Source organism: Bubalus bubalis, chromosome 19 (genome assembly GCF_019923935.1).
Source record: "Bubalus bubalis isolate 160015118507 breed Murrah chromosome 19, NDDB_SH_1, whole genome shotgun sequence".
NCBI lineage: Eukaryota > Metazoa > Chordata > Mammalia > Artiodactyla > Bovidae > Bubalus > Bubalus bubalis.
The window spans coordinates 6,835,835-6,980,013 of record NC_059175.1 but is presented as its reverse complement, the minus strand read 5'-3'; the positions used below and the strand labels follow the sequence as shown (position 1 = coordinate 6,980,013).

At 43.8% G+C, this 144,179-nt stretch overlaps 1 long non-coding RNA gene across 2 annotated transcripts; it reads right to left on the bottom strand.

Moving 5' to 3' along the window:
• Window positions 1–63,262: 63,262 nt before the first annotated feature.
• LOC123330581 lies at window positions 63,263–132,754 on the bottom strand. 2 transcript variants are annotated; one of them, XR_006546600.2, is made up of 3 exons: window positions 132,483–132,754; window positions 125,115–125,237; window positions 63,263–63,561 (listed from the first exon to the last, which is right to left on the bottom strand). It is a non-coding gene; the product is annotated as an uncharacterized LOC123330581 (long non-coding RNA). The 2 variants fall into 2 exon arrangements; XR_006546599.2 differs by lacking the exon at window positions 132,483–132,754 and adding an exon at window positions 126,199–126,358.
• Window positions 132,755–144,179: the final 11,425 nt, after the last annotated feature.

The window sequence follows — 144,179 nt, the reverse complement described above, 5'->3', positions numbered from 1 at the left end:
TTTAAGAAAAAATTACCAGCTTCTCATCTCCATTGTTTTTGGGGATTTTCATACCCCTGTGGCAGCTTCTAGCCTCCCAGCTGCTGCCAAGGTGGTCCAAGTGACCTCCCCAGGTAGTAATGATTGTTTGGGCTCATCAAAGTTGCACAGAATTTGAATGGTCTATCTTGGTGCTATATTTTCCACAAGTCCTATTACTTTTTTATGCAGTTTTGCCCACAGCAAAATTTTCTGGGAAGTATAATTTTATGTTTCAAGCAGAAATGCTTGTGTATGTAAAGTCCCTGGTACATAGTACAGACTTAATCATTTTTATTATTAGTCTATGTCTACTGTAACTTTGTCCTTGAAATGCTGACCAAAAAAAAAAAGACAAGCCAAGAAAACCCCGTAGTGATAGCTGCAATGCAGAGCCAAGGAGCACCATGATAATTCTGATAATGAAAGAATGAGATTTTTACCCTCTTTGGCCAATATTTTGAATGACATTCATTTGGAGAAATTCCTCCTGCTTTTTTTTTTTTTTTTTTTTTTTTCACTTTTCTTTTTCCAGTTGGAGCAGCTCTTTCTAAGGCATGGGGATATTTTATCCACTTCTGTGCATTTAAATCCTTAATTCCACTGTCTCTTTCTATGTGACTAGATCAGGCACTTATTCTTAGAGAGAAACAGCCAGGTGGAGAGTAATCATCCTGGCATCATTCCTGATGTTTACAGAGTATGGCACTCAGACTTGAAATCTCTAGTCACCTTTGCCGGCAGGGACAGGTTCAGTCCCCTCGCCTGACAGGAATGGGAACTGAGGTCTGGCTCAAGGTCTAAAAGCAGAACAGTCTGGCCAGGAGAGGCAGCCAGGTGTCCTGGCTCCCAAGTCAGTGTTCTGTCTCCGAATGTTTACTCTCTAACCAGACCCTGCTTTATGAGGTCATTGCTAAATTGTTACCTTAAACATGAGGTCGATGGTCAAAACTGCTGATCCACAGGTCAAATTCAGCCCCCAGACATGTTTTGTTTGCCCTTGCATGTTCAGAAAGCTGGATGTTTCACATTCAGAATGTCTGGCAACCCCGAGCTAATAGCCCCACATGGCAACAATCAGCTGGAGCTGACAAGCGTCTTTCCCTTTTGGCCAGGACAGGCTCGCTCAGCCTTGCCACAGTCCCTCAGTCAGTCATGTCCGACTCAGTCGTGTCCGACTCTTTGTGACCCCATGGGCTGTAGCCTACCAGGCTCCTCCCTCCATGGGATTCTCCAGGCAAGAGTACTGGAGTGGGTTGCCATTTCCTTCTCCAGGGGATCTTCCCGACCCAGGGATCAAACCCGGGTCTTCCGCATTCCAGGCAGATGCTCTAACCTCTGAGCCACCAGGGAAGCCCACAGTCCCTAGCACTATATTGTTGTACACTTACACAAACCTATCCTCATACACGCACACACGTTCTGTATTAGCCTGCTAGAGCTGCCATAACAACGTGCCACGGGCTGGGGGGCTTGCTAAGATGCTAAGTCACTTCAGTCGTGTCCGACTCTGTGCAACCCCATAGACGGCAGCCCACCAGGCTCCCCCGTCCCTGGGATTCTCCAGGCAAGAACACTGGAGTGGGTTGCCATGTCCTTCTCCAATGCATGAAAGTGAAAAGTAAAAGTGAAGTCACTCAGTCATATCCGACTCTTAGCGACCCATGGACTGCAGCCTACCAGGCTCCTCTGTCCATGGGATTTTCCAGACAAGAGTACTGGAGTGGGTTGCCATTGCCTTCTCCGGCTGGGGGACTTAAATGACACCAATTTTTTTTTTCCACAATCCCAGAGGCTAGAAGTCCAAGATTAAGGTGTTGGTAGGGTTGGTGTCTTTGGCTTAGAGGTGGCTGGCTGTCTTCTCCCTGTGTCTTCACACGGCCTTCCCTCTATATATGTCTGTGTCCAAACTCCCTCTTCTTATAAGGACACAAGTCTTATGTAGGATTAGATCCCACACTAATGCCCTCATGTTAACTCAATTTCTTCTTTGAAGACTATTTCCAAAAACAGTCACATTTTGAGGCACTGGGGTTTAGCAATTCAACATAGAAATTGGGGTAGGGGGCCACAGGACCTAATCCAACCCATAACATATTCCTTCCTCCTTCCATATTACCTGCTTAACCCCAAAGGCATATGAATCTTCAGTCGTGACAAGCAGGGGCATACTTTTGTTTATTTAACTTTCACAGCTTTGTGTCTATTTCATAGACAGCCCCTATATGAAGTGCCTTAATGATGAAGTGCATAAAGCACACTTCAAAGAGATGTCAAGTTTTAAAGACAGGAAGACTCTCAAGAGACCATCTCCTGCAGGGGTTTTCAAACTAAGTGAAGTCGCTCAGTCGTGTCCGACTCTTTGTGACCCCATGGACTGTAGCCTACCAGGCTCTTCTGTCTACGGGATTTTCCAGGCAAGAGTACTGGAGTGGGTTACCATTGCCTTCTCCAGAGGATCTTCCTGACCCAGGGATCGAACCTGGGTCTCCCGCATTGTCAGCAGACACTTTATCATCTGAGCCACCAGGGAAATCCATTCCCCTTTTTCAAACTAAGTCACAAAACAAAAGTGAAAAAGAAATGGATACATAAAATAGCTAAGCTTCATTCCTATTCTCCAAAACGGTTCCTAAGAAAGCTCCAGAAGATACTGGGCCTCCAAACATGAAACATGATTTGAAAACCACTGATGTAATCTAAATCATTCAGTTTAGGTATGAGAAACCTAAGCTCATCCACATGCCCAAGGCCACCAAGAGCAGGGCAGTATCAGATCCCATATCTCCTTCCCATGTAGGTTCCAAAGAAGTCATGGTGTCAGTGGACGCAAACAGGACAGTTTGAATGACATCATTAGAACAGGGAAGTCCTGATACTGTATTGGTGGGAAGGGCAGATCTAGGAGTCGGGAGACCCAGATGCTAACTGTGCTTTGCCAGTACTGGCTGTGCAACCCTGAGGACAGAGGGCTTGACCCCTCTGTTCCTCTCCACGCACGGCCCAGTAAGATTAGACTTCTCGGGCTCCTTGTTGTTGTTGTTCAGTCGCTAAGTCGTGTCTGACTCTCATGCTCATGAATTGCAGCATGCCAGCCTTCCCTGTCCTTCACTATTTCCCTGAATTTGCTCAAACTCATGTCCACTGCATCAGAGATGCCCGTGGGATCTAAGGTCCCTTCTAGTGTCAAAATACTAAGGATTCCAAACTGTTAAACTTAAGAGTAATTCTGCTCATTTTTACTTTTACTCTGTTGGTACAAAACTTCATAACTTCTTGCCCCACAAGCTTGTGTTCCAGTAAAGGGAAGGCTCACACTTTTCACACCCAGAGCATCCTCCACCCTGGAAAAGCGATCCTCAGTCCTCATCTGCTGATCACTAGGGTGACTTGCAACTATGGGGTAAATCCATATCACCGGCCTTCACTAATCAAGGCCTTTTAAGATTTGCATGTCCTCCAAGACAAATGGGGACTAGACATGATGTTTGCTGGGGTTGTTTTCTAGGAACTTAGAGTTGGCTGTGTCTAGTTCAAGCTGAAGCCTGTTAAGACAGGATAGGACCACCCACCCTCCAACTGGGCATGTGCAAATGTCCTCTCCATGACCTTTTGAACGTGCATAGGCCTGTGGCCTAGTTACGCCTGCACAGAAGGACGATTATTGCACTTTTCCCATCACTTTCCCCATGGCCCCACCTTCTTCCAATCACCACTCCCCAGCCCCCTCATGCCTCTGACCATCTTGCTGCTTTATTGATCATTCCATAAATACCTCCAGCTTCTGGCGCTGGAGGGGAGGTGCATTTCAGGTTTGTTCTCCCCTCTCCTCACTCAGTTGTGATGGGAATAAGCACTCTTTTTGCTGCAAATCTTAGCGTATTTGATGCACACCAGGCAAAACAAAGCTGGTTTGGTAACAAAGTCAACATCTAGAGTTCAGCTTGCTCTTAAGGAAAATCAAAAATGAAAAAGATATTCCGCAGATGAAGCTGTGCTATCTGACCCTCTCTTTTCTCAGTAAGGTGAACTAGGAACTTTGCCCCACAAGAAAAGTGGGAGAAAGGAGGGTGGAATTTCTTCTCCAACTAACATTCCAGTAATACTCTTATTTCATGAGGTTACCCACTGTGAACCATGCTAATTCCCCCAAGTAATTAATATCTTATTTCAAGCCAAAACCTACAGCTCCGAACATCCAAACTTCAGTTACCACCAACACTCAAGTTCTCTCTTTCCTCTTTTCCAACATTTCCAGCCTCCATGCAAGTACCTGTAGCTGGAGAACTAAATTCTGGCCAGTGGAATATGAACCAGGTAACCTCTGTCTCTTCCAGGGCCTGGCCCATAAGAGCTTCTCACATGTGGTCCTTGCTCTCTCTTCTGCCAGTGGAATGGAAAACCGGGAGGGCAAGGCCTAGGGCCCTGAATGACTTCATGAAGAAGAGACGTACCCCCACTCGTATCCCCACTGAGGCTGGTTTAGAGGCAAGAAGTAACTTTTCATTCTGCTTGGTCACCAGGATTTGGGAGTTACCTGTTTCAGTAGCTAGCACTATTTAATATATGCATCCTGTGAAGTACAAGGCAAATCTACTCCTTTCCACTTGCCAGACCTTGAAATATTTGAGGTTAGTGCTCATCTAAAGGTGAGTGAAAAAGTTGGCTTAAAGCTCAACATTCAGAAAACTAAGATCATAGCATCTGGTCCCATCATTTCATGGCAAATAGATGGGGAAACAGTGTCAGATTTTTTTGGGGGGGCTCCAAAATCACTGCAGATGGTGACTGCAGCCATGAAATTAAAAGATGCTTACTCCTTGGAAGGAAAGTTATGACCAACCTAGATAGCATATTGAAAAGCAGAGACATTACTTTGCCAACAAAAGTCCGTCTAGTCAAGGCTATGTTTTTTCCAGTGGTCATGTATGGATGTGTTGGACTGTGAAGAAAGCTAAGCACCAAAGAATTGATGCTTTTGAACTGTGGTGTTGGAGAAGACTCTTGAGAGTCCCTTGGACTGCAAGGAGATCCAAGCAGTCCATTCTGAAGGAGATCAGCCCTGGGATTTCTTTGGAAGGAATGATGCTAAAGCTGAAACTCCAGTACGTTGGCCACCTCATGCGAAGAGTTGACTCATTGGAAAAGACTCTGATGCTGGGAGGGATTGGGGGCAGGAGGAGAAGGGGACGACAGAGGATGAGATGGCTGGATGGCATCACTGACTCGATGGATGTGAGTCTGAGTGAACTCCGGGAGTTGGTGATGGACAGGGAGGCCTGGCGTGCTGCAATTCATGGGGTCGCAAAGAGTCGAAGACGACTGAGCAACTGAACTGAACTGAAATATGACAGAGTGACAACCTCTCTTCTCCTTTAGTATCTTCTTCCCTTTGATTTTTTCTGATTCATATGATTCCCCAATATGCTATCCTGAACACATTGCCTCAGGACTGCATGTGCATGGAAGAACTCACCAGTCGTCTTTTTCTGGCTGAAGTTTCCCCAAACCTAAGCTTTTGGTAGGTCAGAGAGGAGTCCTAACATAATTAGAATATTTGGGAGAAATATCATCAGTGACAGAAAGATGATGGAACCAGAGTTTCTCCACCCTTAAGATGGGAAAACATTCCACAAGCCCACAACCAGAAGTCTCAACCAGAGTTCCACAGATTTCAGCGTTAATGTCCTAAGAGATCCACTGCATCTAAAGCAGTAACATTTCTCCTACACATCTGGAGTGATACTAGTTATTTTTTCATCCTTGGGGGAATTTTAAAAACTGTTTCTGAGGACTATGGTTTAGATGAGGAGCTCATACTTAAGAAAAGCTGCTTGGAGGGAATGAGAGGAAGGGAGAGAGTGCAGGGATTGAAGGATCATACAGAGCAGAGGGAAAAGTGCCAGGGAGCCGGCAGAGTGCCAGATCCACGTGGCAGAAGAGCCTGCCTTTCCCGAGTGGTAAAAACAGCAAGGTCGTTGGGAGGAGTAGCCGTGTGGCAGGTTGCAGGCAGCATCCTGGCCCTCGGGGGCTCCGAGGCAGTGAGAGTGAGCTGATTTGAAGTAGGGAGGCTGGATGAAGGAGAGACGTCCCAGCTTATAACCTGAAAGACCAGTTATTAAGGATTCTATGGGGCAAAGAATATCTCCATGAATACCTTTGAAGACAATTCAAGAACTTACTAAAATTCCTACATCTTCTCATTCATTAGATCAGATATTCAGAAGACCTAAAATGATGAAGCCACGTACTATTCAGTGAAGGCTTCCTACTGCAAAGTCTTGAGATAAACAGCCTCTTCCCCATGCTGTTTTTTTGTTGTTATTGCTGTTTTGGGGGGCTTTTCCCCCTCTGTTGACAAAGAGCTTCTCCAAGACATTAGCAAAGTGAAAGTGAAAATGAAGTCCCTCAGTCTGTCCGACTCTTTGCGACCCCATGGACGGTAGCCTACCAGGCTCTGCCGTCCATGGGATTTTCCAGGCAAAAATACTGGAGTGGGCTGCCATTTCCTTCTCCAGGGGATCTTCCCAACCCAGGGATCAAACCCAGGTCTCTTGGATTGCAGACAGATGCTTTACCGTCTGAGCCACCAGGGAAGATAACATTAACAAAGCCCATCTTCAAATGCAAAAGCAGTCTTCAGCCCTCCTGGAAGACCTCGCCAGACCACCAATGCACTCTTGACAGGATGTGTTTGTTCCCTCATTTTATGTTTTCCAGAGGAACCTCCTTCCTTAATGTAATCAGAATCCAGAACTATACCCAAACAGCAATTCTGCAATAAAAGTCAAGGCTTCCTCTAGAAACTCCTGAGGAGGAACAGATAACTGTACACAGGGCTGGCAAATACATTGCCGAGAGTTAATATTTAGTGGAAAGATTTTTTTAATGAAGTTAAAAAAAAAAAGTTTTTCAGCCAAAGTAGGTATTAACTAAAGTGCTAAATGTGGGAATCACAGTTATCTTTAATGAAGTGTGCACAGCACACATGAAATATATAATTATCTCCCTGAGTTTGCTCAAACTCACGTACATGTATAACTTGAGAAAGATTCCTGTGTTGTCTGTAGCCTGGGGCTCTGCATTTTAATTGGGATGTGGGAAAATGGGAGAGTACAGCTCAACCCAAGTTATTTAAAGCCTCAAGAGAGGATTAAAGGAGTTGCGATGGTTTTGTTCTACTGCTGAGAAAGCTAAGGGAGGACTACATAGCTGTTTTCAAATACCATAAAGTTTAGTCCCAGGACACACTTCTTCTGAACTCAGCCCTGGGTCCTTCCCACCTCGGAGCGCTTGAACCCATTCCAGCTGAGAAGTGCTATCCTAAGTGGAAAGTTGAGCCATATGTGTTCCCATTTCCCTGGAAGCTTCCTCCTGAGAGCCCATGTTGCTCCCACATCACCATCTCCCCACCCCGTCCATTCCATTAGCATCACACTGATTCCCTAAACTCCTACCCACCCAGTCCTGGGCCCCTGCCCATCTAATGCCCCACTAACCTGCTCTTCATCACCCCGGCCCCACACCCGCTTTGGGATCCTCTTTGGCCACCTGATGCAAAGAACTGACTCATTGGAAAATGCCCTGATGCTGGGAAAGATTGAAGGTGGGAGGAGAAGGGGACAACAGAGGATGAGATGGCTGGATGGCATCACCAACTTGACGGACATGAGTTTGAGTAAACTCCGGGAGTTGGTGATGGACAGGGAGGCCTGGCGTGCTGCGGTCCATGGGGTCGCAGAGGGTCGGACACGACTGAGCGACTGAGCTGAACTGGCTTCTTACTGGTGGCTTTGCCACAGCAGCCTCCCTGGCCTCCCTGCCTTCTGGCACTCCCTCATCCCCACCATGTGGTCATTTTCATGCTCCCCCAGAGTTCCCACCCCAAAACAGAAATGTAACGATATCACTCCCCCACATAAACATCCGCAGTGGACTTTCTGCAGGTTGAGAGTTTTTCAGAATAATATTTTTTAAATATCTATCTTGTCTCCTTTTAGCATCCAAATCTCCTTCACATTGTTCTCAAGCCCCTTTACATCCTGACTTAGGGCCACCTCCCCCCTCACTAGCCCCACTGGATACTCTGCTCCAGGCTCATTGCATTTACTTGTTCAGTCCTGTTCAACCCTTTGTGACCCCATGGACTGTAGCCTGCCAGGCACCTCTGTCCATGGAATTCTCCAGACAAAAATACCACAGTGGATGATCATCCCTTTCTCCAGGGGCTCTTCCCAATCCAGGGGCCAAACCTGAATCTCCCGCTTTGCAGGTAGTTTCTTGACCACCTGATCCATCAGGAAAGCCCGCTCCAGGCTTATCGGTCCTTCACAATTTCTTGAACATCCTCCCGCATCCTTGCCTTTCTATTGCTAGTCCCTATGCTGGAATATCATTCTTGTCTCCTCCGAGTGATAGAATCTGAGTCATTTTTCACAGCGAGGGTCAAAAATCATCTTCCCTCTTACGCCTTCCTGAACCTGATAGCGCTGGGTCCTGAAACAGCACTTGTCGCATCAAGATTGTGTGCTCAGTCGTTCAGTCGTGTCTGACTCCTTGCGACCCCGTGGACTGTAGCCCAGTAGGCTACTCTGTCCATGAGGATTCTCCAGGCAAGAATACTGGAGTGAATTGCCATGCCCTTCTCCATGGGATCTTCCCACCCAGGGATCAAACCCACATCTCCTGCTGCTCCTGCAATGCAAGAGCATTCTTTACCACTGAGGCACCAGGACGACTGACATGATGATTACTTGGGTACATTTTTGTCTTACTAGACTGTCAACTTTTAAAAATAGGAACCATATCTTATTTACTTAGGTTTTCCCAATATACTGTGCACAATATCTGATATATAGTAAAAGTTCAATAACTGTTGAGGGAAAGACTAAGCTCCCAATTCAAAGAGTCTACAGTTTACCTCACATATCCAGTCTGGCTGGGACCTGGGAGTGTTCAGCTTGGAGTAAGAAGCAGGATTCCAGGAATGGGTTAACAGGAAGTAAGCTACAATTGCCCGTAACAGCTCCAGCTGGGCAGAGTTTACATCGCAGTGTCTGGATCAAAGCAGGCAGTTCCTGCCCTGCCTCTTCCTAAGTGTCATAACTGGAGCAAAAGTCCTTCATCAGCCAGTCTGGCCACACCACCGACACGTGGGTTGGAAAGCAGGGGCTGCCTACTTCTTTCCAGGTTTCCATGGATACCGTGCCACCATGGATCCCCTGGGATTCATCTGCAAGGGCAGCTGCCTCTGCTGGGCTGCAAATACACAGCAAACAGGCAGGAGGGGAGGAAGGGAAAGGGAGAGGGCAAAAGTGGGGAGGGCAGAAAGAATTAAGAGAGAGCATATGGGCTGAGGTGCAGAACGAGGAGGGTTGGTATTTGTTCCTACAGAAGAGAAAAAATACTTGAAAATCAAACATATTTTCTCAAGTTCCTTTTGCTAAATATTAAAAGTGAAAATCGCCAGTGGAAGACTGCCTTCCTTTCTGCAGCCAGGACAGAGCTCCTGGATATATTTTGATCAGAAACTTCTAGGTACATACTTCACAAACATAAGTAGGCAGGCAAGCATTCTGACAGGTGCTTATTTAACTAAAAACAAATTAGGCAGCCAATCTGTAAAAGTGTAATACAGTGACTTTTTCTCCCTTTTGATCATTTCGTTGACGGAACGCGTACATTTATGCAGGCAATAACAGTAATTAATATAGTTGTCTCTTTATAAAGGAATGTTGCCCAGAGCTTCACAAAAACCCAGTGAGATAGGCAAGCTGGATATATGTAGCTATAATATCTTGTTTCCTGATGAAGTATCAGAGAGTCCACTAAGACCCAGCTGCTCCGTGGAGGGAGAGTCAGGACTCCCACTCAGAACTCCAGCTTCTAAGACTGGTGTGCCCATTCCTACATCCGCCTCCTCCTGCGTGGCCAGGCTGCCAGCTGAGCCCCAGGCCACTTCTCAACTAGATCACAAAAGATAACAAAAAAGGGAATGCATGGTTTGGGTTGGGATGGGCACGTTGACATAATTTTTATAGTTTTCTGGGCTTCTAAAACTCCACATTAAATATATGCATGTCCAATCATCCAACCACTGGCTTAGAAATTTTTAACATATTTTCTCTGAATTTACAAAGTTGGCTGTCTTGCCAAATTGCACACGGCATTGACTGGTTTGTTGAGTGGATCAGTCTCCAAAATCAAGTTCATGGCTTCTGTCCCCATGGAGGTCTGTAAGTTTAGTTCTATGTGACAGCCCATTGTCATGAGCCACAGGAAACCCCTGGATGCAAACGCTGTCTCCCTTTTAACTAAGTTTTATTTGTTTCTCAAATATCTGTTTGTGGGTATAGAGATGATCATGCATTACATTTGTACATCATGACAGTTTCAGAAGAACTTTACTGTTTCACATGCCCCGTCCATACTCCCTGTCACCACACCATCGCCCCCCTGGCCATGAGGCTGACAGGGCAGATAACACTAACTTTACAGACTAAGATGTGGAACTTGAAGAGATTAAGTAATATGTCCATTTAACACAATAGGAATGTGGTGAATCAGGGACTGCTAAATCCTAAACTTCTAATCCCAAATCCAGAACTCTTGCCAGGAGGTTTGTTGATCTCTTTGCCCTCTCCCACACCCACCATGAAAACCCTGATAAGATGGGGAAATCTCTCACCATTGATGAACATAACTCAGAACACAGGCTGGACTGTTGGTGAGGCAGTGGAAAGTGGGGCCCTTGTCTGCAGTTGCATAGGACCCTGGACTCCAAGACTGAACCTACCACTCTGCTGTGATTGTACATCCACTAATCTGTGCCTCTGATGAGGAAATAAAAGTTTTTAAACCTACATCCATGGATAATTAATGAATCCCCTGCCATTGAATTTTTTTGCTGGGATAGAAGGTCCATACTTTTCATCAGATTTTCAAAGAGTGTGTGTGCATGTGTGCTAAGTTACTTCAGTCATGTCTGACTCTTTGTGACCCCATGGACGGTAGCCTGCCAGGCTCCTCTGTCCATGGGATTCTCCAGGCAAGAATACTGGAATGGATTTCCATGCCCTCCTCCAGGGGATCTTCCCGATCCAGGAATTGAACCCCTGTCTCTATTGTCTCCTGCATTGGCAGGTGGGTTCTTTACCACTAGCGCCACCTGCTGCTGCTGCTGCTGCTAAGTCGCTTCAGTCGTGTCCGACTCTGTGTGACCCCATAGACAGCAGCCCACCAGGCTCCTCCATCCATGGGATTTTCCAGGCAAGAGTACTGGAGTGGAGCGCCACCTGGGAAGCCCCCAAAAGAGTATGTGAAAGTCATTCAGTCGTGTCCGACTCTTTGCGACCCCATAGACGGCAGCCCACCAGGCTCCCCGGTCTCTGGGATTCTCCAAGCAAGAACACTGGAATGGGTTGCCATTTCCTTCTCCAATGCATGAAAGTGAAAAGTGAAAGTGAAGTCGCTCAGTCGTGTCTGACTCTTAGTGACCCCATGGACTGCAGCCTACCAGGCTCCTCCATCCATGGGATTTTCCAGGCAAGAGTACTGGAGTGGAGCGCCACCTGGGAAGCCCCCAAAAGAGTATGTGAAAGTCACTCAGTTGTGTCTGACTCTTTGCGACCCCATGGACTGTCCATGGAATTCTCCAGGCCAAAATCCTGGGTAGCCTTTCCGTTCTCCAGGAGATCTTTCCAACCCAGGGATCAAACCCACGTGTCCCACATTGCAGGCGGAGTCTTTACCAGCCGAGCCACAAGGGAAGCCAAGGAGTATAAGAGAGGTTAAAAACCTCTGCTCTGCTCTGTCGGTGCACCAAGCTTGGTAGGTTTCTCCAATGCCTACCACAGTGCCTTGTATGCAAACAGTGCTGGCTGGATGCGTGCATGCATGCCTGCCTCTGTTTCTCTGTCAAGTCCTAACCCCACAATTGACTGAACTACTGTGAAAACCGAATGATGCACTAGACAGGATCCAAGTGCTGAAACAGAATCTTAGGCAGAAATATTTGAAACTGAAAAATACTGTCTCTCAAGGCGATAGATGCGAGAATGCACACAACACTGCTCTTCCCATCTTCCTGTCCGTTTACTGCCCCCAGAAAGAAGAGGACCCAGGACCACCAAATTCAGCAAAGCATGTAGAAAAAATGATGTGGCACATGATCTTAGTCCTGACTTGCTATTACACGTTACATTTTATACCTATTTCCCCATCAGAATTGTAAATCTACACACACACAAAATCATTAATTTTAAATGGAGCATATCAGAAAATCACAGCGCAGTGAACAAAGGGCTTTTTTCTTGACAAACATTGAAGAAGTTATACATGCACTTTGTGGTTCGAGAGACTGTGCAAACGGTGGGGTGATTTGAGACCTCAGTCCCTCCCGAGGGCTGGACTGATCTCAAGCAGGTAATTCAAAGTCAATGGTACCTGGCAAGTGAAATCAAACACCCATCTTCTACTCTCTGGGTTTGGTAGATAAAAGATAATAAACCTGTCATAAACCGAGACAAAGGGCCACCAGGGAGTGACAAAGCCTTCTCAGGTTGAAATGTTGGCAGAAAGAGCAGTGCAGATAGAGACTGGTAAACATGCCAATCCTCCCACTAATCCCTACTGAACAGCCTAGAAGGAACACTGGCCAGCCCCTTCAGCATGTTGGCAAGAGCCAAGCCCCGACAGCCTGAAAAAGAGCAGAGAATGGGAGAAATGTGCCTGAGAACAGAGCTCTTCTGTCCGGCCAGCCTCCCCACGTCTTCGTGGCCACCACTTCACTGGATATTTTCATGCTGCTCTCGATAAGCTGTACACAAGAACTACCTTCAGGCGGACTCTGACTCTGGCGTAAGTGCCAGCGGGTATAAAGTGTCCCGCCAAGGACACGCTTTTACAACCCTGCATTCCTCCAGCAGCGATCTGTGTTCTCTTCCTGGTGAGATCAGAAAGAGGCGGCAGGGTACAATGGGTGGATTGAAGAGCAAATCAAAAGTCCTAAGGTCTGGTATCTGTTTTGCAACTGCTGGACAAAAGACATCCTGGGATTCAGGAGGTCAGTTCAGCTTATTTCTTACACCATTTTGATAAGAAAAAGGAGGAGAACTCTTTGTAGTTTTATTACCTCATTTCTACATTATCTTATTTATCTTCACAGCACTGCAAAGTAAGCAGGCCTGGTAGCATGGTTCTGAGTGTGCAGATAAGAAATGGAAGATCAGAGACTCTGAGGAGCTTGCCTGGCTTCACACAGCAGTTTCAAGAGCTAGATCCCAAGTTTTCGGACTCCAAGTTCAGGATTCTCTCAAACATAGTCTTTTCCTAGCAGACTGGAAAAGCTCTGCTCCCCCTTTCGACAGCTGCTCAAATAAGCCTTATACTTCCAAGTCATCTTATAGTGAAACTCTTTTATAAAGGGGACTTTTTTAGCAATTTGATAGGTGAACCCTTTGAGTGAACCCAAAAGGTACTCATTTGACACTCTATGATAATGGTCTAAAGTAAGCTTTATTTTTAGCCATTTAATTATAAAATATAGCCACATTTATCAATGTGGCTTTATGCCTTTAGTATAATTATCCGATCTAGCCTTTGAAAATTTTTTTAAACATTTGAAAGGTATTACTTAAGGAAAACTTGCATTATTTATTCAGCTCAAGAAATATTTCTTGAACATCTATTAAGCACTATCCATGGTGTTAAGATAAAAGTAGTCAAGACAAGGTCCTTTCTGTAGAGCTTAAAACAGAGAGGAAGTCAAATGAGAATAGGTACAAGCATATATTCCTTGAAGAAATACACTGGAAAAAAAAAAAGAAATACACTGGGCCAAGGACAGAGGAGACTGACAGCACAGACAAAAGGCACCTTAATTCCGTGTCAGCGGCGAGAGAAGGCTTTCCAGCAGGAACACCACCAATGCCGATTTCTTAGGGGTAGGATATTACAGAATTTTTCTAGCCTCGACTGTACCTCCAGGGCCACTGTGAGACACTGACCAGCACTGAAATGAAGCATCCCACGCCTTCTCTCACCCTTTACTTTATCCACACTGTCCCCTTAGCCAGAATATCTTCTCTTGAATTTGATTCCCATATCATCTTTTTCATCCTTCAATGTTCAGCTTTAACACTGCATTTGTCAGGAAGTTTTCTTTGATCTTTCAGAAACAAAAAGATTCTAAACCCAAGATTCAAGTTCTGTTACATTTCCCTTGATCTTTTGGCCCCTCAGTTATATTCAGTCATTAATAGATCTCAGTGTCCATACTTTAACATTTCACGCTGTACACTACTTGAGTGTTACTGGAAAAGCCTAAAGGGGGAAGATTATGGCCAGTCCTAAATTCTTTCAAGGCTTGTGATATTATAGTATCGTGGTCTTTAGTCAAAGCCAGAGGAATAAGAGAGTCAAAGCTTCTTCTCTCAGTTCCGTTGGATCCCAGTCAGGATATCTAAGGTAGCCTCAAGGGTAACCACCATCTGAATTCTTGGCCAACTGGTGGCAAATTGGGGTGAAAACATGTCAATGTTGCATTGCAGAAGACTTCAATTTTTTCACTCTAAAATTATATACTGGTTCTATTGGCCATCATCAAATCTTTACAAATGGGACCAAAAGAATTTTCTTCAGAGATACTGTGGGGACTAAAGAGAGAAACAGTGTTCATATTCTACAAACTCTCTGGATATCCTCACGATAAGTTACAGATGTTTAATCCTAAATTAAGAAGCTAAACATAATGCGGACTTTACAAGTGGCAATTTTCTGTAATTTGAGGAAAATATTTGATAGTTCAGTCACCACTAGAAATGGCTGGCAACGGTTCTGCTCTGTTGAACATCTTTTCAGCTTTTCATAAGGACCAGTACATCCAGGGAAGAACAATAGTTTGGGCTGTTTTTTTTTTTTTTAAGATAAAATTAATCAAGAAACTGTAATTTGAATTTTCCTCTGGACATGCAGGTATTATCACAAGAAAAGTAATAGGAAATCAAGGGACCTGTATTCATATTTGTATTCATTCCATAGAACCATTTCCTGGCTTTTCATATTTTGTGTTATTGCCTTGCTCCCCTTTGTTTTGAAAAGAAACTTCATCAGTTTTCCTGTGGCATGCCATTTTATCTCCTTATTCTGCTTGTAATAAGATATCAGCCTCATGTTAGCACAGCAACTTACAACAATGATTCTTTGTTCCAAAAAAGTTGCATGAATAGTACATTATTCAAATAGAGAAGGAAGTGTGTTTCATTTGCTATTTGCTCAGTGAATACTGTCGTGAGAGCAGGTGCTTTACAAAAGACTAAGTGAAGCAATAACACAGTGCACTTGGAACTGGCATTTGACGTGAGGATCTCTGAGTATTTACCAAACGGTGATTCATAAATCATCTCATTTCAGGTAGGATGAAAATGTGGCTTTAAATTGATAGTCAACTTTATGGAACCTTCATGTCACCAAGCACTGTAGAGGTGACTTTGTTGGATCTTCGAGGGCTTCTGAGGAAAGGTGAACCTAAAATGGGGGTAGGTTTAGGAAAGATAGGTGAGTTTTGAAGAAAAACAGCCAAAAAAGGTAATAGAAGAGAAACTGGGAAACGGAAAGCTAAAGAAACGAATTTCATAGACAATTGACAGTTGACTCCAGATTGTAAATCAAATGCATACTTTAGAGCTGTCAGAGTAAATGTGTTACTTGTCTCAAATGGGCTCTTATCTATGTCTAACACAATCGTGACGTCTGAAGCTGTTTTTCCCTCATAGGAGAAAATTCCTCTAAATTTGTTAAAGACCTTAATAGCCTAGATAGTATTTTTATATTCACAAAGTCGAAGTCTGCTTCATCCTAAATACAATCACACATAATTTGCCACACACCATCTTGATGTGAAAGTTGAAATCATGAAAAGCTCATTAACTCAGATACCACTAAATTCTGAATCTGTGGGAACATAAGCAGAAATCAGTAGAAGACGATGCTTGTGCCGTCTGTCATGGCCCGAAGGGACGGTCACGCATGTGAGGGGCAGAGACCCAAGGCCACGGGCAGCAGCCCTTCAGGGGTCCCTGGCACTGGGTCGCATAGGTGCCTCTGCAGGCCTTCATGGACAGGGTTCTCACACCTTTTCTCTCGAGGAGATTTTGCTGAGCCCTATGCTCAGAAATGAAATGGGAGGCAGAGAATCTATAGGCAAAGGTTCCAACCAATATTTCAGAACCAGGTGTCAGAGACCAAGCCTGCACAGAGGGAATTCAGCTTCAGCCTGAGATCCACCTCCATCCATTGCTCAGTTCCAAGCTCTCTGGATCTAAGCTGGTGGCTGGCTGCCCAGGGTATCCAACCTGGTGAAATACTAGGCACCATTCCACTCCCAGGGAGCACAGTGAAGCTCGCCCGGGGTGGGGTGGGGGAGTGGAGGCGGGTGGAGGTGGGTAGTTGTTATTCTAAGAGAGGAAGGAACATGAAATAGAGCTGGGTAAAGTAACAGAGCCCCTGCATTCACAGAGGGTGGTGGGAGGCAATGTGGGCTTGCAACATTCTGGTTGTTACACCAGCCCTGGCCCAATCCTTAGGCCACATGATAAGGGCCCAGGTGAGAGAGAGAGAGAAGACCATGACCAGATTCTAAGACAGCTGTTTCAACAAATGCTTTAGCTCGGAGTCCTTGCCTCACACGGAGTGAGGCGGAGCACTAAGGGAAGGGGGCCTTCTCCCCATTCCACAGACAACACTCCCCCTCTGAGCCACAGCTGAGCCATGGGGGTCATCAAGGAGGAGGCCAGGGCCAGGAGAAAACAGGCAGAAGGGAGAGGGTCAGCCTCTCCCTGTGGACCCTCAGAATTACTTCAGGGAGGAAAGAGGACATTAAAGCTCTTTGAGAAAATCGGGCATTTGGGGTTATGTTTCAAATAATTTTATGTTTCTGAACATTTACAATTTCCTTCCATCTGCAATTTCCATTATCTCTTTCAAAACAAATAAATGACAAGGGATTGTATATTTGTCTTCAGAGAACAAAAGGAGCAGGTAAGACCGTCTATTGCCAACCTTTTCTGAGCCATTAGTTGAGTTACTATGAGGCTTTGAAGTACAAGAGTCACATTTCTTCTGGTATTCAGATCCTTATGGGGATTCAGACAGCTCTTTCCAATCCTCAAGACCAATTAGGGAGGTGATACTATGTTCTGAATTCAGATTGCAAGAGATTTCTCTGTCAAGTCAGGAAACCAATACTGTCCAGACACAATGGAAGCCCTAAAAGGAAAGGGGGACATGCATTTGTGTCTGGACCAGCAGAGCACTCAGAAACCTTGCAGTTGCCTCCCGCACTGCATGGTTTTCCTGCAAGGACAAGACTGTTCATGATGAGAGTACAGTTTATGCACGAGGACAAGGTACTCTGCTCTTCCTTCTTGCCTCCGTCTCTAATCTCCAATTCTCACTCTCCTGCTTGAGTCCTTTGTGGCGCCTCTGCAGTGACCTATGTTGGCTGCGGTTCTCTCCATGAGAGTGGGGACCCTACAAAGAAGGAACCACGGTAGGACGACCTCAATTAAATGCACCAACTTCAGTGTTAGAGAAATATATCAACTCTTTTACAAATGATCTACCAAACAAGACTTCCCCTTTTCTACTCTATGCTCCCTCTACTTCCTCCTTCACTCGCATATGTTTGGGCCTCTCTTATCTTTTCACATCGTCCCTCCTTTCAGCTGAGCTCCCCAGGCCCCACAGCAGGCTGCCTCCACACTGACACTCAAGAACCCTCAACTCGCCTCTTTATTCCTTTGCCTGTAGCTCTCATCTCCCCTGTTTTATGTTTCTTGACTTGTTCCCAGGGAAATTTTATGCTTTCAAAATGCTTCCACATTCCTTATCTGTATTCAGTGAGTTAGCTTTCAGAGCCATGAGTTCAGGGTTAAAAATCAGTGTGTTCACTGTAGCAAAGTTTCCATGCTTATTATGCCACCTGTTCCTAATCAGGTCATAAAATGGATTTGTAAATACACAAGGATACTATGGGTAGCACAGCATCTCCTTCAATTTTTTTTTCAAATCCAGTTCTTCCCCAGTTGTGGGAAAGAACCTCTCTTGGCTTCTGTCTCTCCAAATGATTTTTCTGGCTCTCATATAGGATTCGAGCAAGAAGCAGAACATGAAAGATTGCCTCTGTCCAAAAAGGAACTGGTCAGAATCCAACAGTCCTCTAAGGATGGGGTCTATGAAAAGTTGAGTGATTGATTCCAACTAGCCATGATCCAGCTCTCTATCAGGGTAGCTCTCTATCTTTTTACACACATAAGGAGCATCATGCTGCTAAGAATTAAATTTTTCTGCCCAGTAGAAAGAGTTTAATCTTCTTGCCCTCCCCCTGGGCTGTGTTGGAGTCCTCTTCTCTACCCTACTGTGGTAACCTCTGTGGATCAGAATGACCCCTATCACTTTGTACTGGAATTGTTAGTAGTCATCTGTAGACCTTGAAATCTTAGAGGCAGACTATTGCTGTCTCCCTCGCATCACTACCGCCTTTGTAACCAGGAAGGTCACAACAAAGAGCTGCCAAGGGATCCCCCATTGCTGATGGGGAGAGACAGAGGAGGCAGGCAAGTGTGAGGATGTAAAAAGGGAGCTGGAGAAGAATAAGGATTTCAGGAGGGCAGGCTCAATCCAGTACACTGGTTTTATAATTAACAAAAAGATGACTTCCAGAAAAATCTTACCATCTACTTTAGCCATCTAGTTTTGTTTAAAATTAACATATAATCAAAATTGCCGGGAGAAATATTAATAACCTCAGATATGCAGATGACACCACCCTTATGGCAGAAAATGAAGAGGAACTCAAAAGTCTCTTGATGAAAGTGAAAGAGGAGAGTGAAAAAGTTGGCTTAAAGCTCAACATTCAGAAAACGAAGATCATGGCATCTGGTCCCATCACTTCATGGGAAATAGATGGGGAAACAGTGGAAATAGTGTCAGACTTTATTTTTGGGGGCTCAAAAATCACTGCAGATGGTGATTGCAGCCATGAAATTAAAAGACGCTTACTCCTTGGAAGGAAAGTTATGACCAACCTAGACAGCATATTCAAAAGCAGAGACATTACTTTGCCAACAAAGGTTCGTCTAGTCAAGGCTATGGTTTTTCCTGTGGTCATGTATGGATGTGAGAGTTGGACTGTGAAGAAAGCTGAGCACAGAAGAATTGATGCTTTTGAACTGTGGTGTTGGAGGAGGCTCTTGAGAGTCCCTTGGACTGCAAGGAGATCCAACCAGTCCATTCTGAAGGAGATCAGCCCTGGGATTTCTTTGGAAGGAATGATGCTAAAGCTGAAACTCCAGTACTTTGGCCACCTCATGTGAAGAGTTGACTCATTGGAAAAGACTCTGATGCTGGGAGGGATTGGCGGCAGGAGGAGAAGGGGACGACAGAGGATGAGATGGCTGGATGGCATCACCGACTCGATGGACTGAGTCTGAGTGAGCTCCGGGAGTTGGTGATGGACAGGGAGGCCTGGCGTGCTGCTATTCATGGGGTCACAAAGAGTCCGACACGACTGAGCGACTGAACTGAACTGAACTGAAGATATAATACTGTAAATAATCAGTGAAAAAGAATTCTGGTTTAAAAAAGCAGGATGCTTGACAATTTTGTGCCCATTTCTGCATGCCTCTTCTCCAGTTTACTTCTCTTCTGTTAATGTCAAGGATTAACCTATAGAGGAACACTAGGCTGGGTGACTCATAACACAGACTTGAAGTCTCAAGCACATCTTAATCTCTCTTATATGAAATACAATCTCCTAGAAACAAAGGCAACTAGATTATACCAGCCATCTCAGAGACCTGCTCATCAGATTCATTCCTGTTTAATATGTGCTTCTAAATTATTCATCAGCAAGACATAAAATAGTTCATTATGAGGTCTCATTTGGATGTTAATTTGCAAATAAAAGTCAGGAAGACATTTATATAAATAATTTTTGTAAGTTTAGGTTCATAAAATATCTAAAATTCCAGAGAAAGGGTGAATAAAATATTCTTGGGAAGAAAAATCCAAAGGCAATCACCCTGACTTGAAATAATTTTTATCACAGTCCATCTTCTGTGAGCTTCTTTAGTCATCCAAAGGGTGAGATTAGACCTCATTATGAACTACTTACATACATCATTTGAGATGATGGGAAAGTAATTTGAAGAATTTGGAGCCTGGTAATGAGTTTCCTTTGAAGTTGGGGAGGGGTGGCAGTGGGAACCGAATTTTAGATAATTGCTGGTTGTATCCAAGGAGTCCAAATGTTGATGAAGCTTCTATGTTGAATAATTAAAGATGCCAACCTCAGAGAAAGATGGAGGGATATCGTCAGGAACCCCTGGACAATTACATAGCCTACGTCAAGGTCAAACAATCCACTATTTAACTCCATTCCCCACTCCCCCTCTTTGCTCCTGCCTCTGTACTGGCTGTGTCTCTCATGGCAGGCTGAGAAGGACAACAGAAAGCCTGGAGAATGTAAGAAAACCTGCTTAGGGAACTTGACTCTGGCAGCATCCCACATGGAGATTGTAAAACCTCTGCCTTCCTGCCCGAGGCACCCTTCTGCAGAGCGAGGGAGAGGGAGAAGATCCCTCTCCCAAGCTTGTTCAGGAAATCGACAAATGTTCGCCCAGCTCTTTGAAGTTTACAAGCTCTGCATCTGGGTAAAGTCCAATTAAAGCCTCCCTAGGAAGCCCTTTCCTAGGAGGAAAATGCAACACTGGGCCTGGCTTTTTCTTCCCATTCATTCCAATTTCTGCTGTTCAGTTCATGAGAACTTTACTCCAGTTAATCATGCCTGGTCTAGACTATACTCCCAGGATCTACTACCAAGAGACATCCAAGTCCGTTTCCAGTGCTCCACATTTGCCTAAGGTAATGCTTGCTGCTACTGCTGCTGCTGCTAAGTCACTTCAGTCGTGTCCGACTCTGTGCGACCCCATAGACGGCAGCCCACCGGGCTCCCCTGTTCCTGGGATTCTCCAGGAAGAACACTGAAGTGGGTTGCCATTTCCTTCTCCAATGCATGAAAGTGAAAAGTGAAAGTGAAGTTGCTCAGTCGTATCTGACTCTTAGTGACCCCATAGACTGCTGCCTACCAGGCTCCTCCATCCATGGGATTTTCCAGGCAAGACTACTGGAGTGGGGTGCCATTGCCTTCTCCAAGGTAATGCTTACGCCAACCTAAAGTGCCTCTTGGCACAGCTGTGTGGGTCAGGGGACTTCTACTGGAAAGGAGAGGGACGTGTGCTCATTTCTCATGCCATCCCCCAGAGTACCCCGCTGTCCTCACGGCATTCTGTAGCCAGGCCAGCAGAGCACCTAGAGTAATAGAGAATGAAAAGCGTGGCCCCTGTGGCCCAGGAAGCAAGGTCAAGGGCATGACCTCATCTTAACTAATTGCATCTGCAATGACCCTGTTTCCAAATAAGGTCACATTTTGAGGTACTGGGGGTTAGGACTTTCACATATGAAATTGGAAGGGGACACATTCAACCCGTGTGTGTGTGTGTGTGTGTGCACGCTAAGTCACTTCAGTCGTGTCCAACTCTTTCTGAGCCTATGGACTGTTGCCCACCAGGCTCCTCCATCCAGTGGGATTCTCCAGGGAAGAATACTGGGGTAGGTTGCTACTTCCTCCTCCAGGAGATCTTCCGGACCCAGGGATGGAACCCGAGTCTCCTGCAGCTCCTGCACTGCAGGTGAATTTTTTTTTTTTTTTTTAACCACTGAGCTATCAGGGATGCCCCAGTGTAACAGATAAGAACATCTAAGTCCGATTCCCAATCCTGGTCCAGAGCTGAGGCAGATGACAGCTGCAACTCCATGGCAGGTAAATCTCCCCAGTAAAGTCTTGTCTGCTGGGTTACAGGCTTCAGAAGGTGACTCTCTTTTATAAAGAGAGCTTCCCGCATCCCTTCCTGCATCCCTTCCATCCTTTCCACAGGCCAGACACTGTCTGCCACTATCTGCTCTTCCCCAGTCAAGAGAGGGAGCAGAAGCAGCTGAGAGTGGGGAATGGGGGTGCATGGCTCTAGTTTTTTGACCTCTCTTGGCCCACTCAGAATCTGGACCCTTTTAAGGAATGGGCCAGCAGGACATCTTTCCTGGATGCCAACCTATTACATCACACGGGCTCTTCAAATTACCAAAAATGAAATAATATAAAGACAACTGTATTTACCAGCATGAGTGGGATTGTGCAATCCTCAGAGAGGATGTTCAAATAACAACAGATGTCTCCCTGATTGTCTTTGGAGAGAACAGATCCACTAACTAAAGGATTTTGGTATTGCCAAATAGGGGTTTTGAGGCTGCGGCATCATTTAATAGCTCAGATCATTGAAGTCAGACTGAGTTCTCCCACCAATTTTCCTCCTCTGACCTTCTCTACTCAATAATGACCACCCCTCCTCCCACAACAAAGGGCTTCCCTGGTAGTTCAGATGGTAAAGAATCTGCCTACTATCCAGGAGAAGCAAGTTCGATCCCTGGGTTGGGAGGATCCCCTGGAAAAGGGAAGGACAACCCACTCCAGTATTCTTGCCTGGAGAATTCCATGGACAGAGTAGCATGGTAGGCTACAGTTCATGGGATCACAGAGTTGGACACAACTGAGCAATAACACTTTCTCCTCCAACAAAGCCTGAATGGACACTATTACCAGTGTGAATGTAGTTACAACTTATAGCCTCAAGCACCCCAAGTACCACCCCACTCAGGATATTCCAAGTTCAATAAAGTAACACCAGGTACAGTGTTTCTATTTATATGGAAATCATGATGAGAGACTGGATGTTTCACACTGAATCTGATTTTTAAGATCCCAGAAGCTGGGCATTTGGGCTCTACTTCATATTACAGAACAGAAATCTTCAAATCAAACTTGCAGCAAGAAAACAAGTATCTAAAAGGTGACATTAACTAAAACTGTACTTAATCATTCTAACATTCAACAATTTAAAATCTATCTTTATAAACACACTTGGGTTTACAGTTGCTGACCATGTGTCTTAGGAAGGATGATCCTGCTTCCTAGAGTTATATTGTCGTTTTGTAAGTGAAATGATGATGAGGAAAAATAATCATTTATTTTTAATGTCCTTACTTGGCAAAAACAAACATTGGCAATCCTAATGATTTATCCCCTCTGTCTACACACACACACACACACACACACACACACGCGTATATCTACTTTTTTTTTTTTCTTTACTGGGCTATGACATTCAGAAATCTGTAAGCACTGGCCAAAATAAACAAAAAACAAAAACCCAGAGATGATTCAGAAGATACAGTCTGCTGTAAAAAGAAAAAAAGAAGTTTAGTAAATATCTGAGGACGTAAGTAAAATAATAGACCTGATCAAGACATTCCTGCTGATTGCACAGCCCTGCCCAACTACAGAGAGCACAGTTTTGTAACCCTATCTAAAACAGAATCCATCTTAGTTCTTCCCCTTCGCTACTTGCTGCAACCATGAGCTCTATGTGCACTACAATACTCATTCCTCTCTGCGACTGCTGGATGGTGAGTAGACTGTCTCGGACTGTCTAGAGAGCAGGAAGCAGATGGAAAATAAATACAGTTGAGGAGCTCTGGGGACAAAGCTACAGACGGGACAAGAAAGCCAAGAAATAAACAAACAGGAAGGAGACTGGTCTTTCTGCCTTTCACCCCCAGCTCTGATAGATAAGACTTATAAACAGCGAGACGTTGACCGGGCTCAGTTTCAAATTCTACCCTGCTTTTATTCCAGTGTAGCTTTTCTCTTTGAAAAATCTATCTCTGCATTTTTTTAAAAGGGTGATCAAAATAAGTTCTTAATAAGCGATTACAATCCATTTCAGATGCTACAGTCAGTATTACCTCAGAGATGAAGAGCATGCTTGCAAGCATCTGAAATCAACTTCAGCATAAACATTCCACGTTAAAGGTAGGAACACTGACTCAGTCGGATCTTAAATGTATTGAAGCAGAGCCTCAGGCCCAGGTCTTGGAATGATTCTGAAGTGATTGGAAACCCTAACAATATGGCCTTCATCATTCTTCATGTGTCTACTGTTCCTCATTCTTTCCTTTCCCCTTGTCAAACCCAACTCTAATGACAGAATCTAAAACCAGTCATCGGGACTGGTGGTGCAGTGGTTAAGACTCCATGCTTCCGCTGCACTGGGGACGGCTTCAGTCCCTGCTTGGGGAACTAAGAGCCCACATGCTGTGTGGGGGCAGTCATAAATAAAGAAACTGCATTGAGCGGCTTTAAAAGTTAAAAGAATAAAACCAATCATGCATACCTCATAATAAACTGACGCCAAAGCAATTATCTCTGACTGTACAGCATTGTTCTTATTATAAATACTTCAGACTCAAAGCCAATTCCATTTGATTTTCCTCACTACAAATTTCTACCTTAAAACCTCCTATTACAATCTGATGTGTCTTCAATAACTCCCCACCTTACCCCTAGACTAAATGCCGCCTCCTCCTAAGGATTTGCTAGGTGATTGGTATGAACAATGCTGGAGCGGAGTTACCCAGATTCACATCCTGACTTCTCACATCCTAGCTGTTTGACCTTGCCCATGCTCTTTAGTCTGAGCCTCTGTTTCCTCATCTGCAAAATGAGAATAATACCAACACTACCTTCTTCAGAGGATTATTGTGAAGCTTGACTCTGGTAAAGGAAAAACTAGCGAAACAATGGCCAACACCAGCTAATATTAGTACTTTCCGTTTATGGTCAGAAATTGTTAATGTGGGTATATGTTCCTTGATACTAAATAAATGAAATCCTAAAAGCAACTGGTTCAGCAGAAAATAATAAATAAGAAGCCTCTCATTTCTTAAGGTCAGCATCTTTTTACAGAGCTCTTTCTCCATGATCATTTTATACCATATAAGACTATCTTGGTGACATATTTTTAAATACAGTGTTTCAAACAATCTTTAGGTAGAAATATATGTAGGACAAGAAAGTCTCAAATTTTAACCCTTTTTCCAATACAGGCAATTATCATCTGTTGTTTCTAATCTAAAACCTTAATACATTTAGTATATTCCGATCCGATGCATGCCTTACTTTCTACAAATCTGTTTCCGTCTCCAGGCCGTTTTCTGTGAACGTGCCCCGTATGTCAGTGCTGTGCTGCATACTGTATTTTCTAAGTACTGTAAGATTTTTAATGTTTTTTTAAAAACACATCTATTTTAAAATATCGAATAGGAAGATTTTTGAAGGGAAGAAATGGCATTCAATGAGTTAGCAAAGGATGAAAATAGTTGACTTCATCTTAAAATAATGTTTACAACACTTCACAGCTCAGATATGGCACAGTGGTCAACAAGAAGAAACTTATGCCTAGAAGACAGTGCCCTCTGGCTTTGCAAGTTGTGTGTCTTACTGTTACTCTAGACAACTCAGCAAGATGCACTTTGATGTTACCTCAACCCAGTGCATTTAAATGTCAAAAGAATCATAAGAAAAAAAAAAAAAAAAAGAATCATAAGAATGGTAGGGCCAAAGGGGAAAGGTGAGAAACTCTTGTACTCCTACTGTAGCCCAGTAAAAGCAACATCTTGCTTGGTCTTCACAAACAAGGCTAGCAGAAGGCAAGGATTAATTCTAACTTTAACTGCATTTTTATTTTGCATTAAATATAAACTGGTAAAAATAAATTTTCTTATGTTTTAATTTGTAACTGTGAAAGAGCAAAGTCTGAGCAACAGAGCAATGAGTATTCCCTGCCTGAGGGAATGGGCTTTTACCGAATGTCTAGGTCAGCCATGGTTTCCCATCTTGTCCTCCAGGTCAAATCATAAAGTCTGCTGGTACAGCTCTTCTGCAAAGTTCAGTTCAGAATATTTAACAACACAGGATGGTCTATGGATTAACTGTTAAGGATTCTGAGATGGTTGACTGTTTGATAAATACCAATGAGACAGGTTGAGGAAGCTGCTATTGTTGAATCACCAAACATAGATTATTCCATCCGCTCTGTGTAACCAGTTTTTCCCTTGTATTGCCACTCTCCATTGTCCTCCAAATAACCATCATGTTTTAATTATAAAGTCTTGACTTTTCAAATGGATTAAAGACCTAAATGTAAGGCCAGAAACTATAAAACTCTTAGAGGAAAACATAGGCAGAACACTCTTTGATGTAAGTCACAATAAGACCTTCTATGACACAGCTCCTGCTGTAATGGAAATAAAAACAAAAATAAACAAACAGGACTTAATTAAACTTAACAGCTTTTGCACAACGAAGGAAACTATAAGTAAGGTGAAAAGACAACCCTTAGAATGTGAGAAATAATAGCAAATGAAACAACTAACAAAGGATTAATCTCCAAATTATACAAGCAGCTCACACAGCTCAATACCAAAAAAACAATCAAACCAATAAAAAAGTGGGCAGAAGAGCTAAAGACATTTCTCCGAAGAAGACAGATGGCTAATAAACACGTGAAAAGATGCTCCCCATCATTCATATCATTCAATATTAGAGAAATGCAAATCAAAATTACAATGAGGTATCATCTCACACCAGTCAGAATAGCCATCGTCTAAAAGTCTACAAACAATGAATGCTGGAAAGGATGTGGAGAAAACAGAACTGTCTTGCACTATTGGTGGGAATGCAAATTGATACAGCTACTATAGAGAACAGTTCGGAGATTCCTTAAAAAAAAAAAAACTAGGAATAAAACTATCACATGACCCAGCAATCCCACTACTGGAAACCCCCAGGAAACCATAATTTTAAAAAGACACATATATCTCATTGTTCACTGCAACACTATTTACAATAGCTAGAACACAGGGGCATTGATTGATGAATGGATAAAGAAGAGTGGATAAAGAAGTGGTACATATACACAATGGAATATTACTCAACTATAAAAAGGAACACATTTGAGTCAGTTCTAATGAAGTGGATGAAATTAGAGTCTATTAAACAGTGAAGTAAGTCAGAATGAGAAAGATGAATAACATATATTAATGCATAAATTATATATGGATTCTAGAAAGATGGTACTGATGATCCTATTTGCAGGGCAGTAAAGGAGGCGCAGGTCAGGAAGCAACAGTTAGAACTGGACATGGAACAACAGACTGGTTCCAAATAGAAAAAGGAGTACATCAAGGCTGTATATTGTCACCCTGCTTATTTAACTTATATGCAGAGTACATCATCGGAGAAGGCAATGGCACCCCACTCCAGTACTCTTGCTTGGAAAATCCCACGGACAGAGGAGCCTGGTGGGCTGCAGTCCGTGGGGTTGCTAAGAGTCGGACACGACTGAGCGACTTCACTTTCACTTTCCACTTTCATGCATTGGAGAAGGAAATGGCAACCCACTCCAGTGTTCTTGCCTGGAGAATCCCAGGGACGGGGGAGCCTGGTGGGCTGCCGTCTATGGGGTCGCACAGAGTCGGACCCGACTGAAGTGACTTAGCAGTAGCAGCAGCAGAGTACATCATGAGAAACGCTGGGCTGGAAGAAGCACAAGCTGGAATCAAGATTGCCAGGAGAAATATCAGTAACCTCAGATATGCAGATGACACCACCCTTATGGCTGAAAGTGAAGGGGAACTAAAAAGCCTTTTGATGAAAGTGAAAGAGGAGAGTGAAAAAGTTGGCTTAAAGCTCAACATTCAGAAAATGAAGATCATAGCATCTGGTCACATCACTTCGTGGCAAATAGATGGGGAAACAGTGGAAACAGTGTCAGACTTTATTTTTTTAAGCTGCAGAATCACTGCAGATGGTGATTGTAGCCATGAAATTAAAAGATGCTTACTCCTTGGAAGGAAAGTTATGACCAACCTAGATAGCATATTCAAAAGCAGAGACATTACTTTGCCAACAAAGGTCCGTCTAGTCAAGGCTATGGTTTTTCCAGTAGTCATGTATGGATGTGAGATTTGGACTGTGAAGAAAGCTGAGCGCTGAAGAATTGATGCTTTTGAACTGTGGTATTGGAGAAGACTCTTGAGAGTCCCTTGGACTGCAGGGAGATCCAACCAGTCCATCCTAAAGGAGATCAGTCCTGGGTGTTCATTGGAAGGACTGATGCTGAGGCTGAAACTCCAGTACTCTGGCCACCTCATGCGAAGAGTTGACTCATTGGAAAAGACTCTGATGCTGGGAGGGATTGGGGGCAGGAGGAGAAGGGGATGACAGAGGATGAGATGGTTGGATGGCACCACCGACTCGATGGACATGAGTTTGGGTGAACTCCGGGAGTTGGTGATGGACAGGGAGGCCTGGCGTGCTGCAATTCATGGGGTAGCAAAGAGTCAGACTGAACTGAGCAACTGAACTGAACTGAACTGAAAGGAGGCACAGACATAAAGAACAGACTTGTGACCACAGTGGGGGAGGGAGAGGGTGGGATGACTTGAGAGAGTAGTATTAAAACATATACTTTACCATATGTGAAATAGATAGCTAATGGGAATTTGCTATATAATGCAGGGAACCCCTAATTTCCCCAAACATACTAGGAAAAAAAGCATTGCAAACATCCTTATCTTAAGGCAATGTTTAAAAAGCATGCTGCATTTACCCAACTTTTCACTTGGAGAAAGAAAATAAAGACAACTTTAATATGGGGCTACAGAATGTCCAACTCCATTCCCACCTTGGTCTTGACTCATTGGGAGTTTCTGAAAAGGTCCTTGAACCTATATCTCCAACACATTCCCCCTCTACCTGAAAAGAATTGTCTGTGACAACCTAAGGGGATGGAGTGGAGAGGGAGGTGGGAGGGGGGTTCAAGAGGGAGGGAACATGTGTATCCCTATGGCTGTTTCATGTTGAACTATGGCAGAAACCATCACAATATTGTAAAGTAATTATCCTCCAATAAAAAATTAAAAAAAAAAAAAAAGTCTGGAGCTTTCAGCCATCCCTTCTGAGTCAATCTTTAGGGTCTGTGTTATGATCAGAGGGAAGGTAATCTGCCGAAAGCCTTGGATTTGGCTGGGAATCACCAGTCATCACAAGCCTGTGAGTTGTAACAGAGACATTTTAATAGTTACTTTAAGGAAAGATCAATTGGGAAGCTGGGAAGAAAAACCAGGCTAAGGGGGAAGAGTAGAGATGATGACTATCTTCTAAGCCTCAAATTAAATCCAGCAGTTGGACCAAAGATCTTATAAGTACATTAGAAGAGATTTTAGAAAATATAGACTTTACAATTTCTTTGATTGCCATCTCTCTGACTCTAAACACATTTGAAACATACTAGGAAAAAAAGCATTGCAAACATCCTTATCTTAAGGCAATGTTTAAAAAGCATGCTGCATTTACCCAACTTTTCACTTGGAGAAAGAAAATAAAGACAACTTTAATATGGGGCTACAGAATGTCCAACTCCATTCCCACCTTGGTCTTGACTCATTGGGAGTTTCTGAAAAGGTCCTTGAACCTATATCTCCAACACATTCCCCCTCTACCTGAAAAGAAGGTAATTAAAACAGCTCTCTCATACCTCACAAGTAAGTCGTAAAGATTAGAACATTGAATTTCAAAGATGAAAGGCTCAATATAAATTCCAGCTTTATTGTCAAGACGTCAGTGTGAACTCCCAGAAATGTGCTGCTTGAGCAATTCCTACCTGTCAGCAGATCTAAACTGGGATGACCTTGATCTGCAGAGGGAAGGACAGCAGTGCCGTGGACTAGGAAACACAAGATCTCAGGGGCATTCCTTGTTATAACACCACTTCACTGTCCATCCCAGGTAGCTCACCATAAAGATGAAATGCCACAATTTAACGCATACCTGCTACTCTCCGTACCACCACCACCCGCTACCCCCACAAAGGAAAAAAGTATTTATCCTGCCCCTAAAATGTGCCAGGCTGTGCCTAGGGCTTGAAATATAGAAATTAAATAATATACTATTCTTATCTCTTCAGAGTTTGTGTTAAAATAAGAGACCTATGTATTCTCTACATAGTCTACCAAGAGGTGAGTCTGCCAGAGCTTAAAGTATCGCCCAAAAAGATCCTCCACAAATAAAAACAACCCAATCATTTTGTAGTTTTGCAGCTGACATCCATTAGCAATGACTGAACTTGCCATGTACTATGATAAACTCAAACTTTGCCATTTTTTCCTGTTCTCAAATCAAAAAGATATCAGTGAAATTTGAATCTACAACTGCTCCAAATTATCACTGAAGATATTTTTTTCAGGGACTAAGATGAAACCTCTGCCACTCTGATCTCAGAATCAGCAAGCTCAAGGAGCTCCTACAACCCAGATGACAAATGCTGGCATTAACATCTGATAGCTCACTAGCCTCAAGATAATTTTCAGCATGGCCAAGGGTACAGAGAACAGAATATTGTGTGTGTGAGCACACACCAGGGCAGACAGCATGCCGTATTGCCCTACCCTGCCTTGGGTCCCTGCCTTCCTGCTGACCAGTTGGTGGTGAGTGAGTGAAGAACAAGTTTGGGTACTGCCTCAGAAAGCATGTCAACCTCCCCCCAAGCCGCTTGAAGCAGCTGTCCCAACCCTGTTTAAAAGGTCAGCAGGCCCCGAACTCCTTTAGAAACCCAATTCCAGCATCTGACCAATTTACATTTGGGAAAAGCTTTCTTATGTGGAAATAGAGAATTACAGTTCAGCTCATTTTCTCATAATCCACAGCTAATTGCTGTCATACTTTTAATTTTCCAACCTCTATCGTGAAAGTTTGACTTTCCTCAAAGGACATTTAAAAACTGTTGATTTTGTTCTCCAAATTCCCTCTAGTTTTTCTCCTATGTGTCTTTTTTAAAATACAGATTTAAGCTAGCCAGGAGAATGTGGGTATTCATTTCCTCAACTATAAAATGAGACAGGATGATTCCTAAGATTCCTTCTGCTAAGGATCTTAATTCTTGAGAAACTCTGCACAATAGTCTAAAGCAGCAATCAGCAGACTTTTTTTTGTAAATGATCAGAGAGTAAACATTTTAGGCTTTGTGGCCATAAGGTCTCTGTTGTTACAACTCAGGAGGGCCCACTCTAGGCGGAAGAAACAACCATAGACAATACATAAGCAAGTGAGTGGAGCTGTGTTTCAATAAAGCTTTATTGATAAACACAGGTGGCAACTGGATTTGGCCTATAGGCCCTAGTTTGCCTAAATTAAAAAACAAATTCTTTTTCTATACATTTATGCCACCGTTCCATGCCACCATTCCTTCTATCCAGGCTCAGATTTTTTGAAATGACCCACAACCATTTAGCTAGCAATCAGCGGACTTAGGAAATCTTCAATTGCTCCTGTATATCACACAGACACACACACACACTTTCTCCTTTTTGCTCCAACATTGACGCCCCACCGCCAACGCAGCCCTTCCAATTAGCACTGTAACAAATCCCCTGCATTAAATCCTTCTGTTCTTAAAACATCAAGGGCTTTTTGTTTTCCTGATTGGACGTTACTGATAACACCTACTACAGTCCCTGGGGCTGAGGGGACATGAAGGAGAATGAACCCAGTTTGCCCCCGGAATCATTAAGGGGAGGCGGCCTGCTAGAGTTGTCTCCAAAGAGGAAATAGCAACTTCTAGAGACACATCACCACAGCAGGAAGAGAATAAAGAATATCCCAGCCTCTCTTTCCTCCTGCCGCCTCACCTTGCTGGTACCTCCCATGGGCCATACCCAAGCAGAAGACAGAATGCAAAGAAGCTCAGGAGGGGCAATCTTCAGGGACCAGGCTCCAGGGCACAGAGCAGGGAATGAGAGCGGTGGCAGAGAAGAGCCAGAACAGCCAGAGAGCGCTTCCGGTTGGGGTTCACTTCCCCACAGGGTGCTAAGCTGTGGTCCCTCCAGTTGGAGGCTCCCACCTGCCACTGTCTCCCTCAAGGGTAGTTCCATATCACTGGCTGATGCTGTAATGTTGGCTTTTCTTTTTATTCAGAATTCAAGATTGTTCAACTTCTCTTACTGCTCAAACTGAAACATTAAAAAAAACTTCATCTCTATGCCACCTCAAAAAAACCACACCTCAAAGCTGTTTCTTTTTTTTTACTGTCATTCCCATATTCCAATAAAACTGAAACACTCCTGTTTTATGCCATCAGAGCACCCAGACTGTGGGAAGGACTGCCTGGCTTCACTGGCAAGGAGTTTGGCTCAGAGAAGCCAGTTTCCCTCCCTCTTCTACTTCCAGTAAATCCCTGGCAATGATTTCCAAACAAGACTTCCTTTCCTTTCCTGATACTCACAGTGGATCAAATTATTTCTTAGCAAAATATAAGAATCAACAGTGTTGAAAAGAGTAAAAGACGGTGGAAATAAATAGACATATAATGAAGAGTTTCTTCTTAGTCTCTCTGTCCTCAGGCAAACATATATATATGTTGCAGATAATAATACTGCTATACTCAGTTCAGTTCAGTCACTCAGTCATGTCCGACTCTTTGCGACCCCTGGAACCGCAGCATGCCAGGCCTCCCTGTCCATCACCAAATCCCGGAGTTTACTCGAACCCATGTCCATTGAGTCAGTGATGCCATCCAGCCATCTCATCCTCTGTTGTCCCCTTCTCCTCCTGCTCTCAATCTTTCCCAGCATCAGGGTCTTTTCAAATGAGTCAGCTCTTGGCATGAGGTGGCCAAAGGATTGGAGTTTCAGCTTCAGCATCAGTCCCTCCAATGAACACCCAGGACTGATCTCCTTTAGGATGGACTGGTTGGATCTCCTTGCAGTCCAAGGGACTCTCAAGAGTCTTCTCCAACACAACAGTTCAAAAGCATCAATTCTTCAGTGCTTAGCTTTATTCACAGTCCAAATCTCACATCCATACATGACTACTGGAAAAACCATAGCCTTGACTAGATGGAACTTTGTTGACAAAGTAATGTCTCTGCTTTTGAATATGCTATCTAGGTTGGTCATAACTTTCCTTCCAAGGAGTAAGCGTCTTTTAATTTCACGGCTGCAATCACCATCTGCAGTAATTTTGGAGCCCCCAAAATAGTCAGCCACTGTTTTCACTGTTTCCCCATCTATTTGCCATGAAGCGATGGGACTGGATGCCATGATCTTCGTTTACTGAATGTTGAACTTTAAGTCAACTTTTTCACTCTCCTCTTTCACTTTCATCAAGAGGCTCTTTAGTTCCTTTCTGCCTAAAGGGTGGTGTCATCTGCATATCTTAGGTAATTGATATTTCTCCCGGCAATCTTGATTCCAGCTTGTGCTTCTTCCAGCCCAGCGTTTCTCATGATGTACTCTGCATATAAGTTAAATAAGCAGGGTGACAGTATACAGCCTTGACGTACTCCTTTTCCTATTTGGAACCAGTCTGTTGTTCCATGTCCAGTTCTAACTGTTGCTTCCTGATTTGCATACAGGTTTCTCAAGAGGCAGGTCAGGTGGTCTGGTATTCCCATCTCTTTCAGAATTTTCCGCAGTTTATTGTAAAGAAGAAAAGAGCAATGCAATGTAAGGTTGAAATGCGATGATGCAAAAAAAGCACTTAGCCAACCTATTAACTGCAGTTACTATTACTACTGCTACAATTGAGCAGCATTTCAAATGCTACTAGAAGCGTCTTTGCATCACCCAGACACAACCTCCACTTCTGGATTATAGGGAAAGGGCCCATCAAATATATAATCTTTACTCGGGGACTAGTGTGTCTGCCCCTTTTTCTGTCATGCCAACCTGAGTCATGTGGACAACCTAAAAGAAACCAGAGGACCCTCCTCCTCCCCCTCCTCCTGAGTCTGCCAACAACAGCCCCAGGGAGAGAGCTCCCTTCATCCTAGCTTCCAGCCTCATCCAATGGGCTGGCTCTAGAGGCCCGTAGAACCAAAACTTCTTAGTCCCCACCAGGTCACCCAGACATCTAAAGGAACATCATTTCCTGTTCTCTTTTGGGATCCCATTCATTTTCTGATGGGAGAAGCTTCCATATGTGGTAGTTGAGGAAGGCTGTTGACAGAGAAGAAAATGCTAGGATTAGATATTACCTCCACACCCTCCCTGTCTTTTCTGTTTTCAGATTACTCTTACCAATCATTGTCAACCCTTATATCTCCCTCAACAACTCCTGCTAATCTTGTTCAGTTCAGTTCAGTCACTCAGTCCTGTCCAACGCTTTGCAACCCCAGGAATCACAGCACACCAGGCCTCCCTGTCTATCACCAACTCCCAGAGTTTACCCAAACTCATGTCCATCGAGTTGGTGGTGCCATCCAGCCATCTCATCCTCTGTCGTCCCCTTCTTCTCCTGCCCTCAATCCCTCCCAGCATCAGGGTCTTTTCAAATGAGTCAACTCTTTGCATCAGGTGGCCAAAGGATTGGAGTTTCAGCCTCAGCATCAGTCCTTCCAATGAACACCCAGGGCTGATCTCCTTTAGGATGGACTGGTTGGATCTCCTTGCAGTCCAAGGGACTCTCAAGAGTCTTCCTTAACACCACAGTTCAAAAGCATCAGTTCTTCGGCACTCAGCTTTCTTCACAGTCCAACTCTCACATCCATTCATGACCACTGGAAAAACCATAGCCTTGACTAGACGGACCTTTGTTGGCAAAGTAATGTCTCTGCTTTTCAATATGCTATCTAGGTTGGCCATAACTTTTCTTCCAAGGAGTAAGCATCTTAATTTCATGGCTGCAATCACCATCTGCAGTGATTTTGGAGCCCAAAAATATAAAGTCTGACACTGTTTCCCCATCTATTTGCCATGAAGTGATGGGACCAGAGGCCATAATCTTAGTTTTCTGAATGTTGAGCTTTAAGCCAACTTTTTCACTCTCCTCTTTCACTTTTGTCAAGAGGCTCTTTAGTTCCCACTTTCTGCCATAAGGATGGTGTCATCTGCATATCTGAGGTTATTGATATTTCTCCCGGCAATCTTGATTCCAGCTTGTGCTTCTTCTAGCCCGGCGTTTCTCATGATGTACTCTGCATATAAGTTAAATAAGCAGGGTTACGATATACAGCCTTGATGTACTCCTTTTCCTATTTCCTTTTAATATAATCTTGTAGTCATCTATATTCCTTTCCTAAAGACATGGTAGCAAAGTAGGACAAAAAAGTTTTATCTGACATTTTGTTTTGAAAGCACAGGATTTTACAGAAAGTGGACAAAGCAGTACTTGGGATGCATGCATAGCAAAACCAAGCAAATGAAAAAAATGAAGACAAAAGGGAAGAAAGTGAGGGGGGAGGGAAAAAGAAGGAAGGAGGAAAAGATGGAGAGAAGATGAATACTATGAAATAGTTGCACTTTGATATTTCAAAACAGTTTTGAATTAATAATCAGGGCAAAACAAAAAATCTTGTTGGAATTCCTTACACATATTTTGTGGTTTAATATTGTATTTGTTTTAAATTACATTAGAGGAGGTACTTCCTTTCTCACAACACCTGCACCCAAAATTATTTTTACAAAATACAATCTGGGTTGTCCTGGAAGTCTAGAGCAGGTGTGATGTAGACAACCAGAAGCCCCAACTGCCCCAGTGCACGCAGGCAGAGAATGGCAAGATGACTGGCTAGAAATCACCCAAGAAGCCTGCCAAGTACTCAGGGCACCTGGCCATCACATCTATGTTTATTCCACCTAAACAACAAATCTCCATTCACAGGGTAAGCGGGTGGTATTTCTTTTTCAAAAGTTCAACACAGCTTTCAGCCACAAAAATCACTTGAACCAAGAGGAATCAGACTGCTTGTTTTGTTTTAATCCAAGCCTCCGCTTCAGCATGCCCACTACTTGGAGGTCACATACTTCCCAGGACAAAAGTGTTATTTGGTATGTATACATAAATTGCAAAATCCAAAGACCCAGCACAGCTCCAAGGAGCTGCCACCGTCACCAAGTTTATTTGGTCACTTTTGCAAATACACATTTGACTCATTATATGTGTTTTCTTTTCTAGATTAGCATGCCAGAGTCACAGAAAAAATTACTTAGTAGGCAGGTGTACTTTAGTCCTGTTTAAAGAAGATTTTCTCACCATTACTTGGAAAGAGAAAGGTACACAGATTGGGAACCACACTGATAAGTAATCTTCAACAATTTTTGTGTGTCTTTTGACTTTTTTATAAGTGTACCCTTAAACAAAAAAAGAATGTAACTTGTGGGAAAACCAGCATACCTTGATTCCATGTTATTTTTTAAAATATTTTTGATTGTGATAAAATATACATGGGCTTCCCCGATGGCTCAGATGGTACAGAATCTGTCTGTAATATGGGAAACCTGTGTTTGAATCCTGGATTGGGAAGATCCCCTGGAAGAGGACATGACAACCCACTTATTCTTGCTGGAGAATCCCCAAGGACAGAGGAGCCTGGTGGGCTACAGTCCACGGGGTCAAAAAGAGGTAGACACTACTAAGTGACTAAGCACAGCATACAAAGATAATTTTTTTTTTAATGTGGGTCATTTTTCAAGTCTTTATTGAATTTGTTCCATTACTTGTTTTATGTTTCAGTGTTTTGGCCATGAGGCATGTGAAATCTCAACTCCTTGACCAGGGGTTGAACACGCACCTCCTATATTTGAAGGCAAAATCTTAACCACTGGACCACCAGGGAAGTCCCACATAGTAACCATTTTGAAGAGTATGATTCAATGGCATTAAGTTCAGTCACCCTGTCATGCGGCCATCACCACCTTCCATTCCCAGAAATTGCTCATCTCCCCAACCTGAAACTCTGAACCCATGAAACAACAACTCTTCGTTTCCTTCTCTCCCAACCCCTGGTAACCACCATTGTACCATCTGTTTATGAACTTGACGATTCTAAATGGAATCACACAATACTTACCCTTTTGTTTCTGGCTTACTTCACTTAGCATAATGTCTTCAAGGCTGAACTACATTGTAGTATGTACCCAAATTTCATTTCCTTTTAAGGCTGAATAATATTCCATATATGCGCAACTGAACTGAACTGAATATTCCATAGTGTGTGTAGACTACATTTTGTTTATTCATCTGTCTAAAGACATTCAGTTTGTTTTCACATTTTGGCTGTTGGGGATAATGCTGCCATGGACGTGGGTGTACAAACATCTGTTCGCGTTTCCCTGCTTTCAATTCTTTGGGGTATATGCCCTCCATGTAACTTTAATTAGCTTCACGAAAACGCCTTCCTCTATCAGAGAAGACTGTTCTCTGAACCTAGCGTGTACCCTTGAGAGAGCTGTCGTCAGCCTGGTGAGAGAGGAAGCAGAAGCTCCTCATCTGCACCAGTTCATTCAACGCTGGCAACCAGCAGAGGGACAGGAGCGGCGGCCAAAACACCCCGTGTTCTTTAGTACTTTTTAATGGTATGAGTTGTTAAATCCCTAGGGACTTCTTTAAGAAATGTATGATGTGACCTTCCAAAGCAATTTGGCAGCTGGTGAAAAGATGGCCAGGTTGGGTAGAGGAGGACATCTCAGGTGGACCCCTGGGTGTCCTTCCTTTCAGAGAAAGCTGAATGGATTTTCTCTGATAAAGTCATCCAGGATGGAGAGGAAAAGATGCAAGAGAAGGACTTCCCTGGTGGCCGGGTGGTTAAGAATCTGCCTGCCAGTACAGGAGACACGAGTTTGATCCTGATTCGGGGGAAGGATCGCGCATGTCACAGAGCAACTGAGCCTGTGTGCCACAACTACTCAGCCTGCGCTCTAGAGCCCACGCACCGCTACGATGGAGCCCGAATTCCACAGCTACTGCAGCCCATGCGCCTAGAGCCTGTGCTCTGCAGCAGGAGAAGCCGCTGCAAAGAGAAGCCTGCACACTGCAACCAGAGAAAGACCAGGCACAGCAACAAAGACCCAGCGCAGCCAAAAATAAATTAATAAAGTGTTTGGTTGCTTTTTTTTAATGAAAGAGGAGAAAAGACAGTGACTTCTAGAAGAAGGAGAAACAGGAGAGAGGGATGGGACTTCTGTGGCATCCTGGGGCAAAGGAATCCAGGAGATGCAGGTACAGAATAATCTGAAGTATGGAATTCACAGCTCAGCCTCTAGAAAAGCCCTGTCCAGGTTCACAGAAAGGACAGGAAGCAGCAAGAGAAATAACAGTTTTCACAGGAGCTCAGTCGAAGGCTCAAGGGAGGTGCAACCGCTGTCAGAACAGAAAAGAGTCCTTTTCTTGTTCCACTGGTCAAGCAGAGCCCGAGGGCCGCATCAAGGTCCAGACCTCGAGAGCAGAAGTTACATGGGGGTCTCCAGAAAGCCTGTGGCCCCAGGAGACCCAGCACTGAGGATGGGAGAGGAATAAGCACATGGAGGATCCTACACTGCTTCCCACCAATCATCAGGCCATGTGAGCTGAACAGGGCTTGGCAGAGCTCTCTCTCAGATGAATCACCGGCCCACTCAGATTCAGTCACCCACAAGCCAGCTGTTCATACCAGACTTCAGGAGACCATGGTGTAAGGGAAGGAACAGGGGAGGAAAGTGCCTAGAACCAAGGAGTTCACAGATAAAAAGGCACTTCCCACATTCCCTCCCCACCCATCTTCACCTTCAGCTGCTGCTGCTGCTGCTGCTGCTAAGTCACTTCAGTCATGTCCGACTCTGTGCGACCCCATAGACGGCAGCCCACCAGGCTCCCCCGTCCCTGGGATTCTCCAGGCAAGAACACTGGAGTGGGTTGCCATTTCCTTCTCTGGTGCATGAAAGTGAAAAGTGAAAGTGAATTTGCTCAGTCGTGTCCGACTCTTAGCAACCCCACGGACTGCAGCCCACCAGGCTCCTCCACCCATGGGATTTTCCAGGCAAGAGTACTGGAGTGGGCTGCCATTGCCTTCACCTTCAGCTGGTATCACCAAAGGGTGACACTCAGATCTCACCAAGTCAGAAATGGCAGGCACGATTCTTTATGATCTATTCTTTGGACCCATTTGAAAATTCCTCATTTGGCACTGAGTACACTCAAACAGTGGCTGAGATCTCCCTCCCCATCAGGCCCTGCACCCACAGCTGAGACATGGAAGTGAATAAGACAATTCCCTGCACTCAGGAAGCATACGTCCTATGAAAAGACAATCACAAGGACAGTTAGAAAAGAAAGTGACCAGAACTAGAAGAGAAAGAGATGTGGGGTAGACTAAGGGCAGAAGGAAGTAGACTGTAACCAGGAGGAGTATACAACCCAGAGGATCAGGACCATTCAGCAAGTCTGTATTAGCTTCTTATTGCTGCTGTAACAAGTTGCCATAAATTCACTGGCTTAGAACAACACAACTTGATTATCTTGAACTACCTGAGATCAGAAGTCAGGGCTGCAACCCCTCTAGAGGCCCTTTTGGACCATCCATCCCCTGCTTTCTTCAGTTTCTGGATGCTGTGTGCTTCCCTGGTCCATGGTCCCCTTCAACAATGGCATCACTCCAGCCTCTCCCTGTGTTGTCACATCTCCTTCTCTCTTAGCCTCAACCTCATGCTTTCCTGCTTGTAACTACACTAGACCCACCTGGAAAATCCAGGGTAATTTCTGAATGCAAGATCCTTGAACTTAACCATGTCTGCAGAATCCCTTTTCTCATTAGAAAAGACCTGATGCTGGGAAAGACTGAAGGCAGAAGGAGAAGGGGACGACAGAGGAGGAGATGGTTGGATGGCATCACTGACTCAATGGTCATGAGTTTGAGCAAGCTCTGGGAGATGGTGAAGGACAGAGAAGCCTGGTGTTCTGCAGTCTATGGGGTTGCAGAGTTGGACACAACTGAGTAACTCGACAACAACAAAGGAGATAGTATCATTATTATCCTCCTGAAAAGACTATCCTCTTTTTTTCTTGATCTTTTTTTTATGGAATTCACCCACAAATCATCTAAATTATATGTAAACGTCATCATGGATAACATCAGCAGACATCTTCTGCATAGCCTATGCTGCTTTGCATGCGTGCATGCTAAGTTGCTTCAGTCATGTCCAACTCTTTGCAACCCTATGGACTGTAGTCTGCCAGCCTCCTCTGTCCATGGATTTCTCCAGGCAAGAATGCTGGAATGCCATGCCCTCATCCAAGGGATCTTCCCAACACGGGAATCAAACCTGAGTCTCTTACTCTCCTGCATTGGCAGGTGGGTTCTTTACCATGAGCACCTAGGAACCCCTATGCTGCTTTAACTGTTAATGTTTCCATGGTAAGTAAATCTGATTTTCTCTGATTCTCCAATGCTGAATTGTTTTCATATTCTGGTCTTATCATTCCTTTTCCCTTAAGGTAGAAACTAGTGAATCCCCTGAGCAGACTTGACTTTTCATGAGCTGATAAAACATACATTAGTCAGTTTCATTTTCTAAATTAGGTATAGGAATAGAATTCAGAACTAGTTTCTGAAACTGTTTGTATCTCTAAAATCGTGATTGAAAGTCTTAAGTCTTCTAATATTTTATTATTGTTCTCCTACAATTGTTGTGGGTGGGGTGGAGAAAAACTATAATTCAAGCCAGAACCAAGAATAAACTTTGTTCAAAGTCACATAGATTATTAATGGTATAACCTGGACGAAAACTTTAGCCTCCCAACTCCAGAGCCAGTGTTCTTCACATGAAGAACATGTGGTCTTCACATGTGGTCTCTTTTATGTCATTCTTCTCTTCAAGATCAAAAATTTGGGAGGAATACAGTTGAGCTTAAATACTCATCCAGATTTTCCTCTTCATTGAAAACCTCCCACCAATAGCAATAATTGGTATTCCAAGAACAATCCTTCCTGTTGCTGGATGTTTGACTCTGTGAAATATAAACAAGCTTCAACAAGACAGAGAATATGTAATCAATATACTTTGGCTCCTGTTCAGAACAGCCATGCCTCTGGCACTTGATATCTTCACAGAAAATGGATATCAGAAAGGAAGAGCACACTTCATGAAAAGCAGAACCACAGATGTAGGGGCGATGGTGTCAGTGAGAATCAGTTACATGTCTGATGACAGTCTTTGTGAATCTTAAATAATGGCAATATGGCCATCCTTTGATTCCTCTCTAGAATTCCCCAGAGTGGCTCCTCCAGCCACCCTCCACCTCCCTGTCTCCCCTTCGTGGTCTCCGCATCCCAGCCAGATGGTCACAGCAACTCAGACAGGGAGGAAAGCAAGGCCAGGTGCCACCAGCTCCTGCGTGTTCCTCCTCCCTACCCCCCGATCACTCTTACCTTCATTCAGCTTCTCTTCCTTCACCCTCGCTTATCATAGCTTCATCTTTGTTCAATGGGCTGTCTCCCCTCAGTCTACTGACACATAAAGTCCTCAGCCTAGTGGGGAACTCAGAAGCCTCCTTTTCCTCACTGTGCTCTGCATTCTGGCTGTACCACTGACTAAGAGTTCTCCATTCCTTGGCACCCACTATTTTCTCTGCCTATGAGGCCATTCCTCCATTCTTTGCCCAGAGAACCCCTAATCATCCTTCAAAGCCCCACTCCCAGTGACCCCTATAATGCTGTTCCCGACCAACAGTCCTCCTCAGTAAAGATGCATAGTCTTGCTCTGTGCTAGAGGCCCACACTTTCCGCCTGGAGAGCTCTTAGCCTGAAACCTTAGCATTATCTGTCCACCTCTCTCACTGTCTCCCTCCAAAAGTTCCCAGACTTGAGAACTCTTTAAGAGCAGAGCCTCCTTTTCTCTTGAAATCTCCAGCACTGACCACAATCCTAGGTACTTAGTAGACACCCAGTAAATCTTTGAGTGATTAAAAGTATGTTCAAGTCTTTCCATTAAAAAAAGAAAGGAAACAAAATCTACCCTTCTGCTACCTTCTGGAACTGCTCTCGACCCCTACATCTCTGTTTCCCTTTCTCACTAGATTCTCAGGACCCAGGTCTCACCTTCTGCAAGCTGATCACTTCACCAAGTGACCCCAGGATCTGCCTAACTGATGCTAGACTATTTTCTAGTCACCTCAGCAATCCATTCTCCCTGGCCTTCTGGGTGGGTGATGGCTCTTACCTTCCCACCTTTTGTGTCCCTGCCTTCTATTTTAAGTCAAGAGTTTATTCCTCCACCCTTCCAGCTTCTCTGTCTCAGAAGCCTTCCTCCTCCCCAACTCCCCCCGCCACCACCACCACCATCTTCATAAAGATGCTAGCTCTGGCCAGAACCACAGTGTAGGTGGCCTGAATACACAGGGATTGAAACAAACCTCTGGCAACAAGACAGCAATTCAATGAAGTAACGTGTGTATGCACAGAGCCCCCAGCCTTAGTCCTCCATGAGCACTGTCGTAGTCCATCCTGGACCAGCTCCATCCAAACCAGCCACCTTGCTCCCATTTCCCTGCCCTTTAATTCATGCTGGTACCTCTGCTATCATAACATTTCTAATGCAGAGTGAACTCTCCGTTTAAAGGCTCTCCGTGTGCTGCTTCACACACAGTTAGAAAAAGGAGGGGTTCCCACACGCCCCTCACAGCAAAATGAGGAAGATAAAGGCAGCAAGGGCAGCTGGTCGTCCATCACATGACATTTCTTTAACTTTAAAGCGCTGCTCTTCTTCTGAGGCGATGTGCTTCCTGCCTCCTGTATTAAAATGCCCTTTTTGTAATGAATCCATTGTCATTTTGCTTCATTTCTTTAAGTCGGTCTCCTTACTTGGGAGATTACAGAATCCATAATGGTAAATGGCCTAAATTTTCTTAAAATTAACTAGTCTGTTATTCCAGATTTCTACAAGGGACTAAGTGGCCTCTGCATGCTTACCACATTGGATAAAGACCTTACTACCACTGACACTGTTTTAAAAGTAAAGAGCTAGGACTTCCTTGGCGGTCCCTTGGATAAGAACCTGCCTGCCAGTGCGTGGGTCATTGGTTTGACCCCCGGTCTGGGGAGAATCCACACGCCAGGAGCGACTGAGGGCATGTGTCACCAGTGCTGAAGCCTGTGCACCCAGAGCCTGTGCTCCGCAACAAGAGAAGCTGCCGCGGGGAGAAGTCCACGCACCACAGCTACAGAGTAGCCCCCGGTCGCTTCAGCTGGAAAGAGCCTGCGTGCAGCAACAAAGACCTAGCCCAGCAAAAAATAAGCAGCTTTCCAAAAAAAAATTTTTTTTAAGCGTAAAACAGGCAGAGATAAAAAGACGTTTGTTCATAATACAGACTACTTGAGATGTTTGCAGCCCCCAGTATCTTTTCAAGAAGATACATGTCCCCATATGGACTACTCAAGATAGACATGTTTTTCTGCCTCGAATCATCTCCTGTTTTGTATTTGGAAATAATGCATTCAGCAAGAAATGAGATTCCCTTCACTCCCAACTCCATCAGGAGGACACAAATGTCCAGACAACCCAAACAGCCTTTTCGTTTATGCACACCTTTCCATTTTTTAGTTATTTTATGTCTTTACCTTTAAGTCTTGTAAACACGCATACTAATAGTGACTGTCATCAAACACACCACACACACACATGCACACTAACACACTTTAAAGCAGACAACTCATCATTTCCTGCCCCAAGACCACATTTTACAGTCAGAAGCCAATTGTCAGCACACATGCTCCTAGATAAACGGACACGCATACCAGCTAATCGATGAATTTGCATGGAAACAGCGTCGCGGGAAGGAAACCTGTGTTCCCAGATTTCCGGGCCAGGTGCTCAGCCTGTTAACATAAAGATCAGTCCTCCTGGGCCCAACCCGTTGGGAACACTGCCCAAAATTACTTACAATTGCAAACACAGTTGATGCTAAGATAATTCTGCAAAATGAGAGCCTGGTTTCCGAAAGGTAACATAAGAACAGCTCAGTTCAGGAGGGGCCTGTATAAGGGGTGTTTTGGTGGGGGTGGTGCTGGGGTGCAGGTAGTGGTGGTTTTGTTTTCCTACATCTGACTTTTCTAGCAGAAGATAATCATGCAGCAAGGCTTTGTGCCTTCAAGTTCCCCCGCTGCCATCATCCACTGTTCCTGCTCTCCCGTAAGTGGGAAAGGTTATGGGTCCCAGAGAAACTGAGTCGAATTAATGTGTTCAGAGAGGAGAAGGCTTCCCACATGCACATGTGCTCCCTCGCAGCCCCTCCTTTAGCATTTAGAGCTCCTGTACCCCCTCCTGACTCCCACCCCCCATCCCTCACCCCCCACCATCTCTCCTAAGCTGGTGTCTGAACCCAGGCAATCACCCTTCCGAATGGCACATTCCACTCCCCTATACAGCTCATCACTGAGGGAAAGGACCATGATGGTTTGCGTGGAGCTCCAGAAAAGGGAAATGTATGGTCTGTTTTTTATTTTTTTAATTCCACTTCAGAAATATATTGTCCTTAGAGCAATACTATAAAGGTTTAGCATGGTAGGGGGGGAGCTTTACATAACAAAATATTGAACTTCCAAAATTCAGAAAAAGAATCTCCCAACAGTATTATATATTTAATTTTAGTTTCCATAAATAAGGGTCAATCATACTCTTTTCCAGGGCATCCCCCATGGCTCAGTGGTAAAGAATCCACCTGCACTGCAAGAGACAGAGACACAGGTTCCATCCCTGGTAATATCCCCTGGAGGAGGGCATGGCAACCCACTCCAGCATTCTTGCCTGGAGAATCGTATGGACAGAGGGCCCTGGTGGGCTACAGTCCATGGGGTCACAAAGAGTCAGACATGACTAAAACGACTGAGCACAGCCCATATGCTCTTTTCCAAATAGGATTCACAGAAATATCAACGGCAGCGGCTGCAAGCCAGCCCTGAGCTTCCCCTGCCGAGTCCTCAAGGAAGAAAGGATGGAGAGCCCCGTCAGGCTGCTCCTGGGAAATGGGTTGGAGGAGGCGGGCACTCCCCGGGGAATCAGTGCCCCCAGGCCAGCTTGCAGGTCCAGCAGAATGGCCGCATCCCAGCAGGACGGTGACCCTTTGTTTCACCTACCCCTCTACTGTAATCCTTCAATAATCCCACCTGTTTTCAAAAATGCCAACCTCATTGTTCTTAACTCCCACTCCACCCCTCAAAAAAGGATTAGACTCCCGCTAACCCAGCGACCCTCTTGTTCCGGCACCTTCAGAAGTAAAGGATTTCCCTTCCCTTCCGTAACTGGAGCAAGTCCTTCCCTCCCTGCAGGGGACATGGTCCCATTCTGCAGCGTTTCCTCCTGAGAGTCAGTTTTTCTGAACAAAGACCCAACTGTCTGTACAGTCTGGGAAAGCTTCCCTCCCCGGAGTCAGGAGCACACCCTCCTACAAACCCAGACATGCACAGAAGTTCCACACTTCACCGCAGGAAGCACGGCTGGTGGCTTCAGGCATCATTAATCATTTTGAAGTGATTTATCTTAAAAAGGGAAAACAAAACAAAGATGCAGTTGGTCAAGCCCAATGAAAATGAGCACTTCTTCTCCCCAGATCTGCATTTCCCTGATTCCATGTGGGACAGTAAGAGCTCACTGCATAGATAGGAGCAGGGGGGAGAAAAGAGTATTTCCTCATTAATTCAAACTCTGACAGGTATTTGGGAGCTGGTTTGGACAAAGGGTGCTAGGGCTTCCCAGGTGGTGCTAGTAAAGAACATGGTGCTAGTAAAGAACATGCCTGCCAGTGCAGAGGACATAGGAGATGTGGGTTCAGTCCCTGGGTCAGGAAGATCCCTTGGAGAAGGGAATGGCTACCCACTCCAGTATTCTTGCCTAGAGAATCCCATGGACAGAGGAGCCTGGCGGGCTACAGTCCATGGGATCACAAAGAGTCAGACACGACTGAAGGAACTTAGCACAGCACACACACACATGGACAGAGGGAACGCCTTAGAGGGAGGTTCAGATTAAGGAAGAGGGTCTCTACTTCCTTTGTCATTCCACCCAGAGAGACATACATAGGAGGAGGATAAAACAAGAACCATTTGGGGGTTTTGCTTCTTCTGCGAATCTTCATTTTCCTTTGAAATGCTATTAATCACAGCTCAGGACAATCCTATTTTGTGTTCCAGTTCCATCAGGGGAGCGGTGGAGTGGTCCCTATGCTTGCCCCATCACCAGCCCCCCTCCCTCTGCCTGAAAGGGCTGCCCCCTGAGGGTGTCCCTTCGAAGGGAGCAGAGTGCCAGCCAGTCAGATCCACTCATCCCCCCTGGTCCACACCTCTGAAGTAAAATTGTCTCTCCAGCACAGAAAAAAAGCGGTAACTAGAAAACAAAATGTCCAATCTTTCCTAGGAGATTACATTTCCTGCCTTACTGGGTTGAGAGGAAATTCACTTACATAAAATTGGATTAATTTTTTCTTTTCCCCTGAAGTCTCCTGGTCTACCAGAAGCATCTTCTGTCAGCTGCCTCTTTCGGAACTCTTGGCTATTTCCTAATCTTCATTTATCCCTTAATCAGGACATCTGGCTCTGGAGTGAAGCTCGGAAGCAGGGATGGAGGCAGGAAAGGGTCTGCCACTTTTGCCCTGGCTCCCTGTTGCCTCCTCACCCCCAAAGCTATGCTCTGCCAGGATACAAACCTAGACACTCCTTCATCTCCACTCCATCAATCAACTGCTGAAGTCTCACAGCCAAGCCCTATTGTTTATTTAAATTTAAAGGAGGAGAATTGACAAATAACATCTTAGTAGTTTAAGCTACAGGTTTTAAATAGAATAACATGATTAAATCGGGTGGTGGTTGTTATTGTCTCTCAGAGCTTGGTTTCTTAAACTAGTTTTGTATATATCCAACAAGAGTCTTTTCAAATCTGCTTTGAGTCACATTGCAATGACCAGCAGAGCGCCTGAGCTGGAAGGACAGTGGTCTGGCACAAGGGACCTGGAGCTCAGGCCAATTAAAGATGGCATGCCCACGGAAGCCTGGAGGGAGTGCCCGGCATGGAACAAGGTCATCCCCAAGTGGGAGTGAGTACGATGGGTGTCAGAGGAGAGCCTTCATGTGACAGGAGGGAATTGTGGCCCAGAATGCAAGTCAGAGGCAGAGCCTCTAGAGGAGAGAGTCTGACAAGGGGAGATGGGAGATCCGTTATGTGCAGGAGGACTGAGCAGATAAGGAAACATGTTAAGGACAGCAGAAAGGGAGAAAAGTGAAAGGAATTGTATGTGTTGTTAGATTGTAATTGGATATATTGATGCAAATAAAGGGTTTTCAATACACATAGGTAAATACAGAAATAAATGTAGCTCTGTCCATTGCTAGGGCTTGAGAATAATGACAACCACAATGACGATAAGCATATAGAGTGTGCCTTCAGTTCAGTTCAGTCGCTCAGTTGTGTCCGAGTCTTTGCAACCCCATGAATCACAGCACACCAGGCCTCCCTGTTCATCACCAACTCCCGGAGTCCACCCAAACCCATGTCCATCGAGTCAGTGATGCCATCCAACCATCTCATCCTCTGTCGTCCCCTTCTCCTCCTGCCCTCAATCTTTCCCAGCATCAGGGTCTTTTCAAATGAGTCAGCTCTTTGCATCAGGTGGCAAAAGTATTGGAGTTTCAGCTTCAACATCAGTCCTTCCAATGAACACCCAGGACTGATCTCCTTTAGGATGTACTGATTAGATCTCCTTGCAGTCCAAGGGACTCTCAAGAGTCTTCTCCAACACCACAGTTCAAAAGCATCAATTTTTTGGTGCTCAGCTTTCTTTACAGTCCAACTCTATAGAGTGTGCCTAGATAGTCCTTTCTGAATGTCCTCCTCCCCTAAAAAAAAAAAAAAATCAGGGCCCCCTGAAGAAACAGCTGATGCCAAAGCTGGAATTTAGCAAATCCAAGATACAGGAAATATCTTGCTGTGGCAGAAAGCAAGGAAGAGTTTAAACAGTGAGGTAGAAAAGTCAAATACAGAGGCAGCTTCAATGGACACAACGCCCTTGGAGATGGCAATGACAACCCACTCCAGTATTCTTGCCTGGAGAATCACATGGACAGAGGAGGCTGGTGGGCTACAGTCCACGGGGTTGCAAAGAGTCAGACACAAGTAACTAGCACTTCAATGGATACCACTAGGCAACCAGGGACAATTTGAGCATCAAAAAATTGTAACTATTTAAATAAAATAGGAAACAATAAGTCATTCTGAAATAAACAAATTGAAAGCTTGATGAGGAACAAAATATTTACATAGTTTCAATGTACCTCCCACAAAATGCTCATGAATTACAAAAGAACAAGGTATCACTTGACCATGAAAAAGCCTGGTAGACATCACCTTGATCAAGCACTCACGATGGACGTCATTAGTATGGAACCGATAAGGGGCAATGAAAAGAACGCAGAATCATCTCTACGTAGTTGCTCCCCAAAAGCCACTGCTGCTGCTGCTAAGTCGCTTCAGTCGTGTCCGACTCTGTGTGACCCCACAGACAGCAGCCCACGAGGCTCCCCCGTCCCTGGGATTCTCCAGGCAAGAACACTGGAGTGGGTTGCCATTTCCTTCTCTAATGCAGGAAAGTGAAACGTGAAAGTGAAGTCGCTCAGTCGTGTCCAACTCTTAGCGACCCCATGGACTGCAGCCTACCAGGCTCCTCCATCCATGGGATTTTCCAGGCAAGAGTACTGGAGTGGGTTGCCATTGCCTTCTCCACCAAAAGCCACAGCCTACCTAAATCTAATCATGAATGATCATCAGTCAAATCCAAACTGAAGGTCATTCTACAAAATAACTGACCAGTAATCTTCAAACAGGTCAAGGTCCTGAAAGATGAGGGAAGCCTGGGACCATGTTCTAGGCTGAAGGAGACTGAAGAGATGTGACCAAATTCAACAGGTGATTCCAACCTGGAACCTCGTGCTATAAAGAATATCACTAGGACAAGTGGCAACCCTTGAATGGGATCTGAGGGTCAAATGATAGCAGTTATAGTGTCCCTGCTATTTTCCTGGTTTGGGGGGTTGTATCATGGTTATGGAGGAGAATGACTTTATTTATAGGAAAGACACTTTATAAAGTCATCGGGGGTGTGGCATTCTGTGACAGCTGACTCCCACACTGGCCAGGGGGAAAATTATTTTGCACTCACAACTTTTATCATTGCTTCAAAGTACTTCAGGACTTCATTTTAAAGAGACTGTTAGCTCATGAGCACCTGGAAGGGCAGAGACCATGGGAATTCATTCTTATCCAGTACCTGGCACATGCCCAGCCCAGGTGAGTGCTCAATAAATGATTGTAGACTTTAAATGTTTGGAAAACTCTCCGAGATACAGAAGGAATGCAATGAAAGGGCTTCCTCTAAGGTTTATGCATTTATTTTTTAAAACATCTACAGGGTTTATCATATGCCAGACATTATCATAAATATTTGACAAATAGCTCTATGACACAGGTGCTATGAGTATCCCCATTTTAAAGAGAAGGGAACTGGAGGACTGAGAGGTCATGTGGCTTGCCCAAAGTCACACAGTCAGTGAGTAGTAAAGACGAAGAGGCATGCCCAAGCAGTGGGGCTGCAGAGTTCACACTCTTAGCCATTTTGCTACAAGGCTTCTCCGAGATCTCATACCTGCAGAAAATTTAAGATGATCCCCATTCCAGGGCTTCCCTGGTGTTCCAGTGGCTAAGACTCCACACTCCCAATGCAGGCAACACGGGTTCAAACCCTGGTCAGGAAACTAAGATCACACATGTTGCATGGGATAGCCAAAAAGAACGAAACCAACTTCCCTATTCAAACCATTCAGTTCTCAACTATCCATCTGTACTTTCTGTACATTCTAAGTTGACAGAATAATGTCACATTCCTTATTTTACAACACCCAATAGAAGCCCATTCCAGAGCTGGGTACTCAAACTTTGTGAGCCGTGCTTGTCCATCAGCTTTGATGTTCACACAAATCCTGATCCCCCAAAGAGACTTTGGGTTCTTAATTCTATCAGCAGCAGTGTATTTGGACTTAATGTTTTCAACTTCTTTCTGCTATGCATGTCCCTTTCTCCTTTTTATATCAAGATTACGTAGATAAATCCTGGGTATATCATGGTTACAGCTCCCCTTCCATTCACCAAGGCAAGTGCCATCAGCCACTGGCCAAGGTCCTGCTCTGTGACATCTCACTGTCCTGTTCCCTTCTCTCACAAGCATCTGAATTTCCTGAGGCTGTGGCTCCCACGTGCCTCCTGCTGGAATGGATATTTCTACCGCCCCTGTGAAAAAAAGCTGAAGCTACTCCACCACAGAGCCTGCTCTGCCTCATTTCCTCCCTCCTGTGAAATGTGCAAACAGGTTGTTTCGTGGTCCTTTATGTTCTTCTAGGGAAAGGAGCTCTGTCAACACCAAGGTGCAACATCCATTAGACTCCCCTTTAGAGCAAATGGCTCATAAAGTAACTCCAATAAACAAATACTTTTCTTTATAATTCAGTGTAGCACATTACCTAATAAAACTGTAATAGGCATGACACAATGATTTCTATTTCACGAGTGTTGTTTGACTATTTGTGTAGTCTACGATGTTATCGCAAAAATGTAGGGCAAGTTTCAGGTAGACTTTGAGCAAGTTCCACATAGCCAAATAACAACTCTTAGTATCTTTGCTGCTGCTGCTGCTGCTAAGTCGCTTCAGTCATGTCCGACTCTGTGCAACCCCATAGACAGCAGCCCACCAGGCTCCCCCGTCCCTGGGATTCTCCAGGCAAGAACACTGGAGTGGGTTGCCATTTCCTTCTCCAATGCATGAAAGTGAAAAGTGAAAGTGAAGTCGCTCAGTTGTGTCCAACTCTCAGCAACCCCATGGACTGCAGCCCACCAGGCTCCTCCATCCATGGGATTTTCCAGGCAAGAGTACTGGCACAGGGTGCCATTGCCTTCTCCTTTAGTATCTTTACCTTCAAATAATACTTAGTCACAGGAACAAGATCATCCATGTGCTGTGCCCCGTTTCCACAGGGGTGAAAACACCAGGGATAAAACAGGAAGAAGGAAAGCTTTTACTCAATCTTCAGGTGCAATTTCTTTGTCAAAAATAGAACTATAACCTTGTCCTACACTTCTCTGTGCCAGTTTCCAACCATCAACAGGCATTATCTACTGAACAGAGTTTATATGTATGTACTTACATATGTGGAACTTGTGAGTGTGTGTTCGTCCCCTGCTCTCCTGTTTCCCTTGCAAAAGCATAGCTGCAGTGCTCTCAATGCACGGCCTATGCCTCCTGACCCTTATCCCTTCAGTGTACACCTGCCCAGATTCCAGCTGCAGCATCAGCCTCTCTTTGTCTGAGAGCCCTTCCTCATTGCTGGAGCCCACTGTGCTGCTTTGGAGACAGGCAAAGTGTTGCGGAACGTAATTATCCCCAGGAGCGGACCTCAATCCATGACTCAAAAACAGTTGGTGCTCAACACAACACAGCATGAACGAAAGATGACCGATAATGATACCTTGGAGACTCTGGATCAACTTTTGCCTAAAGCTGCCCTAACTTGGGATTTTCTGATACATAAATGAATAAGTTCCTTCAGTAGTTTAAGTTATCTTCATAGATTTTGTACTTCTGCAACCAAAATATCCCGCCTCATTCTAATCCAGCAGTATTTCTTCTATTGCCACTTTGGAAGATGTAAAAATATGTTCTGTAGAAAGAAAAAAAAAAGTTGGTGCGTATATAGCCCAGCTCCCCTGCCCCTTGTGGGGCATGAGTCAAGGGAGTGTTCTGGACCCCAGAGGGGCTGAGTTCCAGTGTCAGCTGACTTGATAACACATTACTTATTGGTTGCCTTCTGGCATTGCTGTTTCACTTCCCCGATCCCCTATGGCGTTCCCTAAATTAACTACTTGCCCTTTCATCTTTGCCTTAGCATCTTCTAGGGAAAGCCCAACTAAGGCAATCCACTCTCTAAAGAATATGGAAATCGACCAAAGCCTGTGGACAAACAGCTACCCTGCTGTCCAGATTATTGACAAGTCCCCCATAGAAGAACCTCAAAGCACAATTTGTATCCAGATGTTAATTTTTCCCTATCTCCTTTTATCCCCACCTTCCACAGTGTTCAGCATACCAGTGGTAGGTTTCTTCTTCCCTAGTTCTCAACAGCCCTTGCCCCAGAGTTTTCCTTTCCTGGCAATGTGTTGTCAGAAATGTCCACTGTATGTGGCACTGACTCTTTTGTTCAATTGGCTCGTAGAGCACTGCATTTATTCTTCTGTGCACGACAGATATAACCTACCATATGTTTATTTCCACTGGGTCACCCTGCCATCTGGACGATGGAAGCTTATGCCCCAGGGAAGACACAGCCATAAGCCAATTTACATTAAGACACAGATTCGAGACACACAGTCGAAGTGTGGGCACAGAGCTGACTCCAGCTGACAATGCCACCAGACTCTGATTGATTTCACCCACAATACGTGGAGGTTCCCTTGTCCCACAGACAGAGGCCAAAACATTATTTAGGCTGCATGACTAATCCAGTTGTCTACCCCCTTGCTGTACTCATCTTCATTTGATCTGAGAGCACCAAGTCCAGGATAATAGTTTCAGGCACCCCCTTCCCCGCCCCAACCCCTGTCCACTTCCCTCGAGCTTTCTTTGAAAGGAACCCAAAGACACTATGCCTGCTGCTAAGTCACTTCAGTCATGTCCGACTCTGTGCGACCCCAGAGATGACAGCCCACCAGGCTCCCCGGTCCCTGGGATTCTCCAGGCAAGAACACTGGAGTGGGTTGCCATTTCCTTCTCCAATGCATGAAAGTGAAAAGCGAAAGTGAAGTCGCTCAGTCATGTCTGACTCTTAGCGACCCCATGGACTGCAGCCTACCAGGCTCCTCCGTCCATGGGATTTTCCAAGCAAGAGTACTGGAGTGGGGTGCCATGGTTAGCAATTTTTTAATGGCATTTCTTTGGCCACTAAAAATTGTTTAAAGATTATAGGGCTGGCCACCATCATAAAAATTTATTTAGCACCAGTTTTTCACAATCTCTCTTGCCCTCTCGAAACACAATGGGAGAGAAAGGCTGTAGACTAGCTTTTAGTGATCTACTTTCTGTCTCTTGTCCAAAGCAAAATTGCTGCTGTCTCTATTTTTTTTTTTTAATGGCATCAGATATGGAAAGAATGGGCTTCCCAGGTGGCACTAGTGGTAAAGAAACTGACTGCCAGTCAGGGAGACGTGAGACGTGGGTTCGACCCCTGGGTTGGGAAGATCCCCTGGAGGAGGGCATGGCAACCCACTCCAGTATTCTTGCCTGAAGAATTCCACGGACAGAGGAGCCTGGTGGGGTTAAGTCCACAGGGTGGTAGAAAGTCTGACACGACTGAAGAGACTTAGCACTCAGGCACTCCTGGAAAGGTGTCAATGTTTTCAGCAATCAAAATACTATCCAAAATATTCCTCTGGAGCCCAGAAGCGGGGAGGAGTCAACGACCCTATCAGCCATCACTGTTTGCTAGCGGCTCTTGGAGAGACCTCGCTGCTCACTGCAGATCCGGAGTTCTGTTGGTCAGAACAGTGGCATTCTCTGCGCTGCTAAGACATACACCTTAACTAGAGGTTTTCTCATAGCCCCATGGCCCTCTGCAGGAGACGCATGCGCATGCATCAAAAGCAGCTTTGTTGATAGGGTATACACACACACACACACACACACACTCACATTTCATTTATTTTCTTTTAATCAGCTTTGAAATATTTCACAAGCTTTTTTCCAAATCTAATCTTAATTAGAACCCTCTGGGGGGCATCTTCTGTGAGCTCAAGTACATACATTCCTAATATCTAGCACAGGACATGACACATATAATTCTCAATAAATATCTATGTCTTTATTTGTCTATTTAAATAAGACAAATTGTTGTTTTTGCATCCCCAGTGCCTGGCACGTTTCTCATGCATGGTAGGCATTCAATGAAAGTTTGATGAGTGAATGAATGAGTGTATCATGCCAAACAACCCAGGTTATGTATGTTAGCACTTTTTTAATGTCAGACACACCCAAGACAAGCTGACTCCAGGGCTCCTTTCAGAATCAGGCCAAAGCTGCCATCCGAGGAACTTTTCCAGAAATCACACCCCCGCCGTTTGCCTCTTCCCTATCATGCTGCTCCTACTCCCAAAGCAGTTAATTAATAAATTAGCAACATCTGGAGGAGGGCAGGAAGTGTCAATAGTTAGGATCAAGGGATGGATGCTGTGTCAGGAGATCGGTGCAAAGACTGACCCAGCCCCTAGAAGGCCCCTCACCTCTTCCCCTTCCCCTCTCAGTGGACATCAGTCCCACCCAGTCACTCTCTTCCAAATTTGATTTCCACCCACTGTCCATTGCTTCCCTGGTGGCTCAGATGGTAAAGCATCTGCCTGCAATGTAAAAGACCTGGGTTTGATCCCTGGGTTGGGAAGATCCCCTGGAGAAGGAAATGGCAACCCACTCCAGTACTCTTACCTGGAAAATCCCATGGACAGAGGAGCCTGGTAGGCTACAGATGGGGTTGCAAAGAGTCGGACACGACTGAGTGACTTCACTTTCCTTCTTTCACTCTCCATTGCTACTTAGTCTCCCCCAATCACCACCACTTGCTGCTTCCTAAACACGTTACCACCCTTGAACCCTGACTTCTCCTCCTGCCTACAACATTCTTTCCTACCACCATCAAACCTGTGACTCATCTGATGGACCCAGCCTCTCGGGTTGGGCTGAGTCTTTAACTTGTTCTGTCTCTAGAGAAAAGTGAGAGAATAGACATAACCCCTGCCCACATGAGCAGACCTCAGACAAGTAGAGTACCTGTTAAGAAAAAGCAGAGGCGCCCCTTCTCCCTGTCCAAATGGGGGAAAGGTACAAATGGAAAAGAAAGGATACAAATGGAAGAGGCCAATGCTGGAATGAGAAGTGATGAGGCTGCTTCAACTCTTTTTTAAAAACACTTATTTTTTAAAGTTTTTATTTACTTACTTAAGGCTGCACTGGGACTTCGTTGCTGCATGCAGGCTTTCTCTAGCTGCAGCAAAGCGGGGGCTACTCTTCATTGCTGTGGGCCAGTTTCTCATTGCAGTGGCTTCTTTAGTTGCTGAACACGTGCTCTAGGGTACTCGGGCTTCAATAGTGGCAGCATGCAGGCTCAGTGCTCGTGGCTCTCAGGCTTAGTCTCTCTGCAGCATGTGCAATCTTTCTGGACCAGGGATCAAACCTGTGTCTCCTGCATTGGCAGGAGGATTCTTAGCCACTGGACCACCAGGGAAGTCCTCAACTCTTTTTTTAATTTAGAAAAGCAAATCCACTCAGACAGATTCTAAATTATAAAATGAGTTCTTAGTCTTCCCCCAACTCCTTTCCCTGCAAGGAAGCTGCCTGGCTGCTTTGCAGAAGGTCCACACTATGCTGGAGGCAGCGCCATCACCGCCATTCAGCAACTGAACTTGGTAAGAGTAACTTCCCATGAGCACTCTGGATCCTGAGCTCCAGGCATATGGTGGCTTCACCAAACTGGTTTAGGACGTTCCATGATGAATTCTGCTTTGTAGGCCACTACAAAGTCAACATGGAGAAGGAAATGGCAACCCACTCCAATATTCTTGCCTGGGAAATCCCATGGATAGAGGAATCTGGCAGGCTACAGTCCATGGGTCACAAAGAGTTAGACACGACTTAGCGACTAAACAACAACTTCAAAGTCAGTATAGCTAGAGACAGATCAGTTCAGTTCAGTTCAGTCACTCAGTCACTTTGTGACCCCATGGACTGCAGCACACCAGGCTGCCCTGTCCATCACCAACTCCCGGAGCTTACTCAAACTCACGTCCATCGAGTTGGTGATGCCATCCAACCATCTCATCCTCTGTTGTCCAATTCTCCTTCTGTCTTCAATCTTTCCCAGTATCAGGGTCTTTTCCAAAGAGTCAATTCTTTCCATCAGGTGGCCAAAGTATTAGAGTTTCAGCTTCAGCATCAGTTCTTCCAGTGAACATTCAGGACTGATTTACTTTAGGATAGACTGGTTGGTGGAGAAGGTGATGGCACCCCACTCCAGTACTCTTGCCTGGAAAATCCCATGGATGAAGGAGCCTGGTAGGCTGCAGTCCATGGGGTCGCTAAGAGTCAGACACGACTGAGCTACTTCACTTTTACTTTTCACTTTCATGCATTGGAAAAGGAAAAGGCAACCCACTCCAGTGTTCTTTCCAGGAGAATCCCAGGGACGGGGGAGCCTGGGGGGCTGGCATCTATGGGGTAGCACAGAGTTGGACACGACTGAAGCGACTTAGCAGCAGCAGCAGCAGCAGGACTGGTTGGATCTCCTTGAAGTCCAAGGGACTCTCAAGGGTCTTCTCCAACACCACAGTTCAAAAGCATCAATTCTTTAGCACTCAGCTGTCTTCATAGTCCAACTCTCACATTCATCCATACATAACTACTGGAAAAACCATAGCTTTGACTACATGGACCTTTGTCAGCAAAGTAATGTCTCTGCTTTTTAATATGCTGTCTAGGTTGGTCATAGCTTTTCTTCCAAAGAGCAAGTGTCTTTTAATTTCATGGCTGCAGTCACCATCTGCAGTGATTTTCGAGCCCCCCAAAATAAAGTCTCTCACTGTTTCCATTGTTTCCCCATCTATTTGCATGAAGTGATGAGACCAGAAGCCATGATCTTAGTTTTTTGAATGTTGAGTTCTAAGCCAACTTTTTGACTCTCCTCTTTCACTTTCATCAAGAGGCTCTTTAGTTCCTCTTCACTTTCTACCATAAGGGTGGTGTCATCTGCATATCCAAGGTTATTGATATTTCTCCCAAAAATCTTGATTCCAGCTTGTGCTTCATCCAGCCTGGCATTTTGCATAATGTACTCTGCATATAAGTTAAAAAACAGGGTGACAATATACAGCCTTGACATACTCCTTTCCCAATTTAGAACCAGTCTGTTGTTCCATGTCTGGTTCTAACGATTGGTTCTTGACCTGCATACAGATTTCTCAGGAGGTGGGTAAGGTGGTCTGGTATTCTCATCTCTTGAAGAATTTTCCACAGTTTGTTGTGATCTACACAGTCAAAGGCTTTGGTGTAGTCAATAAAGCAGAAGTAGATGTTTTCCTGGAACTCTCTTGCTTTTTCAGTGATCCAGTGGATGTTGGCAATTTGATCTCTGGTTCCTCCATCTTTTCTAAATCCAGCTTGAACATCTGGAAGTTCACGGTTCACATACTGTTAAAGCCTGGCTTGGAGAGTTTTGAGCATTACTTTGCTAGTGTGTGAGCTGAGTGCAATTGTGCAGTAGTTTGAACATTATTTGGCATTGCCCTTCTTTGGGATTGGAATGAAAACTGACATTTTCCAGTCCTGTGGCCACTGCTGAGTTTTCCAATTTAGGGTCACCTGATGCAGTCATGCAAATTCTCCCTGATCCTCTCTGTTTTGAGAGAGGATCTCCCTTTATTCTCTGAGTTGGGAGTAAAGCTGTGTTGGAATCTGTTTCTTTCTGAACAGTGTTCAATCATCTTATCATGTACCACTCCCCTCACATATTTGTAACATGACACAGGGAAGTGGAGCCAGTTGGCCTGTTGGTTAGTTTGCCTGCCCTGCCACATGTCTCTTTAGGGAGTGTGATCCCCTTCTAATGGACCCAGGCCATGTCAATTAAATCAGAAGTGAGCACCCAAGTAAAGACAGGCCTGGACTGGGGAAAAGGATTTGGAAATACAGGAGGCCTCCTGGGGTCTCAGGCCTTCTCGGGGTCTAGTCCAGTCAGTCTCTGTTGGGTAATTGAACTGAGAAATGATGCAAAGCTGAGGCAACCACATTAGTTCGAAAGAAAACGAAGGGGAGTGTACTGGTGAGAGAGAGGGGAAGACATGCAGAGGGAGGCAGAGATGCAAAAGTGTGGCCCCAGCAAGATAGAAGAGTCATCTAGCTGTCCTGGTCCCCTCGGTGTCCTGGTGAAAATCCCCACCCTCAGGGTCCATGACACACTCCATGTCCTTCTAACAAATCCCCCTCTTTGTTTAAGTGAGTTTTAGTAGGCTTAATTCCAGAAAAGAAAAAAGAAAAAAATTCCTGAGATAGGAACGTGAAGGTATTGGGCTCTGGTTTTTAAGTTTGTTTGAATATCACCTCAAAAACAGGGGAGCATTAATTAACCAGTGATTTCTGACTTCTCTATATTACACAATTATCCTTTCTTGGTAGATAAGGGAAAAGTGATCCTTGTTTAAAATAGATTGTGTAGCCTTTGGTCATTTTAGGAAATACTCTCAGATTAGATAACAGAATTCCTGATTTTCCAGACAACTCAACAGGATCCCATAGACTCTCAAATCAACAGATCTACTAATCATGCCTGCACCATGTCATGAGCCAATAAATTCATAGAACATAAAACCTTGCAGATGAGAGAGGGAGTGGAGAAATATGCTTATCTCCCTTTTGAGTGAGCCTCAATTTCAGAACAAACTTAGGAGAGTGCCAAGAATAACTTGACTATTCTCCCGGTGATGAAATGCACTTTCCAGCAATAGGGAGCCCTTCCCACCAGTACTGGGTTACGATGTCAACATGGCTTAGTTATTCTCACGCCAACTTGAGGTCTGGCCTAATTATTTAAGTGCCAACATGAGAGCTCAGTCCTCAGTTTCTCTTTCAGAAGCGAGGGCATGACCACCCTGACAAACGAACTACCACGTACTGCCAAACATCTCTCCACGGGAGACTTAACCAATGCCATCTGAGCTGCAATGCTTTCTCTTCTGGAATTTGATGTAGCATTTCACACATACATTTGAGTTGTTTGCCAGTCTCTGGCAATTTCCAAGTTTCCCACAGATTAATGAAAAATCCAGCTGTTCCCAACTATTTGGAACAGAGCAATATGTGATAAAATTAGGATAGAAGGGAATCTTTATCCAATTTCTCTAGCAGTCAGATTTTGGAACATATTGGGAAGAAAAATTGCAAGCTCAATTGTCTAAAGATTTTTTAAAAAGAAGGAAAAGAAAGAAAGCTTTGTATTAAATTTCTGAGAATGCCTTTTCCAAACAGAGAGAGCTAAAAAGCTATTCTTTGATTAAACAGGTATGATCTCATTCTGCCTTCCTAATCCAGCCTGGGAGTACTTTTAGTGAAAGGTGAGCAGCTAAGGCTCACATGTAGGACTTTTAGACATCTTGATGATCTCAGAGCTGCAGCTAAACAAAACTGCTGTGAAGGTGAAGGCCCTCAAACTATCCCTGCTGAAGGACCACTGCTTGTTTGTTGGCTTAAAATCTTTTACAGAATCTTTTCAACAGTCCTCAAACAATTGGATAGTCATATACGGAGGGACAGAGAAGGCAATGGCACCCCACTCCAGTACTCTTGCCTGGAAAATCCCGTGGACGGAGGAGCCTGGTAGGCTCCAGTCCATGGGGTCACTAAGAGTCGGACACGACTGAGCTACTTCACTTTCACTTTTCACTTTCATGAGTTGGAGAAGGAAATGACAACCCACTCCAGTGTTCTTGCCTGGAGAATCCCAGGGACGGGGGAGCCTGGTGGGGTCTATGGGGTCGCACAGAGTCGGACACGACTGAAGTGACTTAGTAGCAGCAGCTGCATATGGAGGGAGGGAGGGATGGAAGGAAACATCTACACCCCCCCACCCTTTACAAAATTTAACTCAAAATAAATCATACACCTAAATGCAACATCTAGAACTAAAAAACTTCTAGAAAATGAAATATGACACCAAAAAATATGAGGAAGAGAAAAACTGATGAATTAGAGTTCATCAAAAGTCAGAACTTCTGCTCTTCAAAAGGTACTGTTGTGAGAATGAAAAGACAAGAGAGTCTGGGGAAAAAATGTTTGCAAAGCACATGGGATAAAGGCCTTGTATCCAGAATACATAAAGGAGTCTCACAAGTCAATAACAGGAACTACCTAATTTTTTTAATCAGCAAAAGATTTGAACAGACACTTCACTCTTACTGTATAGCACAGGGAACTCTGAAGATACTCAGATAACAAATAATCACATAAAAAGATGTTCAATATCATTAGTAAAATACAAATCAAAACCATAATCAGAGTCTATTCAACCAATCAAAGGTTGAAATTTAAAAAGCCAACAGTATAACCAGTGCTCACAAGGATATGGAGCACTGGAACTCTGATACCTTGCTGGCTGCAATGTAAGATGGTACAGCTGTCTTGAAAAAGTTCTGTAGTGTCTGATAAAATTAAACATAGATTTGTCCTATGACCCAGCAATCCCCTCTGAGGTATTCACTCAAGTGCAGTGTTCACCTATGTTCATACAAAAACCTAGACACAAATGTTTAGAGGGGCTTTTTTCAAAATTGCTAAAAACTAGAAACACCTGAAATGTACCTCTACTGGGGAACTGATAAACTGGGAAGACCATGGGATACTACTCTGCAAATGAAAAGAAAGAAAGTAATGACAGGCGTAACATCGTGGAGGAATCTCAAATAAACCATGCTTTGAGGAGTCAGATTCAAAATACTGAATGTCAAATCAGCCATGTGTAAAATGGATAGCTAGTGGGAAGCGGCTGTATAGCACAGGGAGCTCAGCTCAGTGCTCTGCGGTGACCTGGTTTAGGGTGGGGAGATGGGAGAAGGGGGATAGGGAGGTCTAAGAGGGAGGGGATATACATACAGCTGATTTACTTCATTGTACAGCAGAAAATAACACAGTATTATAAAGCAATTATACTCCAATTTAAAAATTTAATAAAATCAAATCTTTATGCGGAACACCTGAAGTCAATATAATGTTATATGTCAGCTATATCTCAATTTTAAACATATTTTTAAAAATAACTTATATAAAAGCTACATAATGGGTGACTTCATTTATATGGTATTTTTGCAAAAGCAAACTATAGGGACAGAAAACAGATCAATGGTTGCTAAGGGCTGGAGATGGTGAAAGAGCTTGATTACAAAGGGGCAGCAAGACATTTTAGGCATGATGGAACTCTTCTGTATCTTCACTGTGGCTACAAAACTGTATACATTTGCCAAAACTCACACTAAAAAGGGTGATTTTACTGTGGTAGACCATACCTTAATTCTTAAACTGGTAGAAAAATCCTTCACAGACCAACACTATTGTACAATGCAATAAAAATTAGTATCTAGAAAAATAAAGCAAAAAAGAGCTGAAGCTCCAATACTTTGGCCACCTGATGAAAGAGCTGCCTCATTGGAAAAGACCCCAATTCTGGGAAAGATTGAAGGCAAAAGGAGAAGGGGGTGGCAGAGGATGAGATGGTTAGATGGCATCACAGACTCGATGGACATGAATTTAGCAAACTCTGGGAGATAGTGGAGAACAGAAGAGCCTGGTGGGTTGTGGCCCATGGGGGTCACAAAGAGTTGGACACAATTTAGCCACTAAACAACAACAAAATACAAGTCCAAACTCCTTATTATTAGAGTTGATGGACATAAAGTTTCTTTTGTCAAAATGCAAATTGCTAAATACCCACTCTCATGTTCTGAACTTAGTGCATTACAGACTGAGAAGCAGGCTTGCAGACCTGTCGCAGTCTGCAGGCTGTACTCAGCAGCACAGTCGTAGAGGCCACTTATGGATGGTTTTCTTGGAATCCATTGCCACTCCCCAACAGCACCCAGTCTCCTTGTGGGCAATTTCCTCCCCACTTCATACAATCTGGCAGGACAATTGTGGAGGCATGGTTAACCTAAGATGTGATGGAGGAGACCCACAGCCTGAAGTTCCAGGGAAGAGTCTCAGTTCTGGTCTCAATGCAGTCTGCTGGAAGAACTCCCTCTTGTTCCGGGAAGATCAGCCTTTCATTCTATTTAAGCCTTCAGCTGACTGAATGGGACCCACCCACATTATGTAGCATGATCTGCTGTACTCAAAGTCCACCAAATTAAATGTAAATCTCCTCCAGAAAACACTCTCACAGAAACATGCAGAATAATGTTTGACCAAATATCTGGGTATCATGGTCCAGCCAAGATGACACACGAAATTAACCATCACAGATGAGTTTTAATCTTAGCTTGTAGAGGAAGCAACTGAGGCTCAGAGAGGTGAAGCAGCATCCCCAAGGAAGCAGTGCATCTGAGGTAGAATCCGCAGTCCATGTCTTCTTATGATGTTTTATGCTGAATCTATAGGGCCTAGCTGGATGAATAGGATATTATGAACCAGAAAGAGGGCTTGTGCCTGTATATCCTCCATGGTAATCACAGTGTCTTACCATAGGATGGCTTAATATACAATTCAGGGGTGAGTGGGTGGAGGAATGGGTGGGTGGGTAGATGGATGGATGAGTGAATGAATGAAATAAAGAAAATCATCACTCTGGTGATTATGGATACCAAATGGAGCCAGTTCCTGGTATTTCTTCACATCTGGCTCGGCTCTCAAGTGGGCTGCTCAAAACAGTAACCACTAGGCACGTGTCTATTAAAATGAAAATATTTAATTAATTTATATTAAATCAAGGACTTCCCTGGAGGTCCAGTGGTTAAGAGTCCGCCTGCCGATGAAGGGGACAGATTCAGTCCCTGGTCCGGGAAGATGCTGCATGCCACGGAGCAACTGAGCCCAAGAGCCACAACTACTAAAGCCCGCATGCCTGAAGCCCATGCTCCGCAACAAGAGGAGCCTGTGCCCTGCAACTAGAGCAGCTCCTACTCCAACTAGAGAAAGCCCAGCGCAGCCAAAAATAAAATAAATAAATGACATTTTTTCAAATATTAAATAAAAATTCAGTTTCTCCATTCCAGCAGCCACATTTCACCCACTCCACAGCCACACGTGGTGAGCAGCTACGTTGGACAGCACAGAGAGAGAGCATCCACCGTCACAGGAAACTCCGCTGGACAGTGCTTCTCCACACAGATGCTGGTCCTCCCATCGCAGGGCTGCCCGGCCTGTCTCTGTGGACATAGTCCTTGTACTCGGCAGATGAATTAGGAGAAACCATGTAACCCTAAGCCCAGCCAACCTGTCCCTGGCCAAGGCCCTTCTTACACAACCCAAACCTGTGGAGACCTGGCCCCCTGGCGACAGTTTCTGCCTGAGGGAGGCTGGGGAGTTGCTGCCATTGACATCTGGCTCCTTCAAACTCTAAACATCTAACAAGCTCCAGATGCACAAGTCGTAGATTTAAAGTCCTGTCAATATGGACACCAGGGCCCGATATGAAACACTTGGCATTCAATTTGACTAAAATGTTCAACTCATAATTTATTGGTTCAATAAAATGTGAATGCTAACAGCCAGTTTTTAGGTTGGAGCCTCCGTTCTTGTGTACATGTGTGTATGAAGAGATAAATACAGGTTTTCAAGACAAAACTATTAATAATAGCAGAGCTAAAAACTGGCCTTCCAAAGAGAGCTTTAGTGATTGCAGTCATTTTTAATGGGCCCAAAACGTGATTCATGCAGAATGTATTGTCACACAAAACCCTTCTCTGAGTTGAGTGATAGAATAAAATTGTTGTTAAACCACAATGCCTGTGAAGAGTGAAGACGTGCTGGCAGAAGCGACTGGAACCATCAGCAAATAGGAGCCTTCCCAAAGGCTGTGACCTCATCCCTGAGAACTTTCCTCTGGAAGGACCAGTGGGAATGTGCCAAGATGCAAAGGACGGGCCTTCATGAAAAGTGAAGCATGGCGAGTGCTGGAGCTGCGGAGGGGGTTAGAAAGCAATAACAGTTATATTAAATGCCTGACTCAAGTGCAACCATTGAAAACAAAACAAAAAGTGCCTCTCCCAATCAACAGGAATCATAAAATACTTTAGCTCTCTGACACCAACATCACCTCTCCCTCTCCTGCTTAAAATGTAAACATGGGAAGGTTGAATAGATTTATTTTTCCATATTCCTTTCACTAACTACCACTAGAAAAGCCCAAACCTGATACACAAAACAGACTCTGAAAGGTAGAGAGAAAGCAAAAATGTTAGGGAGCTTAGGACCCCAGGAACAAAACCCGGGGTAAGTTTCCTGGGTTGTCTTTGGTCTCATGTATCTCGGACTGGGAGCTGAAGAAGCTAGCAACCAGAAGCACCAGCAGATGGGAGCCAAAGTGTCAACAACAAAGGTCTGCGCTCCTTAGCCAAAAGACCAGGAACGGGGCAGCCTAGTAAGACAGATAACTTAGGCAATAACTGCCCTAATCCAACCAAACGCCACCCATGCCAACAAAGGCTGAGGGAAGCCTAGACATTCACCCTCCGGATGTTGTCATGGAACTTACAAGCAAGTGATCTCCTCCCTGAGAACTTCCCCAAGCAGGGAAGCAGGACTTTCCTCGCTGCTGAAGGATTACAAGTCCTACCCTTACTCCTAGACACAGAGACCACAGGGAGAGCCTGGACCTCCACCCACAGCCAGCAGTAATGAGGCCTCCCGGCCTCCCCCACAAGAGTGATGGCACAGGAGACCTAGGGCAGAGTCAGGATGGGCATCGTGGCCATTGCCTCTGCAGTGACAAGGCCACTCGTGCGGTCAGTGAAGACCACGTGGGGAGCAGTGACAAGACATCCCTGCATCCCCTCCCAGCCAGAGAGGCATCGGGGGGGTGCCGCAGCCCCACTGCCCACCTGCAGTTACAAGGAGAGACCTTGGGTGTCAACAGAGGAACAGTGGTGAAAGCCAGACTTCCACCGGCAAAGAATGAGGTGTGTTCTCTGCTTCACCTGCTGGAGTGGCAACAGAGGAAGTCAGCCAAAACAGAAGGTCTGAATGAGATTCAGAGTCTCACAGCATAGAACCTAAAATGTCCAGGCTTCCACCAAAAATCACTCATCATACCAAGAACCAGGAAGACCACCAGCTGAAAAAGACAATCAACAGATGCCAGCAACGCTGGGATGACAGAAATGTTTGAACTGTCTGACAAAGATGTTAATGCAGCCGTCACCAAACGCTCCAATAAGCAATTATGAACATACTTGAAAGTAATGCAAAAAGTAGAGTCTCGGCAAAGAAATAGAGATACTCGTTAAAGAAACAGAAAATATTAAGAAAAAAACAATGTAAATTTTAGAATCCCAGATGTCTTTCCAACTGTGTTATATCCATGATATATGGATGTGGAATATTATTAGGTGGCGCTAGTGGTAAAGAACCCACGTGCCAATGCAGGAGAGGTAAGAGATGTAAGAACCCAGGTTCGATCCCTGGGTTGGGAAGATCCCCCAGAGGAGGGCATGGCAACCCACTCCAGTATTCTTGCCTGGAGAATCCCATGGACAGAGGAGCCTGGCAGGCCATAGGGTCTCACAGAGTCAGACAGACAAGGCTGAAGCAACTTAGCATGCACATAAAAAGGAATGTACTATTGATACATGCAGCAACCTGGATGAATCTCCAAAGATTTATACTGAATGGCAAAGACCAAGCAGTGTGTAAAAGGTTATACGCTGTTTGAGTTCATTTATATAAAGTTCTTGAAATGAAAAAAAATGAAAATGAAGGACAGATTCATGGTTGCCAAAGGTTAAGGCAGGGGTGAGGGTGGGAGGGAAGTGGGTGTGGCTATGAAGGGACAAGCTAGGGATATCCGGGGGTGATAGAATTGTTGCATACAATTGTCTCCCTTACCTGAGCGGAATAGGTCCCAACACCCCCAGGAGATGCCTGAAACCGTGGACAATACCTAACTATGTTTTTTCATATACATACAGTTTAATTTATAAATTAAGTGCAGTAAGAGACTAACAACAAGAATGAATAATAACAATTATAACAATATACTGTGATGAAAGTTATTTGAATGAGGTCTCTCTCTCAAAATACCTTATTGTATAAATTTAATGCCTTTCCCATCTGTAAGGGCTTACCATGTACTGTGGTCATAATTTTGCAGTTTGACATGGGACAGCAAAACAAGCACAAATTTCTTTTTTTCTCCACAATTTCACAGATAGAAGATTCGCCTGGACCAAAGATCTTAGCAGCCTCACTATGTGATTGTTTCTCTTTCCTTATGGAGAACTTTCCTCTTTTCACTTCCAGGAAACACTGTGAGGCTATTCTTTGGCATATCCAAATTGCCAGCATCACTACTCTTGTGCTTTGGAGCCACTGGTAAGTAAAATAAGGGTGACTTGAACACAAGCATCTGTGATACCAGACAGTTGATCTGATAATCGAGATGGTCTCTAAGTGACTAAGGGGCAGAATATGCTGGACAAAGAAGTGATTCACATCCCACGCAGGACTGACCAGGGTGTGAGATTTCATCATATGACTCAGAAAGTGAAAGTGTTAGTCCCTCAGTCGCATGGGACTCTTTGCAATCCCATGGATTGTAGCCCACCAGGCTCCTCTGCCCACAGAATTCTCCAGGCAAGAATACTGGAGAATCTCCTTCTCCAGGAGATCTTCTGGACTCAGGGATCGAACCCAAGTCTCCTGCATTGCAGGCAGATTCTTTACTGTCTGAACCTCCAGGGAAGCCCATATGACTAAGAACAGCACTCGATTTAAAACTGATGAATTGATTATTTCCTGGAATTTCCCATCTAAGATTTCAGACTGAGGTGGACCATAGGTAACTGAAACCCCAGAAAGCAAAATTGTGGATAAGCGGGGAGCACAGTATCATGAAACTACACCAGTTTCTTACACCATTCACAAAAATTAACTCCACATGAATTAAAGGCTTGAATGTATGACCTGAAGCCATGAAACTCCTAGAAGAAAACACAGGCAGTGAGTCCATGACATCTGCATTAGTGACAATGTTTTGGACGTGACTCCAAAAGCAAAGGCAACAAAAGCAAAATTAAAAGAGTGAGACTACACCAGACTAAAAGTCTTCTGCACAACAAAGGAAACCAGCAACAAAATGAAAAGGCAACCTACTGAATGAGAGAAGATATTTCTAAATCGTATATTTGATAAGGAGTCAACATCTAAAATATACAAAGAACTCATACAACATGATGGCAAAAAAGAATCCAGTTAAAAAATGAGCAGAGGATCTGAACAGATATTTCTTCAAAGAAGATATACAAATGGTAATATACAGATGGCAAACAGGTATATGAAAAGAAGCACAACATCACTAATCACTTCAGTTCAGTACAGTTCAGTTGCTCAGTCGTGTATGACTCTTCTCAACCCCATGAATCGCAGCACGCCAGGCCTCCCTGTCCATCACCAACTCCCCGAGTTCAACCAGACTCACGTCCATTGAGTCCGTGATGCCATCCAGCCATCTCATCCTCCGTTGTCCCCTTCTCCTCCTGCCCCCAGTCCCTCCCAGCATCAGAGTCTTTTCCAATCAGTCAACTCTTCACATGAGGTGGCCAAAGTACTGGAGTTTCAGCTCTAGCATCATTCCTTCCAAAGAAATCCCGGGGCTGATCTCCTTCAGAATGGACTAGTTGGATCTCCTTGCAGTCCAAGGGACTCTCAAGAGTCTTCTCCAACACCACAGTTCAAAAGCATCAATTCTTTGGTGCTCAGCCTTCTTCACTGTCCAACTCTCACATCCATACATGACCACAGGAAAAATCATAGCCTTGACTAGCCGGAACTTTGTTGGCAAAGTAATGTCTCTGCTTTTCAATATGCTATCTAGGTTGGTCATAACTTTCCTTCCAAGGAGTAAGCATCTTTTAATGTCATGGCTGCAGTCACCATGTGCAGTGATTTTGGAGCCCCAAAAAATAAAGTCTGACACTGTTTCCACTGTTTCCCCATCTATTTCCCATGAAGTGATGGGACCAGATGCCATGGTCTTCATTTTCTGAATGTTGAGCTTTAAGCCAACTTTTTCACTCTCCTCTTTCACTTTCATCAAGAGGCTTTTGAGTTCCTCTTCACTTCCTGCCATAAGGGTGGTGTCATCTGCATATCTGAGGTGATTGAGATTTCTCCCGGCAATCTTGATTCCAGCTTGTGTTTCTTTCAGCCCAGCATTTCTCATGATGTATTCTGCATATAAGTTAAATAAGCAGGGTGATAATATACAGCCTTGACATACTCCTTTTCCTATTTGGAACCAGTCTGTTGTTCCATGTCCAGTTCTAACTGCTGCTTCCTGACCTGCATACAGATTTCTCAAGAGGCAGGTCAGGTGGTCTGGTATTCCCATCTCTTGAAGAATTTTCCACAGTTTATTGTGATCCACACAGTCAAAGGCTTTGGCATAGTCAATGAAGCAGAAGTAGATGTTTTTCTGGAACTCTCTTGCTTTTTCCATGATCCAGCGGATGTTGGCAATTTGATCTCTGCTTCCTCTGCCTCCAGCTTTCAAATATGCAACACGGTATTATTAACCATTGCTCCTTACCTTGGACGAGGGTTATCTCCTCACCACCGCCCTTCCTGACCCTCAACATGGGATAGCTCCTCTAGGCCCTCCTGCGCCCGTGCAGCCACGGCTCCTTGGATGTGGGGTCGGTCCTCCCGGCCACCACCCCTGGCCTCGGTCGTGGGGTTGCTCCTCCCTGCTGCCACCCCTGGCCTCGGTCTTGAGGCATGGGGTATCTCCTCCCCACTGCTGCCCCTGACCTCGGATGTGGGGTAACTCCTCTCGTCACCGCCCTTGACCTCGGACGTGGGGTGGCTCCTCTTGGCCGCAAATGGCTGCGCTTTGCTGGAGCAGTGGTGAAGAGATATCCCACGTCCAAGGTAAGAGAAACCCAAGTAAGATGGTAGGTGTTGCAAGAGGGCATCAGAGGACTCACAGAAAACTAGTCAATCTAATCACACTAGGACCACAGCCTTGTCTAACTCAATGAAACTAAGCCATGCCCCTGGGGCCACCCAAGACGGGCGGGTCATGGTGGAGAGATTTGACAGAATGTGGTCCACTGGAGAAGGGAATGGTGAACCACTTCAGTGTTCTTGCCTTGAGAACCCCATGAACAGTATGAAAAGGTAAAATGATAGGACACTGAAAGAGAAACTCCCCAGGTCAATAGGTGCCCAATATGCTACTGGAGATCAGTGGAGAAATAACTCCAGAAAGAATGAAGGGATGGAGCCAAAGCAAAAACAATACCCAGCTGTGGATGTGACTGGTGATAGAAGCAAGGTCCAATGCTGTAAAGAGCAATATTGCATAGGAGCCTGCAATGTCAGGTCCATGAATCAAGGCAAATTGGAAGTGGTCAAACAAGAGATGGCAAGAGTGAATGTCGACATTCTAGGAATCAGCAAACTGAAATGGACTGGAATGGGTGAATTTAACTCAGATGACCATTATATCTACTACTATGGGCAGAAATCCCTCAGAAGAAATGGAGTGGCCATCATGGTCAACAAAAGAGTCCAAAATGCAGTACTTGGATGCAATCTCAAAAACGACAGAATGATCTCTGTTCGTTGCCAAGGCAAACCATTCAATATCACAGTAATCCAAGTCTATGCCCCAACCAGTAACGCTGAAGAAGCTGAAGTTGAACGGTTCTATGAAGACCTACAAGACCTTTTGGAACTAACACCCCAAAAAGATGTCCTTTTCATTATAGGGGACTGGAATGCACAAGTAGGAAGTCAAGAAACACCTGGAGTAACAGGCAAATTTGGCCTTGGAATACGGAATGAAGCAGGGCAAAGACTGATAGAGTTTTGCCAAGAAAATGCACTGGTCATAGCAAACACCCTCTTCCAACAACATAAGAGAAGACTCTACACATGGACATCACCAGATGGTCAACACCGAAATCAGATTGATTATATTCTTTGCAGCCAAAGATGGAGAAGCTCTATACAGTCAACAAAAACAAGACCAGGAGCTGACTGTGGCTCAGACCATGAACCCCTTATTGCCGAATTCAGACTCAAATTGAAGAAAGTAGAGAAAACCACTAGACCATTCAGGTATGACCTAAATCAAATCCCTTATGATTATACAGTGGAAGTGAGAAATAGATTTAAGGGCCTAGATCTGATAGACAGAGTGCCTGATGAACTATGGAATGAGGTTCGTGACCTTGTACAGGAGACAGGTATCAAGACCATCCCCATGGAAAAGAAATGCAAAAAAGCAAAATGGCTGTCTGGGGAGGCCTTACAAATAGCTGTGATAAGAAGAGAAGGGAAAAGCAGAGGAGAAAAGGAAGATACAAACATCTGAATGCAGAGTTCCAAAGAATAGCAAGAAGAGCTAAGAAAGCCTTCTTCAGAGATCAATGCAAAGAAATAGAGGAAAACAACAGAATGGGAAAGACTAGAGATCTCTTCAAGAAAATTAGAGATACCAAAGGAACATTTCATGCAAAGATGAGCTCAATAAAGGACAGAAATGGTATGGACCTAACAGAAACAGAAGATATTAAGGAGAGATGGCAAGAATACACAGAAGAACTGTACAAAAAAGATCTTCATGACCCAGATAATCACGATGGTGTGATCACTGACCTAGAGCCAGACATCCTGGAATGTGAAGTCAAGTGGGCCTTAGAAAGCATCACTACAAACAAAGCTAGTGGAGGTGATGGAATTCCAGTTGAGCTATTTCAATACCTGGAAGATGATGCTGTGGAAGTGCTGCACTCAATATGCCAGCAAATTTGGAAAACTCAGCAGTGCCCACAGGACTGGAAAAGGTCAGTTTTCATTCCAATCCCAAAGAAAGGAAATGCCAAAGAATGCTCAAACTACCGCACAATTGCACTCATCTCACACGCTAGTAAAGTAATGCTCAAAATTATCCAAGCCAGGCTTCAGCAATATGTGAACTGTGAACTTCCTAATGTTCAAGCTGGTTTTAGAAAAGGCAGAGGAAGCAGAGATCAAATTGCCAACATCCGCTGGATCATGGGAAAAGCAAGAGAGTTCCAGAAAAACATCTATTTCTGCTTCATTGACTATGCCAAAGCCTTGGACTGTGTGGATCACAATAAACTGTGGAAAATTCTTCAAGAGATGGGAATACCAGAACACCTGATCTGCTTCTTGAGAAATCTGTATGCAGGTCAGGAAGCAACAGTTAGAACTGGACATGGAACAACAGACTGGTTCCAAATAGGAAAAGGAGTACGTCAACGCTGTATATTGTCACCCTGTTTATTTAACTTATATGCAGAGTACATCATGAGAAATGCTGGACTGGAAGAAACACAAGCTGGAATCAAGATTGCCGGGAGAAATCTCAATCACCTCAGATATGCAGATGACACCACCCTTATGGCAGGAAGTGAAGAGGAACTCAAAAGCCTCTTGATGAAAGTGAAAGAGGAGAGTGAAAAAGTTGGCTTAAAGCTCAACATTCAGAAAATGAAGACCATGGCATCTGGTCCCATCACTTCATGGGAAATAGATGGGGAAACAGTGGAAACAGTGTCAGACTTTATTTTTTGGGGCTCCAAAATCACTGCACATGGTGACTGCAGCCATGAAATTAAAAGACGCTTACTCCTTGGAAGGAAAGTTATGACCAACCTAGATAGCATATTCAAAAGCAGAGACGTTACTTTGCCAACAAAGGTCCAGCTAGTCAAGGCTATGGTTTTTCCTGTGGTCATGTATGGATGTGAGAGTTGGACAGTGAAGAAAGCTGAGCACCGAAGAATTGATGCTTTTGAACTGTGGTGTTGGAGAAGACTCTTGAGAGTCCCTTGGACTGCAAGGAGATCCAACCAGTCCATTCTGAAGGAGATCAGCCCTGGGATTTCTTTGAAAGAAATGATGCTAGAGCTGAAACTCCAGTACTTTGGCCACCTCATGCGAAGAGTTGACTGATTGGAAAAGACTCTGATGCTGGGAGGGATTGGGGGCAGGAGGAGAAGGGGACGACGGAGGATGAGATGGCTGGATGGCATCACTGACTCGATGGATGTGAGTCTGAGTGAACTTCGGGAGTTGGTGATGGACAGGGAGGCCTGGCATGCTGCGATTCATGGGGTCACGAATAGTCGGACACAACTGAGCGACTGATCTGATCTGATCTGATTATTAACCATCATCACCATGCTGTACATTATTATATCCCTAAGACTTATGTATTTTAAAACTGGAAATGTGTACCTTTTGACACCCTTCACCCATTTCACCCACCGTCCACCCTCCATCTCTGGCAACCACCAGTCTGCTCTCTCTATTTATGATCATTTTGTTTATTTTTTCTTGTTTTTTCATTCCACATGGAAGTGAGATCATATAGTTTTTGTCTTCTTTATCTGACTTATCTCATGTAGCTTAATGCTCTCAAGTTCTAACAGTGTTGTGACAAAGGGCAAGATTTCATTTTCTGAAGTGGCTTAATAATACTCTATTGTTTGTATGTATCACATTTGGGGCTTCCCTGATGGCTCAGGGGTAAAGAATCTGCCTCCCAATGCAGGAGATGCAGGTTTGATCCCTAGGTTAGGAAGATCCCCTAGAGAAGGAAATGACAACCCACTCCAGTATTCTTGCCTGAGAATCCCCTGGACAGAGGAGCCTGGCGGGCTATATACAGTTCATGGGATTGCAAAAGAGTTGGACACGATTTAGCAACTAAACAACAGCAACAGCAATAACCCCATATGACTTCCTCCAGACACGGCTTAGTAACTAAATTACAACAACAGCAACCACATTTTCACCCATTTGTCCATTGATGGACACAAGTTCTTTCGCATCTTGGCTGTTGTAGATAGTGCTGCAGTAGATATGGCAGTATATGTATCTTTTTGAGTTAGTGCTTTCCTTTTCTCTGGATAAATACACAGAAGTGGAATTGCTAGATTGTATAGTAGTTCTATTTCTAATTTTTTGAGGAAACTCTATATTGTTTTCCATAGTGGTTGTACCAATTTAAATTCCCACCAACAATGCACAAGTGTTCTCTTTCCTCCACATTCTCACCAATACTTATTATTACTTGTCTTTTTGATAATAATACATCCATCCTAACAGGCGTGGGGTGATATTTCATTGTGACCTGGGATTTGTCTGATGAACTATGGAATGAGGTCCATGACATTGTACAGGAGACAGGGATCAAGACCATCCCCATGGAAAACGAATGCAAAAAAGCAAAATGGCTGTCTGGGGAGGCCCTACAAATAGCTGTGAAAAGAAGAGAAGCAAAAAGCAAAGGAGAAAAGGAAAGATATAAGCATCTGAATGCAGAGTTCCAAAGAATAGCAAGAAGAGATAAGAAAGTCTTCCTCAGCGGTCAATGCAAAGAAATAGAGGAAAACAACAGAATGGGAAAGACTAGAGATCTCTTCAAGAAAATTAGAGATACCAAGGGGACATTTCATGCAAAGATGGGCTCGATAAAGGACAGAAATGGTATGGACCTAACAGAAACAGAAGATATTAAGAAGAGGTGGCAAGAATGCACAGAAGAACTGTACAAAAAAGATCTTCATGACCCAGATAATCACGATGGTGTGATCACTCATCTAGAGCCAGACATCCTGGAATGTGAAGTCAAGGGGGCCTTAGAAAGCATCACTACGAACAAAGCTAGTGGAGGTGATGGAATTCCAGTTGAGCTATTCCAAATCCTGGAAGATGATGCTGTGGAAGTGCTGCACTCAATATGCCAGCAAATTTGGAAAACTCAGCAGTGCCCACAGGACTGGAAAAGGTCAGTTTTCATTCCAATCCCAAAGAAAGGCAATGCCAAAGAATGCTCAAACTACCACACAGTTGTACTCATCTCACACGCTAGTAAAGTAATGCTCAAAATTATCCAAGCTAGGCTTCAGCAATATGTGAACTGTGAACTTCCTGATGTTCAAGCTGGTTTTAGAAAAGGCAGAGGAAGCAGAGATCAAATTGCCAACATCCGCTGGATCATGGAAAAAGCAAGAGAGTTCCAGAAAAACATCTACTTCTGCTTCATTGACTATGCCGAAGCCTTTGACTGTGTGGATCACAATAAACTGTGGAAAATTCTTCAAGAGATAGGAATACCAGACCACCTGACCTGCCTCTTGAGAAATCTGTATGCAGGTCAGGAAGCAACAGTTAGAACTGGACATGGAACAACAGACTGGTTCCAAATAGGAAAAGGAGTATGTCAAGGTTGTATATTATCACCCTGCTTATTTAACTTATATGCAGAATACATCATGAGAAATGCTGGGCTGAAAGAAACACAAGCTGGAATCAAGATTGCCGGGAGAAATCTCAATCACCTCAGATATGCAGATGACACCACCCTTATGGCAGAAAGTGAAGAGGAACTCAAAAGCCTCTTGATGAAAGTGAAAGAGGAGAGTGAAAAAGTTGGCTTAAAGCTCAACATTCAGAAAATGAAGACCATGGCATCTGGTCCCATCACTTCATGGGAAATAGATGGGGAAACAGTGGAAACAGTGTCAGACTTTATTTTTGGGGGCTCCAAAATCACTGCACATGGTGACTGCAGCCATGACATTAAAAGATGCTTACTCCTTGGAAGGAAAGTTATGACCAACCTAGATAGCATATTCAAAAGCAGAGACGTTACTTTGCCAACAAAGGTCCAGCTAGTCAAGGCTATGATTTTTCCTGTGGTCATGTATGGATGTGAGAGTTGGACAGTGAAGAAGGCTGAGCACCGAAGAATTGATGCTTTTGAACTGTGGTGTTGGAGAAGACTCTTGAGAGTCCCTTGGACTGCAAGGAGATCCAACCAGTCCATTCTGAAGGAGATCAGCCCGGGATTTCTTTGGAAGGAATGATGCTAGAGCTGAAACTCCAGTACTTTGGCCACCTCATGCAAAGAGTTGACTGATTGGAAAAGACTCTGATGCTGGGAGGGACTAGGGGCAGGAGGAGAAGGGGACGACGGAGGATGAGATGGCTGGATGGCATCACTGACTCGATGGATGTGAGTCTGTTTGAACTCCGGGAGTTGGTGATGGACAGGGAGGCCTGGCGTGCTGCGATTCATGGGGTCATGAATAGTCGGATACGACTGAGCGACTGAACTGAACTGAAGAGAGTAAACGTTAAAAGTCCTCATCACATGAAAACTCTTTATAACTATGAACGGTGATGAATGTTAACCAGACACGCTGTGATCCTTTCATAATGTATCCGAAGATCGTCATGTTGTACACCTGAAACTTATATAGTATTAAATGTCTACGATACCTCAAAAAGAAAAGTTCTATATCTTGGCTGTATCAGTGCCAATGTACTAGTTCCAAATTGTCGTCCTGAACTATAGTTTTACAAGATGCTGCCATCAGGAGCTATCTCTATATTATTGTAACTCTTGTTGTTACCCAGTCAGTCAGTCATAAGCAGCTCTTTGCAACCCCATGAACTGCAGCATGCCAGGCCTCCCTGTCCTTCGCCATCTCCTGGAGCTTGCTCAAACTCATGTCCATCGAGTTGGTGATACCATCCAACCATTTCATCCTCTGTCATCCCCTTCTCCTGCTTTCAATCTTTCCCAACATCAGGGTCTTTTCAAATGAGTCAGCTCTTCACATCAGGTAGCCAAAATATTAGAGCTTCAGTTTCAGCATAAGTCCTTCCAGTGAATATTCAGGACTAATTTCCTTTAGGATGGATTGGCTGGATCTCCTTGCAGTCCAATGGACTCTCAAGAGTCTTCTCCAACACCACAGTTCAAAAGCATCAATTCTTTGGCTCTCAGCCTTCTTTATGATCCAACTCTCACAACTCTATGTAAATCCATAATTAATTCAAAATTAACATTTTTAATTTAAATCTGTAATTAGTGTAAAATCAAAGGTAAACAATTTCATAAATTATAACCAAGTATCTAGTGATTTTGTACTCGCTGCCCTCCAGTCAAATACATGTATTCATTAAAGTACAATATTTACTATTACAAAACTGTATTGACTGACAATGGAGTACAAGATTCATTCTCAGTTCAAGGAAACAGCTCTGGTGTGTAGACAAGGGACAGAAGAGGAAAGTCTAAGAAAACACAGCTGTACTTCTTTTCTAGATATTCACTTCAACATAATGCTTACACTTCCTCATCATAAGGAGAGCTTAATCTTTAATTAATGAATTCATCCAAAAGTTTTCTATGCTTACCATGTACCTAAGTGTATATTTATTTCATTTACTACTTCAAACCCTTTGAGAACAGGAAGTCTTGACTGGTCAATCACTAAGTTTCTCTCCACCCCTACCCTCAGCTCCAACATTTGTAAGCCCAAGTCCCCCTCCCACTGTCATCTGAGAACAGCCTGTTACAAATAGAATAGTACCTTGTGATCAGAGCAAAATAACACCATTATCTTGTCATTAACAGATAATGCCTGTTCCTTTAAATCAGTATTACTGATATAGTTAGTACCACAAAAAGCCTACGAGAGACACAGATAGATACTGGGCAATGAGTACCTAAGAATTATTTGGAAATTATCATTTCTCTTCTTACTCATCTTCTGCTGCCCGGAACCAATCTGTGTGTCATATTTGGGGGGAAAAAAAAAAGATGGGCCATGGAAATTGTTTTTCCACGCTCTGGCAACTGTACATAAGACCTAGAGATGGAGAATAATGTTTTCTAAGACAGCATGTGCTTTCTTGAAAATCCACTTGGGAATTTTACCAAAACAACCTCCTCAAAGTCAGCGGCAATTAAGAAGATTAAGAACTCACTGCATGTTGCTCAAACCCTGCTGCAAGCATCATGGCTTCGGAATTGGGATCCCATCCTAACTATTCCCAAATCCAAGTTTCTCTGGGGGAAAAGAAGGGGTGAAATTGATGCTACATCTTATGAAGAGAAATCATTCATAAACTATCTTCAAAGACTCCTCACAAGATACAACAGCCCTTACTCAACACTCCTTTTGATGAATTAAGTGTAAACAAATATTTAAATAGCTATTAAGTTTCCATTCAAATTCCTACACATGGGTTTAATGCTAATAATTAAAGAAAGAAAGCTGGCAAATCACATGTAGAATATAGCCAAACTCAAATGCTTGAAAAATAAGTCAGACTCTCTAAAAATATAGAGCACTACTGGGTGTGCTCATCCCTTATGACAAGAAAATGAGAAATTGAAATGAACTCCATTTAAGTATCCTTTGCTTTCAACAGATGCTAGAGTTCATTGCTGCCAAGGAGCCGGGCTGGCTGGTTCTACAGCACCAAGAACAAAGCATGAGTCTGCGCATGCCTCCCGTTCTGTCTGGGCTCCACACTCAATGCCACTAGGGCAGAGTGCTCTCCCCTCTACTTCCAACCAGGTGACATATACAAGCAGAAGTCTTGCTTGCTTTTAATTCTTATTTCCTCACCTCTAGTTCTTGAAGGGTACATCAGTCCACACTTTGAGGTCAAAACAGTTACCATCAAGCCTCCAGAACCCTAGGTTCATACCCATCCCAACAGGGGGTCCCTTTGGTGACATTGTTGTTGTCCAGTTGCCCAGTTGTGTCCGGCTCTTCACAGCCCAACGGACTGCAGCATGCCAGGCCTCCCTGTCCCTCATCTCCCAGAGTTTGCCCAAGTTCATATCCATTGCATCATCAATGCCATCCAGCCATCTCATCCTCTGACACCCTCTTCTTTTGCCTTCAGTCTTTCCCAGCATCAGGGTCTTTTCCAGTGAGTCATCTGTTCACATCAGGTGACCAAAATGTTGGAGCTTCAGCAGCAGCAGCAATCCTCATGACTGTTCAGGGTTGATTTCCTTTATGATTGACTGGTTTGATCTCCTGGTTGTCCAAGGGACTCTGAGGAGTCTTCTCCAGCACCTCAGTTTGAAAGCATCAGTTCTTCAGCTTAGTGACATTATAAGACCAAATATAACTATGTGATGAGACTGTTGCCCCATGTGCTATGCTTGCTAAAGTCACTGCAGTTGTGCCTAACTCTCTGTGACCCTGTGGACTATAGTTTGCCAGACTCCTCTGTCCATGGAATTCTCCAGGCAAGAATACTGGAGTGGGTTGCCATGCCCTCCATTAAGGGATCTTCCCGACACAAGGATCAAACCCGCGGCTCCTGTGTCTCCTGCACTGCAGGCAGATTCTTTACTGCTGAGCCCCTGGGGAAGCCTCTGTTGCCCCATAACTGCTATCAAATCAACATAGCAGGGCCGACGAGGAGGGATGCCGCAGACATGCCTTACCTTGCTAGGTGAAAATGTAGCAGGCGGGCTGGATGAGGCCGACCCCTATCGACTCTTAACCAGACTCATTTCCCACAGGATGAACATGACTTGGTATCTGCACAGAGCCCCATAATTCATAACATATTTCCCTCCACATGCTGTCTTCTAACCTTCACAATCACCCTTTGGGTGATGTCTTGCTGTCCCTACAAGAGGAGACAATGACTCAGACAGAGACCCTCTCAAGCCAGTGGCTAGCAAGGTGCTCTCAGGATTCTCTATCTAGTATTCTTGAATAGAGACCTGGGGATTCTCAGTCCAAGTACAATGTTCTGTCCCAGATACCACTGCTGAAATAGGGCAGACCCATTCAGGAGATGCCAGAGCTGGTAGGTTACCCTCATGCAAAGCTAACACTTTAAACACACAACTTATATAGGTTTACGAGACTTCATGCTCTCCTGAAACTCTTCTGCTCAGATTCAAATTGCTAAGCCCACACCTCAGCATTAGTGTGAATTTGTTAGTCTTTTAACTCTTAGACTATATGGACCACAATGTTTCATCTGAATAACTTAGAATCTCCTGGATGTTTAACTTTTTTCCACCACAGAAGATCCTAAACACCCCATAGATTTCAAAGCCATCTCTGGCAAAACATCTACCAAAATGCTTGAAAGAATTATGGCACCCAATGAGTGAGACTTTACTGCATTTTTTTACGGAGAGAACAAAAAGAAATAACTATCTGAAGTTTTAAAGAATTTATACAGCATTCTCTTTCATTAAACAAAATATATTACCTAGTCTTTGAATTCACCTGAGCAAATAAATTGAGGTGACACTATCCATCTGCTGTACTTTATTTACTTTATGTTTCATGATGATTTGAATATGACTATAATTCATTAAAGAAGGTGTTTTGTTTCATGTTAACCAATAAAATAGTTCCCAGTGAGTCATTTGAATGAGGAACCCTCAAATGCAATCTTTATCAAAAAGCCAACCCATCTGATTTTATGGGTATCAAAGCCAGACTTATTTGTATTATTTATAAAAATATACTTAATAGCCCTTCACTCTTGCATATGTTGGACATGTTTTGTTGAAACTAGAAAGAAAAGGACTGAAAAAGCAAGCAAACCTAAGTTACTGTAAATTCTGGCCCAAACAAAAGCAGTCAAATCAGCAAAATTCATGAGAAAACAAGCTCTGGTGAAATTTTCAGGCCATTAATCTATTTCTATGACAGAGTAATAGACCCAGTAAATGAAAGAGAAGTCAGCAACGTAATATATCTCGATCAAAGAAAACTTTTTTGATTTTGTCTTGTACAGCAGACAGTAATTAGAAAAATATTCAGAACACAAAATTACTTGATAGATGCCCAGCTAATTGAGGGATTACAGCCAAGAAGTGTCTACAAAAAGGTGATGTCAGCAAAACAAAGATGTTTTACAGCATCTCCACCGTGAGGACTGTATAAGGCTGTGCTCTAGCCAGATTTGAGAACAGCACCCCATTCAGGAGAAAGACTAGCCGCTGGGACAGGGTGGTTACACATAGCCTTTCTGCCCTTGAGAGAGCCCCTGGGAAACCGTCAGAAGAGCAGAAGGAGGAGTGGGAGCACGCAGGGGAGACGGAATAAGGAAAAAGAGAAAATGCACGAAAGGCGTTACCTAGGAGGAAAAAAAATGAGTAAGAATAAAGGCTCTTTAGGTCATAGTGAAGGACCTAAAATGAAGGTCATAAGTTAAACTCAAGCCAATGTTATATCTGTAAAGTGTTAGTAGCTCAGTCGTGTCCAACTCTCTGTGACCCCAAGCTCCTCTGCGCATGGAATTCTCTAAGCAAGAATACTGGAGTGGGTAGCCATTCCCTTCTCCAGATCTTCCTGACTCAGAGATTAAACCCAGGTCTCCTACATTACAGGCAGATTCTTTACTGTCTGAGCCACCAGGAAAGCCCATGATGTTTACAAGAGACTCTTAAAAGGTCACCTGGCTCAGTTGTTAAATGCCAGTTTTTACCAGTCTTTGGTGAAATGAAAAACAATTAAGTCACCATAGTTAAGTTTTTCATAGAGTTTGTTATTTGAATGTAATGGCTGTCCTTTGTTGTTAAACTCCTCCCCCCGACATACACACATACGTGGTAGTCATAGTAGGTGATTCCTTGATTCTTTCTTAATGCCCTTACTTGGCCAAAAGAAATATTGATAATTCTATGTCAGTCTGCAAAACCATTTTACATATTTTAATGGTCATTGAAATCCCAGAGTCTAGATGTCACTGACTTAGTCCACCTTTCTGTCTTTTTCACTAAGTAAATGACTTAGTCCACCCTTCTGTCTTTTTCACTAAGTAAATGAGTCTCAGTATCCAGGTCCATTCACTTTGAAAGCTCCCTGGCAACTCAGATAAAATGCAGTCAGTCTCCAAATGTTCCAGCCAGTCCAAGGTTTACTTCAAGCCAAGCCGCCCACTCACCTGGTGCTTTTCACTGAATTGACAGAAAAAAGTGGTGTCAGCCAGGCATATTCTGGGTATGTCAGGAGCTCGGGCTCTCACACACAGCTCAGAAGGGAGGACATTAACTCACATCCCTGTACCAGAAACCAACACGTTAAAACAAGGAGAGGCCTGGCCCAAAGAAGAAACAGCAGGAAACGATTATTTAGGATTAAGAGGCTCGTTTCTAGACATGTGCAGTAAAATACGGCCTGGATCAATTTTATTTACCTCCTTTGATGATACCCAATTCACTTAAACCAACTGTTAGAGGAACTGCCAGTTAGGGACACTGATGTCACATAGCCTGAAATACTCACCCTGGAGTCTTCTTGATTAAAACATTTAAAAATCCTTTTGATAATTAAGAATTCCTACAATAATTAAATTCATGAGGAATTACACTTTGGTGGGTCCTAAACTAATTATTACAGAAACTTCAAACAGAAGATCCCTGCCCAGTTCTCCCCCTCCACACTCCCCAAGGAAGCTGCCTCCACTTCCAGCTCCTCGGGTCAAACCAAACAGTGAAGAAAAGTGCCAACCAGAGGCAGTGCCTTCCAAGGAGGCCAGAGCACTTAGCACCAGATGACTGTATTTCTCCAGCACGACAGGAGTGAAAAGTCTGCCCTAACGGGAAAAAGGAGGGAAAAAACTCTTTAACCCAAGCTGTCTTAGGTCACATTCGGGCAGAATCACTCTGCTAGAACCCTTAACGTGTATATGTGTGTGTAGACACATACGCACATTCTTTTAATTCCATTCCTTTCTTCTTCTCGTTTGCCTTATAAAAGCCCCTGCCCCCAAAACAACACGTTGAACTACATGTGTGTATATATGGCTGCCAATCGCCCACATGGATGGTATGGTTAGCAGGTGTGTGCAATATGTTGCTACACGGGGTCATCTGGTAACAAAGGACCACTGAGAATTAAAGCGCACACAGCCAATGCCTTGCAATAACCTACAATAGAATGTAACCTGCAAAAAAAATCTGAATCCCTACGCTGTACACCTGAAATGAACACAATATTGTAAATCAACTACACTTCAATTAAAACAAGAAGCAGATTCATGCTGACGTATGGCAAAGGCCAACACCATATTGTGAAGCAATTATCCTCCAATAAAAAATAAATAATTTTTTTAAAAGAAACAAAATAAATCCTGTGCAAACTAAAATAAATAATTTTTTAAAAAATCAGCAAATGATCCTCTTGCTCCCATAAAAGATGGCAAACAGGAAAAGATAAAAAGGAGCTCTGCCCAGGCAAGAGGGATTCTCCCTCTGCTCCGCCACTCATCTTTGTCATCTCAAGCCAGTCATCCACCCTCTAAGCTTCTGTCTTCTTGTCTATAAAAAGACAGAAGCAGAATACTGGCACTGGTCATTTCCTTACAGCCTTAACATTCAAGATTCTGTGCAGTAACAAATGACTTAACAACTACCACCATTTTAACAGCACACAAGTATCGCAGCCAGAGGGTTAGCAGACTCTGTGGCTGACCATAGCCAAACTTAGACTCTAATGTGGGGTTCTTTTTACAGCTAGTTTTGGAATACGTGCAAAAACCGAAAAGGAAGTTGGATTCGAATCCCCATGTCCATCCAGCAATCATTTTCCCAGGGCTAAAGACAAACTTGCAAGCCTCAGGGAGAACAAAGAGAGGTATGGCTGCCGTGTACCAGCAACAGACTCTCCCAGAGTTCTATGGATGAGGAGCCTGGCTCCAGACTCAACGTTCTGGGCTTGTCGAGTGCCCTGCTCAGACTATGCCACCAGACCAGACCAGGTATCCAGCTTCCCTCTGGGCACCAGAGGCTCTCATGTTAACCACAACTCAGAACAAATGCACACAAGTCTTGAGCTACCCACCCACCCATAGTCTACAAAAATCAAGTTACCTACTGCCCACACCGCCCCCAACCAAGTAAAAACATCATCCTTTATTAGAATGCTGATGGGTGTTCAGAAACAGGAAACAGACTGGAAGAAAATATGAAGAAGAATGTACACACACACACACACATATCTGAATCACTTTGCTGTACAGCAGAAATTAATAAAACATTGTAAATCAACTATACTTGAATAAAACAAATTTTTTTTAAAAGAAGAGCTGCTCACTGAATGGAAGAAAGCAGTTCTTTGAATAATATCGCACAGCTTGAGGGCCTGCCTGGGGTGAAGGGAAATTAAAATAATCAAAATCAATGGCAATAATGTGCTCAAGAAGCAGTTGTGAAATGCAGATTACCCACTCAGTAGTCAGCTCACTAATGACATTAGATAATATGAAATACAAACAGGAGAAAAAACAATCTAAGCCAATTACACTGATTATGCTCCTGACATCAAAAGGTATGGCAAACGAAGCTAAATTTCCATATATTAATATTTAAGCCAGTGAGGAATGGAAAGTACTGCGCATAATGAAGACCCACTAGATTTGAGTACATGTAGTTAAAATCCCTAATCAAGCAAAAAATAATTTTCTAAATGATAATTAGCAGTAATCATGTTCTTTAAATGCAGGATATTATGAAGTACAAACTGCAATATTTTTTAAAATGCAAAACCCTGATTTCCTAGTTATAGTACATCAAATGTAATAAGCACAGCAACTCAGAGTGTCTCTCTCCAGATCTTCTCCATAAATATACCTGTAAGGAAACAGTTACATGTGCAATTGGTGCAATCAAAAAGTGGACTGATCTTTACCAAAGGAAGAAAGTGTTGACTAGATTGTATATTCTACACCAGAGGAAGAAAGGAGGAAAGAAGAAAGAGGGGGATAGAAAACATAAAAGGAAAAGAAGAATAAACTAGAAATCTATACCCCCTTAATGATTTGTTGAAACCTACAATTTGCAAAGGTGGCTCAGATGGTAAAGGATCTGCCTGCAATGTGAAAGACCCAGGTTCGATCTCTGGGTCAAGAAGATCCCTTGGAGGAGGGTATGTCAACCCACTCCAGTATTCTTCCCTGGAGAATCCATGGACAGAGAAGTCTGGCGGGCCACAATCCATGGGGTCTCAAACAGTCTGACACAACTGAGGGACTGACACTTTCACTTTTCACTTTTCTTTCATTGACGTGGAGCAAAGCAGAATGCTTGCCAAGTGAGCAGCGAAATGCAAGTGTCATTTAGTTTATTAATACTACATGGGTTTGTTTTAGTTGTTGAGTAAATAGGGGGGAATGGCTAATCAAAGCAATAACATACATTCATAATGCCCTCAAACACACACACACACCCCATCCAGAAAGTACTGATGATTCCTAGGCAAGATGCTTTTTAAGAACAAAACAGGGTTGGGACTTCCCTGGTGGTCTAGTGGTTAAGAATTCACCTTCCAATGCAAGGGAGGTGGGTCCACCCCTGGTTGGGGAACTAAGATCCCACGTGCTGTAGGGCAACTAAGCCCTTGCCCCACAGCTAGAGAACCACGTGCCACGGCAAAGATACAGGGCCACCAAAATTTTTTAAAAAAGAACAAATCAGGGTTAGCCCATCTGACAATCCCAGGAAGACAGCACGATTCAGCGGTGCTCCTTATACAGATCACATTACTCCTTGCACTCCTCCGTGATGTGCAAAATGCTGCCGTTATCTGCAGGATGAACCATAGCACAGAACAGAAAAGAGACCTTCCTGGAATCCCATAGCTGGTCCCCAGTACAACCGTGGAAGACATACAGGACAAGGTGTTTGCATGCTCTGCCTTTAGGAGATACCTCAGAAGAGCTATATGTGAACCCAGCAGAGGAATGAGCATCAACATAGGAAACGAGTTTAAGCACAGGATGAATGTTCCACTCCAGAAATTCCAAAGAGTTTTATATCTGAATTCTCACACCAGTAAAGTTCTCTGAGCATCACACTTGACAACAAAGGTTTTCCATGTAGCCTCACATTTAAATCACCACCACCACCACAATCCAAATGAAGTCAGTCTGAATTTTTACAACACAAATTTTTTAATTTCCAGACTAATTCATACAATGCCAGGTGCCAATCCACTTGCCCTGGTGGCCTCATGGGCCTGAGGGAGGAAATCTTGAAAATTCTGGTGTTGAAAATTCAGCAAAACAGTGATTGTACTTGGCTCAGATGGTAAAGAATCTGCCTGCAATGTGGGAGACCTGGGTGCGATCCCTGGGTTGGGAAGATTCCCTGGAGAAGGAAATGGCAACCCACTTCAGTATTCTTGCCTGGGAAATCACATGGACAGAGGAGCCTGGTAGGCTACGATCCATGGGGTCCAAAGAGTTGTATATGATTGAGAAACTAACACTATTAATGTACTTAATACCATGAGACAGCACACTTTAAAACAGTGAATATGGTAAATTTTACATTATGGTTATTTTAACACAATTTTTAAAAATTGGGGGAAAATTCTAGCAAAACTATGAGAAGAGATACCTAAGGCTGAAACTAGAAGAGCCAAAAAACAACAATGGTTAGAAGTACATAGCTGTATGGGTATGAAGAGGTAACATCGGGAAGTCTCCCTAGGGACCTCACCTTCAAACATGCTACATTCCACCTTTCTTTTTTCATCATGTAAGCATCCAACATAGCCAGTGGTTGATTTTCCAGTAGAAGTTGCTTTCAAACAACTCCTTTGTGCTGCCTAGAACTTCTGACCCTTGAAGCTCTGACCTCTTAATGATGACAGCTCGACACTCTCATGGAGAAGGCGTGGCACCCACTCCAGGACTTTGCCTGGAAAATCCCGTGGATGGAGGGCCTGGAGGGCTGCAGTCCATGGGGTCGCTGGGAGTCAGGCACGACTGAGCGACTTCACTTTCACTTTTCCCTTTCATGCATTGGAGAAGGAAATGGCAACCCACTCCAGTGTTCTTGCCTGGAGAATCCCAGGGACGGGGGAGCCTGGTGGCTGCCGTCTATGGGGTCGCACAGAGTCGGACATGACTGAAGTGACTTAGCAGCAGCAGCAGCAACACTCTCAGATACCAGAATGTCATTTCAATTTGACTCTTCTTCACCAAATTGCTCCACTCATGCTAGGTCATCTAGTTTTTCTTTTCTAGTCTTTCCTGGATGCTCTACTCTCTGCCTTCAGTCTGAAGCAGATAAAGAGAGCAAGATGCCTCATCTAACAAGCTACTCCACGGATTTAAGGGAGAAACAGGGCTACAGTTAGATGAGAGAAGAACCTTCTGGACAACTCCTATCTGGCTATGACATAAAATAACAAGGGAACCGCGAGCTGAAATAAGAATCCAAATTGAGGCTTTGAAAAAAATAGCCTATGTATTCAATTGGGATTTAACATTACATTTAGAATATTTATTCTTAGCCTGGAATATAAAAAAAAAACACATTTGGTTAAAAATGAAAATCCTGGAAGACTAAAAAAATAAAGTCCTCCTGTTGTATATAAAAGTGCTAAGAATAGCAATCTGCAAAGGAAAAGGAAATTAGAACCCCTTGGAACTCACTGAGCATCTAATAGATGTTCAGCAATTTTCTGGAGACTGTAGGAAATAAGGCACAAATAACACAGGTCTTTTAAGAAGCTGGCTTCTTTTTAGAAGACAAGACTAACTCCAAAGCTTTTATTAACACAAAATATTATGTCACGCTGTACAGTTCAGCTCTGCCATTAAGTGCTGTTGCTGATGGGAGGATCCAGTGTGGCATGTCTCTTCCTTACTCTTGATCTCTCTAACATCATCGATGAAGGTGCATATGGTGTTTAAACATCCTGGGAGGGACTTTCCTTATGGTTCAGTGGCTAAGATTCCACATTCCCAATGCAGAGGGCCCAGGTTCAATCCCTGGACAGGAAATTGGATCCCACACAGCAAGTAAAGATTCTGTATGCCTTATGAAAGATCCCACATGCCTCAGTGAATACTCAGCACAGCCAAATAAATAAACAAATATATATAAAAAAAAAAAATCCCGGGAGAGGGGTATATGTGGAGGAAGGCTGACATGAATTCATGATGGGATTTCAAATATTCCAACCGATTCAGCATGCCCACAGCAGGAAATCTGTGTGAAGTCATTTCTGCCAAGAGCTTCCTGTTTTGAAGATCTGTAATCCCCACGCCTCAGGATGAGAAGGCGGTGCCACCTCTTGGACTGCATACCTTTCTCACAGCCCTTCCTCCTCCGGAGGCTGTCCTTCCCTCTATTCAGTAAGTGTTCAATGAGACCAACTGAACATTGCACACCCAGACGTACAAGGCTCTAGCTCACCATCTAGTAGGAAGATAGACAAATTAACAATGACAGCACTATATGAAGCAAACCAAAGGGAAAGAAACGAGTTCTTCATGAAACAGAGCTAGGGAAATGGGAGGGTTTTCCAAGTTGAAATAAAATGAAAGAAATCTTGAATGAGCAGTATGACTTTAAATTTGCTTTATCTAAGAATCATTGTAAGATAGAAAAATATATATATTAAATGCCCACATATCCACCACCCATATTTAATAAATATATATTTATATTTGTCCACATAAAATAATGTAAACATCTGTTCACCAGAAAATGGTGAAATCAAATGATGGGAAAAAGTGAAGAGGAACTAAAAAGCCTCTTGATGAAAGTGAAAGTGGAGAGTGAAAAAGTTGGCTTAAAGCTCAACATTCAGAAAACGAAGATCATGGCATCCAGTCCCATCACTTCATGGGAAATAGATGGGGAAACAGTGTCAGACTTTATTTTTGGGGGCTCCAAAATCACTGCAGATGGTGACTGCAGCCATGAAATTCAAAGATGCTTACTCCTTGGAAGGAAAGTTATGACCAACCTAGATAGCATATTCAAAAGCAGAGACATTACTTTGCCAACAAAGGTTCGTCTAGTCAAGGCTATGGCTTTTCCTGTGGTCATGTATGGATGTGAAAGTTGGACTGTGAAGAAAGCTGAGCGCTGAAGAATTGATGCTTTTGGACTGTGGTGTTGGAGAAGACTCTTGAGAGTCCCTTGGACTGCAAGGAGATCCAACCAGTCCATTCTGAAGGAGATCAGCCCTGGGATTTCTTTGGAAGGAATGATGCTAGAGCTGAAACTCCAGTACTTTGGCCACCTCATGCGAAGAGTTGACTGATTGGAAAAGACTCTGATGCTGGGAGGGATTGGGGGCAGGAGGAGAAGGGGACGACGGAGGATGAAATGGCTGGATGGCATCACTGACTCGATGGATGTGAGTCTGAGTGAACTCTGGGAGTTGGTGATGGACAGGGAGGCCTGGCGTGCTGTGATTCATGGGGTCGCAAAGAGTTGGACATGACTGAGCGACTGAACTGAACTGAACTGAATAAAAATTTAATATTTTTCATATGTAAATGATGGGAAATGTATTTGCAAACAATATAATAAAGGTTGAATATTTTCACATGTAAGCTATTGCTATAAATTAAGACAAATTGTTAACATCTACTATAAAGATGCGTGTGTGCTAAGTCACCTCAGCCGTGTCTGACTCTTTGTGACCCTATGGACTGTAGCCTACCAGGCTCCTCTGTCCATGGGATTCTCCAGGAACACTGGAGTGGGTTGCCACGCTCTCCTCGAGGGATCTTCCCAACCCAGAGATCGAACCTGGGCCTCTTATGTCTCCTGCATTGGCAGACATAGGCATACACAATTAGACAACTCTCAGAAAATTGGAACTGGTTAATAAATTATACCTGTGGCAGATTCATTTTGATATTTGGCAAAACTAATACAATTTTGTAAAGTTTAAAAATAAAATAAAATTTAAAAAATAAATAAATAAAAATTTAAAAAATAAAAAAAAAAGAAAATATGTTTAGCCTTACTAGTTACTAATAACCACAGATATGCAATGAAAACAACAATGAGATGCTACTATTAGGTACTGGTAAGAGTGTGGAGAGATGGCTGTTCTCCACACTCCTAGTTAGGAGTTCTCCACACTCCTAGTTAGGAAGGTAAATTGGGTTATCTTTTAGGAAAGCAGAATTTATGAAATACATGCATTAAACATTTAAGTCCACGTTCTTTGACCCAGTAATTTTTACTTCCAAGAATCTTTTCTAGTGAAATAATCACAGATTTGGGAGGATTTATGTATTAAAGAAGTTACTGTAACATTATTTATAATTAGAACAACTGAGAACAATTTAAAAATCCAAAACAAAAGGATGGTTAAATAAAGTTCAGAAGAGCACTGAGATATGAATATCTGAGTGTGTACATACATGCACACACATGCTTGCTTGGGTTATATTAGTGTTCAAAAATTTTTAATCAGTCAATTAATGATCAATTGATATTATATTTTTAGAAAAATCTCCCCTTTTTTCCAGCTCCCTGATCCTTACAACCACATGAATTCTGTTCCCCACCCCCTAAAAGTTCTCATATTACAGATTTAAAAATTAGATTCTCTAGGGCTGAACAGATAATAAGTAGCTTCTATTAACTCCAGAGGCAACAATTCCCCAGCACTGTTGTGCTTTTGAGAGAATGTTCCTAAATACCACCACCAAATAACAATGAAGCTTCACATTTGGTATGTAATGAAGATTAACACAGAGGAGAAAATTATATGCTTTAATGTTTTGTAGCAAGACATCACAGTATTTATTAATAATAATTCCTTAATAACGGGGAATTACAGCAATTTGCCTTTTAACGCTGCATCAGACAGGTAACATAATAAACTTCTTATAAATGAACTCGTGCAAAAAACGTCAAGGTAGTATTTATGAGTGAAGAAAAGTCAAAGGGAAAATATAAATAAAGTCTGAGTTTATTTATGCATTAAAAAGAAGAGGAAATAAGCAGCTACGGAAGGTTGAAATGAGACAGTGGTAGATGGTTTTTCCAGCTATTTAATTAGAAAAATCTGCAGACTAGGATACTTGTTTTGAAGCTCTCCATGAATATAAATGAGCCCATCACACTTCAGCAATGTCAATCCAAGAGCATGATATTTTAATATAACCGTTTTTGCAGGAAGAGAGAGGACAGTTTTCTAAATACAATGACATACCACTTATTAATATTTAGATGCCATACACCCTCAGTTTTCCAGGGAAGCTGTGAAAGGGTATCTGAGCATTGGTAGCAACCAAAATAGCTGATGTGACGGAAGGTATGCTGCAATCAAGCTCACTGTGGCAAAGAAAGGGGCCATCTCACTGGAATGGGTGAGGGTGGTTTTAAAGATGTGCATCAAAACCAGTAAGAAAAGCTAAGAAGCAACTAGAATATTTAATATAAAAACCGACAGCCTTGTCCACCTCTCCTTTCTCTTACTACACACCAATGCACACAAAAGACTAGCACAAGGGTTTGTGTAGTTTTTTCCAAATTCACTCACAGCTGTGCTTAGTCACTCAGTCCTGTCTGACTCTTTGCAATCCCATGGACTGTAGCCCACCAGGCTCCTCTGCCCTTGGGGACTCTCCAGGCAAGAATACTGGAGTGGGTTGCCATGCCCTCCTCCAGGGGATCTTTCCAACCCAGTTTTCGAACCCAGGTCTCCAGCATTGCAAGTGGATTCTTTACCTTCTAAGCCACAAGGGAAGCCCAAGAATATTGGAGTGGGTAGCCTATCCCTTCTCCAGGGGATCTTCTCAACCCAGGAATCGAACTGGGGTCTCCTGCAAAGAAACTAGCAGCAGAGTTAGCTAGACCCCTGACGGGACAGGATGTAGAGTGCTCTGTGAAGCACGTGGTCCAACCCAATAGAGCTCTAGGCCTACGGCTATTGGTCTTGACAGATTCTTCTATCTCGTTCTTGCAAAGCTGATGGGGACTTAAGAATCTTTTGAGCCAGCCATGCATCTTGAATACAATCCATTACACCAATGTTTTTAAATGTATTTCAAACCTTCTTTATGTTAATTAACAAACTTCTTGCAGCAGATTCCTATAATGATATATGAAGACTCCACAGCCATCTCTGAAGTAGAGATTCTTCATCTGAGTGCTTCAAATGCTAACAACTACTTACATCGTCAGTGTTGTTTGGACAAATAGAACTAACAGATGTGTGTATCACTTCAGTTCAGTTCAGTCGCACAGTCATGTCCGACTCTTTGTGACCCCATGAATCACAGCATGCCAGGCCTCCCTGTCCATCACCAACTCCCGGAGTTTACCCAAACTCATGTCCATCGAGTCGGTGATACCATCCAGCCATCTCATCCTCTGTCTTCCCCTTCTCCTCCTGCCCCCAATCCCTCCCAGCATCGAGGTTTTTTCCAATGAGTCAACTCTTCACATCAGGTGGCCAAAGTATTGGAGTTTCAGCTTCAGCATCAGTCCTTCCAATGAACACCAGGACTGGTCTCCTTTAGGATGGACTGGTTGGATCTCTTTACAGTCCAAGGGACTCGAAAGAGTCTTCTCCAGCACCACAGTTCAAAAGCATCAATTCTTTAGCACTCAGCTTTCTTCACAGTCCAACTCTCACATCCATACATGACCACTGGAAAAACCATAGCCTTGGCTAGATGGACCTTTGTTGGCAAAGTAATGTCTCTGCTTTTCAATATGCTGTCTAGGTTGGTCATAATTTTCCTTCCAAGGAGTAAGCGTCTTTTAATTTCATGGCTGCAGTCACCATCTGCAGTGATTTTGGAGCCCAGAAAAATAAAGTCTGACACTGTTCCACTATTTCCCCATCTATTTGCCATGAAGTGATGGGACCAGATGCCATGATCTTAGTTTTCTGGATGCTGAGCTTTAAGCCAACTTTTTCACTCTCCTCTTTCACTTTCATCAAGAGGCTTTTGAGTTCCTCTTCACTTTCTGCCATAAGGGTGGTGTCATCTGCATATCTGGGGTTATTGATGTTTCTCCCCACAATCTTGATTCCAGCTTGTTCTTCTTCCAGCCCAGCATTTCTCATGATGTACTCTGCATATAAGTAAAGAGGTTTATTTTAAGGAATTGGGTCACGTGATTATGGAGGCTTGGCGAGTCCAAATTCTGCTGGGGTAGGCTGGAGACTTATGACAGAGTGGAGTTCAAGTCCAAAGGCAGTCTGCTAGGGAACCAGGAAACACAGAAGTTGCAGTGGAAGCTGCCAGGCAGACCGCTGGCTGAATTCCTTCTTCCTCGGGGGAGTTCAATCTCTGTTCTTATATTAAGGCTTTCGACTAACCAAATGAGGTCCGCCCACATCACAGAGGGGAATCTGCTTTACTCAGGCTCCACCAAATTAAATGTCAATCTCATTAAAAAAAAAAAAATTACCTTCACAGAAACATCCAGACTAACAGTTGACCAAATATCTGTGCACTGTGTCACAGCCAAGTTGGCACACAAAACTAACCATCATTCCACCCCAGTAATAACTACCCATTGACAATACTGTTTATCCTAAAGCATTTTATATAAATTTCTACACTGTACTCATGAGAGTAAAATAAGCTCCAATAACAAATATCTACCCCCTAAAACTTCAGAGCTTAAAGAATAAGCTTCTTGGACAAACCCTGGGAGATGGTGAGGGAGGGCAGGGAAGGCTGGCATACTGCACGCCACGGGGTCGCAAAGAGTTGGACACAGCTTGGCAACTGAACAACAGCAACAAAGAATGAGTTTATTTCTCACTCATGTCACTAACAACCCAGGATGAAGGCTCCAGGGCAGCTGGTCTCTGACCCACCGGCACCTGAGAGACCCAGGCCTGTGGCAGCTCTGCTTTCTTCCGCAGCAGCTTCCCAGGCTGCCCTGGCCACTGCAGCCCCCAGGTCTGGGGAAGAAGCACGCGATCTAGAGAATCTGTTGGTCAGGCTGGGAGGTGGCCCACATCACCAAAAGGGAAACCAGATAATGCCAACTGGCTGTGTGCCAGAAAGAAGAATGGTTGGCTGGCAGTCACCGCCCCACATAGGGTGAAACAGCTGATGATACCAGGAAGTAGTGCATGCATGCTCAGTCGCTCGGGCGTGTCCTACTCTTTGCCACCCCCTGGCTCCTCTGTCCATGAGATTTTCTGGGCAAGAATACTGGAATGGGTTACCATTTCCTTCTCCAGGGGATCTACCCAACCAAGGGATCGAACTCGTGTCTCCTGCATCTCTTGCACTGGCAGGCAGATTCTTTACCACTGAGCCCCCTGGGCTTCTCAGGGAGTACACGTGCCATCAGCATATTAACTTCGTATCAATACGCCCCCTTTTATTTTCTTCAGAGCTTCAAGCACGTCTCTTTGAAAGCATCTTATTCACTTACTAGTTTACGTATATAATTTCGAGGAGAAGCCAAATGGCAATTCAGAGTGTGGGTCCTGGGTCAGACCGTGCAGGGTTCATCCTGGCCCTCCACACTGCTGTGTGACCTTGGGCAAATCATGAATTCTTAAAAAGGGGACTAATATCTGTACTGGCTGCTGTGGTGGGGTCCCCAGATGGCCCCACTTCAGTACACGTGCAGTCCATCCCCAACTGCTAGGGATATTAACAGCATCAAAATGCATCTCAGCTGTTGAGAGATGGCCTTGCCCGGGGTCACACCCCTTCCTGGGGGCATCTGACATCCACTGACCATGGGGAGGTGGGAAAGGAGTGAATAGGGAGGCAAGGGGTGTAAAAGTCTAGTCCCCTTGCCTAAAGATGGAACAGAGCTGAAAGGCCTTCCTGGTTCCCAGTGGGCAGACTCTCCCAGTCTGCAGAGTCTTCGGCTGCAGCTTCCGGGCAGGGCGGCTCCTCCCTCTCCTGCAGTCCTCCACTTCAGCCCCTAAGTGTCAATCTCAAGAGCATTCGCCATAAACTTCCTCCTCACGCCTACTTTCTGCCTCAAGAGCCGTCCAAGGCACTATCTCATAGGCTCCTGGGAGATAACCTAGGCAAGCACTCAGAACAGCGCAAGGCACACAGGAAGCAGGAATAAACGATGCCATGTCCTTTTATAATTAGAAATAGGAACTAAGAGAAAAGAACATCCCTAACTGCATACCTTGCCTTTGCCTAAATTATACGGAGAACAAAATCAAAAAGAAAGTAAGGCAAAGTTAATTGGAGTATTTTGGCGCCATTTCATTGTATAAGCAGAACATCGTGTGTGATTCTGGCTGCAACCTGTACACAAGGAAAAACTATGAAATCAGGAACTACTCTCTTCAATAAAAGGATTGAAGACTTTCTTTCACCCTCATTTTAAATCAATGACGTTATTCTTCAGATCAGCATGGCAAATATTGGGAGGAGAGAGACAGGCAATTCTGTCCCCCTCTATCTTCCTGGAAAATCTAAAAGTGTGTTTGATTTCTCACATTTCCTCCTAAATTCTGATTTTTGCTGCAGACTTAACTGGTAGAAATCTCTTATATCTCTGCAAGCTCACCAGCAAACACACAAATATCCAGGATGTACTTTGCATTTTTCTGCCTTGAGGGCTCTTTGCATCACCATTCAGCCCAGCTGGCTTCTTCCTCAGAGCCCTACCTTCATTTCCAACCCTATTCACCTTGGGGGTTATTTCTCACAATACTGTGCCATATTCAGAACATGAAGGGGACATTAAATTCAGTGCCTAAACTCCACCAATACTTTTTAGACCATTTTCTCCTCAGACCATTCAAAGCAACTTTAAAAAGCGCTACAAGAGGTCACCTGCTCACCTACGGGGCTGAGGGCCCTCTCCCCTGCACCTTCCCTCCCGTGCAAATTCACTTCCCTCCCATGCAAATACACTTACAGCCCAGAGGGAAAGAGGCGCAATTACTGACCTCAACCAGATCCGTCTCTTTCAACTGAATGTCAAAGAAACATCCCAGGAAGTCATAATTTACATGTAGCCCATTCGTTGCCCCTTTTCAGATGGACTGCATTAATTCACAGGGGAGAATAACCTTCTCAGAGACACACATTTACATTTATATAAAGCAGGCTGGAAAATGATTGTGTTTCTCTAGGAGGAAAATGACAGCTACCTCAAGAGTCTTCTACCTTTCTGCGTGTCGCTCATAACACGGCTTTAAAATTACCTCTGTGGAGAAGACGCTGGGAAAGGCGAGGCTATTTGCAACAAGCACCATTCAAACCGTTCACAAGTGCCCTTCCCTCTTTCCTTCTTACTAGTACACCTTGCTTGATTTTAGCATATGTTACCTCTTATAAAATGCATCATGTAAAAGACTTTCAAAGAGGTTTCTCAGAACATTTCCCCTCTGAGAGTCTTAAGACTGTACATTAAGTAGTTACAAAAGACCCTGAATAAAGGCTATTATCTACATGTAACATTCACTTATACTATAACCCTGATCTATTGACATAAAGCAGTTTATTGGTCAATATCACTGGCCAAAGGCAGAGACAGAGGTCTGATTCCAGCCATCTGGAAATCTATTATCCCAGGGCTAATGCATAAGCCTTTCACCTCTACAGATCTGGTTTCAGCTTCATCAGTTAAAAGTGAGTTGGGTGGTCTTGTCTTACCCACATTAAAGACCCATTATGCAGCTCAGCCTAATGAAACACCACTGGTCATGGACATCCATTTACTATAAGTCAACCTTGGGGGAAAGTTCAATCTCCTAGATATGCCTCCTATTCTGATTACTTATTCCCTACTCGGCTGACCCTGGGCAGAATTATGAAGTAGGCAGAGCTAGTCTGGGGTTACTCTCTGTCTAGTAGTCAATAGTGTGGAACCAGGAGAAATAGAAGAGCCAAACAAGAGACAAAAGACCTGTGTTCTGGTCCCAGCTGGCCTGGAGCAAGGCACTACTTCTCTGTGACTTAGTATCTTCGTGTGTAAACTGGGAATAAGACCCACCCCTACCTACATCTTGAGCGTTCTCAGAAGGCTCAAAAGAGCTCAGGAATATGAAAGCTATGAATCATTTACAAATGACAGGATGACTATTACTAACTTCTCATCCCTCATTTTTACTTCTCACATTTTCCACATGTCCTTCCCCATTTCCCCAGGCCCCAGGCTCTCTGATTGCCCCTGGGTCGGTTAGGTGTTAGAGTAGGAAACAGGAGTCCAGAATCAGTTCAGTTCAGTTCAGTTCAGTCACTCAGTCATGTCCGACTCTTTGCAACCCCATGAATTGCAGCATGCCAGGCCTCCCTGTCCATCACCAACACCCGGAGTTCACCCAAACTCATGTCCATCGAGTCTGTGATGCCATCCAGCCATCTCATCCTCTGTCGTCCCCTTCTCCTCCTGCCCCCAATCCCTCAGAGTCCAGAATGGCAGTGCCTAAGAGACAAGGAAGGGAAAAGCCCTGGGAAATAGAACAAAGGAAGGTCCGAGGACTGGAGTGAGGACCTCAGGTGGGACAAACAGCACTCCTGGCTAGCCCAATTTACATAGGCAGGCCCAGGGCAAGCGAAAAACATAAAAAGAGGAGCCCAAGGGCCGGGGTGGGGGGCTCTCTCCCACGCGCCCTCTGCTCATTCTCTCTCTCTCTTCGTGTCTTTGGGTCGGCATGCCCTCACACCTCAAGGATGTATTTTCCTTTATTTTCTAAATAAAACTGATGTGTCAGAGAAGTATAACATGGACTGTCCAAGAGCTGTGATGCACCGAGGGCTTCAATTACTGTTGCTTCAAATCTTTGTTGTGACAAGACAGAACCGAGGAAATTACACTCCCCTGACAGACAGGTCTACCATCTCTGTCCTTTATTGAGCCCATCTTTGCATGAAATGTTCCTTTGGTATCTCTGATTTTCTTGAAGAGATCTCTAGTCTTTCCCATTCTGTTGTTTTCCTCTATTTCTTTGCATTCATCACTGAAGAAGGCTTTCTTATCTCTTCTTGCTATTCTTTGGAACTCTGCATTCAGATGCTTATATCTTTCCTTTTCTCCTTTGCTTTTCGCTTCTCTTCTTTTCACAGCTATTTGTAAGGCCTCCCCAGACAGCCATTTTGCTTTTTTGCATTTCTTTTCCATGGGGATGGTCTTGATCCCTGTCTCCTGTGCAATGTCACGAACCTCATTCCATAGTTCATCAGGCACTCTGTCTATCAGATCTAGGCCCTTAAATCTATTTCTCACTTCCACTATATAATCATAAGGGATTTGATTTAGGTCATACCTGAATGGTCTAGTGGTTTTCCCTACTTTCTTCAATTTGAGTCTGAATTTGGCAATAAGGAGTTCATGGTCTGAGCCACAGTCAGCTCCTGGTCTTGTTTTTGTTGTCTGTATAGAGCTTCTCCATCTTTGGCTGCAAAGAATATAATCAATCTGATTTTGGTGTTGACCATCTGGTGATGTCCATGTGTAGAGTCTTCTCTTGTGTTATTGGAAGAGGGTGTTTGTTATGACCAGTGCATTTTCTTGGCAAAACTCTATCAGTCTTTGCCCTGCTTCATTCCGTATTCCAAGGCCAAACTTGCCTGTTATTCCAGGTGTTTCTTGACTTCCTACTTTTGCATTCCAGTCCCCTATAATGAAAAGAACATCTTTTTGGGGTGTTAGTTCTAAAAGGTCTTGTAGGTCTTCATAGAACTGTTCAACTTCAGCTTCTTCAGCATTACTGGTTGGGGCATAGACTTGGATTACTGTGATATTGAATGGTTTGCCTTGGCAACGAACAGAGATCATTCTGTCATTTTTGAGATTGCATCCAAGTACTGCATTTTGGACTCCTTTGTTGACCATGATGGCTACTCCATTTCTTCTGAGGGATTCCTGCCTGCAGTAGTAGATATCATGGTCATCTGAGTTAAATTCACCCATTCCAGTCCATTTCAGTTTGCTGATTCCTAGAATGTCAACAACATTTCATGCAAAGATGGGCTTGATTAAGGACAGAAATGGTATGGACCTAACAGAAGCAGAAGATATTAAGAAGAGATGGCAAGAATACACAGAAGAACTGTACAAAAGATCTTCACGACCCAGATAATCATGATGGTGTGGTCACTGACCTAGAGCCAGACATCTTGGAATGTGAAGTCAAGTGGGCCTTAGAAAGCATCACTACGAACAAAGCTAGTGGAGGTGATGGAATTCCAGTTGAGCTATTCCAAATCCTGAAAGATGATACTGTGAAAGTGCTGCACTCAATATGCCAGCAAATTTGGAAAACTCAGCGGTGGCCACAGGACTGGAAAAGGTCAGTTTTCATTCCAATCCCAAAGAAAGGCAATGCCAAAGAATGCTCAAACTACTGCACAATTGCACTCATCTCACACGCTAGTAAAGTAATGCTCAAAATTATCCAAGCCAGGCTTCAGCAATATGTGAACCGTGAACTTCCTGATGTCAAGCTGGTTTTAGAAAAGGCAGAGGAAGCAGAGATCAAATTGCCAACATCCGCTGGATCATGGGAAAAGCAAAAGAATTCCAGAAAAACATCTATTTCTGCTTTATTGACTATGCCAAAGCCTTTGACTGTGTGGATCACAATAAACTGTGGAAAATTCTTCAAGAGATGGGAATACCAGACCACCTGACCTGCCTCTTGAGAAATCTGTATGCAGGTCAGGAAGCAACAGTTAGAACTGGACATGGAACAACAGACTGGTTCCAAATAGGACAAGGAGTACGTCAAGGCTGTATATTGTCACCCTGTTTACTTAACTTATATGCAGAGTACATCATGAGAAATGCTGGACTGGAAGAAACACAAACTGGAATCAAGATTGCTGGGAGAAATCTCAATCACCTCAGATATGCAGATGACACCACCCTTATGGCAGAAAGTGAAGAGGAACTCAAAAGCCTCTTGATGAAAGTGAAAGAGGAAAGTGAAAAAGTTGGCTTAAAGCTCAACATTCAGAAAACGAAGATCATGGCATCCGGTCCCATCACTTCATGGCAAATAGATGGGGAAACAGTGGAAACAGTGTCAGACTTTATTTTTCTGGGCTCCAAAATCACTGCAGATGGTGACTGCAGCCATGAAATTAAAAGATACTTACTCCTTGGAAGGAAAGTTATGACCAACCTAGATAGCATATTGAAAAGCAGAGACATTACTTTGCCAACAAAGGTCTGGCTAGTCAAGGCTATGGTTTTTCCTGTGGTCATGTATAGATGTGAGAGTTAGACTGTGAAGAAGGCTGAGTGCCAAAGAATTGATGCTTTTGAACTGTGGTGTTGGAGAAGACTCTTGAGAGTCCCTTGGACTGCAAGGAGAGCCAACCAGTCCATTCTGAAGGAGATCAGCCCTGGGAGTTCTTTGGAAGGAATGATGCTAAAGCTGAAACTCCAGTACTTCGGCCACCTGATGTGAAGAGTTGACTCATTGAAAAAGATTCTGATGCTGGGAGGGATTGGGGGCAGGAGGAGAAGGGGACAACAGAGGATGAGATGGCTGGATGGCATCACTGACTCGATGGACATGAGTCTGGGTGAACTCCGGGAGTTGGTGATGGACAGGGAGGCCTGGAGTGCTGCGATTCATGGGGTTGCAAAGAATCGGACACAACTGATCGACTGATCTGATCTGACAGGTCTACCCAGATTCGGCTCTAATTAGTCCTCCACCCTGGGCCTTTCCTGACCCCTGTATCCCAGTCTTAGTTCCCTCCTTGTAGGCAACTATGTCCCCTCCTACAAGGTGTTACCTCTGCTTGGTGTCAAGCAGTCCAGGCGAGAAGCTGCTATTGCCAGGGCTGTCAGAGCTGGTGTGGCCCTGCATTTCCCAGATCAATTTCAGTATGGGCACAGGATGATGGGGAACACACAGAAGGGAGGGGACAAGTTTTCTAACATAGGAGAGAGCTTGTGATTTACTCGGTATCACTCCAGGCGCCAGGATTAGGAGTCCAGGGCCAGCCCCATCCTGGAGGACATAGCGATGGTGACCACACAGCCAAGTCCCAAGCCCAGGTGGCATCTCCACACCCCACAGCCCACTCTGCAGAAACAGGCCTCACCTGTGATTCTACTAATAAGAGATGGACCTCGGTTTAGAACTGCCTGCCAGTTCCAGATGGATTGTTCTTCCCTCTGCTGCTGCTGCTGCTGCTAAGTCGTTTCAGTCATGTCCGACTCTGTGCGACCCCATAGACAGCAGCCCACTAGGCTCCTCTGTCCCTGGGATTCTCCAGGCAAGAATACTGGAGTGGGGTGCCATTTTCTTTTCCAATGCATGAAAGTGAAAAGTGAAAGTGAAGTCGCTACATCCATTAGTTAAATTGGAATCAAAGCCTCTTTCAAGCAAGCTCAAAATTATCCACTTGTGAATTGTCAATGAATATATATTTTTAAAAACCCAAATGAGGAAGGAGGGGCAATACAGGGGTAGGGTTCTAAGAGGTATAAGCTATTAGGTATAAAATAAGCTACAAGGATATATCATATAACACAGGAAATACAGCAGATATTTTATAACTATAAATGGAATATAACCTTCAAAAATTATGAATCACTATATTACACACCTGTAACTTACATAGTATTGTATATCAACTTTACCTCAATTGGAGAAAAAAGAAAACACAGTGATTCTAGGTCATTTGATCCACAATTTAGTTTATTATTAGCTCAGTTGGTAAAGAATCCCGCTACAATGCAGGAGACCTGGGTTTGATCCCTGAGTTGGGAAGACTCCTTGGAGAAAGGAAAGGCTACCCACTCCAGTATTCTGGCCTGGAAAATTCCATGGACTGTATAGTCCATGGGGTCGCAAAGAGTCGGACACAACTGAGCAACTTTCACTTTCAGGAAGAATAAGCTAAGATTCTTATGGTCCTGAACCAAACTATTGGAGAAAGAACCATATGGCTCCCAAATCATATCGATGTGGGTGTCCATCTCACTCAATGGAGATGTTTTTCTACAAGGCCTTGCACTGACTATCTCCCACCCCTGGGAAGAACTAATGTGATCAAGTTTATCCTATGAGGGCAGAGCTCTTAGGACATAGGGACAAAACTCTTCAACTCCCTCACCTCACCCCTACCTACTCAGCAAGATACACCCACTCCTAAAATCCAGGCTTTACAAATGAGATCATCTCTCAAAAGACTTTAAGGAAAAATTACAAGGAGCACCCAGAAGGGTTTAAAGCCTGGTGGAAGTCAGATTCAGGGGCCTGGGAGGTGCTGGAGTGATCAAGGAAAGAGAAGAACAGGTATTAGGGTGGCTGATGCCTATGGGGACCTGGAGGCTTTTTAGCACCAGGGACAGCCCCCATCCTCAACCTTCTCTAGCTGAAAAGGAGCCTACTTGAAATTCAGATTATACATCTCACCTCCAGAAATGGATCAGTGGGTCTGGATTTGGGTCTCTGCATTTTTAACAGGCACTCCAGGCTATTCTGAAGCAGTTGGCCAGAGGACTTCATCTAGAGACCTGGCCATTGATCTCATTAAATACAGCAGCTTTGAAGCAAAGACTCTGGGCTTTATGAATGGGACTCTCACATGCAGGCATGATCCCAGGAGAAGGTGTGTGTGAAGATACTCAAAGACAGGGTGTGACTTGAGAGAATTCAGCTGACATGTGATAGTCGCACTATATGTTGCATAAAAGGAGGTGTTACGGTGCTTAATTATTACCATTCAGGGGTTTTGAAAATATACTCTCTGATAGCAGACTGCTTGAAAATCTGAACCTTAGAGCAGTGCCCGTAAATAATAGCAATGAAGAGCAGTGAAGAATGACATTACTTAGCCTCAGTGTGATACAAGCATTTCCCCCAACTTTACAAGAGCACCATTTCTATATTTTTATTTACTTCCATAAGATATGGCTCAGACAGTGAAGAGTCTGCCTGCAATTCAAGAGACCTAGGTTCTATCCCTGGGTTTGAAGGAGCCCCTGGAGTAGGAAATGGCAACCCACTCCAGCATTCTTGCCTGGAAAATCCCATGGACAGAGGACTCTGGCAGGCTGGAGTCCATGGGGGTCACAAAGAGTCAGACATGACTGAGCAACTAACACACACAAGATATAAGCAGTGTTTACACTGAGCTTTGTGTTGTACGAGGAAGGGATATTTAAACAACCCTATAGTTCATTTTCGGAGAAGGCAATGGCACCCCACTCCAGTACTCTTGCCTAGAAAATCCCATGGACGGAGGAGCCTGGTAGGCTGCAGTCCATGGGGTCGCTAGAGTTGGACACGACTGAGCAACTTCAATTTCACTTTTCACTTTCATGCATTGGAGAAGGAAATGGCAACCCACCCCAGTGTTCTTGCCTGGAGAATCCCAGGGACGGGAACCCTGGTGGGCTGCCATCTATGGGGTTGCACAGAGTTGGACACGACTAAAGCGATGTAGCAGCAGTAGCAGCAGCAGCATAGTTCATTTTTGTTTTTGTTTTTTTTTACATAAAATATCTATGTTGCTCACTCTATTCTGCTGACCATCTCAAAATAGCAACAATTTCCTTTCAGGGGAACTCTATTTCAAAAGCTATTTTCAATATTCCAAAAAGAGATTTCTTATATTTCGAGAAGGAAATTTACATTTCTCTTAGTTAAGACCATGTAGGTGAGTATAGAAACTTCCATATTATATGCATATGTTAAAAATCTTTTCAAAAGATGTAAGGAAAAATAATAAGAAGTTCTTGAGAGCAAAACAGTTGGGGAAATCTCACTCACAGAGGAATATCTCACTCTTCAGCCACATCTCATTCTTCAGCTACGTTTGAAAAGACCCTGATGCTGGGAAAGATTGAAGGCAGGAGGAGAAGGGGATGACAGAGGATGAGATGGTTGGATGGCATCACTGATGCAATGGACATGATTTTGTGTAGGCTCTGGGAGTTGGCGATGGACAGGGAAGCCTGGTGTGCTGTAGTCTATGGGGTCACAACGAGTCGGACACAACTGAGTGACTGAACTGAACAGCTACATCCTGACAACGAAAGGTAGCTCAATCAAGAGTCAAATTCACTTCCCAATTAAAAGTCTTTTTAAGTGCTCTGCTCAGGAGCTGTCTCTGGAAGCACAAACCACTGCATCTGCATTGAGCCACATGCAATGTCAGGTTGAATTTTTTTTGTCCTTTAATGATTTTATTTTGGTCTCAAAAAAAAAAAAAAAAAAAAAGGAAGGCAAGAAAGATAACAAGAAAGAGAAGCTGTCAGAAAAATGAGCACATTCCAAAAACCAAATAAGCTGTCTTCCCCCAAAAAAAGTATCACTTTCTTTGTTGTTTATCATATGCTAAAGTGATTTGCATGTTGTTATTTCAGGTGGAACTTTCCATTGCATTTCTATCCTCTCAAGAGCCAGTTGCTACCCACCTCCTCATTCTGTCTTGTTGCCATGGAAACAATGAGGTATAGTAGAACAAGGAGCAAAGGTAACAAGGCTTTAAACAGAAATAGTAACAAAAGAATCATCTGGAGAGAGCATGGAAATTGCTCTCCATCAAGCAAAATATATTCCAGGGGAAAATGCCTACCTTTACAATATGCCCTAAAAGAATAATTATTTAGCAATAAAGACATTTTCACCATCTCTGTTCAACTGATTTAATTTTTAAAACCTGAGCAACAGTTATAGAGTATACATTACACAGTTCAATTTTATTTACTTGCCTTCTTCACATGTTAAAACCTTTAGTCAGTCTTATATAAAAGGAGATTAAAACCCGCCATGCTAAACTGATAAAATTGATTTCAGAGTCCTCACACTCATAAAGAAATCCCTATGGCTCAAGTTACCAAAAGAGGCAGTTAACCTAGAAGTCACTATACATTTGAATCTTGTGTCTGACCTTAGACAAGACTCCTGAACTCTTAATCTTTGTTTCCTCTTCTGGGAAATAAGATGATACCACTTATGTCATCGAGTTTTATATAAAGATTTGAGATAATAAAAAGTTTGGTACAAGATAGGCATTTAATAAATGCAAGCATGGGAGCACCACAGCTGAATTCCTTAGCACATACCGACTGAATAGAGGAGACAGTTTACAGACTCATAGCGGGGGCAAGACAGTTAGGGGTAAAGGATCCAGGCTTGACCTAAAAATTCCTGTGAATAATCCACAAAGTGGGTTATCCACACAAGCAGATAATCAAGTTTGGCTATATATGGAAAAAAGCTTCCACACCCAACCAAGATCAAGGTCTTGATGGGCATGATAATTCCAGGCTGTGGTCTGACGCTGAGCATGGGCAGTTCCGCCTTTCCCCACAAATTCAACTAGTCAAAAGCACAGAAATATCACATTATAATATCCACCTTGTGGCAAAGGCGATCTGAGAGCAGTGCAGACTCCTCCCTTCTCTCCACCAGCATGCAGACTACTAAATACTTGGTGCCACTAGTTACGGTTGATTCCATCTTCAGAAATGCAATGCAGCTGGAAAATATTTTTTACTTATAGAGGAAAAAGCCACTATGATACACTGTTATGTATCAATTCAGCAAACAGGAAACCATTATGATACATATAGAAGTTGATTTTAAAGCAATAGAAAGCACACAGTTCACCAAACCCTGAACAGGAAATAAAGTCCATACTGGTACTATGATATAAATTTATCTACAATTCACATTATCATTTGTGATTACTAGCTATAGTGAAAAAAACTTATTCCTTTTCTACAAGTTTAGCTAAGTGAGTTTAGAAATGTTTTGAAAATGTATGTTTAAGTTTGTTAGTTAAGTCCTTTCCCCTTGATTCTTTTAATGATTTTACGAAATCTAACAAAGTAAGCTAACTCTAACCCTTACACTTCTGTTGCCATGTATTTTTACCACAAGAAATGAGTTGGAGACCCTAACACTAGGAATTCATTCAAAGTGAAAGTGCTAGTTACTCAGTCCTGTCTGACTCTTTGAGACCCCATGGACTGAAGCACGACAGGCTCCTCTGTTCACGGATTTCTCCAGGCCAGAATACTGGAGTGGGTTGCCATTCCCTTCTCCAGGGGATCTTCCGACCCAGAGATCCAACCTGGGTCTCCCACATTGCAGGCAGATTCAAAAGATTTCAATAAACTACACTTGGCTCCATTTTTTCCTCCCAGGCTCAATAAATATCTCAATGTAAATTAGCAGTGTTTGCAAGAAAATCTCCATTTAAAGGTACCTACAATGTGTTCTAAAGTGCAACAGGCATTTTGTTACATATCTTGTTTAATGTTCACAATGACCCAGTGACGTGGATATGCTGCTCTTTTACAAATGAAGAAACCAAGGCTGGGAGGGGCTAAATCACCTGCCTAAGGCCCATAACTCCAGAAGTTAGAGCTAGGACACACCTGTTGACTCCAAGCCAAGTGGTCTTTTCCTTGCCCTAGGGCACCCACCTCACTGAACCCTAGGTCTTCCAGTAACTTTATTAAGAGTCACTCTTACTTGGTTTTTGATTTCTATGATGACACATGAGTTTTCTTTCCACTGAAGGCCATGACAGTGGTTCCAACTCTTCGGAGTTTTTAATACAGATGCATAACCCCCTACCCCAGCCAACTTAATAGAATCTCTGGAGTGAGACCCAGGCATCTTATATATGCTTTTTAAGTGCTCCAGATCCTAATGTACAGCCTGGATTTAAAACGATAGCTTTAAAAGACTATATCTCATTGAACTTAGGGAGTCATTCATTGTAAGTCATATCCTGATTTCAGACACTAAAATGGGAATGATGGTTAAAAGTGATAATAAGACATCAGGAATTATGAGACACCTCCCAGGTTTATCCCAATTTCAAAATTTTTAGGAGAGAGTTTACTGTATAAGATAAAGAAAAGTTAGATGTGTGATTTTAGGTTGCTGCTGTTCAGTCACTAAGTCATGTCCGGCTCTTTATGACCCCATGGACTGCAGCACGCCAGGCTCCTCTGTCCTCCACTGCCTCCTGCTCAAATTCATGTCCATTGAGCTGGTGATGCTCCCTAACCATTTCATCCTCTGCCGTCCCATTCTCCTTTTGCCTTCAGTCTTTCCCGGGTCTTTTCCAATGAGTCGGTTCTTCATATCAGGTGACCAAAGTATTACAGCTTCAGCATCAGTCCTTCCAATGAATATTCAGGGTTGATTTCCTTTAGGATTGACTGGTTTGATTGCCTTTCTCTCCTAGTGACTCTCGAGACTTCTCCAGTACCACAATTCAAAAGCATCAATTCTTCAGTGCTTAGCCTTCTTTATGGTTCAACTCTCACATCCATATATGACTACTGAAAAAACCATAGCTTTGACTATATGGACCTTTGTCAACAAATTGATGTCTCTGCTTTTAAATATGCTATCTAGTTTTGTCATAGCTTTCCTTTCAAGGAGCAAGCTTCTTTTAATTTCATGGCTTCAGTCACCATCTACAGTGATTTTGGAGCCCAGGAAAATAAAATCTGTGACTGCTTCCACATTTTCCCCTTCTATCTGCCATGAAGTGATGGGACCAGATGCCATGATCTTAGTTTTTTGAATGTTGAGTTCAAGCCAGCTTTTTGACTCCTCTTTCACCCTCACCCAGAGGCTCTTTAGTTTCTCTTCACTTTCTGCCATTAAAGTGGTATCTGCATATTTGAGGTTATTGATATTTCTCCCAGCAGTCTTGATTCCAGCTTGTGACTCATCCAGCCCAGCATTTTGCATGTTGTACTCTGTATATACATTAAATACGCAGGGTGACAATATACAGAATTGGTGTACTCCCTAACCAATTTTGAACCAGTCGGTTTTTCCATGTGTGGTTCTAACTGTAGCTTCTTGACCCACATACAGATCCTGGGCTGCTCCATTACATGAAACAAGTTAGGGAGAAATAGCCTCTCAAGTACTCCTGTATGTAAGGCTTTGTGGTTTAGCTTTATATTTGTTACCCAGCAGTTATCATTTGTCACCTTCATGTGAAAGTGAGAACCATACCGCAGTTCCCAAAAAAATTTTGCCCAGGAAGTCAGCCAGTCACAAGCCTGCAGTCCAGAAGAAAGCAGAGATGGAAGAAGATAAACAGCATTTTTCAACTCCTATAGAGCCCCGCCTGCTCCTCAGAGATCTTCCCTGCAATATCCCTCAGCAACTGGTCCTCCCTCCCTGGCCACACAGAGATCAGCACCAGATAATTCAGAGTGTTTTCGCTCATGCTAACAAAAATATCAGAGGGTAAGAAAGGAAGATAGGTTACATGTACATTTGTGTTTCTTAATCCATATATGATAGAATAATATATATATAAAACCAGGTTTTAGAACATGAATAGGGTGGAGAAATTCTCATGATACATCATTAAGTAAAAAAATTAAAGATGCAAAATGATAATCAAGACTGGAGAGAAATACATAAAAATTACAGCATCCAAGTGCTATGGTAACAGATGGTCTTTATTTTCTTCATAGTTTATTTACTTTCCAAATTTGTATAGCAAACATATAGTGTGTTGAAAACCAGAAAAAAGTGTTATGCATATATGGAGTAAATGTGGTTCTTATAAAAATTAGAATAACTATATGGAAAATTCCTAAAAACCAATGTTAAATAAAACAAAAAAGAATGCAAAGTAATAAATATCATGCAACTAAAATTATTTTATTACTAGACATAGGCAAAAAAAGGACTGGAAGGAAAAAAAAAAACCAAAATATTAAGTAAATATATTCAGGTGGTGGGACTACAGATCACTTTTAATATTTAAATATGTAATTATGTAATATTTATATTCCTAAAAAATTATAAGGAGAAAGTAGGGCTTTTTTCCTTTTAGTTGGAAGTTTTTAAAGCATATAAAAACTGTCACACTCAACATACTCAGTACTTATATTTAACAGAGATTAGCATTTCATTATATTTAATTCAGATCTCTGTATTTTTAAAGAATAAATATACAGTTAAAATTCAGTACCTTCTCCCTCCTCCTTCCCTTTTTTAGAAGTAACCACTATTCTTTAATTAGTATTATATTCACATGCATGTTTTAGAACTTACATTGCTTGTATATGTATCTATAAACCACATAAACTATTTTTTAATTGTACAGAATGATATCAAACTATACAAATGCTTTTGCAATATTTTTCAGTTTAGGGATGATCTTGCCATGTTAATGTGTATAGATCTAATTCACTGATTTTAACTACTATATACTACTCCACTGTGTGAACCCACCACAATTCATCCATCCCTCTATTCACTGTTCATCAAACTTAGTGTGTGTCAGAACCACCTGGGGGCCCCCCAGGTACCACACTTAAATGGGTGAGCATAGCTGTATTCCTGTAAAACTTTACTATGTTGTAAATCAACTGTACCTCAATTAAAAAAAAAAAAAAAAAAAACCTTTACTATGGGCACTACTACTTGAATTTCATGTAAGTGTTACAATGATATAACATATTACTTGTCTTTGGTATTTCTATACTAAAAAGAATGTAAAAACTGTTCACAAGCTGTGCAGAAACTGTGAGCTGGACTTGACCCAGAGGATTAGAACTGGCCAAACCCCTGCTGTAGTTAATGAAGTTGAGTCATTTCCCCATTTTTACTATTACAAACAGTGCTCCTCAAGCATTTGTGAGATGGTCTTAGAAAATACTCAGAAGTAACATAATTAAGTTATAATTGTACTGGGAATTACATCTCCAATTGTGTTGGGAATTACCACTTTGCTTTACAAAGTAATAATACAAAATCTGCCCTTACATGAGGTTCTGTTTCTTAGAGCCCAGCCTTTTGTTGTTTGCCTGCCTGCTGATGTGAAGCGGTGCTCCACTGCTGTTTTATTTCGCATTTCCCTAGTCACTCCTGAGATTGAGCATCTTTTCAGTTGTCAACCATTTGCCTTTCCTCTTCCCTGAACTGCCTCTTCATATCTTGACCATTTTTAAAATTATTAGTGTGAAGTCACTTTATGTATTCTGGATACTGTCACTGAATTTTAGAAATTAAAAAATAAAGCCAATTTGAGGGGTCTTTTTTAGCTCTGTCTATGGCGCTTTTGAACTGTGGTGTTGGAGAAGACTCTTGAGAGTCCCTTGGACTGCAAGGAGAGCCAACCAGTCCATTCTGAAGGAGATCAGCCCTGGGAGTTCTTTGGAAGGAATGATGCTAAAGCTGAAACTCCAGTACTTTGGCCACCTCATGCGAAGAGTTGACTCATTGGAAAAGATTCTGATGCTGGGAAGGATTGGGGGCAGGAGGAGAAGGGGACGACAGAGGATGAGATGGCTGGATGGCATCACTGACTCGATGGACGTGAGTCTGAGTGAACTCCGGGTGTTGGTGATGGACATGGAGGCCTGGCGTGCTGCGATTCATGGCGTCGCATAGAGTCAGACACGACTGAGCGACTGAACTGAACTGAACTGAACTGATGGTGCTTTGTCACACAGATATTTACTAATTTCAATGTAGTTAAGTGTATAAATCCTTTTCTTTATAATATGTTCCTTATACTATTTTTATTTAAGAAATCCTCTCCTATTCCACTGTCTTAAAAATTTATCTTCCCTAATTTCCCCCCTAAAAGTCTTTAAGTTTTTAGTTTTCATATTCAGCTCTATAATCTACTTGGAGTTATATCTATACTGATGAAAGGTATACATCTTTTTTTGTGTGTCAATATGGTTAGACAATTGTCTATGTTGGTTTATAATACTGCCTTTGTTAGATACAAAGTTTAATACATATGCAGGACTTTTTTATATGAGGGGGAGAAAAAACAAACCTTTACTTAAAGTTTATCCCAGAGTCTAGCATGCAGAAGCAAAGTCAATGGGCTACAGGATAAGTGGTAAACACTGAGTCACTGTAATAGAGTGTCTAAGACATGTGTGAGCCATACCAGAAATTATCTGTGGGAATGCAAAAGTTTCAGCCACATTACTTTTTTTTGGAGGCGGGGGTGGGTGGAGGTGGGTTGTTTTGTTTTGTTTTGCCACACCGTTCAGCATGTAAAATTTTAGGTTTCCAACCAGGGATTGAACCTGCATCCCCTGTAGTGGAAATGCAGAGTATTAACCACTGGACTGCCAGAGAAGTCCCCACGTTAGTTTTTTAAATGTAATTTTTGATGGTTCCGAGACAAAATATGAGCAAACACTTTGTAAAAGAAAATGTCTCCGCCCCCTCCACCAACAAAAAAAAAAAGAGAGAGAGATAAAAACAGTGGTCACTTTAAAAACACGGCCTGATGACTTGACAGTTCTCCATGTCAGTAACAGTAGACCCATTACACACCCACAGTCTCTGAACGAGGTTGGCCACCACATGGGCATCTGAGCATCAGATGAGGCTGACCTGGGCTAGGGGAGTCGCTGGAGGCTGGCAATCCTGCCGGAGTGAAACCAAGAGGGAACACACAGCTTCTCCATTGCTTTATTTCAGCAACAGGAGTGAAATTAACATGCAATGTATAGCCTCACAGAGAATAAAACACACAGGGACTTCACAGGATGACTGGGTTTTGCTGAAATAGTAGGTTGAACTATCTGAAATTGCCATTTCTGTAGTTTAAAGAAAAAAAGGTTGACTATCTTCTCTTCAATATACCTCAACATAACAGAAGAGAAGGAGAGTGCCAAGTTAATAATTAATTATTTGGGAGTCTATTGCACCAAAACTAGTCAATATAAAGGAATTTCCTACTCGGATCCAAAGAAACTCACTGGCAATGGAATTACTGACTCTTCCCCTTCTCATGTCCTTAGCTCACTGGCCAAACTGGAAATTAAGTTTCTTTCAGACTAAACAAGAGGAGTCCCTGACTGAGACTTGATGACTTTTTTCTCCAACTGATTGGAATTAAGGTCTCAAGAAAGTGGTTTCAGGCGTTCCTTTCCCTAAAGCTCACCTCCTCAACAACATGAATAATGCTCTTAGAAATGGCATCCCGATCTGCTTACTCACACCCTGCTGTTAGGTCACCCAGGAAATGAGATAATAAAACTGCTGAAATTAATCAAGAGCATCTGTTATGCTAAACAAATAAAGCATCGTGGGTCTTTCAGAGAGAAGAGCAGAGCACACTTTCCTCCAGGACATCCAGTAAGGCTGCCTTCTTCAACTGCTGCTGCTGCTGCTGCTGCTAAATCGCTTCAGTCATGTCCAACTCTGTGCAACCCCATAGACAGCAGCCCACCAGGCTGCCCCGTCCCTGGGATTCTCCAGCCAAGAACACTGGAGTGGGTTGCCATTTCCTTCTCCAATGCATGAAAGTGAAGTCGCGTCAGACTCTTAGCGACCCCATGGACTGCAGCCTACCAGGCTCCTCCGTCCATGGGATTTTCCAGGCAAGAGTACTGGAGTGGGATGCCATTGCCTTCTCCAGTCTTCTACAATGATTTCCTTCCAAACCTGTGGCTCAAAGAGTCACACTAGAGAGGTAAAGAGTGGACTTGTGGACACAGCAGGTGGGGAAAAGAGAGGGTGGGAGGAACTGAGAGAGTGGCTCTGACATATAGACACCACCATGTGTAAAACAGCTGGTGGGATGCCACTGTCTAACACAGAGAGCTCATCCCAGTGCTCCCTGATGACCTAGAGGGCTGGGGTGGGGTGGGGAGGCTCAAGAGGGAGGGGATGTATTCATACATACAGCTGATTCACTTTGTTGTATAGCAAGAACTTAACACAGCGTTGTAAAACAACCATCCTCCAGTTTAAAAAACTAAAAAGTCACATCCGTTCACCTTTCCAGCTGTGAGCCAGGCAGCTCACTTACACTCAGCCTTATTCCAGCTTTTCTAAACATATGTGCATCCAATATTTCACTGGACTTCCCATTCTGAAACTAGGAAGTCAGATTATGGCACTGTACCAAGGGGATGTGTGGTGACCCAATGACTTGTGAATTTCTTTGATTAGCATCCCAAAGGACGTGTATTGGGATTCCCAGCTAGCTTAGCTGGTAAAGAATCTGCCTGCAATGCCAGAGACCCCGGTTTGATTCCTGGGTCAGGAAGTTCCCCTGGAGAAGGGATTGGCTACCCACTCAAGTATTCTTGGGCTTCCCTGGTGGCTCAGACAGTAAAGAATCCCTGCAATGCGGGAGACCTGGGTTCGATCCCTGGGTTGCAAAGATCCCCTGGAGGAGAACATGGCAACCCACTCCAGTATTCTTGCCCGGACAATCCCCATAGACAGAGGAGCCTGGTGGGCTATAGTCCATGCGATCTCCAAGAGGTGGAGAGGACTGAGTGTCTAAGCACAGGACAGTACGTTTATTAGGCTAACTGCTACCAGTCTCTGGTTTTCTTGTTTCCTTTTGTTCTCCCGTACAGTCAACACTGTTTCAGGCTGCTCCCTTAGGGTCATGGTTAATTAAATGAGACTATCCTAAATAAAAGAAATTGAGCTGGAAGCTTTTAGAATTCTCTTCTCATCATCTAATTACAGGAAGAGCATTTATGGGCAGTCTAACTCTGGCTAATTCACTCTCTGACTCTTTCACTATCATACAATTTGAACATCAAACCCTAAAACCACGGGGTGGGTATTTTCCACTGCTCTGGTGACATATTCTTTTCAAGTTTCCCTAAAGTGAATTCTGCCAGAAGACTGCTTTCAGGCTACGGTAGCCAGAAATTCTTCAAAAACCACATCCAAATGACTGCTCTTGTCCCCACTGCTTTGAGCATTCCAAGATTTTAATCACTCAATGGTTCCAGATAGAACCTCTCACATTAAATATGGTTGAAAAAAGAAAGCTTAATCAGGAAATTATAGGCCTTCTTTAGTTCCCCCCAAACACTGGCTTCCTCACATCCCCATCAGACTGGACAATACCACCTCACCCACAATTGTATAACTGAGTGCCTTACTGCTGCTGCTGCTGCTAAGTCGCTTCAGTCGTGTCCGACTCTGTGCAACCCCATAGACGGCAGCCCACCAGGCTCCGCCATCCCTGGATTCTCCAGGCAAGAACACTGGAGTGGGTTGCCATTTCCTTCTCCAATGCGTGAAAGTGAAAAGTGAAAGTGAAGTCGCTCAGTCGTGTCCAACCCTCAGCGACCCCATGGACTGCAGCCTTCCAGGCTCCTCCATTCATGGGATTTTCCAGGCAAGAGTACTGGAGTGGGGTGCCATTGCCTTCTCCGGAGTGCCTTATGGTGATATGAGATTCATCCTTCAATCCATCTAACCAGTTTTTCATTGAATTCTCCCGCTTTCGGCATCTGGCCAACCACCCTTTCCCATCTCCGCACCTACAGTCTTGCAGGAGTCCTGCTAACTCCCCACAATGTCTTTTCAGTAAGCCCATGGAAAAGACCTGTCACAGTGTCAAAGCAACTATATGTGCTTAATTGCATGGGGGAAGATACTTGGGTGGCAACTCAGAGCTCAAACTGGAGGAAGCAAAAGTTTATGGATAGAACTGGCTTCAGAAATCAAATGAGGTCATCACCACTAACATCTCTCAACTCTCCACTGCGTGAGCTTCCTTCTCAATTTAGGGATCTGTAGGATACAAGTTTTTTGCATAATTAGCCAAGTGACAGTCTCCAGGTTTTTCATAAGCAAACCCCAGACCAGCTCCCTTCCTGCTCTCCAGCTCACTTGCCAATGTGATTCCTCCTTTTCCTCAGGTACTTAGACAGGTTATCAGCAAAACTGCCCAAAGGAGTACTAACTTCAGGGCGGAGGGTTTGGGTTGCATTCTCAGCTCTGCATTCTGTGTTGTATGTTCTTGGACAATTAATTTCACCTCTCTGGACCTCGCTGTCCCCACCTGTAGAATGCCACTTCTTCAGTAAGAAAAGAAAGAAAGAAGGAAAGATAGTGCTAAGTCATGTCCAACTCCTGGGACGCTATGGACTGTAGCCTGCCAGCCTCCTCTGTCCTTGGGATTTTCCAAGCAAGAATACTGGAATGGGTTGCCATTTCCTTCTCCAGGGGATCTTCCCAACCCATGAATCGAACCCAGGTCTCCAGCATCGCAGGCAGATTCTTTACCGACTGAGCTATCAGGGAGGCCTCAGTAAAGTTTCCCCCAAGTGCTTGCCATCCCCAACCCAGCTGGTCATTTCCTCCAGACTATTTACAACACACCGTACAGCCCTGATCCTGACACAGCAGATATGGAACAGGAGTGCTCCTGGAGAGCAGAAATTGTTTTGTTTCCCTTCGTAGCCGTGGGTCAGGATACATTAGCTGCAGCCTTTTTCATTCAGAGATCTTCATTCAGAAGATCTAGATCTCCACCCCTCCCTTAATCTTTGAAACCACAGGATCTGTCTGATTCAGTCCACTGTTACCCAGATTTAGTCCTAATTAGGTGGACCCACCCTCTCTGTGTCCTCTTCTCCCAAGTAGTTCCTAGAATCCAGTCTCCACTGATTTTCCAGACTAATGTCTACCCTTCTCCACACCCAATTCTCCTTCCTCTGTATTATTCACTGTATTTCATATAATCTCAAGTATTCCTTCCCTTTGTTTCTGAGCCTTGAAAATGCCTTAACTGACACCCAAAATGGCCAGTTTCTTTTAGCTTTTATGCCTTCATGCCTGACTATTGCAGAATCACCCCAGCTTGAGAGGAGCCAGAAATCAAGGGCTGTGGGTCGATCAAAACAGTGCCCCAAGCATGTAGCTGTCTCCTAAATGCTTTTAAGGGTAATGAATGGTAATGAATTCAGATTGATTATGTTACTATGTTCTGCAGTATATGCTACCACTCCAGATGAGGACAAAGGTCAATTTAAAAAAGTCTAATTCAGTGGCTCTCAATGGGAGGGGCAACTCACAAATGTCAGGGGGGGTGGCAGTGCTTGTAGTTTGAAAAAAAAGGAAACATATTCAATGTGATCATATAATCTTATACCTTTGAAAAGTGTTTAAAAAAGGAGTGTTTGTTATTTAAAACACAAGCTATGGATTTGATTCATGGCTATTTGATCTGTTCATCTTTTCTTATGTTCACAACATCCCTACAATTTCAGACACAGCTACTAAAATTCAAAAAGATTAAGTTAATTCTCCAGGATCAAACAGCTTAGGAAGCAGCAGGGGTAGCATTTGAACTTGAGATTGCTCTTCATGCGTCTACACTGTTTCTCCACAACAGAGGCAGCAAGCGTGGCCGGGCCCCACTTAACTGGATTTGTACTCTGTCGTTCTCCATCCAAGCTTGATGGAACTAGTAAAGGGCCCCATAGTATCCTTTGAGATGGCAGAAAAACTTTGTCCCACACGATGAGGTGAGTAAGACTTTCTAACAGTCAACCAAGCAATTCTCGAGGCACCAGGGTTCAACCAACACCCAGTATCACAGAACAAGACCCAATGCCAGACTTCCTTCCCTACACTGAAGAGCCAACGTGTGTCCCAATCCTTCCCAGATAGGTGAGGTGGCTGCAGGATCCAGTAACTCTGCTGATCACACAGGCTCTGCTGACCTACTTGGGAGAAACCAGACAGTCAATACAGACTTCTGAACGCCTTCTTATGTGCCACACATATTCCAGATCAATGTTTCTGTTGAGCTTTACTTTACCATGAAGTTATTAGAGAGCCAAGAGGAGCCTCTGGGAGCTTTCAATTCAGTGGGAGAGAACAGGTTATTTGAGCCCCCTGCCCTAGATAACGGAGAAGGCAATGGCACCCCACTCCAGTACTCTTGCCTGGAAAATCCCATGGACGGAGGAGCCTGGTGGGCTGCAGTCCATGGGGTTGCAAAGAGTTGGACACGACTGAGCGACTTCACGTTCACTTTTCACTTTCATGTATTGGAGAAGGAAACGGCAACCCATTCCAGTGTTCTTGCCTGCAGAATCCCAGGGATGGCGGAGCCTGGTGGGCTGCCGTCTATGGGGTCGTACAGAGTCGGACATGACTGAAGTGACTTAGCAGCAACAGCAGCAGCCCTAGATAATCAGAATCAGGCTTCCCTGGTGGCTCAATGGTAAAGAATCCGCCTGCCAAGCAGGAGACCAGGTTCGATTCCCTGAGTCAGGAAGATCCCCTGGAGAAAGAAATGGCAACCCACTCCAGTATTCTTTCCTAGAGAATCGCATGGACAGAGGAGTCTGGCGGGCTACAGTCCATGGATCACAAATAGTTGGACACAACTTAGCAACTGAACAGCAGCAGCAGATAATCAGATAACAGTAATTTTGCTTGATTCAACACAATCTCATTCTTATAAGCACATCCCGCTGTTGCATTCTCCTCTTCCTAATCTGCAGTTCAGGTCTCATATCATACTACCTTCTGTGGGATGACTTTATTTGAGTGGCTGAAATCATCCACTCCTTCATGTCTAGAATCACTTTCAAGAAAAGGCTTTGCGGGTGAGATTTCACACTTGGCAAATTTAAACACCACTGTGGAGGCATAGAAAGCAGAAATAAAAATAGTTTTCAGGGCAAATTAGGTCATAAATGTTGGTCTGATATAGAACTGACCTCAATAAAGACCTTGCTGAGAAAGTTGTAAACAAAGTGGCACATTGCAGAGCTTTGAACAAAATGTGTGCCCTGAATGAAGAAAATCTGAGCTTCTGTCAGAAAGCTGAGGTTCTAAGTATGGCAGGGATAGCATTTTTGAAACACTTGTGAGGGGGTTTTTCTTAGTAGGTTTTTCTAATCACTACCCCTTTCTCTTTTTTAATTTTATTTTTATTTATTTATTTTTGGCTACACTGAGTCTTTATTGCTGCAATAGTGCTTTCTTTAGTTTCAACGGCTTCTCCTGTTGCAGATCATGGGCTCCAGGCGTGTGGGCTCAGTAATTGCAGCTCCCAGGCTCCCTAGAGGGCTTCCCTGGTTGCTCAGTTGGTAAAGAATCTGCCTGCAATGCAGGAGACTCCGGTTCAATTCCTGGGTCAGGAAGATCTGCCGCAGAAGGAATAGGCTACCTACTCCAGTATTCTTGGGTTTCCCTTGTGGCTCAGCTGGTAAAGCACCGGCGCAATAGGTGTGGCGCGTAGGCTTAGTTGCCCCGCAGCATGTAACATCTTCCCAGACCAGAGATCGAACCCATGGCCCCTTCATTGGCAAGTGGATACTTAACCACTGGCCCACCAAGGAAGTCCTCACTACCCTCTTTTACTTTCTATACAAATTTCCTACCTGCGCTCCCTCCCCTCCCCGACCCCAACCCCAGTCGTTCCTCTGTGAAAACTAAATTCCTGACTGAAGTCTATGGTCTCAGTTCAGTTCAGTCACTCAGTCGTGTCCAACTCTTTGCAACCCCATGGACTGCAGCAGGCCAGGCTTCCCTGTCCATCACCAACTCCCTGAGCTAACTCAAACTCATGTCCATTGAGTCCGTGATGCCATCCAACCATCTCATCCTCTTTTGTCCCCTTCTCCTCTCGCCTTCAATCTTTCCCAGCATCAGGGTCTTTTCCAATGAGTCCATTCTTCGCATCAGGTGGCCAAAGTATTGGAGTTTCAGCTTCAGCATCAGTCCTTCCAATGAATATTCAAGACTGATATCCTTTAGGACTGACTGGTTGGATCTCCTTGCTGTCCAAGGGACTCTCAAGAGTCTTCTCCAACACCACAGTTCAAAAGCATCAATTCTTCGGTGCTCAGCTTTGTTTATAGTCCAACTCTCACATCCATATATGACTACTGGAAAAACCATAGCTTTGACTAGACGGACCTTTATCAACAAAGTAATGTCTCTAATTTTTAATATACTGTCTAGGTTGATCATAGCTTTTCTTCCAAGGAGCAAGCGCCTTTTAACTTCATGGCTGCAGTCACCATCTGCAGAGATTTTGGAGCCCAAGAAAATAAAGTCTCTCACTGTTTCCATTGTTTCCCCATTTATTTGCCATGAAGTGATGGGACTGGATGCCATGATCTTAGTTTTTTGAATGTTGAGTTTTAAGCCAACTTTTTCACTCTCCTCTTTCACTTTCATCAAGAGGCTCTTTAGTTCTTTTTCATTTTCTGCCATATGGGTGGTGTCATCTGCATATCTGAGGTTATTGATATTTCTCCTGGCAATCTTGATTCCAGCTTGTGCTTCATCCAGCCCAGCATTTCACATGATATCTTCTGCATATAAGTTAAATAAGCAGGGTTGCAATATACAGCCTTGACCTACTCCTTTCCCAATTTGGAACCAGTCTGTTGTTTCATGTCACATTCTAACTGTTGCTTCTTGACCTGCATACAGGTTTCTCAAGAGACAGGTCAGGTGGTCTGGTATTCCCATCTCTTGAAGAATTTTCCACAGTTTGTTGTGATCTACACACTCAAAGACTTTGGCATAGTCAATAAAGCAATAGATGTTTTTCTGGAACTCTCTTGCTTTTTCAATGATCCAGTGGATTTTGGCAACTTGATCTCTGATTCCTCTGCGTTTTCTAAATCCAGCTTGAACATCTGGAAGTTCACAATTCATGTAAGTCTGGCGTGGAGAATTTTGAGCATTACTTTGCTAGTGTGTGAGATGAGTGCAATTGTGTGGTAGTTTGAGCATTCTTTGGCATTGCTTTTCTTTGGAATTGGAATGAAAACTGACCTTTTTCAGTCCTGTGACCACTGCTGAATTTTCCAAATTTGCTGGCATATTGAGTGTAGCACTTTCACAGCATCATCTTTTAGAATTTGAAATAGCTCCACTGGAATTCCATCACCTCCACTAGCTTTGTTGGTAGTGATGCTTCTTAATGCCCACTTAACTTTGGGTTCCAGATGTCTGGCTCTAGGTGAGTGATCACACCATAATGGTAATCTATATGTAAATCTTATCCATAAACAATGGTTTGAGGAAGGAAAAACATTTTCTCTCCATTGGGAAGAAAGGAGATTAAGAATACTTCTGGGTAAGAGTAAGATGGTGAGAAATCAGAGAAGAGGTGAATAGCATTCCTGATCTATTCTGCCCCGCCCCAGACCACTTCCGTGTCCAGGCTCCGCCCCAAGGCCTTGCCCCAGTTAAATTCCCTGAAGTCATCCCAGAGGGAAGAGCTGCTGCTGCTGCTGCTGCTAAGTCACCTCAGTCCAACTCTGTGCGACCCCATAGACGGCAGCCCACCAGGCTCCTCTGTCCCTGGGATTGTCCAGGCAAGAATACTGGAGTGGGTTGCCATTTCCTTTTCCAGAGCATGAAAGTAAAAAGTGAAAGTGAAGTTGCTCAGTCGTGTCCGACTCCTTGCGACCCCACTGGAGCCCACCAGGCTCCTCCATCCATGGGATTTTCCAGGCAAGAGTACTGGAGTGGGTTGCCATTGCCTTCTCCAAGAGGGAAGAGCCTGTGCTTGAAATCTCAGTGAAGCAAGTTTTCTTAGAGCCATTTCACCCGCAGTTGCTCCAACAGATAAAGCTAAAGAAGGTGTCTGTGAAGAGCCCCACCCCCACAGCCGGGAGTGAAAGGGCAGAGCAAAGCCCCAGACCTGAAGGGTCTCCTGGTTGGAGAATGGAGGGTGCACAGTGTGGAGCCGAGATGGGAGGGCTGGTAGGGAGAGGCCATGGTGGACACAGCAGCAGAATCTGGGAGGGATTGAGGCTAACAGCCCTTGAGGACTAGAGGGCTCAAGGACTAGAGGACTAAACACCTCATAGAATGCCAGCTCTCAGGCCAGGGGCCAAAGGATTCCTCCACACCATTCTCCAAGTGCTGCCAGCCCTTCCCTGTGAACTTAGATGCCACCTTGGGGAGGAAGGGAGGGGGCTGCTGCTGCTGCTGCTAAGTCGCTTCAGTCGTGTCCGACTCTGTGCAACCCCATAGACGGCAGCCTACCAGGCTCCTCCGTCCCTGGGATTCTCCAGGCAAGAGTACTGGAGAGGGTTGCCATTTCCTTCTCCAATGCATGAAAATGAAAAGTGAAAGTGAAGTTGCTCAGTCGAGTCCGACTCTTAGCGACCCCATGGACTGCAGCCCACCAGGCCCTTCCCTCCATGGGATTTTCCAGGCAAGAGTACTGGAGTGGGGTGCCATTGCCTTCTCCAAGGGAGGGGGCAGAAACCTACAAATGACTGGATCAAGGCAGGAAATGACTGGGTGGTCCCTAACTGGATAGCTGAACTGTTTCCTTTGAATCTGCAAGATTCAGTGGTCAGTTCCCAAGGAGACCAGGATGTGGAAGTAGAGATTGAGTTCAACTGCTTGTGAATTCATATCCCTATATGTAACTGTTGGTTAAACCAGCAAAAATTTTAGCCTTCACCAGAGCAATAAATAAATCCAGAAAAAGAGGGCAGGAGGAATCTGTGGAATTGTTCCTTTTTTTAACTTCTACAACACAATATATAAACTACTGTGGTATTAGAAAGTTTCTTGGAAATTTAAGCCATAGTCCCATCACTGAATACATGTCAATTTTTTAATTTTATTGGTATTAAGAGTTTCTGTTTCAGAAGTTGTTTCGATCTCTGGGTCGGGAAGATCCCCCCTGGAGAAGGAAACAACACACTCCACTATCCTTGCCTGGGAAATCCCATGGGCAGGGGAGCCTGATGGGCTACAGTCCATGGCATCGCAAAGAGTAGGACATGACTGAGTATGCATGCACACAGGCAAATGTTATAATTTCATTAAAACTTTAAATGAGGCTGAGCATTTCAAAAGGCATATCTCATCAGGTCAGTTCTCCCCAGCGCCCACCCCATGAGGCGGGGAACTTATCTGCTTTTGCTTACCATTATGATCTCTGCACCCAGCAGGAAGACTAGCCTATAGCAGGGCCTCGTTCACTGAACGAATATAAAAATGAATGAGTCAATGTGATGAGACTGGAGAACTCCAAGTCTCCTTCTGGCTTTGAAATTCTGCAGCTACCTGAGCCACATTTCCCAGACAAAGGATGACAAGACCCCATGAAATTTAAGCTGATGAATCTTAGCTCTACTGAGAAATAGTTTAATGTGTTTCTATTAATTGCCATTCTAGTATCACAAGTACATTTATGCATACACTATAGATTAATTGACCTTATTTAATCCAGTTCTTGATCCCTGAAATCCAATTAGCATTAAGTTATTTAACAATTGGAAAGTTTGCACTTAGAACTGAGGTAAATGTTAGAGTAAGAACAGGTATAAAGCTTTCATGTTGCAATTAAAATTAATACATAGAGTTGGTCATATTTCATTCCTTAAGAAAAAGGTATATATGGGAATTACATTTAGCTAAAATAGGATAATGCAAATGAATACATTTTCTTTCTCCCATACGGGTCTGTAGAGGAATTCATTTATGTCCACGACAAAACCTTTTCCCTAGAAAGAGTAAAGAAGTTAAGTTCAGGTCTTCGACTATTACCCCCGATTATTTGTTCATCTTGTACACATAAGCATTTTCATAGGTTTATGTCAATCTATATAAACACCTTTTACTGCCGCAGTCCTCACATTTTCAGCAAATGAAGGAATTTAAAATTTTCAATTGTCTACAAAATGTGAACAAAATACTGCAAATTCTTGTTTCTCATCCACCAAAATCTCTCACACAGTAATTAAAGTCTTTATCAGCATCACCCTGTGCTAAATAACAATCTGGTCTCCCTAAAAATAAATGCACAGGGGGAAATTCCTCTCAATGATGAGCAAACAGCAATTATTATTCCCTGTTATTAAAATGCTCTCAGTTAATTGGCACAGATAGCAGGAGAGAGATTACCTTAAAAGGTGGGATTCCAAAGGGGAGTTAGTCAGAGTTTTGAACCTTCTGGTCTAATTTAGAGGACAGTTTACAGAGAGATTCAGTAAATATTTGCAAGGAACCATTAACACTGAGTCAACAATTCAATTCTGTCAAAGAAAAATGTATTTAAATAATTGTAAAAAAAAAACCTCCTTTGATAAATGCTGAAAATGAATTATTTCGACATGAAAACAGCCCAAATGCATTCACAGAAGAAGTCTACCAGCCACATTTTCTAAGCATTCTTTGTTGTATACACAGTTTATCATCCTGGACTGTCTTTATAAGAAGCACATGTTTCCCCCCACACCCCCCTCCCCCCAAAAAAACTGCTGCTATTTTCACTCAGGACTATTTTACAGGGATTTCAGCGAGCCAGTCCTTTCTTCACATTTTTCCTCTTTTTGTCCCAACAGAAATGGGATTTTACTGTGTGTCCTGTGAGCTGATAACACACAGCTTGGCAAGGTTTGATATTACTTTCATTGACAGGTTGGAGGAGGAAGGAGCAAAGTCAATGAGAAAGTTATGAGATTTCTCTTCACCTGCAAATGACAGATAAGGCTGGCCAGTGAACATGAAATAGTTTGGAAGGCTTCCTGGCTCAATTAAAATCCAACTTTGATGAAATATTTTGTTTAAAGAGAAAAATGGTGTGTCTCTAGTGAAAACTGTTTTAGGACAGCTGCTCGGGGGTGGCGTGGAGAAGCAGGTGGTTGCGACTACCCCGAGGCCTTCAGAAATATTAATATGGAAACGTCTCACATTTCACTCCAGTTCAGGGCAGCTTCCTAACGCCTGGAGGAAGACAGAGCAGGAAATTCACAAGCCACAAAGCAGGGAATGCCTCCTCATTTGGCTAGAGTGGGGTCTGTTTGTCTGGGTCCCCATCTCAGCCTCTGTATTTTCTGTTAGCTCACAAAGGCACTGCGTTCGAGTTTCAAAGCCGGCTGCTTCCTTCCCACATTGCTAAGACATAACATGTCAACAGAACCAGGGTTTGCCAGAAGCCGTGATTTGTTTGTCTAGACTGGTCATTGAACTCTGTTTATTACTAAACAGCATGTGGAATGGGCCGCAAAATCAAAGGGGTTTCTGGGAACTTGGAAGGCCTGTCTGTCTGAGCATAGCCAGGGCTGTGCAGGGACACTCTTCTGTCTCAGTCTCCAGTCTGGAGGGATCTACCTTTCCCAGGACCTAGAGACTGACCACTGGCCTAACCTTTTATCTTTTTTTGACCCAGGACATGACCCTAGGTCATTGGTTACCCCTAGAGCCCCTCCCCACCATTGCTGGAGCAGCAGCCCTTGAGAACTCTATTCTGAGAGAGGTCATGAGGAAGGATTAATGATTACCATTTGAAAATGGAACATTAGAAGGAAACGCACACAAAATTCACAGCAAAATAGTCTGCCCAAGGAGCAGAGGACCAAAACAACAACCAAAAAATGCCTGTAAATAATACCCTCTTTTCAAGATGCAAATGTGGCACATGTAAGAACTCTTTGGGGGCTTCCCTGGAGGCTCACTGGTAAAGAATCCTCCTGCCAACGCAGAAGGCACAGGTTCGATCCCAATCCAGGAAGATCCCACGTGCCAAGGGACAACTAAGCCTGTATATACAATTATTGAGCCTGTTCTCTGGAGCCCAGGAGTCACAGTTACTGCAACCCAAGCTCCCCAGAGCCTGTGCTCTGCAACAAGAGAAGACACCACAATGAGAAGCCCCCATACTGCAACTAGAGAGCAGCCCCTGCTCACCAAAACTAGAGAAAAACCCAAGCAGCAACAAAGACCCAGCAAAGGGGAAAAAAAAACTCTTCAGGTTTGTTTTTAGAAAGACACATAATGAGCAGATACATGGTTTCCTCAATGACTCAGGGGATGAAGAATCCACTTGCAATGCAGAAGACCCAGTAGACGCAGGTTCAATCCCTGGGTCGGGAAGATCCCCTGGAGGAGGAAAGGCAACCCACTCCAGTATTCTCGCCTGAAAAATCCGACGGACAGAGGAGCCTGGCGGGCTACAGTCTGAAGGGTCTCAAAGAGTCTGACACAACTGAACAAATAAGCAGCACCAGTTATTTTTTTATGGATAATTGTTGCCTAAATTTTAAATAAAATAAATGGAGACTTATACTTTCTTCAGAAAATATGTACAACCTAGTCTTTTTTTTTAAAAAGCACCTCTTGGGAATGTAAATTGGTGTAGCCACTATGGAAAATATGGAGGCTCCTTAAAAAAACAAAAATAGAGTTACTATTTGATCCAGCAATCCTGCTCCTGGGCATACATCTGGAGAAAACTTTAATTTGAAAAGATACATGCACTCCAACATTCAAAGCACTATTCACAATAGCCAAGCAACCTAAGCGTCCATCAACAGGTGAGTGGATAAAGAAGATGTGATATACATATACAATGGAATACTACTCAACCATAAAAAGGGATGAAATAGAGCCATTTACAGCAACATGGATGGATTTAGAGATTATCATAACAAGTGCATTAAGTCAGACAGAGAAAGACAAATATCATATGATATCACTTATCTGTGGAATCTAACTGCTACTTCTAAGTCACTTCAGTCGTGTCCGACTCTGTGTAATCCCACAGATGGCAGCCACCAGGCTCCCCCATCCCTGGGATTCTCCAGGCAAGAACACTGGAGTGGGTTGCCATTTCCTTCTCCAATGCATGAAAGTGAAAAGTGAAAGGGAAGTCGCTCAGTCATGTCCGACTCTTAGCGACCCCGTGGACTGCAGCCTACCAGGCTCCTCCGCCCATGGGATTTTCCAGGCAAAAGTACTGGAGTGGGGTGCCATTGCCTTCTCCGATGGAATCTAAAGAAGGATACAAATGAACTTATTTACAAAACAGAAACAGACTCATAGACATAGAAAACAAACAGATGGTTACCAAAGGGGCAAAAGGGTAGGGGGATAAATTATCAGTTTGGGATTAGTAGAGACAAACTACTATATATATAATAAACAAGATTCTACTGTATAACACAGGAACTATATTCAGTATCTTATAATAACCTATAATGAAAGAGAATATGTATAACAGAATCACTTTGCTGTACACCAGAAATGAAAACAACATTATAAATCAACTATACTTCAATTAAAAAAAGAAAAGAAAAGCACCTCTCTTGCCTATAAAAATAGAATTGCTTGGACAAAAATCAGTTCTCTTGTGGTGATTTCCAATATTTGGAAACACATTGATTTTGTGAAGGAAGACCAATGACCTGAGAGAACTCCTGTGAGATCTAGGGTCTAAGGATGCCAGTCTCTAGCTGGAAAGGCCTAAGTACCTAACCCACACGAACTTTACACATTATCTAAACAGGGTAAGCTCGCTAGTCTATATTTCATGTCTGCCTAGAGTTAAAAATGATCACACAAAGGGATGTTAAGCAACACAAAACAGCATTTCCAAAGGAGGTCTACCTTCTGCACCGTGATAATTTTGTGGTCATTCATTCATCAGACAAAGAAATCAAAAGAGTCAAAAGCACTGGAACCCTAGAGCCATAGCCCAGGGCCTCCTGGCTCATCAAGGCGCAGCAGCAGACTTGGCCTCTGCCAGTCCACTGGGCTCTCTATCTGCATCCATAGGCTAGAAACTAGACACCAGTATCCAGAGGGATCAACCATACACATGGGCCTGCAGGTACTCTGATGCTGCTGCTAAGTCGCTTCAGTCGTATCTGACTCTGTGCGACCCCATAGACGGCAGCCCACCAGGCTCCCCTGTCCCTGGGATTCTCCAGGCAAGAACACTGGAGTGGGTTGCCATGTCCTTCTCTAATGCAGGAAAGTGAAAAGTGAAAGTGAAGTTGCTCAGTCGTGTCTGACTCTTAGCGACCCCATGAACTGAAGCCTACCAGGATCCTCCGTCCATGGGATTTTCCAGGCAAGAGTACTGGAGTGGGGTGCCATTGCCTTCTCCAGGTACTCTGATAGTTTTAGGGAAATCCCAGGGGAAGTAGCGGGTGGAGAAAACCAATCTAGATGCTCCAGAGCCCATTTTGACCAAGGTCCTTGGGATGTGACTTCCAGAACCCCTAAATGGTTCTGGACCTCAGGATGTTGCCCCAGGGTATCTGGGGTGATGGCACATTATACCCAATCTGATGACCAGGAGTCTCTGGCCCAGCTTCAGAGAAAACAGCTAGTGAAGTCACATGCCTTATTTCCATCATCATCTGTGTCACAGAAAGGCAAAAGCAGTTTTGTGATTAGAAGGAATCATAAATAATGAATGTACCATTCATGTCTAGGAATAAGATTCCATTTTGCCAGCCAGTTAGAGTACATACCCGAGCCTTCTTCTTGGTTTTTCACCCTTCCTCTCCTTGCCTCAACCTCCCCAGGTAGGTGCCTCTAATGCTGAAATGCTGGTTGAATTAGATTGAATAAATTCAGTTGAACTTTTGAAAGCTCTAAAACAAAACAAAAAAGCAAATAGTCATTTTCACCCGAGTTCATACAACAAATCATTTTCATTAAAGTTTGAAGGGGATTTCAGACAAAAGTAGGAAGAACAGATGTATAAGAAAGACTCTCACATCCTCAGTTTTGGCACTGACTTTTTTTCTAAGAAGTCTTCACATAGGTGGTACTAAGTTATAATTTAACTCTCAAGTTAACTATAGGGACCCTTGTCTTTCAAGTCATACAAACACACAAGGTTTTAATGATTTTTAACTGAAAAAAAAAAAAAACCAGAAAACATGATATATGAAAATCACTTTTCCCTCTAACCACTCAAAGATTGGCCTCTGAGATATTTATCCATGCACGAGAGAAACACAGGAAACTCTCAACAACCCAGACACCTTTAAGTTTGACAAGCACAGGAAGGTTACAAGCTTAAGAGGTTCTGGTTGTGCACTTAAAACTTTATTTGAACACCTGAATAATAATTTCCCTCCTAAAAAGAGGATGGTGGATTTTTAGCTAAGTCAGTTCTCAGTTTCAGTTAGACCAAACCTAACATGTAAACAGCTTCTTCCATCACAATAAAGAAAAGAAAAAAGAAATCCAGTCAGAGGAAACTCAAAATAGCTTTTACAAGGAATTCCTGAGAAAGACATTCCCTCTTAAGGACTGTTAACACACACAGACTGGTGAGCAAATGACATCTGTACATAGAATCATCCTTTCAGTGCAACAAACGACTTACTCCTTTACAAAGAAAAAAACTTTGGGGAAAAAAGAGGACTCTGATCATCACTGAATTATGGGATTTTAAATAACTTTCTCATTTTCCAAGATTTTACACAAAGGCCAATTTTTACCTTTAAAATTAGGGAAAAAATATTTTTTTTAATCAGAGAAATCCTAGGGTAGAACCCAAGGTAAAGAATCAGTCTGAGGACTGTGAGCGAGCCCATCCCTTACCTTTGTGCTTTAGAAAAAGACCGGGCTGGGGGCAGGCCCAGCCTGTGGGTACTGGCAGAATTCCACCCCACATGCCCCTGCCAACAGGCTCCACAAACTGAGCATACACACAGCACTGTTTGCTCCATTTCTCTGTAGTCCAGACTCCCATTACATCAAGTTCTGTTTATGTGTTCATTTGCACCTTGCGTGATCAGGGTCCTCGACCTTCACACACTGTCCAGGAATTTGATTCCTAGTGCTGTGGAATTTAAACTGACCTTGACATTCCACTCAGAACCCCTGCCCCTAAAGAAAACACCCCAGATAGTTCCAGCTTGAGAAACAGAGCAGTTTTCCTTACGTTTGGCATGAAGGACTATCAGGCTTCACTCAATAAAGAGTATGCTGCCACAATCCATGGGGTGTCTGAGGTGGACACGACTTAGCAACTGAACAACAAGAACGCTGACATGGGCAATAAGGAGCAAATGCCTGCATCCGCGTCTCCTTTCTGCACATGCAACCTAAAGACAGATTTTTTTTTATTTTAATTTTTTGGCTGCTCCTCATGGCAGGTGGGTTCTTAGTTCCCAGACCAGGGATTGAACCCATGCCCCATGCATTGGAAGCACAGAGTCTTAACCACTGGACTGCCAGGGAAGTCCCTTAAAGACAGACCGTTACTCACCACAATATTGAGTCCTCCTCAGCATTACTATCCAGACCAATTTCTTTTGACTTTCAAAACGATGCCCTAACCATCCCATCTCAGGACAATGCTCACACCTTGCTAAGTGGCCATACAAATCCCTGTGGCCGTGGGCGACACCGCCACCTTTAATGTTCACTCTAACAGGCACACGGGCCTCCTCGAGGTTCCATGTTTTCCTGGAGTCTGAGTTTGAGAACACTCTGCCGCATGGTCAAGTCTAGATGGTACATTCACAGCCCTTGGCTCTTCCCATGTTGGCAAAATCTCCCGGGTATCTACATCATCCATCTACATCAACTGAGGGGTACAAAAGTGACCTGATGGAGAAGGAGGAAAGGAAGAAAGGGCCTGTTACCTAGCCAGGCAAATAAATAGGGTTAAATCTGGCCATCAGGACTAGAGACACACTTTGCAAAGCTTGGTACAAAATGAAAACATTCTGCACATGTTTTGTTTTTAAGGTATTAAGAGTTTCAGGACAGCCACCCAGAGCAGAAATCAAGTGTGGGGCCCTTCTGCATGCAGGGCCCTTCTGCAAGCAGGGCCCTGTGTGACACACACACCCAGGACGCTGGCCCTGCTGGCTATTGGTGGGTCACTGACTTCCATGTCCAAATAAGCAGAGAGAAGAAAGCAGTGAAATAAATACAGAAACTCCGGAACAAGCCAACAAGAGGTAAAAACAAAAAGCTTCAAGTCGTAGGTCAGCCTTGAATTTGCAGATAGCTCAAGGCATTATTCAGGATACCTTTCTATTTTGTCATCTGGAAAATGGGGCATTATTAATGACAAACATCACAGTGATATGACTCGAACTTGGCAGCTCCTGATTCTGCAAGCAATGAGCATGTTAAATATACACTCAATCCAATTATGGAGAGCAGTTTTCATTATGACAGAACTAGATGGAATTCTAATCACTTAAAAAAAAAATCAAGCCATAATTTTCTCCCTCCAGTGTATTCATCGTGTTCAGATAGACATTAGTTGTGAAATGAATGAAATTTAACTTTCTCTGGGCAGCCAAAGGCAACATTAAGAGCCTCACTTCTGGAACCCCCTGAGACAATCGAGACCCAAGCTCCCACCTGCAGCAGACCTCCCTCAAGAGGCCCAGAAATTCCTCATGCCAATTTTCCTGGGGTTCACCAGGTTCCTATATTCCCAAAACTCCCCACCAGGTCTCAACAGTATGTGCGTGTATTAGTCGCTCAGTAGTGTCCAACTCTTAGCAACCCTGTGGGCTATAGCCCACCAGGCTCCTCTGTCCATGGGATTCTCCAGGCAAGAATACTGGAGTGGGTTGCCATTCCCTTCTCTAGGGGATCTTCCCAACCCAGGGATCGAACCCGGGTTTCCCACGTTGCAGGCAGATTCTTTACTGTCTGAGCCATCAGGTAAGCCCAAGTCTAGGCAGGGATCCTAACAAATAAATTTATGTACATATTTTTTAACCAGTTATTTTATTTTTATGCTCAAAAAGTGGTTGGAGCCAAATTTTTTTAACAAAATTCATAGAATTCAGGCTCTCTCCAAGCTGGATCCTCCATCCTCAATAATTGGTTAAAGAAAAGAAGTCCAGGCACCAACTGCAATGCCTGCCAAAGCCAGAAACTACTTTGCAATGTAAATCACTATTTTAGGAGAAAAGAGAAAGCATCAAAAATCTAAAACTGGCACTAAAAGAGTCCTGCGAAGTGGATGAATGGTTTGTGGAGCTGTGAAAACATACTCAGGCCTTGTATGAACACATCCTTGGCTTTCAAACATATGAGCCACGTCATTATAAGTGGTCTGGTATATACACTGCCTGGTCTTACCCACTCACACATCTAAGCCACTTACACCCACAGTTCCTCCTCTGGGGGACTAAGCAAACACATGGAATTCCTAGGGCCTGTGACTAAAAGAGGCACTTCTTTATTCTCAGTAGCTGTGTTTCACAGGGGAAAGGAATAGAGATTAGCCGACAGCCTACTGTGTGCTAAGTTCTAAGTGCTTTCACGATGGTTAGACCATCTTTTCTTCCCAAGGTAAGCTCCAGTATAAAGATGAGAGACTCTCAAGGTGATGAGCTGATCCATAGTAGAGAAGGGATTCAACACCCCCTTTAGCAGTCCCAAAGCCAGTGTGGTCCTGATACTTCGTGAGCCAGAGGCAGGATTCCTAGCTGAGCTGCAGACACAGCTAACATGTCAGGGAAGCACCAACTGCAGAGCTCAGGAGCTCACAATTTGTCCTCCCGCCCTGCTGGGAGGAGTCCAGCCTGAAAACAGAACAGGAGAGAGGCTGTGGTGGTCAGAACACTCCTGTAAAGCAGCAGGGTAGAGCAGGGGGGCGTCCAGCTGGAGGAGGTCAGGAGCAAGCACTGTAAGAAATCTACCCACAGCCGGGCCAGCTCTACAGAGAAGAGGGTCCCTGTCACCAGCAGTCCATCAGCTGGTAACCAGCCCACAGGTGAAGAGCTCACGGCCTGGTTGAAAAGCTGGTTCTGAACTCATGGTTGCCCAGGGGGAGAATTGGGAGAAGAGAGAGTGAGGGAGTTTGGGATGGACATATATACACACTGCTGTGTTTAACGTGGGTAACCAACAAGGGCCTGTGGCATATAGCACATGGCACTCTGCTTAATGATATGCAGCAGTCTGGATGGGAGGGGAGTTCCAGAGAGAACAGATACATACACATGTTGCCAAGTCCCTTTGCTGTCCACCTGAAATTATCACAACGTTGTTAATCGGCTATATCCCAAAACAAAACAAAAAGTTTAGATATATTTTAAAAAAACTGTTTCTAATCTTTACCAGCTGGGTGACCTTGAATCCTGTGCAGTGGCCACAGGACTGGAAAAGGGCAGTTTTCATTCCAATCCCAAAGAAAGGCAATGCCAAGGAATGCTCCAACTACCGCACAATTGCACTCATCTCACACGCTAGTAAAGTAATGCTCAAAATTCTCCAAGCCAGGCTTCAGCAATATGTGAACCATGAACTTCCTGATGTTCAAGCTGGTTTTAGAAAAGACGGAGGAACCAGAGATCAAATTGCCAACATCCGCTGGATCATGGAAAAAGCAAGAGAGTTCCAGAAAAACATCTATTTCTGCCTTATTGACTATGCCAAAGCCTTTGACTGTGTGGATCACAATAAACTGTGGAAAATTCTTCAAGAGATGGGAATACCAGACCACCTGATCTGCCTCTTGAGAAATTTGTATGCAGGTCAGGAAGCAACAGTTAGAACTGGACATGGAACAACAGACTGGTTCCAAATAGGAAAAGGAGTTCATCAAGGCTGTATATTGTCATCCTGTTTATTTAACTTATATGCAGAGTACATCATGAGAAACGCTGGACTGGAAGAAACACAAGCTGGAATCAAGATTGCCAGGAGAAATCTCAATCACCTCAGATATGCAGATGACACCACCCTTATGGCAGAAAGTGAAGAGGAACTCAAAAGCCTCTTGATGAAAGTGAAAGAGGAGAGTGAAAAAGTTGGCTTAAAGCTCAACATTCAGAAAACGAAGATCATGGCATCCGGTCCCATCACTTCATGGGAAATAGATGGGGAAACAGTGGAAACAGTGTCAGACTTTATTTTTCTGGGCTCCAAAATAGTACAGATGGTGACTGCAGCCATGAAATTAAAAGACGCTTACTCCTTGGAAGGAAAGTTATGACCAACCTAGATAGCATATACAAAAGCAGAGACATTACTTTGCCAACAAAGGTTCGTCTAGTCAAGGCTATGGTTTTTCCTGTGGTCATGTATGGATGTGAGAGTTGGACTGTGAAGAAGGCTGAGTGCCAAAGAATTGATGCTTTTGAACTGTGGTGTTGGAGAAGACTCTTGAGAGTCCCTTGACTGCAAGGAGATCCAACTAGTCCATTCTGAAGGAGATCAGCCCTGGGATTTCTTTGGAAGGAATGATGCTGAAGCTGAAACTCCAGTACTTTGACCACCTCATGCGAAGAGTTGACTGATTGGAAAAGACTCTGATGCTGGGAGGGATTGGGGGCAAGAGGAGTAGGGGACGACAGAGGATGAGATGGCTGGATGGCATCACTAACTTGATGGAGGCAAGTCTGAGTGAACTCCGGGTGTTGGTGATGGACAGGGAGGCCTGGCATGCTGTGATTCATGGGGTCGCAAAGAGTCGGACACGACTGAGCGACTGATCTGATCTGATCTGACCTTGAACAAGTTACCTAAGCGCTCTGCCTCAATGTCCAATATCAAACTGAGAGGTTTGGAAGATGTGAATGACTGAATGCATCCAAAGCTCTTGGAACAAGTTTCTAGGACACAGAGAGTGAGTGGTCATTGCTAGATGTTACTATATACCAAGCACATTCTGAAATAGACCTGGGACCCCAGAAAGTTCTCTCAACCCCAAAAGGCAGAGCCATGAAGCTCCCAACAATGGCCCAGGATTCAGCGGCCTCTCACACGGAGCACTCGGTGGTCTCGGCGCCATAGGGAAGACCCCCTGCTTGCACACCCCAGGCAGATCATGATTCGTCCCACATTCCTGTGGCACCCGTGGCACACTCATGATGGAAGCGGGTCCCTTCTCCTCAGCTGGTGCCTCTGGGAAAAAACCATCAAATTGCTGAGGCTGAAACCATTGGCAAATTCCCGGGGAGTGTTGCAAAGCAGGCACTGTCATTTCCTTTTATGATTATAATAAAATGCTTGGATGCAGCCAGGGGACTTGCCATCCCCCAAACCAATCTCTGCAGCTCCCTGCCATGGGAGGCCACCCTTCCAGCCTTGCCCAGCATGGAGCCCATCAGCTGGAGAACTGATTTTCCTCCAAGACTATCAGGAGATTAATGGTTCAATTTGCAGCTGCTTAATGGTGTTCTAGGGAGCCTCCCCCTGTCGTCTGCCCCTCAGCTGCAGAGGACTCGTGGTTAATGGGGCAGGTGGAGAAGCCGTTTGTTTCCCCTTGACTGGGCGTGTTAACACTGATCTGTTTCTCTATCAGGTCTCTATGTCTTAATCTCGGTCTGGCTGTGATGGAATGTTCCTCTCCCACATCCTTCTATCAAGGCCAGATATTGAATACCCAGAAACTGATAGCCTCAGCCAGTGCCCAGGATCCAGTTCTCCAAGGATCCAGTCCTTAAGGAGGTAGACATCTAAAGCCAGCTTAAAACAATAAGAACATGTAACACCCCTCTACCAAATCTTCTGCAGTACTGATAGTTCTGTCTGCTCCTTTGCTAAGGACAGGAGAATTCATAAGATTAGACGAGAAAGGATTTTGTTTTGTTTGTTAGTTTCTCCACAACTTCCTTTCACCACCCATCTTTTTACACCCCTGTTCACTCTGTGTGCTACAGTTAATGAGACCCCTTTTATACATTTTGTCCCTTTCAATAAAACACTGTTTCAGTGCAGTAACATGATCGTATGTAAATTTTTTATCTGCGTCTACCAAACAGAACCCAGAAAACTCTATACACAGAGGTAGACATCTACTCCTGGTGGCTGGCTGTAAGAGCCCATAGAACCGTGAAACTCCAGGCAGCTATGGCCTGGCAGCTTCCTTGGATGGAGAAAAGCTGAGAGGGTTTTCTCACCTGGGTAGGGGGAAGAACCGAGAGCTCCCAGCCAAGTAGTCACACCACTTCTACCGGGAGACTTCCATGGACTTTGCTCAGGGAGCACAGAGGTGCTGGGTCAGTTTGGCTGGCCACAATCGTCATGCTCTTTTTTGTAAACATTGGTTGCCTCCAGTAACTTGAGATGAAGGCAACGGGACTCCTCCCCACACTTATTCCCAGTGTAGATGTGTTGGGAGACAATTCCCCATGGCTCTCTCACATTCTGCATGTCCTGTCAGCAAGCTGTCGACTGCCCTTTGTTCTGGACGACCTGCCAATGGAGGAGACATAAGAGACACAGGCTTGATTCCTGGGTTGGGAAGATCCCTGGAAGAGGGCATGGCAACCCACTCCAGTATTCTTACCTGGAGAATCCGATGGACAGAAAAGCCTGGTGGGCTATAGTCTATAGGGTCACAAAGAGTGGGACACAACTGAAGCGACATAACACACTCACACCTTTCCAAGGGTGTTTGTAGAGTGAATAGCCTTGGGAGACAGAGATAGTGTCTCTCCCCAGAGGTTACTTCAATAGTAAAAGATCTGGTTTCCCTAAATTCAGGTGTCACCTCCTGTGCCGTGATCCACTCCACACATAGGTAACATCTGGTCCTCTTATCACCCTCTGGGGATTGAAGTTCAAGGAACTGGTGCAAAACTGCTGATACTGTGGCTGCTGCTATTGCTGTGGGTGATGAACTGTCCTCTGTTTCTGCCTCAAGAGTCTCGTGTCTTCCACCAACATCTGTTAGCTTGTTAGCTTGCAAGTAGGGTAACATCTCAGGCCCTTCACAGTTCTTGGCACTATGTGATAATGATAGCAAACATCAGGCCACATTTTAGCACACGGGCAAACTTTTATGAGTAAGCAAGCGCCCCAAAGTCACATAATCTGTTCTTTTAATGAGGTGAGGTTCTGCCTCTCTACCCCTCAGGCACGTCCAAAAGTTCCTGGTTTACCTGAGGTTGATGTGGCAACATTCCATTGGCAAGATTCAGCTGATATTCTACCTGGATCAAGTGACAGAACCCCGCCCCCATCAACTAAACAGACACAGGCCTGGATTGCAGGTCTAAGCCAAGAATACCACTCTGAAAGGTATTACATTTCTGGACCCATCAGAGTCTTATATTCTGGTCATACAAATGTATCTTTCTACCCAATGCACATAAATCAAATGGCAATCATCTCTCCAGTAAAAAGTTATTTCTGACATTCCTTATAATAATTGACAAATCATTCTCAGCAGATTAGATGGGTCTAGTAGAAGTGGGCTTGTGGTAATAGACTTGGGGTGTGAATTCCCCATTAGGACCTTCCAAACGCGAACTTACTACCCCTGGAATATGAGTCCCATCTGGGACAGACTTCAAGTGTTTAATCCACTCCAGGGTTTGATTAAAACCAGCAAATCACACACTTGATTCAAACTGTCTACTCTGCAGTATATTAAAGTAAATTGCAACACTTTCAAGAAGGCATTTGGTTTTTGAAGATCCAGCTTCTGGGACACACAGATCTTTTCTCTTTCCTTCTCTGTGTTCCCTCTAATGCAGGACAATATTTGGTCAGCTCTTCTTTGCTTATAGAGCCAGGGGTCTTTGGCCCAATTGACCTAAAGATGACTAGCAGGTACAGCCCCTTATCACTCAGTTAACTTACACCCTTTAAACTCACATTAAAACCCTCATAATTTTCCCCCTTTCTCCTCTCTTCAAGCTGTCTATCTTTTTTGCCAGCCCCACCTCTTCACATATGTTCATTCATTCAACAGCTATGTATTTCAACTCCTGTAGACACTATGTGGGTTTAAGACCCTGCTTGCTATACACAAGGCAAATACAGTCAGCTATATACAGTCTATATAGAGTCAGCTTCTGTCTTCTGGCCCACACAGATTCTTTCATCATTTTTTGGACAGAGAGGAGTCATCATTCTTTTCTTTTGAAGATGAGATAACAAAATCTTTATGATCTGCTCACATGGTCACCTCCACGTGCACTACCCAGACTCGTGAAACAGCAAGACTCCCAAACCAATGAACATGCTCCTACTGTACAGTTTATTAAATTCATTTAAACACACGGCAAGGTCCGAGGGAACCAGATGAGTTAGGTCAACATATTTGGGACAATATAGAAGCAGGGTGGAAGGCCCCCACTACCTGATTGCTGGTTACACAAGACTCCTATTTTCTCTCTGTCTCCTCCATGAGGCTTCTCTGCTACTGCTGTGGTTAGACGGACCCAAATTCATGTGGGCCAAAGATGTGCCCCTGCTCTATCAGAGACAGGCACAAGTACACCCGGCCAAGAGCTGTAACCTACCAAACAGCCTCTGAACAACTGTAGATTTTGTTTATTTTTTCTTGGCCTGAGCACATGTGGATCCACTGCAGATGCCCATTTTATGATGACATAGCTGTGTGTGTGCATGTTCAGTCACTCGGCCATGTCTGACTCTTTGTGACCCCATGGCCTGTAACTCACCAGGCTCCTCTGTCCATGGAATTTTCCAGGCAAGAATATTGGAGTGGGTTGCCATTTCCTTCTCCAGAGGATCTTCCCGACCCAGGGATCAAACCTGAGTCTCCTACGTATCCCACCCTGGCAGGCGTATTCTTTACCACTATATCTCCTGGGAAGTGATCAAACCATATGGCTCTATCTTTCTATTCCTTCCTTTTCTAAAAGTACCACTCTTATCTGTTCCATTATATTCTAATTTTTAACATATTTTACAGATTACTAATTTGCTTACTACCTATATGCAACATAGCTTCTGAATTCTGCCAAAGCCTCACAAGCCCCTTGCTTCCTCGTTCTCTGTATGCCTAATATATCCACTGAGTTTTGCCTGTCTCATAAGCTACACGCTTACCTACATTGCAATGTACGCTTAACACATAAGTTTCAAAAATCCCATTTGTTTTTCTTACATGATTTGAAAATTCTCAAATAATTTAGCCACATCCATTACAGGTATCCTAAATGAAATTGTAGATTACAAAGTGGTACATACAAAACACTTGGAGGACACAGGAACCAGGTGAGCTACAGTTCAAGGGGTTGCAAAGAGTCGGACACAACTGAACGACAAAGCAAGAAGAAGCATGCACACGGTTAATAATTGGAAGATAACACATAAAAACGGAAATAGATTTACTGGGATAGTGATATCATGAGTCCTAACCCTAACCCTAACCCTAACCCTAACTTTTGTTTCAAAACTTTAATATAATTTGTATAATATTTGCCACGACCTTGTTTTTAAATAAGCTGACTTTCCACATATGCGATAAAATACCCCTTCCTGACAAAGAATTCAGATGGGGAGCAAAATAGCAAAATCTATCCTGAGTTTAAGGAATTTCATGAAGTAAACTGAACTATTAGAAAACTGTAAGGACCCTAAACCATTTATTTCCCTGGGGGGGCGGGGGAGGGAGGGAAGGCTTTAACCAGACAGCTTCTTTACAGGCTTTGTAACACAATTTTTGGGCAACACATTTAGCCATGCTGTTTGCTCTTATTTTAAAGTAACTACTGAGTATCACCAGAGGGGCTTCCCTAGTGGCACAGGGGTAAAGAGTCTGCCTGCAGTGCAGGAGACCCGGGTTCAATCCCTGGGTCAGGAAGATTCCCTGGAGGAAGAGATGGCAACCCACTCCAGTATTCTTGCCTGGGGAGACCCAGGTTCAATCCCTGGGTCGGGAAGATTCCCTGGAGGAGGAGATGGCAACCCACTCCAGTATTCTTGCCTGGGGAGACCCGGGTTCAATCCCTGGGTCGGGAAGATTCCCTGGAGGAGGAGATGGCAACCCACTCCAGTATTCTTGCCTGGAGAATTCCACGGACGGAGGAGCCTGGCGAGCTGCAGTCCATGGGGTCACACAGAGCCGAACACAACTGAGTGACTAAACAGCAGCAGCAGCTCGGAGTAGCACCAGACCAGTAATGCTTGTCTGTCCTTTTAATAAAATTCCATCTGAGGCTTCAAAGAAACATAAAGAAAATTGAAATTACTTGTGTGCTTTTGAGTAGAATTTTCCCCTTTACATGGTTGACTAAAGCAAAATCTAATACTTTGTCTGTCTGCCTGTCTGTTTCTCTCCCTGCTCTCTCTTTTTCCTACTGAGCAATTTTCCTGTATGCCAATAGCCCTCTGTTATTATGATCCAGGTTGATCTCTCATATTCATATTTATAATACTATAAATCAGTCTCTAGAAAAAGAGAGATATAAAGGGGGACTTGGAACTTCCAAACTCTTCGAATTTTTGAAAACGTATCTGTGTTATAAATTGAAGAAACGATTAATTGGTGTTCAAGATGTAGTACTCAGAAATAAGAGGACCCTGGTAGCTTCCAGCTAAGCATCTGCCAAACCCATTTGCAGTTTAGTGAGAAGTGAGCTCTCCTCGCATCAAACAGCCCAGTAATTTGGCTTCCCTGTGTGATGACATGAACAGAGAGACTAGTTCAAATCTTATCTTTTGGATTTTGCTGAACCGCCCAATTGGAAGAGTGTGTAACTTGAGCAAGGACAGATAGCCTTTGCTTGACATTTTCAAATGCCAAAGAAAAAATTCAGAATGTTCTCGGATGCTTAGGCAACCAAAAGTTCCATTAAGTACAGAAAAAAGTTTTCAAGTTACATCAGGGCTTGCTCAGATAAAGCCTCTCTCCGAGAATTGTCACTAATAGTTAGTGTCCCAACCAACATAGATTGTTTGCTTTACATCTTCTCACTGTATCTGCGTGTAGGGAGGAAGGGCTGTTAGTCCTTCAAGCTTGTGCTGACAAAATCATTAATACTGGTACAAATCGTAACACAATTTTGTTTGTTCAAAGCCAGTCTTTTTAAAAAAGGGGAAAAGGTTTTAGACAAATAGGAATTCTCACAGGAATTTAGTATTAGTAAATACTCTAAATTAGTAATACTCTAAATTTAGTATTAGTGGGTAAACGATAGTAGATATGTGAATTTCATATGTGACATTAATAGTGTTGAGACTATATTTTTTAAATCAATGGTCCTTATACACTGAGTACAGCATTGTCATTGAAGTATTCACCTTAGATGATATGTGTAGCTGGTCTGCCATAGCTTGCTACCATATTGAAATTCCTGTTGTAAATTTCTTTTAAGACATTTTACACAAAGAACAGAACACCAAGATATAATGGAGCCTTGCTGGATCACCTATATTCACCAAACTAGACTCATAATGACTTTAGATGATTTATGAGAATCAATTTACCTTCCAAGTAGAGAGATTTGTCACAAGTGAGTATATCCAGGGGAAATGCCAGAGGGGCAAGACGACTTCTAGCATGATTTGAAGCTACTTTGAAAAGGCTGCTGCTGCTGCTGCTAAGTCACTTCAGTTGTGTCCGACTCTGTGCGACCCCATAGACGGCAGCCCACTGGGCTCCTCTGTCCCTGGGATTCTCCAGGCAGGAACACTGGAGTGGGTTGCCATTTCCTTCTCCAATGCATGAAAGTGAAAAGTCAAAGTGAAGTCGCTTAGTCGTTCCTGACTCTTAACGACCCCATGGACTGCAGCCTACCAGGCTCCTCCGTCCATGGGATTTTCCAGGCAAGAGTACTGGAGTGGGTTGCCATTGCCTTTTCCGTTGAAAAGGCTAGCACTCATTTACTTGGATGACTATGTCCTAGAGTTTTAGTTATCGAAAAATAAATGAGGCCCCTATCTCCTAGCCAAATGGAGACTCCCTTGCGTGCCAGCTCACAGGACAGCTGAACTGAGGTGTTACAAGGACCAGAGGGCTTCCTTCAGGAGATCCTGTGGCTGTGGAGCTAAGGTACAGCTTTCTGGGGTCCCAGGTCTGCTTCAAAAGAGCTCAAGGGATGTTCCCTGCAAACGGGCTCTTTACGTCCTCTGCCTATATACTCACCCTGCATAGCTGAGACCCCAGCACGATGCAGCCCACGTTCCCTCACCACACGCCAGGTGCCAAAAAGAAACCCAGAGCCAACGAGGCCATGAGGTGACCCAGTGCTCAGCGGCAGGTGGATGAAGAGTTACCATGCGAGGCAGGGCCATGCTTCTCAATCTTCAATTAGTTATCACGGCAACAGAAAAGGAAAGCCTGTGCCAAAAAAAGAGATCAGCTTGTTCCAGTTTGAGCCAAAGTGTCCAGTCAGCAAAGTGGCAAAATTGGATTCTTTTGTTTTCTAGCCATGGTGGCACTTAATTTACAACTGTCCCTGGACTGGGTAAGCAGGGTCAGCTCAAGGGATAAACCACACCTCTAGGAGACTCTCTGCTTCATTTCAGGATAAAGGAACCCCAAAGGCAGGCCCTGAACCAAAGTACCCCCTACCAGGAGCTTGTGTTAATTCCTCAACCCCTAACTCATTACAACTTAGAGAATCCAGGAAGAGTTTGTCTAGAGGTTTCCACTGCAATGTACTCCTCCCCCATTCTGGGATTTTATTTCTCCTTTATCCCATCACTTGTCATATAAGATAACTATGACTTTTTAGTGCAGTGAAAAAATGCCTTAGGGTCAAAGTCACAGCTGAGCTAAAAGACACTGTCCTCCACAATTCAGTTAACTGCGCTCAGGCTTCCAGCGTTAGCCAGCTTCCCTCCATGTCTTCTCTCTGTCACCCCCACCCAGAGGACCACACTCCTTTCCGGTAAGTAATGCTACTTCTACTGCAGGTCTAAGCTGAGCATTCTCTGTGCTTCCTGCTCACAGAAAGCAAGGCCCTTTCTTCTAGGTTCCACCTTCTTACAGCTTCTGCTCAGGCTCTGGAGCCCAGGTTGAACAACACACCTTGGGCTCCATCCCAGAAATTCCCCCGGGAGCCCTGCATGTGACTAGAACAACTGCTGAGCTTCCCTGAACAGCCTCCTCCTCCTAACGCACTGGTTCCTCTTTCTTCCCACTGGTTCTCCTTCTATAAATTCTCCTTTCCAAATTTCAGATCTTTTCAGCTTCTTCCTCCAGGGGTAAGCCTTCAACATTGCAACCAAGGGCACCCCCAAACCAACCAGGAGTCACTGCCTATTCTATCCAATAGATGTCAATCTACCCAACCCCTCCACACAGACGGACACATGTAGATTAAGTCTATGTAAATGAAACCTGTTTCCTGGTACGTGTTAATTTCCAAAACATCCACTGATAAAATTTATGGAGAAGCAAAGCTGTGGATTTCCCTCCTGACCTGCCAGAGTGCTAAAAAGCATAAGGACTAAGCCCTGATGATGGATAAATCAGTAACTCAACCAGGCATTCCATAAACATTAGGATTACATTCATTGAGTCCTCTGATTGCCACAAACGGCATGCTTCCCCTTACCTCTCAGTGCTGATTCCTCCACTTTTTAAACACACCTGCCACACATTTCTCATCTTGAGGCCTCCAGGCTGCACGCTTCTTTCAGCATCTCTTAACACTTCCCTCCAAGTGACTGTACACACACAGAAAGGAAGGCTTTATACCTCAGTTTAGAGCCAAATTTTACTCCAGACTCATGCTACTTAAAGTGCCTATCAGAGTTATCGAGGAATGCATTATTTTAAATACAGATTCCTGGGTGGGTCCCATCTGCTTTGGATCCTGAGGACCTTCTTTGTAACAGGTCTGTGATTCTGAAGATGGCTCTTTTAGAAACACTCCTGGTTTTTAGAGTATGTGCTGCTGAAGCAAGCCACTCCTGGTTCTTATTAGGTGTTTTGCTGTTGTTGTTTAATCTCTAAGTCACATCCAACTACTTGCCACCCCATCATCTGTAGCCAGTCAGGTTCCTCTGTCCATGGGATTTCCCAGGCAAGCATACTGCAGTGGGTTGCCATGTCCTTCTTCAAGGCGTCTTCCCAACCCAGCGATTGAACCTCAGTCACCTGCATGGGCAGGTGGCTTCTTTACCACTGCACCTCCTGGGAAGCCTGTTAGGCACTTTATTATATGGTAAATGCCTTAAGGCCGGGACGTCACTCCTGGTTCTTTTTTTCATTACCTATAGGCTTATACAGTTCCGTCATACAACAGGCTGAATGACTTTTGGTGCTTATTCTCACAAAGAAGATGTTGCACTGATACTCTAATACCACACTGCCTGTTTTAAGAATGGCAGGCAAGGAACTGTTTATAAAAATAATTGGGGTGAACAGAGGAACTTCTAGTGCAGTGAGGATAAATTCTCTTCCCCAGTTGCCACTGTCTTTTCTCCTAAGTAAAACTGTGTGTGTAGCCTGGTCATCAGCCTCTCTGCTGGAGTTAGTGAAATGTTAACTTTTAGCCATTAGTTGAGAGACAGCAGATCACTTATCTACTTTCCCACTCTTTAATCTCTGTCCCCAAAGATGCACTTCTCACATTCCTTTAGAATGACCTGGCTCCTAAAAGCACAACCACTCAGCCCTAAACCCAGTTACCCAGCTGAGGAATTCATAAACACCACCCAAGGCCCTACAAGAGTGAAAAAGCTCTTGTGAATACCCACTCCAGGGTTTCCTGGCTACTCCTGGCCATAGGATGTGGGGTGAGTGCCGGTGGGTTACCCCAGGAACCCCACTGTCCATTCCAGATTCCAGATGATAAGGGTGGGCAGACAACCTAGCCCAGAGACATCACTGACGCCTGGAGAAATGTTAACAGCTGTCTTTGAGATCTGATTGGTTTTAACTCTTCAGCTTCTACTAGAATTCTTATTCTCCAGTACCAGATGGATACTTTAAGGGTATCAAAACGTTTTTCTTTGTTTCTACTTTAAATTTAGGTAAACAATTAGACCCTGGGGAGTTTCGAAGTTTCAGTATATAGTTGAACATTTTACAAATGGGTCCCAGTGCTTCTGTGTAATGAATTACACTGTATTCAGGATTGAAGTTGACACCCATTGAATTAATTGTGCCAGACAATGTTATAAGCACGCTACATATATTACGATTTATTAAAACAATATCCCTATAAGGTAGATGCTATAATTATGCCCATTTTACAAACAAGGAGAATGAAGCTTTAAGAAAGTAATAAAAGGATTTATTTATTTAGAGCCAGACTTCTACATGGACTGAGCAGTCATCTCCTCAGTTCAGATCAGTTGCTCAGTCATGTCTGACTCTTTGCGACCCCATGGACTGCAGCACGCCAGGCCTCCCTGTCCATCACCAACTCCTGGAGCTTACTCAAACTCATGTCCATTGAGTCGGTGATGCCATCCAACCATCTCATCCTCTTTCGTCCCCTTCTCCTCCCACCTTCAATCTTTCCCAGCATTGGGGACTTTTGCAATGCATCAGTTCTTTGCATCAGTGGTGCAAAGTATTGGAGTTTCAGCTTCAGCATCCATCCGTCCAGTGAATACTCAGGACTGATTTCCTTTCGGATGGACTGGTTGGATCTCCTTGCAGTCCAAGAGACTCTCAAGAGTCTTCTCCAACACCACAGTTCAAAAGCAACAATTCTTCGGTGCTCAGCCTTCTTCACAGTCCAACTCTCACATCCATACATGACTACTGGAAAAACCATAGCTTTGACTAGAGGACTTTTGTTGGCAAAGTAATGTCTCTGCTTTTTAATATGCTGTCTAGGTTGGTCATAGCTTTTCTTCCAAGGAGCAAGTGTCTTTTCATTTCATGGCTACAGTCACCATCTGCGGAGATTTTGGAGCCCAAGAATATAAAGTCTCTCACTGTTTCCATTGTCTCCCTGTCTATTTGTCATGAAGTGATTGGACTGGATGCCATGATCTTAGTTTTCTGAACGTTGAGTTTTAAGCCAACTTTTTCACTCTCCTCTTTCACTTTCATCAAGAGGCTCTTTAGTTTTTCTTCGCTTTCTGCCATAAAGGTGGTGTCATCTGCATATCTGAGGTTATTGATATTTCTCCTGGCAGTCTTGATTCCAGCTTGTGATTCATCCAGCCCAGCATTTCGCATGATGTACTCTGCATATAAGTTAAATAAGCAGGGTGACAATATACAGCCTTGACATACTCATTTCCCCATTTGGAACCAGTCTGTTGTTCCATGTCCAGTTCTAAGTGCTGGTTCTTGACCTTCATACAAATTTCTCAGGAGGCAGGTAAGGTAGCCTGATATTCCCATCTCTTTCAGAATTTTCCAGTTTGTTGTGATCCACACAAAGGCTTTGGCATAGTCAATAAAGCAGAAGTAGATGTTTTTCTGGAACTGCCTTGCTTTCTAGATGATCCAATGGATGTTGGGAATTTGATCTCTGGTTCCTCTGCCTTTTCTGAATCCACCTTGAATATCTGGAAGTTCACGGTTCACACACTGTTGAAGCTTGGCTTGGAGAATTTTGAGCATCTCTTTGCTAGCGTGTGAGATGAGTACAATTGTGCAGTAGTTGAACATTCTTTGGCATTGCCTTTCTTTGAGATTGAAATGAAAACTGACCTTTTCCAGTCCTGTGGCCACTGCTGAGTTTTCCAAATTTGCTGGCATATGGAGTGCAGCACTTTCACAACATCATCGTTTAGGATTTGAAATAGCTCAACTGGAATTCCATCACCTCCACTAGCTTTGTTCATAGTGATGCTTCCTAAGGCCCACTTGACTTCACATTTAGGATGTAAACCACATAGTTTGGTTAAAAATCATGACACCTCCCCATTCTGAGAATGCCAAAGAATGGGGTGTAGATCAGCTATATTTTGACAAGAGAGGATTCAGAGAAAGGCCTAATGTTGATTTGATTCATGAACAATGGTGATACTTGACATTTGTATTGTTAGATATAAAGGACATGAGTGTGAAGGTCCAAAAGACTTGGTTTAGAAATTGGCTGATAAAGTTCACAATTTGTCAGCACAAATTAATTTACCTCCCCAAAGTTTTAATTCCCTCATCTGTGAAGCGAAGTGGTGATATCTACCCTGCAGAATAAAATCTAATGAAATAGCCAATGTCTTAGTGACTAGAGACCGTGCTAAGCACAAAGAAGAGCTAAATGAATTTGAATCCCTTTCTCCTTCTCTCCCTTTGGCACTGAACTAGAGGTCCAAGATGTGGGTTTTAGTCCTTGCCTTGTTGTGCATCTTGGACATCTCTCTTCACGTCTCTGAACCTCAGGTTTCCTTTCCTGTAGGAAGAAAAGAAATCAAACTGCCTCTCAGGAAACTTACAACCCAACACTATGATTTGAACATCATAGGGTGGGCAGGTGGAGAGACCCTTGAGCAAGGGGAGGAAAGCAGAAATATGAAAGGGCAAGGAAGGCCATGAGGAAATCCACTTCAGGCCGCCTGATCTCCAAGGACAAGACTGGCTCCCATTCTTCCTGAAAACTGGCCTGGTCATGAGCATTTATGAGGGAAGCCCAAGTGGCTCAGTGGTAAGGAATGGCCTGCCAAGCAGGAAATGCAGTTCCTGAATTGACAAGATCCCCTGGAGAAGGAAGTAGCAACCCACCTCAGTATTCTTGCCTGGAAAATCCCATGGATAGAGGAGCCTGGCAGACTACAGTCTATGCGATCGCAAAAGAGTCAGACACAACTTAGTGACTAAACAACAACAACAACACAGGCATTTATTACTCCAGCGTGAAAACAGAGGCCTTCATGGAATGTCTACTTCCCTTGCCTCTGAATCAACTCCTTGCTAGTCTTCTACACACTCCTCCCCAGGAACAACTGCCCTCATGGTCTTCAAGCTCCAAAAATATCCC